This window comes from Nesoenas mayeri, assembly GCF_963082525.1.
Source record: "Nesoenas mayeri genome assembly, chromosome: 1".
In the NCBI taxonomy this organism is placed as follows: domain Eukaryota; kingdom Metazoa; phylum Chordata; class Aves; order Columbiformes; family Columbidae; genus Nesoenas; species Nesoenas mayeri.
This window is the reverse complement of record NC_137541.1, coordinates 105,378,724-105,522,902: the sequence shown is the minus strand read 5'-3', so window position 1 is coordinate 105,522,902 and position 144,179 is coordinate 105,378,724. Positions and strand designations below refer to the sequence as shown.

The following is a 144,179-nucleotide window of genomic DNA, read 5'->3' as shown; positions in this document are numbered from 1 at the left end:
AGGGAGGGAGGGAGGGAGGGAGGGAGGAAGGAAGGAAGGAAGGAAGGAAGGAAGGAAGGAAGGAAGGAAGGAAAGACAAAGGGGAAACTAGACAGTTTATTCTGAGTCCAGATCACCTTCTTCATGAGAGGATTTGTCTCAAAGAGCTTATGGGGCACATGGTGAGAAATGGACCAGGAGTCATCTATTTTCCCTGATCATTAGCTACTTTTTAGCCACAGATAATAAATGTCAGGTTAAGTTCAGCCTACTAAATAGCAGTTGTGGTCCATGTAAGAAGAAATTTTTTTGCAGAGAATATAACTGTCTTTGTGTACGTATTAGAGGAAGTACCGCATTTGCACATGTTTGTGTATGTAATTTGAAGGTAGCCTATAGAATATAAACTAACTCATTCTGCAGAAGTATTGTGTTTAGGCTATGTATGGTTTAACTGGTATGAGTGAAGAGACATAGGGACAACAAAAAACACAGGTGAGATGAAGTATACCCTTTCCTACAAAAGTTCCCTATACACATCTCTTGGCAAAATTGCAAATACTTAATTCTTTGTATTTTTTTAAATAAACATTAATCCTCAAATAAACTTTTATCTTTTTTTTTCCCAATATAACTTTGAATTTGCCATTATCATTGGTTATGATATAACCAATTAAATGAATAATCTTCCTTTATATGTCATTAAACAGCAAGCTATTCCAAACATTAAAAGTATAAGCTCATTCTCACACAGTGGTTTGTTAATCCCCTTCATTTGCATATTTTAAAGCATGCACTCCCCACACTTCTATTTGCACAAATGTAAGTGCTGCACAGATTTTTATTTTTTTTTTAACAAATCTGTCCGAGTTCCATAAGTAACCTGACAACTTGCTCTTTTTTTAACGCCCAAAGCACCTATCTTACTCCCTCTTCCTCAGTACCGTCTCAAAACCTTTAGCAAGGGTGACACCTTTTCTAGCCCTCCTTGGTGCACTCCAGGTTGCGGGTAAGTCACCTTTGCCAGCAGATGGCTGTGGGCTCTGCCAGGGACCCACATCCCTTGTCAAGGTGTGGGGAGTCAGAGAAGAAGCCAGCAAAGAATGAAGGTCTGCTGAGCAGTGAGGCGATGGAGCCCTGCCAAGGGGAAGGTGGTCTAGGTGCCCACTCCCCGCATTGCTTCTGTGTTTTACCAGAAGCCTTTTCATGTATAGATTTGTGCGGTGCCTGTGAAGAGGACACCTGAACATGGGACTTTTTCATCCATGTTGAACACCTTGACCACAAAGCCAGGCTCCCACACATTCATTCCCTACGAATTTTCTCTGCCCTCTCACTCATTCTTCTTCCACTGTGTCTCTCATCTAGAAAGTGTAAGCAATGTCTTCATTCCCTCTCTGCCCTGGATGCTTGTCTCCCATTTCCTACCCAATGCTTTGACCAAAGGGTATTATGCAAGCAATAGTTTCCTTTGCCAAGTTCTCCCTAAATTATTTGGCTCTTCAAAGGAACTGCTGGACAAAATGAACAATGAATTTAAATATGCTACCTTGAATCCAAGGAACATACACTATAGATATGTATAGGAATATATATGAGCACACATCTAACATACAACACAATGCAAGAATAACCCTCAACGTGGGCAAAACAAGAGTGGCAAGAGTACAGTAAAGATCAAGGTGATTTCAGCATCACAGGATTGTATAGTAGGACATATACAGAGCTGGGAAAGTTCATCACAACTGTTTTGATTTGTCCTAGTTCTTGCCTAGTGCTTGCTGCTCCCCCTTCTCCTTTACTACTCCTCTACTTCATGGCAAAAATGAGCTTCATTGGATAGGAAAAACACCCCAAACATTTAGAACTTTCATCTTACCTTGTACCAAGGTAACTATGGCTTAGCAACATTAACATATATCCAACACTACATGGCTTACTAAAGAGAAATTTCAATCTTTCCTGTGTCTGTGTAATCAGATACTAGATCATGAATAACTGAGTATACTCTAAATCACACTTTAGCTGTAACATGTCAACCAATTATCATTCACCTTACTTGATATATTGTCAAAAGTTAGGCCCTGTCTCTACTTCTTCTGCGTTATCTTCTTGTAGATTCCCAGCTATACTTTACCAAAATGCCCTGAAAATGTCCTTCTATAACCTCACAACTTAAAAAAAAAAAAAAGGCAAAAACCCACCATAATCATTGTGTCTATAATTTTAATATATTAATATATCTTAGGATGTTAGTATTTCACATTGGCATTTTAACAGAAACTGAAAGGAGTAAGGTGGTGAAATGTAAACCAGAAACACATCCTTTTTTTTTTGGCTCATAACAGCACAGCAGCCACACGTAAAACACATCTGTGTGGAGGAGAAATGGAGCACAAGGAAAAGCCAGTCATGCAGCATCCATGAGGCGAGATTCCCCAAGCTGTCAGTTCTGGACCACTCTGCCACTGCTTTGCTACACTGGGAGGTTGCTGTGGCTGGGGAGAGGAAGGGGCTGCAGGCAGGGAAGGGATGTGGTGATGTGTGGGTACCAGAAACTCGGCAGAACAAGCTGGAAGCTTGGAAGAGCTTGTGCCCAATGTGATGTGCCCACATTACTTATCCAGATGTGGAGTTTGCCTTGTCAGCCAGCTCCTGGCCAATAGGAAGGGCCTCGAAAGGGCCTCTGTGGGGGAGAGTAGAGAGCTCTGGCAAAGAGGAGCAGGGAGAAAAGCAAATGGGCAGCATGTCCCTGCAGCCCCCACATGGAAAAACCACTAATTACCTTGTAAGCAGGCAGGAGAGCAGCCTGTTTTATTGACAGTGAGGTATGTTTTCTCTTAAAATGCTTTTCTCCTAAATGATGTTTTGATCTAAGGAAGCTCTTCAGTCACCAATTACAACTTTTCTTGTAGCTGAAAAGAAAAAAATTACCAAATGGGGGTCTAAATCATATTCACCAAGATAAAGGCATTTTACCCCAGGGAATAGTAGCCTTAAGCCAACTCACAAGGCATCAGAATAAAGTAATGCTGTCCTCAGGAAAAATGTAGTAGCTGAGGGGCAAAGACCAGCAGGGTATGCCAGAGATGAGAAAGCATCGGAAGTGATCACCTGGTGATTATAACAATTATGTTTGGGGATATGAAGCAACTCTACATTTGGTTTGTTTCCTTTGTAATTGTGGTTGCATTCTGGTGACAGAAGATGGACAAACCACAGCATCCGGCATTATCCTACTGCATAGAGTCCCTGGGAGCCACGGCTGCGGCTGTCTGTCTGTGGATGAGATGCAAAGTGGGCAGAACTTCTGATTGCCCACAACTGCCCAAGCTGCTTCCTGAGGGGAAGTTGCACGCCAATTTTACTCCTCCTAGCTAAAGGACCATTGGTTAGAGGCTCAAGATGGAAACCTGGGCAGCTGTGACGGCAGCTCTGTCAAGGATTAGCCTGCCTGGGCTCAGCAGTCTTAAAGTATTGCCTAAGCCTTCAAGACCAACCAGCCAGAGTAATTGGGAGAAATGTGCAAAGGCTGTGTGGTATGTCGGTCATTGAAGGGCTTCTCTTCAGCACATTACACTCTGTTACTTCTCATTGGATCCTCCTATTTCTATCCCCAGCTTATATATGGAGCAATACATTAAAAATGGCCTTCCCCTTCCCTCTTCCTTTTTCAACGAGGCTGTGAAAGAGCCTGTAATGTCCAATTTCCAAGCCTCCAAAGGCTGCCAAATTCCTCAGAGGAAAGCTAGGACATGGCATGTGGTATTTGGAAAGATTAAGTTGCCTCTATGCACCACAAATGGCACAAGAGCCACTATGAACATAACTGATGTAATGTGTTTACGAATAATTTTTTGAAACAATATTCACAAACCAGAGTGCTAACAAAACTACTTCAAAATGTGTTAAAATGAGTCCAAGTGCAAGTGTTGTGAGCAGATACAGTCTATGACTTCACTTAGAACCTAAGCACCTCTTAGGTCTACCAACAGCAGACTAGTTTAAGCAAAACAGTAATTTATCTTGATTTTCACAGCCTTGGCACTCCATCTTAATTGCTGATGTCCAGTGTGTCTGCACTCCTTACTGGAAAAGATTAATAGGCCTCATCAGACACAAAGCATCATTTTTTTCTTTTGGGACTTGATTATTTTGTTTAATTGTAAATTATGTATAAAATTTACTCTTAAAATTAGAAAGAAATATCACACATAGTTCGGATCATAACAATTACAGTCAGGGAAAGGGAAGCACATAACAAGCATCCACAAGACTGTCATTCTGCAGGTATCAAGAACTCCCTCTCAGTGACATTAAACTGTAGGAAATAGATGTTTTTGAAGCTTTAAAGGTACAGAAGGCAGTCTGTGCTTCTAAACATCACTGCATTCAAGGGATGCAGGTTTGTTCTGGAGTGCACCAAAGGTGCTCACCAGCCTGCAGATGTGTTGATCTTGAGCATCCAGTTAATAAATCCCTCTGTGAATAAATTAAAGACAAGTATTCTCAAGCTAGCAGGAGAATAAGCAAACTGATCTAGCTCTTTCCAACCCCAAATTTATAGAAGACCAAAATGACGGATTCTTCCTACCTACTGATAATTAGCTTAAGTTTCTCTTGCAGCTTGTAGTTTTCTCCCTGAGATCGTGACATGCCATTTGTATGCAGGATAAGGGCTCCCACTAAAATGAATAAGGTTATTTTCAGAGTTTTTATTTTAAAATTTAAAAGCCCAAAACATTAAGATTTTGTTTAAAAACACCAGCCATTAAGAATTTGTTAAAAAATAATAGTCCGTAGTAATGTGACCATGTCCAGTGAGATTTTGATTAAGTGGTTTCTGCTCTATGTACTTCACTTACTGCAGTGAAAGTAGAGAGGATTAAAGCAATCTAGGAAGACAATCAATATTTCATTTCTTTGGAGCTAAGTAACAGTGAAGATAAACACTTCTGATGAAGATGTTTGTAGGACCGGCGCTCTTCAGTGTTACAAGCACATCCTGATGAATCCTTCCAAAATCTCATGGGAATGGTTAAATTTATTCTCACCATTTTATAGGTAACAGCATTGAAACACAAGCAGAAAGGCTGACATTTCAATTGTGGGTGTCTTAAATCCATCTTTTGACATCTAAACAAAGATCTGGACAGACGTTCACTGAAGCCGGCTAAGTTTTCACTGAGTATTTAACTGGGTCCACCATCATTTCACAGTAGTCATATAACAAATAACATATAACAAATGGGGCATGAAAAATTCATGAGGGTTTTAAGAAAATGGGCAGAGACCTTGTGGAAATGCCGGGGTTAGAATTCAGAGGTTTACAGCTTTTGTTTCCTATTTTACATCTCTGGCATTGTCAACACAATCAAATCACACAGAGCTTAGTCGCTTTTATTCTAAATAGCTATAGGAACACGCAACCAGCCCCAATCTGGTTTTAGAAGCGGATGATGTGCGTAATGTTAATTGTTAATTATATTTGGTCAGAAATAATTTTTTATTTCTTTATTATTCAACCAGTTCTAATTGATCTACATCAAGGGAAGGTCTACAGAGTACTAAAAACTAGCAAATTATTCTTCAGAAGACATCTGCAAAAGAGTGCTGTGTTATTTAAACCCTTGAATCCTGACTGCGAGGTTCTGCTGCATCATTTGGTAAATCTGACCCCATTTCTACCAAACAGTGGAATTTAATTACAAAAGCTTGTGAGTATATCATACGTAATGGTAGACTCACAGATGTTAAGTCTATCAGCAGCTTTCCCTGAAAATTAACAACACATAGCAATGTACCCAGGGGAAAACAGCAGGCTCACCAGTTTACTGATGTCTATATTTTTCCTAAGACAACAAAGGCTCTTCTAAGATGTTAAACAATAAAACAAATTTATTCAGGCCTGTGTAAATAATACTAGGTTACAGTCTCACATATTGCATATCTCAATAGTATTACCAAAGAGTTGTTGAGCACTTAACTGCATAAACTTCAGTAAAAATGCTGAAAAAAGTAATTAAAATGCACTCTAATAATGAATTTCATTGTTTGCTTTAATATTTAAATGCACATAAGCTGGTAATTAATCTAGAAAATCCTTTCTGAGATAGATAGATTCGAAAAACCACTGCTGGAGTATAAAGGCAAAAATGTTAAAAGAGCTGAAGTGCTCATTTTTATGCATTGTAATATGCCTACTGGAGCTCACTGAAAGACTCTTGCAATAGTTTAATTCTGATCTTAAAGGATACTTTAGAATCTGCATTTTAGAATAGTACCACCAGCTCATAGTAAAAGATCTTTTCTGCTATAAGCACAAGATTTAAACCAAGTCATTTTTTATCCGCTCTTCACTGCAATTTTAACATCTCAAGAAACCCTCATGAAGTGTGTTGCAAATAAAAATGTACCCTTCAAGCCTAGAAAAGAAACAGTTCAGCAATGATATTATGAACTCCATAAAGTCACAATAGCACAGAGGAGGAGAACAGAAAAATGACATAATTAAAGAACTAGCAAGAGTTCTATTATAAAACAATCAAACAAACAGAAGTGTTTTCCCCAAATCATGAATCATTAAACTGGAGAATTTAGTGTTAGAGGTAATTTTGAAGGCAAAAAAACTTGATTATGAACTGTTGTGAACTTGGAAGTTAAAATCTGAGAAATGTTGCCTCATTCTTAACATTTAGCTTTTTTTCTGTTGCAGATTATTAAACAAATGAGGCCAGAAGGACCATTGGTTTGACATAACAGGGTGGCACATTCTTACTGATCAGTAAAAGGTTCACCACTGTTCAGTGGAATAACTCCAGACCACAGGCTACCTATTTTGAGCAGTTCATTCCTGCTCTATTTTCTTGCTAAGAGTTTTGGAAAACTTCCCTGTTACAAATTGCATTTGCAGAGGTATTTTTTTCCAGACAATGGAGGTAAACAAATGCACAAATAACAAATCATTCCAAGTTAATCAGGGGTAGGAGGTCAAATTGTTACGTTGACATATCCAAGCTATCCAAACTGACCACAGAAAGAGAATCTGTGGTGCAGACATTTGGACATTTACTAGGGTTTTGGCGAGTTTCAAGGATACATAAGCTGAATGCTGAGGTGAATGACACCCTGCGGGAGCTGGATGGACAGGATATGAACTCACAGTCGGGTTTCCCATTTGAGATAATGGTTATGGCATTACTCGGTTGAGGTAGAAAGAGTTATGACTGTGGATGTCACCAGGAGCAGCAACTATGTATGCTATTACAGATGAAGCAACAGAAGTGGATGCTGTATAATAACAATAATCCAAACAGCAAGAGATTAAAGCATTGCTTGTGTTATGGTCCAGCTGTATGGCCCTCTCCCTGTTTGGGAGCTGTGGCATGATACCTCCCAAAGGTGCTGTGGTGGACCACAAACAGCTAGAGAGGGGAGTTTAGTTGCGTGTGACAGTGTAAAAACTTAATTCATACAGTTTGATGCCTAGAGCAATATAGCAGTGGCTATAACAGCTGAGATCTTTTTTTCATAAACATTTGCTTCTGTGTAATCTTCTCCACATTGGACTGGAGATACCAAGAGGGTGTGCGAAGGAAAGTTTCCAAAGTAACAAAGGGATGTTCCAGATAGCTATTGTGGGTATAAAATAGGCATTGTGCAGAAGGACAGTGAAAAAAGCATGGGATGCCCACCTCATTTATGAAATTATCTGAAGCCTGACTCAGTGTCTCAGTGCTCCAGAAGCTGGGAAGAAAATATTTCAAGCAGATTCACTGCTGGCCTACTGCCAGGAATGGCAATATTTTGGACAGAAAGAGATTATTGTGTATGTGTAAAGGGTACCTCAGAGACTGTTTTTTCCTGTCCCTGCAAATGTATCACAGTGCAAGGGGCAATGGGACCGGCTCTGGTGACTGACTGAAAAGACCTTGTGAAAATTTTAGGTCCAACAACAGTAATTTCCCTTAGAAGTATATGATGGTAATTATTTTCACACAGTGAAATGCATAACACAAAGAAGCACCTGACAAGGTAAATTACAGTACTTGAAGTATAAATTAGACACTAGACCAGTAGACATGTAATTAGACAATCAAAAAATATCACAAGTGGATTTTTATGCTTGTTGTTTCTGTCCACCCGCAGTGGCTTAAATATCTCCTGCATTTCAAAGGGTGGGGGGATGACACTTGTTAATCTATTTCTCCTATTAGAAATCTCCACGGGTACCTGTATTTGATGTTATGAAAAACTTTTCACCATGTTTTTAATAGGTCTATGGATATTTACAATCTAGTTTAAAGGTATCTTAATGTATTTTTCAGTTCCTTCTTGTAGAATTTTAATAAGAAACCACAGAACTACTCAATTTCCTGCAAGCGCATAAAAAACTATTTTAGACAACAAAATGCAGAAGGTAAGTTGCCAGTTCCCAAGCCTTTACCCAAAGCTAGTCCAAAACATTTTTTTTCCCTGAGGCCTAAACGTCTTGCTTATTCTTTTCTCATTCCTTTCCTGGGCAAATATCATGTTTCAGCCTCTCTTGGAAGGAGACATTCTAGGAACATGGGACAGTAGCTCCTCAAGCAGATCCGAGATTAACATCTGTTGGTAAATTTCTGCCACTACTGATCATACCATGGTCAGGCAACGACCATCCAGCCGCCTTCATATCAAGTATTAGTATCATAAGACACAACACATCTGTTTTTCACCCTTCTCTGTCCTTGCTATCCCTTATTTCTATGTAATTTTATCCTTATCTGATTCCAAATTATTATTGAATGTAACAGTCTTGTCATTCCTGCAGAAGTGCTATGTTGGCAGGGAACTCTAGGAGACACTTGGCAAATATAGTTAGTAATCTGACTGCTGTCCACAGAAATATAAGGTTGTAAGACTCATTTTGATTTATTGTTGACAATATTAAAATGTTTTATGCTTGTTATGCATTGCAGAAGAGTTTTTGTTACAAGTTGTTTTGACATGAACAGCAGAAATGCATCAATCTATACAGACTCATGGCAAAAATCCTTATCGTTCACTTTCATTTCTTGAGACAAATTAATAACAGGTACAGACCTCATCCATTAAGCTCTCAACCTGTAAACACTGATGTAACACATAAAAAAAATCAATGGAAGATTAGATGATGACTTCCATGTTCACAAGGATGGGGTGGCAAAGATGAAGAAAGGAAACCAAACGTGGTACTTCAACTCTTCTTGCTCACTAAAACTTCCCAAGGCCAGTTCTTCTTCCCTGGCTCACGCCAGACTCCATCTTTCTTCAAAACTAACAGGCTCAGTAACAGCAGATTTTCCCTTGCTGGTCGTACATTCAAATCATTTTAGAAAAATGCTGCAGTACTGACGCTGCACTGGATAGCACCATTTTACTGCCTTAACTTATCCTTCCCCACATACTATCACATAACCCACCTTTTGAACTCTTTTAGTTCAGAATACAAGCTAAACTACTTGCAACCCGTCTGTGGTTTCTCAGTTAAACCATATTGTTGAAAGCAGTGTCAAGAGCTATTTATGTTGTTGAAACCTGTAGAGGCATCAGACCCATATTTTTTCAGCATAAGTATAAGCACTAAAAAAAAAAAAAAAGGCCCTGTCCTAAAAGAGTTTATAGTCACTATAAGGTATTACGGGCAAAAATTGATTACACTGAACTCTGAGGGCAGTGCTGGGTAGTGGTGGTTCTACCATACAAACACCCTAATCCAGTGGTAGGCTTTAATTATATACATATCTTCTAACAGACACTTTATGAAAAATTTACACAGTTGTTTTGATGTAATTAAGGTACACAAAAAGTCCTGGTATATGCAATTTAATTTCTCAGAGCACCCTCATACTCAAATAAAACACACTGTTTGAAAGGAGACTTGCTTCATTGCTTTATAATTCTTCCAATTGATAATATTTTCCTTGACTTATATCATGGAAGAGTACAAACACTTCTGAGCCACACTTCCAACCCTACCACACTATGTTTCCCATTCTCAGTAATTATTACCTCTGAGATATCCTATCTTCATTTTTCAAGCTTAGTATTTTAGAGACTTAAATTTTCTTTTCAAAGTTGTAGTGCTTTTGTTCATCAGTAATGAATGATACACACAGAAGAGCAAGAAAGCATATGTAAAGCATTATGTATAAGACGGAGTCAAAACTTTTTGATGTTTACTTTTTTGAGATACTCTGAATTTTCTTCTTTATGTCATAGTGCTTTCATTTACTGCTAGTAAGTGACATACTGCAAATGCAGAGATGCTTTTAAAGGCATCAGGTATAAGACTGAGTCAAAACATAATGCTGAAGGTCAGTAAGCTCGTTCATGGAAATGGTACTCAAATTCAGGAGCAAAAATCTTGGATAGTGATTTTCATCATGGGTTTCTAGTCAGTCAAGAAAGAATTGGACATGCTGAGTGGATACTCAATAAATTGTTTCCAGTCAGTTCAATTTGTAGTAGATGTAAAACTTCTCTCACTTTGAATAAGGCTGGATACACCATTAAAAGTGGTGGCAATGGAAATGCACATTTAACACTGCTACTAGGCTGCTAGCAAAGCCGCTTTATTTTAAATTCCCTAAACCAGCAGAAAGGTGACTATAGCTTCAAAGACATTCATTAAGGAAGCACTGAGTCACAAGTTTGATAAGAACCACAAAAAAACATCAGAGAATTGGAAATAAAATAAATGGTAAACTTATGCATAAATACACTGAAGAACATGATTTTCCTCTGTGGATGTATCTAGTGAATATGATCTTAGTTCTTTATATTATTATTTTGAGATTTTTTTTTTTCAATGACTGCCTAAATTAATAGAAGCTTTCAGTCTCTGAACCTACAAAAAATATTAAGCTTCAGCTGTCAAGCATTAAAACTTAGTGCACTGAATGCAAATCATTCTCACTAAAGGAGTGAGGCAAAAAAACCCACCATAATTATTGATGGATTTAATATATTGAAATACCATTAACATTCAGGACTCCATCTTACAGTAATTAAAATGCAAGAAGACTTATAGTGGAAGTCATTTAGAAAAGCACCTATACAAGGGTGTGAAGAAGGAGGCTGGCTGGAGGAGAGAAGCAAACCTTTTAAGGGGGAAGACTATTGTTGACTTAGAGGTCCAAATATATCATCAAAGAGCCTTGATTAAGGAGACATAAGATATGGACACATTTTTACAAGGTGTATTTTATCTGAGTGCTTTGTACATAAGCTTTCTGACACAACACCAGCACTTTGAGGCTAGTTTTCAGTAGGGTGCTTTTTATACAAACCACTTCTGTTAAGCTCTTGGTGTTGTGTTTAACCTTGAACTGATGGTGAGGAAGCTGTATATCCAGCCTGGTGCCTCCAGCAGCTTGATCTCAAGGCCTTCTAAAGAAAGGGAAATCTGGTTGGAAGATCTGTCTGAAAACTGAGGTAAGCTTTGCTTCTGCAGCACGTAGCACATGTGCCTTCTCCTCGTTCCTTCCAAATACTGAGCATTTCTTTAAAACATTTTTTAAACCTGAATTTCAAATTCAATTTACTCAGAACTAAAAGTTTCATTTTATGGTCCTCTGACTCTCATCAGTTGAAATGAATACTTAGATAAATGAGAATTTTTTTTCCTGCAGGACTATTTTCCTGAGATTAGAGTGATTAAAATTTCTTCTGCTAAAAATATCCCATGAGCCAGCGACAGATTTAGTAGGCATATTTTCCCAAATGCTGTCTGACACAGTTGTGATATCTGAAAGAACAATGTTAAGCAAAATGGTTAGTATGCACAAAGTCCAGTGATGACAGTCCCACATATTCTGCCATAGCTTTTCTTGCTTGTTTTTCCAAGAAAGCATTTAAAAAGGTAAACCCCCAGTATGAAAAGAAAGGACAGCTTTGTGATCAAGACATTTGATTTCCATTTGAATTTCAGCCATATTCCTGTCTTTTTCTTGCATCCTACTGCCCTGTTTAACCTGCTTGTTCCTCATTTTTCTCTGGGGAGAGTAAAATCTTGGTTTTTCCCTGTTTGGACTGTGCCTTTCCAAAGCAGAATCTCAACTGCTGAAAAGTGAAGCTTTTCTCTTCAGTCATCCCCCAGCTTTTGGGGCTAGTGCTTTCTTCTTTTGTTAATCACGTTGTTAAATTTTGTTATTCAGGGAGTTAACTAGTAAACTATATATGGGCTTTAGGTTTAAGTGTTATGCTCTGTACCCATTGCACATAGTGAGGTTAGAAAACACTTGAAAAAAATCTCACCAGACTTACTTAGGTTCAGAAGAAGCGGCAGATTTGGGCAGCAGGCTGAACATAGACAGGTGAGATGAAGCGCAGCAACAGAAAATGCTTCGAGCTGCTGAAGGAAGTTTTTAAGATTAGTGCTGGAAAAGGCAGGATGCTAGTGACATTCCGAAGGACAACCCAGTAGAGGAATAACTTACTACTTCACAAATTAGCCCAAGGCATTCCTGAGAGGCAGGAATTTGCCTGTGAGACCACCATGGAGCTGCTAAGGGAGGACACTTCATCCACCCTCCCACAGGACAGCTGGATTCACAGATTCTTCAGAGCCCAGGCAGTTTATGAGTTATCATGTACCGGCTGAGCAGATCCAATCCACAACGCTGAAAAGGCCTCCTTTGTGCCAAAGATGGATGTCAGCTATTTGTAGCTTATGTTCATTTCTGTTGCAGGTAATGCTCACCTAAAACCAAGTAATGGCATATTTACACCAGTTGGAAGTGTGTGTGATCCCAAGGTGGATCTGGGGGCAATGGTCACTGAGCTTATCTCATCTGAGGATGATGGCCACTATGCTGGGGTCGCAGAGGAAGCATCACTGCACTGGTGCAAGGCTGTGCCCAGCCAGTTAAACCTGCCTTTCAGAAGGCTGACCGCATTCAAGCTCTTCCGGTCATTTCTGCAGCAATCAGCACTTCACACTAAAGTATTAACTACAGTCTGTTTTTCCTGGACAAAGTACCAAAAAAAAAGTTACATGGGAAAACTGGACCACCACCCCTAGTCTGCTTGTTCTCTTGGAGCATCACAAGGATGTATCAGCTTTTTACTCTTTTGTCAATATCTGGATCTAAACTGTAAGTTAAAATGGTCAGAAAACATTGACTCAAGTACTAGTCTAAGTGTGCAGTACAGATTTCATATCAGCACTGTCACACACACAGCACACATCTCTCCTTTTCCTTCCCCTACAGCAGCAGTGCCTCTGGAGTGATTGAGTTCACAGAAGATAAGCAGCTGGATTACACAAATTGGCAAAACTGAAGTGATGCTGCTCACTCAAAGGCTTATAGTCATCTGGGCATGAACCTTGCCTAGTTTAATAAATATCAATTAGTACCCCATGCAGCAACATGCCTTTGAAGGTCTGTGTCCAAATACAGTGTATATTTTGCTATCTATCTATGTGGCCTTCATGTACCACAAAAGTTCATTCCACCTGATGCTCACACCACATAACAAGTGCTATGCAGAGACCTCCGAGCTCACTGCAGCTGGGCGGTTCCCATGGTGTTGCATTGCTCTGTGCATGCGTATCAGCTTGGATATTGAGGCAACACAGTCAAAAATTGCCAGGCAGGTTTCTGTAGCTCAGCCCCGCAGTGCAACACAGCTGCGCTGCTGCTAATACCATCCGCCTCCATGCCTCCATGTCCAAGTGCCTCTGTGCTGTGTTTGCCAGTGCTGCACTTTTCAAGGTCACCTTATTTCATCTTTGAAGAAGTATTCACAGCTACTTTGTCTTCTGTTACTGTGATGTCAAATGTGGTAAAAAAACAACCAGCCAAACACCCCAAACATTCAGAAGAGAATCTGAAAACATTGCTTTTTGACCAAGAACAATTTTAAGTATGCAAGCCCTGTGAAATGTCTGCAGTGGTCATTTTAGTGTTATGTTCCTTTCTAAAGTCCTTTACATTTCTGTACAAACAAGCCTTTTTGCTAGCAACCTCCATTGCAAACTCCAGTGCAAGCAGGGACACGACCTTTACAAAAGATAAACACAAGTGGAGCAAGAACTGCCAAGTAATCTGACAGTGTTAATACCTTCCTATGAAAGAAAATACCAGTTATCCTAATTTACAGAGTTGAAGATCAAAAGATGTACCCACACTTAGACTATTCAAGTGTAGAAATTATGGAGCTTTCCCTTAAGCTGTGCTGCTACCTCCTTCCCCTTGCTGTAAGGAAGATTTGTTGGGGACAGCTAGGCTTCTCTTGCAGAAAATGAGTGCTTTTAGCAAGCGAAGGCTGAGTTTAAATCTCACATCCCTGCACACGGGAACTAATATTTCACTTCAGATGTGACCTCATGAGTGAGGGCACTAGAAGCATGCTAGCCATCCGTGTTAGAGCATTACTGTATTTGACGAGAGTCCAGTTTCTCCACACCTGAGTATGCTTTAAAGGCACACAAGGCAAAGGAAGATGTCTTTGTTGCAAACAGTAGGAAACATCATCACTATCACATCATCATCATCATCACCACATCAACATCACATCAGCTTTGGTATAAACAGTGTGGTTTCCCCTGGGTCCACAGCAGCTGAAGATCTACTCTCTAATATCAACTGCTTTAGAGTCTAATACTCTCCTTTCTAATATAGAAGTGGACAGTGATTTCAGTGGGGAGCATGATTAATTTCACTCTTTCTCTGGTTAAAGCATTTGTCTCACACTTTCAATGTTCACATCACAGGATAAACAGAGGCTTTAAATCAATTAGTGCATGTTTGTAAAGTTCCTTACAATTTAAAAAGCTAAGTGCAAGCTATTATTACCTTCTTGTTATAATTTTGCCATCATTAATCATTCTGCTTTTTAGGGGGAGGACAGCTGGCAACCTCCTTAAAATTTGATTCATTTGTATTAATCAGAATTATTACACAAACCTTTCATGGAGTGAATACATTAAATACTGCCAAAACCTAATAGTTACTTTATGCATATTATTACTTCATTTTGACCCAGTTGGTTAATGAAGCTATGGGGTCTTCTAGGTTATTTCTCTTGGGTAAAGACGTGGATGGTAGAGTCAAGTGCCCCAGAAGCAGTGTGTGCAACCCAGTATTTTCCTGCACACTAGGGCAGTCCAACAGAAGGTGTCAATTTCTTCACTCACAGCTACAAACTGCTTTTGGTCAAAGCTCAGCAGGGAAAACTCTTGGTGCGCTTTTCCTGTGCAGTGCTGCCCATGCTGTTTCACAGTGGGCTCGGTGCCTTCTTGATCTCTTTCGCCACTTCCCTGGTGTTCCTTTTCTCCTTACTGAGATGCCAGGCTATTACCATGCGCTGTCTTCTATCATATTATTTCCTACTGCACACTGTTCCTTTGTGTAATTTTGTTCAGGCTGCTTTTCATCTGCTGCCCATACTTAGGTTATATTACATCTAACATAAGTAGGGCAAGAGCAGAGACCAATTGCTGAGATGAATAGAAAGCAGACAGTCAGGTCTCGGATGGGACAGTAAAAAAGAATTTTCTTAAGAACCTAGATGGGACTGAATGACTTGTATTGCTCGAAAATTCTGGACTAATATTAAGAATGTAAGATTGGTCCCTCTCTTAATGAACAGAGTAGAAAGGCAAAGATTTGTTTATAAGCCATTTTGATTTCTGAATTCTGCATTTTTTTGGTTTAAGTGTTTTGTTTTCATAAATCTAGCTCTCACATTTGACTTTTTTACCCTGGAATTTCTTGCTTTAGGGAAAAGACTCAAGCAGATCCACATCAAGGCTCTGGGAAGCCTCACCACAGGTCAGTATTTATAGTGTGGTCTGGGGATGAATTTTGCAAGAATTTGTATTCAGAAAAATTGAGCAGGCATGGCACAAGACTTGGCCAGGATATAATAACTTCTCTCTGTAATTATCTTAATGCCTATGCTCAATTGTCTCAGATGACTGGTGCTGAAAGGACTTCATGAAAGAATGAAACTGCCTTTTCTGGCAAAGCAGGATCCAAGCAGGAGCTGAGGGAAAGGTAGGAGTGAGTATTTGCTGTGGGAGAAAAATGGATGTTCTTGTCCTCTTTGCAGAAATCATCTGAAAGCCTACTGTCACCCTGCCAGCTTGTCTGTCATCTGTCACACATCCAATTTGCCTGTCAGCAAGACAGGAGGAAATTGCTTTGGATGAAAGTTATTGACTGTGTCTTGAGAAATCTGAATTCAATCTGCAACTCTGTCCCAGGGTCTCAGGATGATACTGTGATAATCTTAAGGGCTAAGCATAGCTTCTGTAAAGGAATCCCAGGCTGTACTCTGCCTGCCCACTCACTGAAGGGAAAGAAAACTTCACCAACGCTTTTGCTGGTGCTTTTCTCCGCTGTCACTTCAGAGGACACTGGTACATGCTGTGCTTATGTCCTAACAAATCCAGCCAAGTCCAGTCTCCATAGGGGACTTCAGGTGTTTCTGTATCGCAAATAATTATTTTACTACACCTACGGAAATATATGTTTTCCCTCCATTTTACATGTGATGCAGAGAGGGTATCTGCAACCTGGCAGGCTTGGCAGCATTGTCTGACAGTGCCAAAGACTTCTGATATTTGTTGCCTGTGACCCAATATCCAGAGAAGCAGCATGTTCCATCTCTTGGCAGGGTATCTTTTGTCCTGGGGTGGTAGTTAGCCCAAAAGGGAAGATTTAAACCAAAAAGAATCCAAAACCTATGAAAGCATTAGCTGAGTCCTAAATAACTACAGTAGGGATCAGCAAACACTGACTACATTCACAGTCCTGAAGCTAAAGTCATGTGGGCCAATTATCCCGAAGCTCTGTGAGCCACGGTGTTTGTGCAGGGATGAGATAAAACAGTGGCAGGCTTGAATGTAAATCACAGCTTCAACCTTCACAGCACTCAGGACAAAAGCAGACACCAACACAAAGTTGATTGTGGCTGGAAAGAGGCAGATTTCTTTCTCTCCCCACTTTTTCAAACTTAGAAAAAAGTCCTGTTGTTCAACTAGTAGGACAGAGGTGTCCTAGCATCATTCTACTTTGCACTAGATTTAACTTGGTGTTATCAAATGGCATGCAGGATATACTTCTGGCAGTGCTTGTCACTCCTGAGCATCTTCCCTTCACATTTCCCACCTCCACTTCTTCATGTTCAAAATAATAACTTTCTGATCCACTGTTATTTTATTCCAATCTCCTAAAATCATATTGGCAGACTAGATTGATCTGTCTGTCTGTTTTTCTTAGTCTCAGAAAACTTTGTTTCTTAACACGTAACAGAAAAAAATTGAAGAGTTCTGAAAATACCTTCCATTGGCTTTTTTCTGGTTTCAGTTATGACATTCTCATTCCAGTAGCTTTCCTGGCTGTAGATGGTTCTTGCCGGATGTGCAGAAACATGCTATGTAATTTTAAAGATAAGTAGCACCTTTAGATCCCTACTTACTTTTGAATTAGCCAAAAGAGACATCTTTGAGATTTCTTAGCTGCTTTCTGGGAATTCTTGACCGCATCTGAGTGACAAGGTACTGCCATGTACAAAGCATGCAAATCCTGGATCCTAGGTCTGGTGAAAGCTGAGGCTATGGAGATGGAGAAGACTCTGTCAGGAGTGGAAAAGAGCATTTTAACATCTTCATCTTTCATTAACTGCCTGGGCTCTTCTTGGAGACAGCTGATGCAAACCTCCTTCGATATAAGCACTGATCATAGTGCCAGTCTAACTATTGTGTTGTATGTTGTGTCTATATGCTTGTATAGCACTTGCCACAATCGTATCAAAATACTTCATGGGTAAATTAGGTTTGTAATGCTTCCTGGTGGATATCAAGAACTTTTGATGCTTTGCCAGGGAAGTGGGCATTACTTGGCACAATCATTGTTCTCTCTTTTCCTTTCTGCTGTATTAACCTACAGCAATCTGTATATCTTCCTAAACAGAAGAGCTTTGTAAGATGCTCTGAAAAGAGACTAAGCCAAAGCCTGGTAATCTCCTCTGAAAGTTTAGCTTGTAGCTCAAGAGCAGTGTCTATAACTCAGACTCCTTGTGCTGGGCTCCAGGAACTGCCCTGGTAAAGTCATGAATGAGTCATGAATTATGATGAGACCAGCAATACAACTTTACCCAAAGTCTTGAAACTGGAATCGAGATTTTGAAATGACTGAGAAAATGGATGGGAAAAATTAAGCACAAGAGTAACGTAGGGGACTATGCCCCAGAGAAAGTGAACTGCATTCTCCATGTATTGCAACAGTCACCCATGGCTGAAGTTTCTGCCTGTGTATGCAGCAATCTTACTATGTAACACACCTTATCTTATTAGCATGAAATGAATTAAGGCATTGAAAAGCCTAATGAATTAAAACCTTGTTGGGTACACAGAGGAAAGAGAGATTTACACTTGATGCAGACAGTGTTGAGTTTTCTTCTGATTAGGAGATAGGGCAGTAAGTTTCACAACATGTTAATTTGTTACAGCTGGAATGTGTTTTGACTAAGTGGAAAGAAAAGTTGCTTTAATTCTTAAAATGGGTAAGGTATTTAATGAGACAAGCTGTTTTTGTTTTAAAATATTTGATATATGTGTAAGATATGCTATCATGAGGTAAATGCAAATGAAATTAAACCAAAACAACACAGGACACTAAGTTTATTGCTGGGTGATATATATCATCTCTAGCTAATTAATAAAAATGCAAATGAGGCAGGCTGAGGAAAAAGAATGTGTCAAAGAATGGCTTTCTGGAATGATTCCTCAAGATGATGTCATCATGGCTACCATTTATCTTGTTTCTACCACACTGAAGGTCTAAGTACGGAGAAGCTTGTTTGGTTTGGTATTTATCTTGGATTTTAGTAGTAAAGATGGTTATTCCAGACTTTGTTACTGTTTAGAGAAGCAAATCTCATAAAAGCTACAAAATTCATATATTAAAAACTTCACTAAACAACAGGATTAATACATGAGAACCTTGAAGAACATAAAGCAAATATGGGGAAAAAATGTTGGAAGGAAGTATAGTTTACATCTAACTCATAAGTTAAATGCAGAGTTCATAATCTAGGGAAGAGAGCAGCAAGTGGAGCTTTTTTTCTGTGGGAGAAAAAGACAGTCCCTCGAAGTATTTCTCCCTGCTTATCAGACTTATCCCAGTCCTGCTTGGACTGAGGGAGATGTCTACATCTCAGTGCAAGTTTTCCTTAGAACAACTTTGCATAATAACATACTAAAACAGAAACAATGGTATCTGATGGTACCAGCAACCTGTCACCAGCAGTAGCACTGACGATGTCTCCTCTGCCATTTGAGCAGTCTTATATGGACACTAAGGTTCAAAGGGTCAAGGTGTAGAGTTTGGGCCCTGGATAGGCAGGCTCCCCAGATAGCTTCTCTTGCACAAGTCCCCAGCCTGACATGCATCAGCACATAATGACTAACTAGATAATAACAGAGCCACATGCAAGGACTCAGCAGTGTTGAGTGTTTTTATATAGCAGGGATGTCTTCATGATGGGCTTGCCCAAGGAAAGTCCTGGTTGAGCCACTTGTTTACGGCCCCCCAATACTTCCATTCTGCTCTGCATCTTGCTCTGTCTCAGCACTGATCTGCCATTGGTGGTGTGGGAAATGGACTGTGCATGGAAACACCACAGCAGGGATGTTTCACTTGGGCTGCAGGAGCTCTAGACTCATCTGTCCCTGATCAACCCATGCTCAATAGCTGTAGCTGTAGCACAGCAGTGGGAGAATCTCATTATATGAGAAAATAGAGCAAATCACACATTTAACTGTCTCTCTTGGCTCTGAATACATCTTGCTTGACCCCTGTTTGATCTGACTGCACAGAGGAGATTCATAAAGCTGGAGTCTGTGCCTGCTGGACTTCCCTTTTCACTTTGATTCCTATGACCTGACAATTCTTGGTTCTGGTCCCATCTACTTTACACAGATGACAAATATGTTTATTAAGAATCGTAGAATCAGAGAATCATAGAATAGTTTGGGTTAGAAGGGACCTTCAAAGGTCATCTAGTCCAACCCCATGCAATGAGAAGGGACATCTTCAACTAGATCAGGTTGCTCAGAGCCCCGTCCAGCCTGGCCTGGAATGTCTCCAAGGATGGGGCATCTACCACCTCTCTGGGCAACCTGGGCCAGTGTGTCACCACCCTCATTGCAAAAAATGTCTTCCTCATGTCTGGCCTGAATCTTACCTTCTTTACTTTAAAACCATTACTCCTTGTCCTGTCGCAACAGCCCCTTCTAATATTTCTGTCCCCATCTTTCTTATAGGCCTCTTTTAAGTACTGAAAGGCCACAATGAGGTCTCCCCGGAGCCTTCTCTTCTCCAGGCTGAACAACCCCAACTCTCTCAGCCTGTTCTCACAGCAGAGCTGTTCCAGCCCTCTGACCATTTGACCATTTTTGTGGCCTTCTCTGGCCCCTCTCCAACAGGTCCATGTCTTTCCTATAGTGAGGGCTCCAGAGCTGGATGCAGGACTCCAGGTGGGGTCTCACCAGTGCAGAGTAGAGGGGCAGAATCACTGCCCTCGACCCACTGGCCACATTCCTTTTGTGACTGCTGGACAAAACCAGTAGCAACTTCCAAAGTCAGTAGTGTGAGAAGGAGCTGAGAGAGGACAATGCGTACCTGCGAGCATAAAGAGAAGCAAGAAAAGCCAAGATGCTCCCCTGATTAAAGTGCTGAAAACACGCTACCTTTCTTCGCAAACCCTACCAACCCCAGCCAGCTCAGAATGAATTACTAGATCCATACTCAACATGCAGGTGCTTGAAATGAGGTCTGAGGAGTATGTGTGCACGTGGGCTGCCTGTACTCTGTGCCAAGGGGCTGCAGTGTTGCATGCTGCCTGTGCTTGGCCCAGACAGAGGTAAGAACAGGGCACACCAGCCTTCTACCACATGTGCAAACCTCTTGGCAACACTTGCGCAAGGCATGTAGCTCCCCTAAGTGCCCCATATAATCTGCCTCTCAACACCTGGTGATTTAGTTCCTACTCAGCCATTTTAAGTGAATTTTCTCTCAGTTAAGGCATGTTCAGAGAGTCTGGGACAGGCTGGAACAGGTAACACCTTTGTTAACCTGTCTCAGTCCTAATACAGCAGGACAGGTTAGCAAAGGGTCTACCTATGGCAGGGCTTCCTGATCGTTATGCAGCAAGAAGCATGGAGTGATTCCACTTGATCTGTAGGATACACTCGTGCATTAATTAGCAACTTTGTAGACTGTTGGACACATCAGATGGAGGCTACTAGGATGAAAGACAAGGACTCTCTGCGCTTTTAATAGCACTTTTCATCCCCTTTTTTCTTTTTTTTTCTTTTAATGTCATTTCCTAAAATTAACGTTTGCAGGAATGTTTGAAGGAACATCTCTCTTCCATCCATCTGCTACAAGAAAGTGTGCAATTGTTTTCCTGGGATTAGACATCTGCAGAGTTCAACGACTTTGCAATTAAGCTTTTACAAAGCTTGTTTGTTTGGTGAAAGAGCACAGCACCGTGAAACTGCCAGGGCTTGGTGGCCCTCTCCTGGCCACACTTGTGCCATGCACTTGTCCTCAGAAAAACCCTGCTGCAGCGCACACTGCACACTGTGCCTTGCACCTTTCTTGCCAGCTTGCTGAGAGCAGGCAGCAGCTACGAGCGTATGTGCAAAATAAAGCAAGAAGTTTAATGTATTTATGTTGGATTAAACAGGATGCCTTCGTGGCTTATGTACTGGCATTTTGCCAAGTGGCACGTTAAGTCATAGAATCGTTTTGTTTGGAAAAGACGTTAAGATCATCGAGTCTAACTGTTAACCTGATACTGCCAAGTCCACCAATAAACCATGTTCCTAAGAACCTCTTTTATGCATCTTTTAAACACCTCCAGGGACGGGGACTCCACCACTTCTCTGGGCAGCCTCTTCCAGTGTTTCACAACCCTTTCTGTGAGGAAATTTTTCCTAATATCCAATCTGAACCTCCCCTCGTGCAACCTGAGGCCATTTCCTCTTGTCCTATCACTTGCTACTTGGGAGAAGAGACCAACCCCCTCCATGCTACAACCTCCTTTCAGGTAGTTGCAGAGAGTGATCAGGTCTCCCCTCAGCCTCCTTTTCTCCAGGCTGAACAGCCCCAGTTCCCTCAGCCGCTCCTCATCAGACTTGTGCTCCAGGCCCCTCATCAGCTTCATGGCATTTCTTTGGGCATCATCTGCAACATGAGGCACAATTCATCATAAATAAATGTTTAGAAGTATGTTGATCATACTCATGATCAACAGTATGTGGGATCCATCTCACCCAACTTTGGTCCCTCAGGTCTTCTGATATCTGCACCATGTTAGTATCTTTTATAATCATTGGCGCGGCCTCTTTCAGGTGGCAATGAAATGCTTTCTCAGGGTGCCTATTTCTCTCCACCTCAAAGGCAAGTGATCAGTGACATCCACCACCATACAGCAAGTTAGCTTTCCTTGTGAGAACCTGGTTGTCCCCTTATTTTCATTAGGGTAGAAAAGAGCTATTCCAGTGAAGTCCATCACATTGCCTTAGTGTGGAAAATGGTCTAGATAAAAGTAAACTGGCCTCCAAATCTCTTTAAGGATAAAAAGGATTTTTACTTCTATGGGAATCTTTTCTCTTCCTTCCTCTCTCCCCTTTCTTTTCCTCCCATCCTTCCCCCATCTTTCTGAGTAGGAAACTGTTGAAAGCTTGTGAGACTCCTCCTTTGTCTGGAAGCATGACAAATTCTTCCTGCCTTGATTTTAAATATTTAAGACTAAAATATTTGAAATACAGTACACTGACAACATGCCTTTCACAAAGACTGATGAGGCACATAACAGGAAAAAAAAATCAAAATACTCATTAATGCTACATTGTTGATGGAGTTTGCAGGTGACAGAAAAGACCGGGCAATGCTAAATAATGTAAAGTGTTAGGTCGCTATTGCAATACAGTCTGAACTGTTTGATGAAGTGGTGAAATTCGAAGATTTATGTTTTTATAACACCATCTGTCATATGTGTGTGGAAACACAGGAATTCCCACATCATCAGGGACTCTGTCCTGAGAAGCTGTGACTGTTTCTTGTATATCTTTTTTAACCATCTGAACTTAAGTACCCAGTGCAACCACAGGGTCAAAAGCACCAGTGTGGCCCCAGGAGAGACCAACCACCAGGTACAAGAAGAGACCATTGCCCCCTCCTCAGCCTGAGTAGGGGCATATATACAACTCCACACCCAGTCCTGCTGCCCCTGGCTCCACAGGGTGCTGGAAAAACAAAGCAGGTGTTGAAGAGGGACAAAGAGGAAAATCAGAGATGTGGAAAATGTGCTTTCCTTGTGAAAAACGGAGGTATCAGCTTATATTGCTAATACAACAGAGGGTTTGAAGGATTTGAAAAAAAATTTCTAAGAACTCCCATGAGAACAAAACTTAATTAAAGAGCTTTCAGACCTGTAGGATATAATGAGCTACCATGACTGGAAGCAGAAGTTAAAAACATTCATACTGAAATGAAAAGATAAATGACATGCCTGGAAAAAAGAGAAGAAGATACAAAGCCATAGAGTAACATCCTACAATGAGATTATTAAAGGCTTTTTGATACCTAAGATCAAGAAGCAGCCTTTTTTGAGCATGTCAGAAATATGTGTGATGCCAAGCTCTCATTAATTTGTCTCTGAACATATTACACTTGAAGATCACTATGAATACATAATATAAATTGATAGCTGATCTGCACCTTTGTTAGCATAGCAATTGCTTGGAAAGCCTAGCCCTGAAGGAGCTTTGTGACCATTAATAAGCTGAACGTATCACTCTCATTTGCAGCAAGGTGATTACTTCCTAAAGAGCAGGCTCACGGTCTGAAAAGACCGACAGTATAAGAAGACCAGACTTGTCCCTGATTGAGAGCCAGGCCTCTAATGCAGGTTTAAAACAAGATGTATGTGGTCCCTGTGAAAGGCAACTCCAGGCTGCCGTGGCAGCAGGCAGCGCTGCTAGGCCGCAGGGCTGCCCCAGCCTGAGCCATCGCTTCTCCTCAGCTTCATCCCCACCACAGCTCTCGACTGTAACAGGGCAGTGCTGCGAGGAGCCACATCAGCTAACAGCATGCTAAAATGACTCTGTAGCACTCCGCAGCCTTGGAAAAGCAGTATTAGGTTGGCTGATGGTGGCTAGAGCCTGGTGCAGGAAGGTGCTTGCATGTCCTGTGTAGAACAATATTCTGCTGCAAACATTTAATAGCGCTTAATCTTCCTAACAGCCACTGTTATAATGAGCAACACATTATAAAACATGGACATTTATTACAATGCTTTTCTGGAAAGATTTGTTATTATCTGTAGCATTCTTCTGAGATTCCTACTGTTATTGAAGGCTTCTTTGTATTTACCTATGAAGGCAGGAGAGGGTCATGTAACCTATGAGATGATGAGATCTTTGTAATATTGCCTTGTGCTCTTTATGTGTTGGCTTGCCCCAGACTGAATGTCTCACACAGGCAGAGCTAGCCAGCTGTTGACTTCTGTAACTTGTGCTGCTGGAGGCAAAGGCAATTCCTACACTTTCTGAATTTCTAAAGTCCTGAGCCCTGAATTCAAAGAGAGACCTGGAGTTGCTTCCTACACTCTTCTCCCATCAGCTGTTCAGTAAAACAAATCTCTGTTCCTCTCTGGGACAGAACACAAAGAGAGCGGTTAAATCCTCCAAAATTAGGTGGCTTTGCACTATGAGAACAAAGAAAGAAGTTTCCAAAATACGCAGTACCCTGTCTGTAGTCAGAGGACTTTTGATCTGAAGGTCCAAGAAAAAAAGAAAAAAAAACCCAAACATTTTAGCTGCCAGAGTGATTTAAGCATTTTAAAATTACATTTAGGTGTATTTGAAAACAAAACTTTACTTTGTAATGAAAAACAATATTTTGTTTAAATGTGCAAAAACGCTCTTAAAAAAATGCTCTTTTCATTTTTTCAATACTCTAAATGTTTCTATCAATTCAGCTAGAACTTGCAATAATTTCAGCCAATTCTCAAATGATGTGGCTTCTTCTTATCTTTAAAGTAGGAGGTGGAATGGTTCTTCCTGGTGAGATCGAGAGACAGAGGTTCTCCTACCCCTCTACTCTGCCCTGGTGAGACCACATCTGGAACACTGTGTCCAGTTCTGGGCCCCTCAGTTCCAGAAGGACAGGGAACTGCTGGAGAGGGTCCAGCGCAGAGCAACAAAGATGATTAAGGGAGTGGAGCATCCCCCTTATGAGGAAAGGCTGAGGGAGCTGGGTCTCTTTAGTTTGGAGAAGAGGAGACTGAGGGGTGACTTCATTAATGTTTACAGATATATAAAGGGTGAGTGTCATGAGGACGAAGTCGGGCTCTTCTTGGTGACAACCAATGATAGGACAAGAGGCAATGGATACAAACTGGAACACAGGAGGTTCCACTTAAATATGAGAAGAAACTTCTTCTCAGCGAGGGTGACAGAGCACTGGAACAGGCTGCCCAGGGAGGTTGTGGAGTCTCCTTCTCTGGAGACATTCGAAACCCACCTGGACACTTTCCTGTGTAACCTCATCTAGGTGTTCCTGCTCTGGCAGGGGGATTGGACTGGATGATCTTTCGAGGTCCCTTCCAATCCCAAACATTCTGTGATTCTGTGATCTCTTTCCCTCAATGTGTAGAGGCACACAGCACTGTGCATGATCCTTTGGAGAGGGAGACAGGACTAATAATTCCTTCAGCCTCAGAAAGAGAGAGCTGAATACTAATAAGCTGCTAGGACATTCTTTCCCTCTGTCTTTCACTTTTTGTAACCCATTGCGATGTACACAAACTTAGGTATCAGGGAGAAAATGTCTTTCCTTTTTCACCATAAGCAACTGCATTTTTAATGGGTAAATCTATCATACCCTGTGCCTATATTTTTAGAGCACAGGGAGACTTAGTTGGCTATTTCTAGCTCCAAAACACTGGATTAGACAGACTGAGGGTTCGACTGAATATAACCCCACTGCTACAGCCCTCAGCAATGACCTTGGCAAGTCATGCATGCCCCTGCTGTTGCTACAGAAAAGAACTACAGATCATTTTTTCTGAACTAATATGTATAAACCTTCAATTTTCCAAAGAGTCAGATTCCTGTATGGAATTATACATGACTGTTAAATCACCGCTGCCACGGGCCTCCATCTATCTGAGCCGTGGTGAGCAGAGCTGCTGATGGCCAGGGTCTGACAGCAAACCAGCCGGACCCCTGGGAGACCCTCTTTCCTCATGCAGAGCAGCAGATGTGAAGGTGAGAAGGCACCTCAGTCTGACAGTTCTAGACTTCATCTACCCACTTTGTCCTGTTTTGGGGGGCATTAGGGGAGTACATGAAGAAAATTTTATTTTTCTGGAACTGGAGATTTACTTTTTTCTCCTGCCTGAACCCTGGAGCACTGTTCCCAGTGGTTAACAGTCTGGTGCAAGCCATGTATCTTTCATCAGACTGCACGGCCTCTGGGGGCCGAGGGAGATGTTTTCTGGCTTACTCTGGCAAGATGTCTCTTCTCATCACTGGAGCCAGCCTGTAGGGCTGGGCAGGACGTATGTGTTATGTTAGGGAAGCTGGAGCAGAAGTGCCCTGACACATGTCTGTGACATGGGGTCGGGCCCATAGTATATTCCCCTTGACCTGTGTAGTTATCTGGACATCTTCGTTTTTCTTTGGACCTTGATGATAGGCTCCAAAATATAGCTATTTGCAAGGATTCCAGGAGAAAATAAGTGTTGAGGGAAACATACCTGTCTGGTGTGGTTGCAGAGGGGAGATGTGTATTCAGTACCAAAGGTAGCTGTTGCAGAGGAAGGATAAAGTGCTGTTTAGTTTCATGTGTATGTTTGTAATACAGTCATTAAATAAGAACATTGTAAGACAGGTTTTAGATTTTCATCTAACGGCTACAACTGCAACAATTAAAAGAAAAAAAAACATAGTGCCAATGAGCAATAGCAATGTTATGGGAGGCATAACAATTGCAAAGTTATTTAACTTGCATAATTCCCAAATGAAGACCCAATAAAGCTCTTCAGCCACAGCTGCCAGAACTATTGCTACTGTCAGAATACAGGTTATTGAAATAAAATGCACTGTTAAAATACTAGTTTTAGGATAACAATATTTTCACGGGATATGCTTAGAACAGATTTATTTTTCTAACATCCCACATCCTTGAATATCAGCCTTGGGGCTGATCTGCATTATGCCAGTTGGAATCAGCGACAGGGGTTGCACGGCCCAGAATGGAAAAAAGCTGTAAAATTTTTTTGTGTTTGGAAGTCTTCCTAGATTAATGAATCTGCCTTAAAATAGCCTTGAGACACACAAAACAGAGCATCCCCATTGATGGTGGGTGAAATTCTTGGTCTTAACTACTTGTAAATAATTAAATACTGAAAAGTTTGGTGATGCTGAGTAGGCTTTAGGCACTTAATTATCTAACAAGACTCTTAGGGAACTCCAATAGTGTTTTCTGCCTCATTAGGACAGAAATACAATTCTTCTCCTCTTTCAGTGAACACCTCCTCAAAAAACAATAAAATGTGCAAGCTGGAAGTTAAAGACTGGTTAATGGTCCCTTGACATGACCATACTGAAGTAAAAAAGAGTAAAACCAGCATATACTGTGTACACACAGAAAGAAAAAAAAAAAAAAGAAGACATTTCATCCTAGAAGTTAATATTTTAAAGAAAATGTGCTGAAGGCCACAAAGAGATCTTTATTTCCATGGATAAAAATTTACAAAGTTTTGTTCAGAATTCATTTCTGTTTGTTGTGTAGTTTCTAATTTCCTATTATTATAGGAAAAGGAGGTGCTGTAAATCAAGTTAATAAGTAGCTTTTCTCAAGCCGTAGATGGAGCACCTACTTTACTGCCTGTGCACATACTGTCTGTGTGAGTGTCTTCAAGCAGGCACACTATGCTTTATAACTTTCATTCCACTTATTATTAATTATTCTTCTTTATTATGGCTGGTTACGAGTACTTAGAAAGAGCTTTTCATCAAAGGACAGTGTGATGTCTAGACAGATTCTGTAAAGGAAAGCCAGTTTCGACTTCTCTTTTTCTAATTTATTGAAGGAATCCAAAACTCTTTTTCAAAAATGATGGGCAGCAGACCTTGAGTTTCCAGCCTCCAGGCTGCTGGAGAGCGGGCTGTCAAGGACGCTGTCTATTTATTGCCCTCTGCTGGTATCATCCCTAAATTTGATGTTTCAAACCTGACTTGTCTACCATTTGTCTCATCACTTATTTGCAATCTCCTGGCAGTGCAAACGATATTCTAGAGGAAAGACAGATTCGAAGATCGTTACTGGTAGGACAAAATGTCATGTGCTTAATTGTCAAGAAATTAGGATGTTCACAAATGAAGTGCTGAGAGGCTGAATCTCTTAGGCTATTTCTTTAAAAAGGTCTTCAAACATGTGAAAGAATATTAAAACATCTCCACAGAAATAGACCCTCAAGAAGGGGAATTACACTTCAAGGAAACTGAAGAAACTGCTGCTAATTTTCTTTTAATAGAAAGCTCAAGGCAGTAAAACCAGAGTCAAGATTCCCTATTGTTTAAGTATTCATTGCTTCACCACATCATAAAAAGAATTTGTTAGATCTGAAAATATAATAACAGCAAACAAATTGAAAATGTAACATTTCATTTATCATTTGTACAGATAATGTCTCTTGTTCACATCATATAACAAGTGATTAAGCCCTTTTGTTGAGAAACTATATCCTTTGCTTTTAGCAACAAATGTACTCAGCCATAGTAATATCTGACAACAGATGAGGTGCCACACAACTGCTGGCAATGCAAAGAAAATAAAAATAAAAACAATAATAATAATAATAATAATAAGAAGAAGAAGTAGAAGAAAAAGTTAATTTGTGGGCTGTTTCTGTCCCTAAAACAAGAAGCACAAGAAGTCTCAGGATGTGCAGTTTAGCTGGGTCATCTTTGGTTTATGATTTAATAATCCAACTGCACAGCTGAGCTCCTGGTCTCTTTCCCATATTGTCCCTTCATCATCCATCTTCTTCATCCATTCCTTTTCCTCTTGTTCCTTTCCTCTTGCTCAGCTCCTATCTTCATCCTTGCCCTGCCACTTCTCCACTTATTATGTTTGAAGAGCTCAGGACTAAAAGGCACCAATTCTTCACCTAATCTTATTTAATGTATAAAACTAGCTATAGACTGTCACCTGAAAAAAAAAAAATATAGTAAGCATGAAATGCTGTAGCAGTCAAAGGATGCTCTTTAGAGAAAGCAAGCCTGGATAAGATATCAAAAACAGTAAAATGATTGCTTCTTTTAGGAATTTGTTCCAGTATTTTCACTTCCTTTCTCAACATCTTTACCTAATTTTCTATTGGATTCCAGCTTCCTGAGATGTTGTTACAGTACACCATTGAATCTTCCTCTCAAGGATCAAAGACTGCTTTAGTATCTCTTGTGGAAATAACCACAGAAATCACATCACTCATGAAATTGCTTTTAAATAAGATAAATAGGCTGAAAAATTTAAGCCTCTCATTAAGCCACATTTTCTCCAGATTCAAAAAGCTTTTCTCTTTTCCCTTCTCTTCTGTCCTCCAGGTTCCCTTGCTACATGTTCTTGCTCCCAAAGTCTCTTTGCTGGAAAAAAAAGAAAAAAAAAAGAGGGAAATTCTGTTTCTGCTGCTGGATGAAGTGAGGGCAACAGCTCTTATGATTCCAGGCCCACTCCAGCTGGAACACACTTGGGCTAGACAGATTTCAGAGGATAGAGTTGGAAAGCCTTCAACATTTGCAAATTTATACTAGTTTAAATGTCGCAACTTGGTAAATGTGGGTGACTTTTCAAAGAGAAAGAAAAAGGTATCCCTCCAAACCCAGTGATAGCTCTCTGCTCTTGAAAAAGCCTGAGTTCCTGCTCCAAAGCAGGAAGATGCCTGCTTACACTGCTGAAAGAAAACGCTCATAAAATGGTTTGAACTTAGTAAAGCAATCTGTTCTCTTCCAATTTCAGTCCTGAAAATGGCCAGACCACTTCTACTGGAAACTCCTTTTCCCTGGGCTCTCCATTCCCCTCCCACACCCCCAAATACCAAGCCTAAACACCTAATCATCCTGAAAACATTCAGCAGGTACACTGAAACTGTATGTAAACAGCAGGACAACATAACATCCATGCCAGTTGTAAAGCTGCAATAGGCCCTGGGTTTTGTACTATCCATTATCCTTTTCCAAGAATTACTCTTTCCTTAGATTTCTATATGTCTCCTTTTATGTTGGAACTGAACATCTCAATATTAGTCAGTGGAGTTAAGATGGTTATGTTTGAAATTTAGTTAAGAAAACAGCTTGTATTGCTTTAAATACAAGCCCCACTTTACTTGATATATCCATGCACGTGTTCAATGTTCTAGTATACTGGCTTTGAAGTCCAATTTGAACTAATATTAAATTACATGACTGTGACTCATGATTACGCAGTTCCCTTGTCCCTTTATTTTTCACAAGAACCGTAGACAGGAAGCCCTCAAATACCTTTGCTGGTTTTCTGTACATTTCTAAAAAATCTCACAAAAGGAGTTATGAATATTTATTACAAACATATATTTAAATGTCTCTTATAATATCTTTATCCATAAATGAATATTGCACAGGACAAAATGAATAATTGCTGAGTATACTGGAAAATCTCTGTGATTTCCTTTGCTGTTCTACAACTCCCCTTTTGCTTTGCCATGGAAAAGAGTGATTGAGATCTGCAAGCAGCTGGTTCACTTCACAGAGGAATACATCACTCCTGACTAGCAAAGCAGAAGATGGACTGTACTGTAGAAGGAAGGCTGGAATTGAGCTAAGCCATGTTAAATTAATGGATAAAGCTTTCAGAAATACATTTTTATACATGAAGCTCTTCTACTTCCACAAGTTGCTCAAAACAAAACTCCTTAGTTGAATTATTCACTGAGGGCAGAGTGATTTCTTTTCTCCCTTGAGAACTGATTTTCTAACTCCTGTTGAGGATGTAAATTCTTCGGTCACAGCACTCTCTCCATGCGGGGTGAGGTTGGATTGATGCTCTGCAGCCACTGTGTTCCCTGGTAAGTCTTGCCAGGACAATCTTGACAGTGTGAAATGAACAGATTTTCCAGCTGCTATTCTCTTGTCTGATCTGCATTTGCTAGGAGACACCAGATTTGCACGATTTGTCATCAGCTTTTCCCAGACCGCTGCTAAATATAATATCCCCAAGCTCATTTATGTTTGTGAACCAAACAAATTCAAACAGGAGGCAGGGGCCAACCTCTTGCCAGAGCATCAGGTAGCACTGAAACCAAGTAACGTGTACACTCAGTGGCACAGGTTGAGAAAGAGTCAAGGCAGCTAGCACATGCTGGATGTAAGGTGTAACCTGAACAAACAATATCCACAGCCACACTTTTCCTTTTCAATGTTTATCATAATGACACCTCCAGTTTTCAGAAAGCCTCCAGGAACTCTGCTGTTGAACCTGACTTGCAAGTGTGATGGAGCAAAGCTGGCCAAAATGTCTCTGCTTCTTGCAGCATCAGGATATTACCAACTGGAGAGTCTCTTGGTACCTTTGCCCTGTTGGAGCTCAGTTCCTCAAGCACGCCTTGCCCGGAGTTCTGCAGGGCACAAAACCTCCTCTCATGTGGCCAAGACTGGTGCCAGGATTTGACAGGGGAAGTGTCACGGAACACTAATTAGCTGGGTAAAGTCAAGTTATGTCCTCAAGATTTACTTGTAAACCAAATTATAGTTCCTTTAACATTAACTAATTACAGATTTGGGATGTTGAATGGAATATGTTACTACATAACTGACTCAGAAATTCCTAAGATTTAGAGGGATAATATGCACAACCACTTCAGTTAACAAGATAAGGACACTCCAAGGTGATGTAGAACATATGATCACACAAATAAGAGGCGGGCTCTCAACCCTAACGAGTTTCCTTAGGCAGCATCTCGACTCAAAGTGAGACCCTCAACCCTCAACTGCAGATCTGCTACTCTGAGGAGAACTAATTCAAATGGGGTCTCCAGTGGGGCTCTATTTATACCTTACTTGAACCTGCTCTGTGGTCATACATGGTCAGTGGTCTAGAAATTTCTCTTGACCCAGGTATTTCATCAGCTAAGGGCCCAGTCTGTTGACCAAGGTGCATATGTGATGGTCAGCACCACGGTCAAGAGCCCACTGGTCAAGAAGTTTCTGGTGTTGTCAAAGAGGCAGGGGGCGGGGGGTGTACTTGCCACAGGAAGGTGCCTCCATCCTTCCCCCAGGAGCAGTAGGGTTTCTGAGTTGCAGGTTCTTCACCCAGAAGGTGGTGGAGTACTGAGACAGGCTCCCCAGGGAGGCAGTCACAGCACCGAGCCTGACAGTATTCAAGAAGCAATTGGACATCATCCTCAGACACATGGTGGACGTGAGTTGGACCTGATGATCCTTGTTGGTTCCTTCCAACCCAGGACATTCTAAGATTCTATGACATGGCACTCCTGACTCCCATGTCTTGCAGAGTCCCTGTTCGGGGTCACCAGAAACCCCTTTCTCATAACACAGGACTTTGCACCTCCAGGAAGCTTCTGCTCAGCAACAGTTTTGCCAGCAGGCAGTAGTTTCAGTGCTTAAACAGATCTCCAGTGCCCCAGAGCCCTAGTTCTACTCTGCTCAGCCACTGAAGCTGTACTTGCATTGTCCAATTAAAAAACGTAAGCAGAACCATTAAAACCAATAAAAGGTGAAGGGGAAAAAAGGATATGCTGGAAAAGCTGGATACTTCCAAGTCTGTCACCTCAGTCATTAATTTGTCACCTGCAGTCTTGGCAAAGCATTACCACTGAGAAAACCCAGAGATTGTGGATATAATCAGGTATCAGCACTGTGAATCTTTTCTCATAGCACACACTTTATAAAGCTCTGTAGCAATCCTGAAAATGATATGAAAAGCAAGAATGCTCTTTAAGCTAGAAAAGGTCTGCTTGGTAATGACTGCAACATCAGTGCATGCGCAGAGGAGCTGCCAGGACTGGGATGTGTCCCATTTAAAGCCTTTGTAGCTTGAATATCAGAACCCAGTTCCAGGGGAGTGCGGAGGAGGATGGGTCCATCCATAAATGATCACAGGCAGGTGGGATAGAAGAGCTCAATGACACTAAAACTGTGCTGAAGAATTGAAGAAAAGGTCTGAAGGGCATCCTGCAGACTGACAAAGACAGGTAGGGAGAAGGACAAAAAGAGAATATACAGCCAGAAAAGATACCCCTCTATGTGACGCGACAAGACTGTCAGGCCCTTATGTTATCTGAGATGTGGGAGCAGCTGCAATTGCTAAACATCATGGAGAACTGCACTTCATGGATCTATTTTCCTTGTATGTGTTTCTAATTCCAATATCTGTTATCAAATGACATAATTATTTTCCTTTCTAGAATAAACTTGCTGTTTTGTTCTTAAGTTCTTGTGTTTTGAAGACTCAGGCCCTCCTGACAGACATTAGGCAGTGACCAACCAGGAAGCCACAGTTTCAGGAACCCCAAATGCTACGAAGGGAGTTATAAGAACCAGAACAAACCTCCATTCTCTTTCTTAGGGGAAGAGGGAGACATAGAAAGATTGTACATGTATCTAGAAACAAGTGGAGCTCTTAGAAACCTTGGTGTCCTCTAATTATCATTGCTGCCATTTCCAATGGCATTTCTAATTTCTAGACAAACATGACTTGGTAAATAGCCCTTTATTTCTATGAAACCTTTCTAGAAAGACCTTTAGTTATGTAATTTTTCATATCCTCCCTATTTTGTCTCCATCTGTGCTGGCAAGATGCGATTTTTCCTGACTTACAGAAAATTGGTAGAGAAATATTTCAATCCTGATCTCTGCATCAAAAAATTTAATAATCAAACAATAATTTAAAAGCAAATAAGTAGCTTCAGTCAACTAGGCAAATTAATCACTGTAACAGACAGCTTTTTTTACCTCGGTTCATAATTATAGTGTGTAGAATCTACTATTAGTAGATAATTTAAAACAGTTGGACCTTATGCCTTCAATAGTTTCACCGAGTAACTCAGGAAGATGTCATGCAGAAGGTGCCCACTGAGGAATAATAATTATTTCCTGAGATTTCTCTGTTAACCTTGCAGGCTTCATCCAGGGGTTTGGAAGCATACGGAAAAGCCCTCAGCAAAAATTATTCAAACTTGGCAAGCTTTCCTCAACAGTAGCCTGTGAAAGAACCTATTAAGGAATTTAATAACAGGCTACAAGAGTGCATTGGCCACAAATTGTATCGGTCTAAAAGCTGGCAGAGGTTCCAGTTAATGTATTAAAATACTTTTGCCTTCATGAATGGATCATCGGGCCAGGGCATAGAATAATCATGAGCAATACAATGTCTACTTTTACTGAGCAACCTTTGCACAACTATTGAGTCTCAAGCGCCAGCTGTCAATGGTGTTTGTATTTTTCCTGAGTTGACTGACTTGACCTCAAAAACTCCTACTAATTGGCCTAAATAAGGGAACAGAGGTTGATGTAGGAAAAGTGTTCTGGAAGTAGGTTACAGTTTCTTGTCAGGGTGACAGGAACACGCTCAGTTCATTCACTTCCAAGACCGTCCCCTCCCCTCCCCTCCCCTCCCCTCCCCTCCCCTCTTCTCTCTTTTCTCCTTTTTTCCTTCCCTTTCCCTTTCCTTTTCCCTTTCTCTTCCTTTTTCCTTTTCCTTTTCCTTTTCCTTTTCCTTCTTTTCCATAGGACAAAGAATAATAGAAGAATCATAAATGACAAACAGATAAACTAAAGTGTCTTTTGTTTTTGTAAAAATGCATTGAAGAGCAGAGAGATTCTGCTTTCATTGTCACATTTTGGACACTGTGCAGTTCCTACACTACAGCTACATGGGAGCTTCTACAGAATTACCAAGTGAATTTACTGAGATTACCATTTTTACCATGGATGATGAGAATAAAGATGGTGCATTTATCTGCTTGACAGAAATACACTATTTAAGCATATTTAACATTAGAAAAGGAGCCTGAGACCTTCTTTACCTCAGTTTTAGTTCATGGCTTATTGTAAGAAATAAATTCTGCTGTTCAATTATTTACAATCCTAATGGTGTTGCTTTCCTTTAATTGCTGAATATAGATAATATTTTATTTATAGATAAATATATATTAAATTTATTCAGGATTTAGTGGAGAGCAATAATTAAATACACAGAAAATATCAGAATAACTGCAAATTAAATAAATTAATAATAACTGAAGAGATAAAATTATATTTACATTAGTAGAAAAATTATCTTCTATTTGTGACTAAATTCTGCCAATAATATATTACTGCTGTCTTCATATTTTGCACTATGAAATTAACTTGTCACTTCTGCAGTAATTCTTTATGAAAGATGTATTAAGATCATGTCAGAATTTCTAAGTAATCAAAAGTATTTCACAAAGGCAATGATTAAGTGTTAGAAATGGAAAAAGAATACAAATACAGGATTACTTTATAAGCGACGTTTCTGGCCATTGAATCTGAGCGTGTTGGAGCCTGTTAAATACTAACAGACAAGCGCTACAAAAGGATTAACTTGGACTGTGAGCAGGTACGTCGAGAGGCGATCCCTTCCTGCTGGCTCTGAGCAGATCTGACAGTGCTGTATTTTTCACTGCCTCTGAGGTGAGGGTAGGGAAGTGAGTGCCTATTTGGTATTCTAAATAGACAAATTTTCTTTTTGTCAGAACATAAAGGAAGTTGAAACAGGATTTTTTTGCATTCTTCTTAGCACTTTTCACCCATTTGTCAGTTATAAAACATTGTAGATAAACATTATTTAATACAATTTTTAAAAACATAAACTTGTTTCATTTTACTTGGCCAAAAAATCTGAAAATGACTTTGTGATGGTTGTTTACCCAGGAAATCTAACTAGTACAAACAAGAAGTAGGTTCTAGCATGTGGGAGGATGGTGATGGCCTTCTGAGTTTTCAATTAAGCTTTGTCTGCTGTTTTGATTTTCCCAGGAGTGTTATTTCAGGCAGAGTCTTGTTAGTATCATCCATGCTGTTAGAGATGCAAAATAATCCTGAGCAGCTTCTAAACTGTAACCAGGGCTAGATCCAGTAGAAGCTCAGTGACTATACTTGGGTTATTTTGCCACAGAAATCTCCCTTAGGAACTGTGATTGGTGCCCAAGTGCAAAAGGCTGATGGTTCTCTAGGCTGCTCTGTCCTGGTGGCACTCTGATTTAAATATTTTTCTCCATTTTCAGACTGCTAAAAGCTTTCTAGGTGACTAAATATGGGTCACGCCAATTTTCATAAATCATAGAATCACAGAAGGGGTTGGGTTGGAAGGGATATTTAAAGATCATCTAATCCAAACCTCTTGCCATGGGCAGGGACACCTTCCACTAGACCAAGTTACTCAAAGCTCATTTAGCCTACCTTTGTACACTTCTAATGATAGGGCACCCACAACTTCGCCGGGCAGTCTGTTGCAGTGTCTCATCACCCTCACCATAAAAACTTTCTTCCTGATGTCAATATTGAAGTTTGAACCTGTAGTCAGTGAAGGATTACAGCAATCCAGGGATAAGTAAAAACTTAAACTTCAGCAGTAACATGTGAGGAGCTTAACCTGTTAGACAGATCACCTGAAATCAAGACCTGTGCTGACTGTTCTGGGTGACCAGCCAAAGGAGGATTGAGGACTTTAGAGCAGGAGACAACCTCCAGGCCTGGCCTGGGGACAATCACCCTGCTGAAGGCGACTCTGTCTTTGGAGAGAATTTTCAGCCACCCTGTTGGAAGTACATCCATGTATCTGTGTCAGCTGAGGGAATGGGCTGTTTCTCACAGAGGGCAATGAGTCTGAAAAGGGCTTGGAGATTACTATTAACACAGAAAAATCGATACATAAAAACGAATATCAGGCTAGAGCTGGAAAGGGACTTGCCTTCACATGCATCATTTTTAAAACTGCTACTGGATTAGTGTGCTGCACGGGACGATGTTGGAGAGGGGGAATTCAAAGGACACAGAAAAGGATTGAGAAGGGGGAGGGGATTTTTAGAATGCTGTAGTATTGAGTTATTCACCTTGTTCAAGAGTGAGAGGTCTTACAATCATTTTAGATGGGTATTTACTTGTGAAAACACCGGCTTGGGGGTTACTTGGGGGTATGAACTCATGGGAAAGAGGGAGGAGGAGGACCTTAACAGGGTTGCAATTTACTGTCAGCACTGGCCAAGGCTGTGCATTTGCTTTGTTAGTGATACAGGAGCAACACCCACGCATCCCCCCTTCCTCCCCCCAAAAGCTGTACAGCTCCTCCAGCCCCAGCTCCTCCATCCTGCAGACAGCAGCTTACCGAGATTCAGTAGCTAGAAGCTGAACTCTGCCAGATAAACTCAGCCTTGAAATAGGACACAATTTCCTTGAAGTAAGGAAATTAACAGCTGGGCTGATTTACCAGGGGAATTGCACAGGCTCTTAAAATGCAATTAAGTGTCTTCCTAAACTGGCTGTCATCCAGTTACAGAGAACAGCTCTAGGTCCTGTTTATACAGAAGACCAGAGCACATGAACACAGGGGTTTCTTTCACCTCTACAATCAATGAAAGATACACCTGACATTTATAGACACTTTGGTTCCGGATCATGCTGACTTTGCAGCAGTGTGTGTTCTGACCTGACCCGAGGCAGATGTGGTGCTGCTCTATTTGCTGCTTGTCAAATTCGGCAGATACGGGGAGGAGGGATATGAATCACTTGCAAAAAAGGCAAAAATGTATTTTCCTCACTTTTTTTTTCCCTAACGTCAATCAGTGCAGCAAGTGATTAAAAAAAAAAAAAAACACCAACAAAAACAAAACCAACCAACCAACCAAAAAACCTCACAGAATTTAAAAAAACAACAAGAACAACAAACAAACAAGCAAAAAAGAAAAAAAAAAAATACAGGCAAGGAGAAAAGACCCAACATCCAGTACAAAATGTCACGCCTCTTTGGTCAAATTTTAAAAATAAATGTGTGGATGTAGAGAAATTCCACCTTTGTAGGCAGAAGTACCCGTGCAGAAACAGGTCACTCAGATCTCAATAACCAGCAGTTCGCACTTTCTTCCACTCTGTCCCTTTTGGTGTGGCATGTCTGAGTGAAGCCCACAGTGCTGATGGCTGTACTTTGGCTGTCATGGATGAGGATGCACCTGGGAGGAATGGGAACACCGTCATGCCCCCGGTTTTTTCTCTGATCCCGATGCCTGTGGGCTATGAAATGGTGGTGTCTCACTTCTGCTTTACACACGTACTGGCCAAGCTTTAATGTGCATTCAGAGCAAGCTGTCTTTCTTGGGCATGCCAGCTGCAATGCAGAGTAAAAGGAAAGGCAAACAGGCACTTTAATGGGTTTTGAAGCCCTCACTGTGATGCAGTGAGAATAAAAGCCTCTTTGCTGCCAAAAAAAAAAAAAATCAATTGGCAGTGGTACAGCCTCTCTTTTCACTGTATCCCCTGCTTGCACTCACACCTTTACTCCATTAGGCTGTTCCACAAACTGACACAAGATGCAGCAGCACAGATCGTCTGGAGCTATTACATGGCTGGCTGGGGGGAGATTCCTGCTCCTTTCTTCTCACAACTCCCCCTGATCACCTGTCTTCCAGCATGGAGGGGGATACAGCACAGGGATGGCAAGACCTCTCCACATCCCTCTGCTTGACCAGGGTCTGAGGCCATGTGCCAGCCAGGCCAGCGGCATGGCCTCGAGCAGGGGCAGAGCCCATAGCATCCACAGCACCGTGGGGACCTGGCTAAGGGTTCCCCCTTCCCTGGTTGGGTTTTGGTCACAGCATGGCCGCTAGCTGGCTTGGCAGCTTTGGCCAGGCATTTCCTATCATTGTGCCTTTGCTTTCCTCCTCTCCCTCCTCTTGTAAGCTTCGCAGGTCTGGGGCTCTTTTCTTTTGATGGGTAATATATAATATACAATCAAATAACAAATAAATAACCTGTAACAGTCTATGTTGCTTTGTTCCTCCTCCAGGGCCATATGTTTCACCTCTGTTACCCAATGCTCACCCATCCTAGTCAGTGCAAGCAGGTTCCTGAACACAAGTGTCTACCCTTAACTGCTCCCTGACCCTCATTTTGGCAGAACTGATGCTCCCCCAGAGCCGCTTCCAGGCAGAATCTGCAGCAAAGGCAGCAGGATGGCTATCGCTAGCAGGCAGTGTGCCTACAGCTGCCTCCATCTGCAAGCCAGATGGTGAACTGGCACAGATACGGGCTGTCCCACAGCACTCACTCTCGATGCCCAGAGAAGCTTCTGGACATGCTTCATTTATGAGTGTAGACACATCCAGCATTCCCGTGAGTCCACATGGCACCAACACAGCCAGTGTCTATATGCAGACAGGGCAGAGCTGTACCCAAAGATGCAAACGCTTTTTTAAAACAAAGCTGGACTGAACTCATAGCCCAAAAGGCGTGGGAGGTAAAGCAGCTTCATATTCATTTTATTGCTTTCAATCCTCAGCTGTTCCAGAGACCGGGGCTGTCTCTGACATAATTAGGACTCTACTGCTCTGCCTATAATGTGCCCTACAACAGAGCTTGTGGTAGGTACAGTCCTTGTGAAGAACCCTTGATGGCAGTTATCCTCTATTGCTAAAATATTTCTGCAATCATACCCTTGGCTTTTCCTTCATTTGATGAAGAGGCTGGAATAAGAAAGTGGATCTCCATGTTGCACAAAACGCAACACAGCATTGGGATCAGCATATCAAAAGCTGTATCTTAACTTCACAGGTAATTATTGAATAACCAACTGGACAAAAATCTACATTTAAGTGCTGCCAAAGTCTATAAGCTTTGTACTCCAGCCAGATTTTGCATTTTGGTATTCTTATTACTCAGCTTTGTACTTGAGGTTGAGAAGTAAGTAAATATGGAATATAGGAGGTAGTCCTCACAGCTATAATATCACCCTAAATTACAGAAAACATGAGCTTTCCCTTGAATAATGCTTGCACCACCTTTTTCCAAGCGGCTGCACAAAAACCTTACACTTCACAAAATGAATATGCTTGCTTGACTTTGGAAAAAATATATTGCACATCTATCAGCATTTTGTTTTTCTAACTTAAAAAAATTATTATATCCAAATGCCAATTTCTAGGTTATGATTAAAAGCAGACAATTTTACTTCGAAACTGTCCAGTTTTTATTTAAAAAGCTCGCAAGTCTTAGTGGAGGACTTGAGTTTATAATGAAATCTGAAAATGCTTGTTTAGTTATTTTGCAGCCCCAAGCTGGAGGGATAATTGAACTACTTTCTCAGAAAAGCAAGCTCAGGTTTGTGAGATAGAAAACCGACCACAAGATGGCATCTCGTTCTCACAGTAACATTCACTATTAGGCAGGAATATTTCTGAAAAGAAAATGAAGCAGCGATGGGCATTTCAGTAAACCAAAACCATTTTACACAGGGCACTCGCTCATAGTGCTGCCCAGTGTGCCACAGGACTGGAGCAGCAAAACACGGAGCAATGAGCATCTCCTCCTCTTATCCCACCCAAACTGCAGTTTCCTCCATTCAGAAGTCCTAATAGAAAATTTTCACTTAGTGTTTTTAATTGCTGTAATTAAAAAATAATAATAACCTGAATCCACTGTGAATATAATGCAGGCACTTGGAGGCCTTAAGGGAAGGCTGATCATTAAAACAGATTTTAGAACCTTTTGATAGTGATTTACTCCAAAAGACAATCTGTGACAATAAAATACTTTGTCATGCTCAAGGATGAGACAACTGTTTTCTGTAATTCTTCATTTGCAGTACATGCCTAGTATCTACGTTATGTTTCCAGTTATCAAAGAGTGATGAGACACAAAATAAGGCTATGGACTCAGCTGAGAATTACTTTAGTAACATTACCACAGGGAAAATGGGACTGTGGGATTGATGTAATATGAAAGCTAAATTTAAAAATACACACATTTTAGCTGACACTGCTGTTTAAAACAGAAGCCTTCAGAAATTAAATGTATTTTATTTCTTATGTGCCCTATTAAATAAAACCTTTCCAATCTCTAAGCACTGTGTTAATTAAGGAGCCTATACATGAGTGTGGGTCCCCTCCAACCTCAGGGATTTCATTTCCACCAGTGACACTATGTCCCTCTGCACCAGCAGCAGTGCCCCAGGGACCCCAGCGATGTGGGGGACGTGTCCCAGAATGGAAGGAGAGGAGTAGCAGCCAGGGCTCCAGGCTGCCCTCTGCTCCATGGCATCATCAGTGAATTCACCACTATCTGCTTTTGTCTAGAGTTTATATAGGAGCTGTGTGATGGCAATGTGACATGGCAGGGAAAAAATGGTTGCCTAAGAGCAAGAAGCTGCCTGAAATCCCCCTCTGGGTCTGAGTCATGGCTCTCAGGAGGCTGGGATTGCAGGCAGCCCTGAGAGCAGGGAAGTGGGGACAAGCAGGCAGAAAGCAGATGTGAAGCGAGGCAGGTAGAGTGGCCTAGGCAATCCCCCAAAACATCAGTCTATTTGGACAAGAGAGTGTCTTGTAAATCACAGTCCTACTGAAGGCTGTTCCTCTAAGGGCGTGTGTGTACATCAGTCCTTGCTCAGACACGCTGCCCTGCTCATTGCCCCTGTTCTGCTTGCTCTGAAGTGAAATATCTTGTAAATGTTCTGTAAATCACAACCTAAGACAGCAAAAATGCTGCATCTGGCTGAAACTGCAGTGAGAGTTTCAGGAGTTGGGCTGCTATCATCTATATTGGATTGACAGCATCTCTTCACAAAATTCAATGTGGGCTCCATAATGACCATGAGAGGTCATGAACCCACCACAATGGCTCATCAGGAAGACAGCACCACATTCTCCAGTAAAATACTGAGGCTTCAGCTCATCTGCTGAACCATGAATATTGACTGCTGCAGCACCTTTGTCTTATTGAAGGCTTTCACTAATGCATTGGACAAGTATCCTGCTGCAATTAGCATCTGAAATCTAAGAAACAAAAGCGCAGCTCTCTTCAGCTGTGGCTTGGAGAAATGCCATATCAAAGTTTTCCCAAGCTCTGCTCCTTTTGTAGCTGCATAAGAGCGTCCTTGTTCCAAAACATTAAGTGAATGATTGTGTGCTACTCCCACATTTATTAGTGGGAGGCGACATTTTTCAAAGTCTTGTCTGTTCTTGTACTTAAAGAACTGTGCAAAAAAGCCAGACCAAACCAAACCAAAAAACCCCAAACATTATGAGAAGTATTCAGATATTAAGGAAAATATAGTTGAAATTGTCCTTTTCTTTCACAAGTTGAATTTGGTGACATTTTTATCCAGTCTGTTTAAAAATGGCTTTGTTCTGTTTGCAGTGGGAAAACAATAGCGTAGACAATTTATTCAGAACAGTCACTTGTTTGAGATCTGTTATAGTCAGAGAGCTTCAACAAAAGCTGTGTCATCATGTAAGCTCATAATGTTACTACATATCCACACACACCTAATGTGGCATTCCTGACACTGCATCATCTGCTGAATAGCTGCAAAAAAACATATACTTTAGGACACACTTCAAAGCTGAGAACATCTTGCAAGAGCGTACACAATTTAAAACACAGAATCAGGGTTGTTTTTTGTTTGCTTGGGTGGGTTTTTTTGGTTTTTTTAGTTTTTTTTAAGTTTTTTGGATACAATTTATTGAGATATTTGCACTTATTAATATTTGGTTTTTACTACTGTGTCTTAATTTCAGCTTTTCTCCTCTGCATTGTTGTCATTCAGGAGACCTATTACTGCTGTGCCAAACTCCTGGCACTTGGAGAAAAGCCCACCTTGAATGCCACTGTGCCAGCAAGCTCCCTAGAACTGAATACAACTCGGGCAGACTTGACCGCTTTGCCTACATACCATGAGTCTGAGCATCCCAAGTCAGAGAGGGAACAAGACTGACACAGATTTCGGATCTTTCCACATAGTCTTGGGACCAGCTCCTTCATTTACCTGAGAGCGGGGGCTTCACAATGAAACTGTTCAGCCCTGAAGATTACCCCACTTACACCTCTGTGACAAAATCTGGGAGCACATTTGAGTTCTGGTACCTGAACTAGAGCAAGAATCAACTATGAATTGGTCTCTCTCCTCCACTCTGGTTCCCACAGGCAGGATGATCAGATGAGAGCTGCAATGTATCTGCAGGTAAGTACAGGTGCAGCTTCAGTTTAAATAGCTTAAACTGCAGATTTTCCCAGAGTTTCAGTAAAATGAGTCTATGTCCTAAATGACGTGGCGTACATAGCATATAATACATGTAGGCTTCTTGTTTCCAAAATGAGTGGATCTTCACTAAGGTTATGCAAATAGTACAAAGAGATCGATTAAATAATAAATACAATATGTACTTCCCTCACTTAGTATTCCTTTAAGTTGGAACTGGATCATTGAAGATATTTGCACAAGTCCCATAGTCCCTTTCTGACCATTATGTTTCTTTTGCCACTGAAGGTCAGCATACTTAACGTGGCAAGTCCTGTGGTTAAAAGATTTTCCCATCCATCATACCTCATACAAAAAGAGCCCTCCTGACTCTCTTCCCCCATTTACCCCCAAACTGCTCAGAGGGCTCCATATGGTAAAATCCACCAGCACAAAGTGAATACTCTATTCAGCAAGATCTCCCAGGGTCCAACACAGTCATGACATCCAAGCTTCACATTGAATCAGAGTTAATTCAGATTTGCCAGTCATGATAGGGAAAGGAAGAGAAAGGAAGCCATGAAAGACATAGTCTTTATGCCCTTGGTAGTGCTGCTTTTGTAGCTCCAGGTTTCATATTTGTGTCATACTAGTAGTCACAGATTATAGTGAAAATCTTGGAAGACATGTCAGAAGACCACCTTTCCTACCCATGGCTACATCCTCCACCAGACTGCCAACAATGTTTATTTAATGGTGCTTGTTTTTTACATCTAAAAAGCCATCCTCCAGACGCACTTCCCCTTGCATATGTTTTATCCAGACACTTATTTCTACAGAGAGCTTGTATTTTTCATTCCTGATGCATCTATTCATTTGTGGCATATGGCTTGCAAAGGTTTTAATATTTGTTCTGTTTTTACATGGTCCATAAGTGCATTATTGTGACACAAAATAAATGTTTCAGTTCAGAATGTATACAGCCTAGGGACAGATCACAGACACAGATGTGCCTCAGAAATACACAAGAGACTGGTAACATTCACTGTTCAGTTAGCAAGAAAATTTTCTTCTAACAGTAGATCTTTTCAACCATGGCTGCAAAATTTATTTGAAGAATGGGGTTTAGGAGAGGGTACAGATGCTATGGTTCAGGAACAAAATCCAAATTTAAGCCTTGAACATTCCTCTGGTTCCATGGTCTAATCAATTAGCAAAATCAGTAACATCTCTTCAAAACAATGTTAAGGAATCCTTATCAAATGAGTATTGGTGACATCATGGTACGCAGAATACACGTGGTACATGTGCAAGATCGATTGGCCTATAATCTTGTCTTCTCCCTATGAAACAGGGAAAGGTAGCATCACAGTGCCAATAAAAAAAATAATACTTTGATATTGCCATTTCTATGTCATGTCTATCACATACTATTAAAGAGATATGATGATGTCAAAAGACCACTTTAGATGGAAATTAAGAGAACTTCTCTGTTTCACTTCCAGCTGCCCCTGCTACGATGTGATTTCTGTGTTCAGACTGCAGTTTTCAACCCAAGGTGAAGGTGCTGCTCCAAAGTGGTGGTGATGATGTCCTGTACAATGCTCAAGAGATGGGAGTGGTGACAGCAAATTGTGTGCAGACTTCTGCACTCACCATGCAAAACCAACCTGGGTCCATTGGACACCACTGGATGCAGATGGAGGGATTGGAGCACAAAGCTCAGTGCTTTCATATCTGAAAGAGTGGTATGAAGACATTTAAATGAAACCCTGATTGAGCTTGTAAGCATCTTGACTGTATTTGCATGGTGCACAGCACACTGGGCTCTGCAGGCTCTAGGGATCAGAAAATAATAATATTTGTTTTCTAGACAGAATTTAAATAAGGACTATAGAACTATTTTAGCAAATAAATAAATAAGCATTAACGTGCAGGTTAGCTTCCTCAACTCTAAATTAAAATGACCTAATAAAAATATCCAAATGTTTGAGTCAACTCACATTTTTTATCTATGTGACTTAAGAGAGGATTATCATGTGGCCATATTATTTATGTATTTTTCAGACATGATTAAGAAAACAGTGATTGGAAAAGTATCCCGATTGGGACAGATAACATTTATGTGATACGTGGGCTGACTGAAGATTTAGAAGTGCTGTTTGTTATGCTACAGCCAGTTATGAAACAAATGATCTGGCTCCAACATAAACTGTTAAACTGAAAACATGCCAGAGGGAGACAGCTGTCAGTACATTAAAAAGTCATTTTCTCAGACAACAAAGACTTAAACCAATCATTTTATAAACATATTTCTTTGCCCAACCAGATTTCTGTAACTCTAATGGTTCATCTGCTGCATAGAGAAATGAAGTAAGTTTTTGCTCATATGATTTGTCAGGAATTTCTACTTGGGAAGAACAGATGGTGCTAAAAAATTGAACAAGGATAACAGCATTATCAGGCTTTCGATTACAAAATCCATTCTTTCTACACACATTTGAAATGGAAGCAATGCACTCCACAAACCTTTGACTGTGGCCAAATCATAGTTTGTATTTAAATGACACTGTTCCCAGTGTCAAGGATCACATTTTGGAGTAATTTGCTCCAGATTCGCAACAAAGGCTTTGGGTTATAAATTAAAGACATGGCCAAACTTGTCAATGGTGTAAACTCCTATATGTCTACCAAATCAGTGGATGTAGGGATTTATACAGCACAAGGATCCAAAGTCAAACTTTCCAAACAATCTGTATCATATTTCTTGCTGACCCAGGTGGCTGCCTTAGACAGGTCTTAGGGAGGTTGGCACTCCAGACAGAGCTGAGAGTGCTGTTTTCCTCAAAATCATTTTGCACTTTCGTAGCATCATCCAAGCAATTATGCATGGATCCCCCACTATCTTAATTCCTGTTCTGAAATATCACCTCTGTGACCCTCAGCCAGCTAGAGAAACCAGAGATCCTGAATTACTCTGTCCTTCTGCATCTACATACTCAATAGCCCAGAAAGTAAAGGTAGCATTAATGTGTAAAAGCTTGAAATTCCAGCCCTCTCACTTCAGAAAATAAAATAAAGCACCAAGATAATCCATTACCTGGACTGCTGTGGGTTAGAGTCCCAAGATTCACAAGTAATGAGGGTACAAGAAATATCAAGTTCACTAATTCAAGCTGGGGAATTTATGAGAAGGGAATGGGGTGTCTTTACAATCCTGTTAATGTCTGTGCTGGCATGAATAATTTTGATCTGACAAGCTATTGCTGGATAAAATATATACATTTACTTTGCCTTTCACTCTTGTTCAGCAAGCCAAGTCTTGACAGAGCTATTGTCTGTTTTTATGTGAAACTTATTTTACCTGTTACTTTTCTTAAAGGCACAGTTCCTGTTGCTGTTTTGTAGAAATTATTTTTTATTTTTCTTCTTGCTTGCTATTCTGCCCTTTCCTCTTCCCTTCTCTCCCTTTTTTTTCCCCCTCCTTTCTTTCCTTTCTTCTGTCCTTGGCCCCCTCTTCCCCACTTTCTTCCCTCACCTAAAATCTTAGCCTGCTGTAGAGAGAAAAATGAAAAATTACCTGTATGGATGTTAAAGATGCAGAAGCCAAGCAGCAAGGAAAAGGGACCCCCCAATGTATTTATTTCTAAGCTGTATAATTTGGGGGCAGGCTTCCATGGGCTTTGAAAACATGGAACTGATAATAAGGTCACCCACTAGGATTTAAAAGCAGGGCTGTCTCTACAGTGCAGTACTGATAGTGGCAGGTGGCAGCCATGCACATACAATCTGTTGAAGCAATAATAATGATTACTCCTTGATGCCACCCCCCAGAAGCAGCACCACTAACAAAAATGTGATCTGCTGTAACCTAAATATGTCATTACCAGCAACTTCTAAGACAAGTCCAATAGCACTGGCCGCACACACTGCTGGCATGACCCACAGCTGCTGCTTCCTGAGAGATGGAGAGGCACTGGCTCCACTCTGCAGCAGAGAGGGAAAGACCAACTACATAAATCTGCCTGCCTGGTGTCTGGTGAATCTGCCTTTTTCTCAGAGATGGACCCTGCACATCTGGCTCTGTCTGGCCTCGGAGGCATCCACCCTGTGTGGGAGCATAGCTGTGCCTGCACCGAGGAACCAGGAGCACTCCAAGCCCCAAAGCTCATCCTGAGCCCCAAAGCTCGCCCCAAGCCCCAGCCAGGCATGGCCCTGTGACATGGCAGCATCCTTCCCTGGCATCTGTTTCCTGGCCAGGTGCTGCTCACCCCAGCTGAGAGGATGATTCAGCGCTTGGAGTAAGGTAAGTGTAGATGCTGCCAAAGTCTCCTCCAGTGTGGCGATGTCTAAACTAAAGAGTTATTCAGGGCTCTCAGCCAGTTTTTAGCCTGCACCCATCCATCTTCTGCTCCTCAGTCTGGTGATTTCAGTCTGGTGCTGCTTTAAGGCCCCAAACCAACAGTGCCTGTCTGTTCCTAGGACTCGGCAGATCTGCATCCAGGCTGCAGGCAAGCCGGAGCACTGGCGGCCCTGCATCCCTGTCCCCCAGCCCTGCCACCCCTGGACATGCCAGGGCTCCTACAGGTGGCACAAGGACAAGTTCCTGTGCACAGAGTACCACCTAATTCATGCTCTGCTACACATGAGTGGGTACAGAGACAATGAGAAAATGGGAGTGGCATGGAAATGGTCGCACATCGGGCTGATGTATAAGCTCAGAGCTGCTCACCTCTGAGAGAGGCCCTCAGCAAAATGTATTGTGGGCATATACCCTGCAAGCATTAGATCTCAACATGCACATCCTGGTCTTAAATGAAACTTGGTGTTGAACATGTCAAGTTACACAGAAATAATCTTTTAAAAGCACATTACTCCTAATTAAGGAAATACTCTCCTAATACTTTACTATACATAAATGAAAGACAGGAAAGGAAAAACTTTTTTTTTCCTCAGCTTCTTAATATTCTTAATGTAATCAATTAAATCAGGTTTATGCTACACCCATATCCAGTTCAGACTCCACCTGTTTTTTACGTTGTTGTATTGCCACTGTATACAGAATTTTCCCAGCAAGGAGCACACAGGCATAGTCAGTACCTCTTTCAATTTGCCAGTGTACAATCAGTAATTCTTTTGCAGACACACACACGCACGCACACATGGAAACACACACTTTGGGCTCTTGCTGAATGGAGGTTTCTGATGCCAGGCAGGCTGTAGGGCCAAGTCAGACAGTGGAATGACAGTGGTGGTACCCTCTCCTCTGGGCCATCTACAGCAGCATTCTCCTTAACAAGTCATGACCCTGTTCCTTGGCACTTGCTCTAACAGGAGCAGGAAAGTCAGCTTCACTTAAAATATTTACAAAGCAAGCGTTCATGTTTCCATTTTTAAATCACTGTTTGATCACTATATTGCCCATCCCTTTTATGGTGACACCATAGATGTTTTCTGCTATCTCTGCCTTGGTATCACAAGTAGTTCCATCCAGCTGCCTGTGAAGACATAATCTTCTTGAATTTGTCAGTGAATAAGGTATCTAAAAGAGAGGAGCCCAACTGAATGAAACTGTTTCAGTGGGAGGTATACAAAAACTCTGTATCTATATGACAACTCTAGATTCAATATGCTTAGGTGTGAAGTCTTCTTTTTGGGAAATTTAGCTGAGATCCCCATTTGTATTTATTTTCTTTAGAAACTATTTAACCAATATGTATAATAGCCATTCATCTGACTAGCTACCTTCATGTGTTGGTCATCACCTCATCTTAGCCAGATGGTATATTGCATGAAAAGGGTAATATGGGAAAGAAAGCAGACTAGCTCAGTTTGTCTGCTAAATATGCTCACTTAAAAAGAGTGCAGCAAGATAAATTATGCCTATCTAGTAGCTAAGGCAGCATCTGCATTTGTAGCCTCTATAAGCTTTAATAACCAAGGCACACTCTGTACTTGAGAGAGGAAGAAACCTTCAGAACATGATATTTTGTGGACAGAACTATCACTCAAAGCAGACGTCCATGATGGAGAAAAACACTGATTTCTAGTTATGGACAACCATGCCATTTCCCTGGTTGTGCACTTGCATCTAATTCTTTTTTAGCTACTTAGCTTTGTGATGAATTGTGATAGGAGTTGTTATGGGTAACACAAGTAAGAGTGGGCTAAAGAAGGCAAGCTGCTACATAAATTGTGCTGTTTGTTACAGCTTTTAAGTTGCTTAAACAGCCATACTGCTGAAATGTTGGTAACCATCTGCTACCAACATTTGTAAATAAATATAAACCAATCTAAATATTCCCTGGCTTGTTGCTCTATTTCAGGCATGGGTTTTTGTTTTTGGTTTTTTTTTTTAAGTGTATATGTACTTTATGCATAGACTTAATTTCTTCAGACTGTTTAGCTGCCTAGGGGTGATTTTACTATGCTGTTCTTTGGTACCCATCAATGCAAATTACTCATGACTGAACAAAGAGGAAGAATGCTCAGTTCTGATTATTCAGTGGCAAAGCAAACTATAAAACTGTAATTTCTTCATGGCAGACTGGGAAGAGAGATTAATTATAAGCTTTCTTTACATGAGTTCCTTTTGCAAATCTGAGCAAGTGGGACAAACCTGTTCTACTTACAGAAGGAAGATATTTCATAGCATTTAGGAGCCCTAACCAAAACTCAGCTGTGTTTGGCTCTATAGAAATAGGAGTCAGAATTTTGAAAGTTTGATTCTTTAGCTTTGGCCTTACATCAGGGTCGGCTGCATTATACACAGCAGCTCTGTAATACTATTTATTTCAGTGCATATTCTCCCATGCATGCTTCCTCTCTGACTTGTAATCATACAATGTCTTTTGTTTCCACAACAGCTGCTTACTGGGAAAAACGATACTAAGAAAATTGTATTAGAAATCAGTCATTGGGTCCTTCTTTAAGCAGCTACCACAATAAATGTTACTTGTTGACTGTTGCTATCATTCTGTACCATAGTGCCCCAGGGAAATAAAAGCTGCTCACTCTAAGATATTATTTCCTTTCTGACAGCTTTGTCTCTGCAATCAGTGCCTTTAAGTTAAGAGTGCTCAGAGGGAAACTCACATTTTGGAAAAAGCATTTAAAAAAATTATGATGAAGTGACTTCTTGATAGCCAGATCTTCCTAATAGAGTGTACTTTCTGACAACTGGTAGTTAAGTTTTACAACATGATTTTACAACTCCTCCAACACATCAAGAACTGTGCACATTTTAGAAGTTTTTTCTTTTGTTTATGTTCTGCATTGAGTTATTATCTCTTATTGAACATGACCTCTAAATAGTTTGGTGAGATGTAATACATTAGAAACGTCTCTTGATTATTTTTTTTTTAGTTTAAGTATTCCTTTCCCACTAGAGAGGTAGATCAAATATGAGCATAGCTGTATTATTTTGTGCAAACCAATGATCTCTTTTGCTTCCAGATGACTGCAATGCTTATGCAAGCTGCCAGGATAGATTAAAATCATTCATGAATTTGTAATAAGGGTCTTGGGTTCCACACAGCAAGTATTTTGCAGTAGAAAGGATACATTGCCAAAGGATTCATCCTTGTTAACAGCATACTCTGCAGTTTTTGAAACAGTGGCCTTTCAGACTTGAGCAAATAATTGAATGTCCTTTTGGCTTTGTTCCACTAATGACCCATTGGAATAGGGCAGAATCCTAAACCAAGAGAGTAAATGGGGTCTTCTTACTGGGACAGGCTTCCAACTGTATTTGATACGTTACTGTACAGACAGAAATAAAAAGTGAGGCTTGCACCTGAGGAACAAAAAGGAGAAGCTACTTGGTTCTCTTGCAGTGATTTGTAACAAATATTAAGATTGGTATTGATGGAGTGTGAGTAGAAGAGTGTGTGTGTGCCTGTGCTAGTACACAGATTACAGATACATGAATGAAGAGAAGGAACAAACTGATCTATAGATAAGGTGACAAACATGATGAAGAACAAGTCCAGAGCATTAAAATATCCCAAGACAGCAAGGCATTAATGACATTCATGAATTTGTGAAGGGTGAAACAAAATAGCAAGGCAAAGTATTTTAAACACCATTCCCTCGTAGAGAGCATCAAAAGCCCCTAATCAGTTAATTTGCCAATCAAGAAACAAAGATGCACAATGAAGACTTGACAGCATCCTGTGTGTGATCACATACGTGATCTTGGCCAGATCATTTGAACAGATTCTGGCACTTCTGAGTATGTGGATATGAAAGCATAAAGGGAGACAGTCAATTGTTTCCACAGATTTTGTTTATAGAATCACATTCCCCTTCTGTAAGATCTCATGGTGAGCTTTATCACACTCGTTTCTTTAGTTCTTCAAAATCCTTCAAAACCTAGAGATCCCAGGTACATATTCTTTCAAAGGTTGCATGTCTCCTTGGCAAAGATGTTTGCTGTAATTGTTGTTTAGCAGCTTTAAGGTAGGATGAGCGTGGCCCTGCAAGGTAGAGCTTTACACAGTAATGGTAACAGAGGCGGTCTAGACAGCTTGAATGAGAATCCATATGGATAAAATGTTCTCATATGTGGACACAGTCAGTACAAAATCTACACATAATTTAAATTCTTCTTAAGCATTTAAAATTAGGGAGTAAATGATTTATAGGCCTTTGGCTGTCCCAGTTTCATTCTCTTAAAACACTTTGCCCGAAAAGAAAATGGCAATAAATGAAGGTCTTACAGACTGTGTTGTCCCTTTACAGTAATGGCAAGAACTAGACAGATCACGTAATATATTTTCTTTACAACGACAGAGGAAGTTGTACTGAGTTTTCCAGAAGGATTTTAAATGAAAGCTTAGTATAATACTGTAGGATCAGTGTGGAAGCTTGGAAGATTTAGGAGTCTGATTATAACATGGAACATTTTAGTTTTGGGTTACCATTTCATATTCAGATCCGTTTCCAAGTTTCCATGAAAAGTTTCTACCTGCTGAAAATTAGGACATGTGCTATGCAAGTCTGTATCTTGTGTTCTGGTTACACAAAGCAACATAACAATCTGGGAAAGTTGGGAGCTGGAAGCTGGATTAACTCCTTGGTGCAAAAGGCAGTACCTTCTAAGCTATGGCCTTACAGGATCATCAGTTGAGCATGTCTCACAGTAAGGACAGAAGCGGACACATAAACCTAAATGAGGATTTCGGCAGATTTACGGTGATCAAACTGTGTTTCAGAAAACATACACACTGCCTTACTCTGTATATGTCTGACTTCGCAGCTGTCCTATCCAGAATTGTGCTCTGGTATACTGTAAAAAATTCCTCATCCTAGGCAAAACCGAGCAGCTCTGCATAAGCCTGTCCAAGTACTTCTTCATCTCAGGGGATAGATCCAGTAAGTACAAACTGCTTAACCTGCAGCATCAGCCACTTCAGAAACTGCAGTGGCAGCTACTACTTTCTTAGGAGTGCCAAAGAATGAGCAAGATATATGTGAGATGCTTTATCCAACTACTTCTTAAAGTACTGATGCAGTCTCAGAAATCCCAGACTCCTCTATTGCCCTTCCTCTCTCCGGCTCTCTCCCTTCCTCCCAGCAACTACCTTGTGAGGCTCAAAAGCCGGGTCTCCTCACACACTTGCTTCAAAAAACATTCAATTCTTTGCTGCACTCTGGCACAGTTTATAGCACTGGAGCAGGAAGGAGCATTAGGAGTTGTGACAACTTCTTTGTAAACATCTGCAGAGCAGTTCCTTTCTTCAATTCTAGGGTCTTTGAGCTCTACTCCAACATAAACACTGAAAAATGGAAGAATATCACTTAAGTAAAAAAGAGAGAAGCCTGCTGCTTACTAGCCCAACATACACAAGGCTACAAGCTGGCCTGTGCCTGTCATTGAAATGGCTGCTGTGTCTTGCACAGGCTCAGGCTAACAAACATAGTAAATAAGAGGAAGCCCTTCCTGACTGGCAACTACCACATTCCCTTACCTCATTTTTGCATATGCATATACTTTCAAAAGCAGGTTTTTCTTTTCCAAAGCAAATGACATGTCTAAGCCATGGTTTAGGTTATGTAATTCTCATAACTGGGCTGGAAGACCACACTTCAAACTATTCCTTCAGCTGAAAACCCAACTTCAAGGACAAACATCTGCAATGTTCATTTTGTAGCTGTGCCTACCACACTTGTGGCCTGACATCCAGGATCCTGAGGGAGAGCCATACATGACTGTTAGAAACCAATCATACTTCAAAGAATTTCAATGTCAAGCAGTCTCTCAAAAGCAAGCCTGTAACAGCCACACAGAAAAGACAGGCATGTAAGGATTCCAGGCATCATCTGATGATTTACTAGCATCTAGCAATTAGGCTACTAGATTGCAGTAAACAGTATTTTATCAAGAGGGAGAGCTCCATGTAAAAAAGAAGGAGCACAGAAATGAAAACTGTCATTTACAGTCTCATGTATACTTACTTTGGCTCCACTGAGATTAAGTGTTCTGGCATGAATCATAGTGGTAAACTGATCGTTTGGCCAACGCTCAGCCACTACATCAGGGAAGAGCATTGCATGTAATAACGCAACATCCTGTTTGGAGGCTTAAGAGGCAAAAATCTAGCAGTAATCACTTCCAAGGCTAGTAACTCAGTACTTACTGCCTTCATAATGACCTCACAGTTATTCAGTCAATGAAAATGCAGTCTGATATTGAGCATGAAGAAGACAAATTAACAATAAGTCTCACTCATACATCCACTGCTTACTTTAGTGGAGACCTGCACAGATACAGTATGCACTTTTAAAGTATCTTGCCCTCCTCTTTAAGGTGCTGAGATGGTTGAAAGGGAGGCAAGAGCAAACACCTTTTTTTACTAAATACTGGTTTCTTTTCCTGAAGAAAAAAAAAAAAAGCTGTTAAAATTTAATAAAGAAATTTTCCATTGGAATTAATAAATGGTTCGTGCTATAAAGGCCTTTTAGTTTACCTGTCATTTTGGACAACAGTGAAAACACAACAAAACTCTTTCACGGGCTTCAGATTTGACACTAACACCATGCATGAAGTGCCAAATGCCAGGATGTTTGCCTTATGAATTTTGGTATGAGACCAAATACTCCAGACAAACCTACTATATTCTAATTAATTAATAAACCAAACAAAGAAAAAACCACAACAAAAAAAACAAACAAAAAACCACAATAAAACAAACCCCAAGCAAACAATCAAACAAAAAACCTCAAGAATTGACATAAACTATACCAGGCAAACCCAAGCAAATTTAATCTCATTGATGTAAGCTTCCTTCCTCCTACCCTGCCTCTCTCCCCAGATTCAGGCAGTTCTCGCCCGTGCCTGAAGTCATGCTGGAAATAACCTAGAACACAAACTCTTGGCTGGAGACCCCAAATATGTTATGGTCAACGGATATATCCCCTGAAGACTTGTCTCACATCTAAAACGGAATACCAAGGATTTTACAACTATACCAGTTGAAAAATTCATCCACAATAAACCATGATGTTATAATTCACGGCTTAGAAACCAAAATACTGAGCTCATTCTTTAAAATCCATCTTGTTAAAGCTGGTCATAGGACAACAAACAAAGCCCAACAAATAGAAGACTCACTGTGTTGTCTAAAATTAGACTGCATGACATTTGCACTGTCATGGGTTTGTGGAATACTCAAAGGCTATTGTATTATCTTTATCAATTTAAAAATTACAGCTAGTTCAGTATATTGCTAGTGACAGGACAACTTCTTACAGGAATAAACTATGAAGTTGGTATAAAGAGGTGTAATTAGTACAAATTGCAACACTGTAAAAAAATGCAAACAGCAAGCCTTCTTAAGTTTCAGAAAGAAACAGCAAAAAAAAAAAATACATTACCTCTCTCACTGCCCTCTCGACAAAGGTACTTAATCCTGAAACAGACTCACTCAGTTACTGTACCCTCACCTGTACAACCAAAAGCAGCCTTGATGGCAAAGCTCTGTGTGAGACACAGCAAAGTGTCAGCACAGTAAAAAAGATGGGAACACAGAGCTGGGAATGGGAGGAGGGAGTGGAAGAAGTGGGGATTGAGATCATCTGAAACTGCCACAGAATCACACCATAAGCTGCTTAAAATATGCTGGGTCATTTTGAGAGAAATGAGTTAAAGCATGATCATATGAGTGGCAATCCAGGCAGGCTTGAAAAAACTGCATCCACCAGCTAGAACAGTGATGAGGAGGCAGGACAGGCTAAGGAAGACATAAAGCTAAGCTAGACCTGGCTAGACACAGTTCCCACCATGCCTGACATACCACTGGTCTCGCATGCCTTATCATATCACCCAAAACTGCATATAGCAGAGTGATTCTGACCAGGAGATTTAATTAAGAAACTCCAGCTTAAAGTCTGAAGAAATACAGCCACGTAACAGAAAGGAGGGAGAAAAACAGTGGAACAACGCCCTTTTATCACTGGATGAAACCATAAACTGAAACTGAGTAGGAAGTCTGACAAAATATTAAAACAAAGATACAGCACAAAGAAAAAAAGAAAAAAAGAACCAGTGGAGCTTTGAGACTTTGTCTTTGCTCCACCAAAATACATTGCTTGAGGCATCTGAGTAGTTCATCTGATTTCAATCAACTAAGCATTTGTAGAATGTGTGGTTAGATCCATATGCAGAAATATTTCACTGAGCTGGGAAGTGACAAATCATAATACAGGTCTGGTGTGACTTCTTCAGAAATTCATTTCTGAGCTCCCATTACCATAATGCTGCTAATATACTGGAAGTAAATCCAATGAAGAGAAACTAAAATTGGTTGCTAGCTTAAAAAATGCTTTAGCAGATCTAGAAGCACCAGAAGCGTGCCTGCACTCATAATGAAGAATTTCTGGGATTTGGGAAGCTAAATTCAAGACCAGTGAAGTGCAGATTAGGAAAGAGATCATATGTAAAAGCTTTCTGAACAAGGTATTTTAGACAACGGAATAACCTCACCAGAAACAAGTGAACTGCAATGTGTGGCAACTACTGAGGACAAAATAATACAATGGCATAGAGGAAGACTATGAGATAACAGACCCACATACATTTGTTCCTGTGCTTGATAAAAGGCAAGTTCAAACGAGAATGAGATTTCTGCTAAACAAACACGAAATGTGATGGGAACATACCCTTGTAACAGTAGTTCTTACTTTCTACCTGACCTGTAACATTGTAATTGCCTTATCCATCCAGTTTGGTTTCCTGCACATCTCCTTGTCCCCACGTGACTTTTCTCTTACAATTAGAGCCTGTACTATAAAATGGAAAATATGTTTGCAGTTTTCCTTAAGTACAATTGATTATAGCATTCCTGAAATACCAGAAAATTGGCTTTCTTTTCAGACCATCCACATTTTTACACAAAAGCATTACCAGCACTGGTATTCTGCTGCCAGAGCTGTTTTGTAGCCAGAAGAATAGGCTTTTTTAAAGTGTCAATAATAAGAGTAATAAAAGTGTGACACATTCCAAAGCACTTGGAGCTACTTTTAACAGAGAAGTACAGAGAGAAGCAGAATCTTTTGACCTAGTCCTGTCAGTCACTGTGTTAAGCCATTAAGAGATCACCTGGTTAAATTCGTTTTTTTCTGATTATTGCCACCTTTAATGCTGGTGGGGGGAAGAGTAGCAAAGAGTACCAATGATAACGAGAGCCTAAGGTCCTTAGAAGATTTTACTTTTCTTTTTTTCTTTTTTTTTTTTTTAATAATCCAACTTTGGCTTGAAGATACAATTCTCTATATTCCTTTCAGCTAAAACTGTACCAAGTGTTTTCAGCCTACCTCCATTAGAAATCAGAAAAACAAACAAACAAAAAAACCCCACCTCAAACCGAAAAAAAAAGACAAAACAAGAAAACCCACAAGAAAACCTAACCAAAAGAAATGAAAAAAATCAAAACCACAAGAAACCCTGTAAAAAAAAAAAAAAAAATCCCCAAACACCAATCAACCTGTTTTGGCACAGAAAACCTCTTCAGCTGCACACGAATTAAAAATTTAAAAAAAAAAAAAAAAGCACGAAACATGACACTACCAAATGCACGACCCCTGTTAATCCTGCGAATCTAATTACCGCTCGCAATCAAGGTGACTTTGGGGGAAAACTTTCCGGGCAAGCGCGGTGCCAGCCCGCCCCTGTCCGGCTCCCCACATACCGCGGCCAACACAGAGCTCACCCCAACCCCGGCCGCGTCTCCTCACAGGGAGAGGCTACTCACGGGGAACCCCCCTCCCCCAGCCCCGGAACGGCTCCCGCCGCCCAACGGCTCCTCCCGCCCAACGGCGCCGCGCGGGACCCGCCCCGCGCGCACCTCCGCCTCCACGTCCCCACGCGGGGCGCGCACGTGCTAGAGGGAAACACCGCGCCGCGCAGACGCCATCCTGCGGCCCCGCCCTTCTTCTCCCCGCCCTGCGCCTCGGGGGGGGGAGGTTGAAGGAGGAGTCTCAGTCTCCGGGCGCCTGATTGACTGATGTCATTTCCCCAACTCCGTGCCTCGCCAGCCCATTGGCTACTTGAGTACCGCTATCTGCTTTACGCTTTCTGGTTGGCTGTTGCCGGGCCGGCTGTTGTCCTATCCTAATCCAGGCCACAAGGATTAGGTTCTCTAACCCCGCTTCCCCGCCCAGCCCCTCCCACCGCCGCCGCCAGCTCCTCCTTCGCCGTCTTTTCCTCCCTCTTATTGGTCAATATCGTGCTTAGCTCCTCCCGCCCGCCGCAGCTCTGAGTTCCCCGATTGGGTGTCGGCGAGCTCCCTCAGGTCTCCCACTCCTTTCCAAACTGCGCATGCGCTCGCCTAGAGCCCGGCCGGCAACCCCCGCCCCTCCGTCAGCCAGCGAGCTAATAAAGTTTTGTTGGGAGAAGAAGGGGGGGGGAACAGCGGTGCCTTCGAGCCCCGCCCCCTTCCTTCCCCGCCCCCCGCCCGGGAGCGGTGTCCGCGAGCCCGGCTCCGCCCCGACCTGCCCGCCCGGGCGGGCGGGGAAGGGGGAGGGTGGTGGCTGTTGAGGCGCGCGCGCGCTCGCGCCGGGCTCGAGCCGGCGGCATCTCTCCTCCCCTCAGACCCGCTCGGCGGCGGCAGCAGCAGCAGGAGCAGCCCGGGTAGTGGTGCCGCGTCCTCCCTCTCGTTCTCTTCCCCGGGGGCACGGTGAGCACAGCCGCGTGGAGACGGGCTCTCCTCCCTCACCGCGCCGGGACGCGGAGCCCGCCGTGGGGTGCGACGGGACGGGGATGTTCTCCCTGACCCGGGTTACGGGACTCCTCCTCTCGAGCCCGCTCTGGGAGGCGGCTGTTTGCGGCCGAAGGAGGGGGCAGCCGGCTGACGGGTTTCCCTCTTGCCCTCCCCCCCGCCTGACATACACGTTGTGGCGAGCGGGGCGCACCCCCGGCGGCAGCGCTTCCCCGCAGCCCGGGCTGGGACGGGCGGCGGCTGCGTCTGGCCCGGCGGAGCGGGCGGCCGCAGCTCTTCACGGGTCGGGGCGGGCCCACACCTCTGCGGTCGCCCCTTGTCCGCGCCGGCTGACGGCGCGTCTCGGGTCGCCCGCGACCGCTCCCGCGTTGGGGGGAGCCGCGGCGGCCGCTTGGGGACGGTGGGGAGCCAGGAGGCTCGCCTGGAAGCAGGGGACAGCAAGGGGATGTCGTGGCGGTGGTCCTGGCCGGAGGGCTGGCCCCACGGAGGGAGCGCCCCGCCACCGCCGGGCTTCGGAGCCGCGGCTGCTGCCGCTTCTTGTCTGTGCTGGTGCGACTTGTCACCCGGGACTAGGCTGGGCTTTCTCGTCGTATTTCACGTCTGATATATTACCTGGGAAACTTCCTCAGCCCAATACAACTTTGAGCAAAAATTGGCGGGGGGGGGAAGCAAAGGAAAAAAAAGAGAAAAGCAAGCTATTTCCTTTAATGTTACAGCTGCTGGAAAATACAGCCGACAAGTTCTTAAAATATAATTGCAACATCAGTTCTTTAGGGGAAGCGAGACCTGGAACATAGGACCGCAGGGAAAGCACTTAATCTCAACTCCTTTTGTGTAATGTGAAAAAAAGACCAGGCTTTTCTGTTCCGTAGGACTCTCCATTGGGAGATTTAATGCCTTTTAAAGTATTCTGAGCTTTTCAGAAAGATCTTAAGTGCAAATTGCTCCTGTTGTAAGGCTCTAATCTGGTGAATTGAAAACGAGTTTGAGTATTTGGGGAGACTGCTGTGCTGTGTTTTTCTCATTTTCTGTAGTAAACACAAATACAACCATACTAGTGCTGAGCATAGTTTGCCTGAAATTTGCGTGTATTTACTTGATACCGTATAGTTCTGTTATCCGTTTCTGAAACCTGTGTATGCTTTCTACTATCTTTGCTTTGACTGACCTTGTTCCGTGGAATCCTTTGTATTATTGGTACTTCCAAATCTTGTGTAACATCTGCCACTGCTAAAGAAATACATAATGTAGTTGGGGTGTTGGATGGCTGTCTTGCTTCCTGTTTGGTTTTCATCATAGATATCTAGGTATCTTTTTAGAACTAAGAAACTGAGATTAATATATTTTTTTTTTCCCTCCTTCTAATTCAACAGATGCAGTTTATGTTACTTTTTAGTCGCCAGGGAAAACTGAGACTCCAGAAGTGGTATGTCCCATTATCAGACAAAGAAAAGAAGAAAATCACAAGGGAACTTGTTCAAACAGTTTTAGCCCGCAAGCCGAAAATGTGCAGCTTCCTGGAATGGAGAGACCTGAAAATTGTCTACAAAAGGTTGTTCTGTCTCACTAACCTCATAATTGCCATATATCATTAATAGGGTAATAAATAGCAAGAAAATAATGAAGGTTGATTTTGTTGTTGTTGTTGCTGTTTTTTTTCCTTCCCTCTGCTGGTTATGGAGAAGACTGACTTTTCCTTTGTATCTAATTCGATAACCAAGTAGGAATCATTCATGTGTGGAAAATCACTCATGCGTTTAGAAATGTACTGAAGAAAAGAAATGAGGTTTCCCTCTACTTTCATAAGGAGTGGTGGTTCTTAATAGATTCACACATAAATGCATACAAATATGAAGCATGTAAGATTTAATAGGCGATAAAGAAAAACTTAATTTTATAAACATTTACCTCAGGCAGCGACTTCTTAAATCACTTGAAAATGTAACTTGCTTTTCAGGGCTCGTAAGGAAATCATTCTTTCAGACCACCTAATTTGGTTTTCATGGAGTTTTTTTGTTTTGTTTTGTTTTGGGTTTTTTTTGGTTTTTTTTTTTTTTTTTGTGTGTGTGTGTTTTTTTTTTTTTTAAATTATTATCACCACTATTTTTTTTGCTATGAATACAAAAAAGCATTTCTCCTAAGCAAAGAAATCATGGCTAGCTTTTTTTGGTGGAAGTACTGTATAACTTTCTTTGCAATAGTTCCGTTTCTTAGTTGTACTTTTCTAGGAATATTTGACAAGTATTTTTTAGCTTTGTGCTGATCTTTAGAATGCATTACAACAGAGAGGTGTGAAAATAATTTTCTCCATGAATAACAGTAATCCTTATCCTGATTTGGTAGGCTGCATCTTTTCCAGCTAAATCTGGTGATACAAAACTTTGAGTTATCTCCTTTCCGTAGTGAGTTATCTGTTTTCCCTAGTTACTTATAAACTTCAGAAGATTTATGCATTTTTATTTTCTCTTTGAGAAGGTAAATAATTTATGCCCTACAATAAATATTGTTGCATTCTCTCTGTAGGAAGGGCAGAGAGAACTGGAGCTGAAATTAAGAGTGTTTAACTCTTTTCCAGTGTACCAAATGGGTAGAAATCAAGAAGGTTTAGATGTTTTAAGTCCTAGTTCTATATATACATTGGTGCATGTAACATCATGCGTGTGAATGCTACCAGTTTATCCAATGCATGTAGCTCTTTAACACAAGTAGGAGGAACAATGCATAAGGCTGTGCTTAAAGAAAGGATACACATTTTTTTCTTCTGCCTCTTGATTTCCTCACAAAACTATGTTATCTGTAGACAAGCTTGGTCAAATGCTTTCTGTGCTGATTTAAGCAATAATGCCTGCAAGTGCTCTTTCAGCTGGGCATTTATGGGACTAGAACAGAAAAATTAGACAGGAGTAGGCCAGTCTGTTCCATTCCTTGCCCAGTCTTGAACAGCAATAGATATTCTGGGGGTGAGTTGGTTCCACACAGCTGCTTTCCCTCCCTGTCTGTTCATTGCCCTTAACAACTACTTGCCATGTACTTTGGTGTCTGGGGGACTGGTGGAAATTTGGATATGACTGAGTTGCTGAATGTTGTTGTGCTCGTGCATGTCAATAGTGTGCTGTGGGTCCTGTGGTCAAGGAGAATGAAGAAATCTGCTTGGAGATGTATCTAGACGGTTTGGGGCTGCGTGTAGACTGCAGTCCATCTGCTAGACTGCTAGTGTGTACATCTGACTGTGGTAGCTTATTTCACTATCTGCAAACCAATCTGGCACAGTTAGCCTATGAAATCTTGCTTAAGATTAGCTTGTATCAAGCTAATGATCATCTTGGATATTGTTTTACTTTTCCTTTTTTTGGCAAGTCTCATTAGGCTAAAAACATCACCAGAAGGACTGGGCATGGGAGGTGATTAAGTTCCTTTTAGGTTTGTGGAACAGACTTTTTCCAATGATCAGGTTGTAATTAAAGTTGATGAGTACCAACTGGTATATTTTTTTTGAAAAGGGAAATCTGTTGTAACTCAAAAGTAAATAATCCCAAGAAGAGAGCCATAGTAGTTAAAGTATAATACTTTCTGAAAGGTGGGTGACTAAAAGAGCAAAACAACTGCAGGAACTTTGTGTGGTTTGTGCAATTGCAAAAGGTGATTCCAGTTGCTTGCAGACAAAAGGCTTTTGAGCATCTCTCCTAAGATCTGTTCTTGTCTGATGTATTATTGGTAAGGTTCTGAACCTCCTGGCACAAATGCTTTTCAATGTAAGCTATAAAAGTGTGTACATAGTGCATGTGCATATTGCTATTTATGAATATTAAATTGCTGAAATTGATGTGCTATTCTTGTTTTTAGAGTGTATTTACTGTCAACATTTCAGCTGTAAGAGAGAATTGACCTAGATAGCGACTCAAAGAATGGTTGGCATTATTAGAAGTATTCTCAAGGATCTCATTGATATACCTTTTTGTGAGAACAAAATGAACTCAAATGCAAGATTGGCAAGCCAGTAGCTTTTGCTGCCTTCTGCCTTCTGAACATTTATCAAGAAAGTGGAACTATTTTGATTAAACTCTGTAGCTCTGTAGTATTTCATCCTTATATGATGCTTTCTGAATGAAACTTGAAGAAAATAGAACCCAGTGTCTTTAAAATTCATCTGAATGTGTGTGAATAACTCTTACTTTCCTTGGTTTCATACATGTGGCATTGGTATTTGTTGCAAAATAGGGTCACTCATGGTTGCTGCCTTAATTTTTTCTTTAGAGCTACAAAACAGATGAAAATGTGCCCTGCTTTTGACATAGTTCATGAATTGGGATGTATGACTTCTGTAATTGTTTTGGAAGAGAGTTTTTCAGGCTGGTAGACACTAGAAAATTGAAAAAGCATGTGAGCTTCTAACTTCAAGAGACAAACAGAGATTTGAAGTGACTTGCTGGAGGGAAAATAAGAAATTCAAATATGGGAAGTCAACAACAATTGCACTTTATTAAAATAGAGAGGGAGTCATCTGCAGACAGTTGATTAGAAACTTAGCAAACAAAATTAATGATCGCTCTTCATATTTTGTCATTTTAAAAATTAACTGTAGTAGTATTGGAGCATATAGGATAGAAGTTCATGCAGCTTTCCACTTGTGACAGAGAAATGTGTTAAATGTTAACATTTCTAATGTTACTAAAAAATTGAACTTTACATAGGATGTGATTTTTTTTGTTGTTGTTGTTTTGTTTTTTAAGATCTCAGCTCTTCACTATTTTAGTTCCTGGCAGTTATAGTTATTTTCCTTGTGTAGCGTATTGCAGTCAAAATCAGAAATTCCAGAATCACTTATTTTTATGTAAATTTTACTTTGTTAGCATTTGGTTAACTGAGATTGTGGGACTTTGTTATTTTGATTGGTAATTCAATTAAGGATTGTAGCTTTGCTTTTATGTGTCAGTTTGGAACTGTATTTGCAGTATGAAGTTATGAAACTTGTGCTGCCCTGAATGTTGTGGCAATCATCTTTTACTTTAACATAAAATTAGGTTAAGTTAAAAGACTTATGAAAAAATAATTTTTTTAAACTTCATTTTTGCCCTTCCCCCACTGAAAGAAACAATGAAAGAGCTCATTCTGCAAGTTCTATGTCTTTTAGCTCAAAGTATTTTGAATCTAAGGTGCAGTCATGTGGCTAGTGGTATGTGGCCAGCAGTTGACATGATCCCTGTCTTCATGTTCATCTTAACTGCCAGTTTTGTCTATTGAAAATGTTACTGTCATGTTGACTAGGTGATTCTGTAAAACTGACTTAATGCAATGATTATAATGAATTAAGTACTTGGGTTTGGTTATTTTAATTCAATCACTAAGCTAAGGCAGTCTATTCCCTAACCAAGGTCCTCTTTGTATAGGATTCTAGTTCATGTGGCACTAAGAGGACCTTGGCATCAAGAAGCAGCAGCTTTTCCTTAGATGATTACCACTACCAAGCTTTTGTTCGTTTCTAAAACTACAGGGGGATATAACTGTGCTGAAATTAGAAGCTGAAAAAGAAATACTTATCTTGGGTACTGTTATTATTGTTGATTTCTGTATCTTTGACTGAATAGTGACTGATCTGCCTGTCCTAGATTCTCAGAACTTATTTTATTAAAGAAGTGTAGAAGTTTTTTGTAGGAGGAAACTACATTTTGCCAAGCACAACTTCAGTGGTCTCAGATTTCACTCATCAACTGAGGCGAACTATCATCAAACCCCAGATTCTTGGGGTCCCTTAGGCACCTGCCTGCCTCTTAAAGGTGGCTTGGTTGTCATTTACAGTTCAGCTCTGCTCTTGCCACACTCTGTAGGCTTTACATTTCTGCAGTTAGAATTTACAGGCAATGTGACTTAGATGATGACAGTCTTATGGCTTGCAGCTTTATCTCATGACAGACTTCCAGGGATGACTTCAAACAGGTGTTCTCTCACCTAGTAGGAGAACACCACAGAACTGGTAGAATTTGCAGGTTATGCTCTGCCCACAGTGACCTGATCCCCCTACAGAATTACTGAACCTGGCTGTGAGCAGAGTAGTGGAGAGCTCTGCTGAAGGATTGCCTGCTGATTGTGAGGCTTCCCACTACTGAACTGGTGCAACTGTTGGGAGGGGGTGGAGGTGCATGAGTTCTGTTTCCTTCCACAAAAAATGCCAACGTCATCTACCTGAATGCTGGATTTTGTGTGAGTATTTATACCTTCTGTATTTCCTTTTTGTTCTTATGTTCCCTATTGTGTTCTTAGGTGATTTTTCCCAACTGTTTTGGTGCCTCTTTTTTTGGTCCCCCTTCTGACAGGTGGAGGATGTTTATTGTAAAGTGTTTCCCTAAATGAGTGTAAGCAGTGGATTTGGGGCTGAAGATTCTGCTACCAATACTTACTGGGGGGGGGGGCAGGGAATGCCCACAAAAACAAACAAAACACCACAAAAAAACCCAAACAAAACCCAAACAAAAAACCACACCAAAACAAAAAACCCGTCAACACCAAACAAACAAAAATACCCCATAAACAAACAAAACCCAACCAATGCGTAGTTGTAATATGTATCAAAATAGCAGAATGTTTCTTCTAAACTGTACTACGTGTGCTTTTGTGTGAGGTGGCATACTTCACTATCAAGATTTATCTTTTCATTGGATGCATACAAAAGCCAGGTTTCTGTCAGGCTCATTAGGAAGAAATGATGCTTCTGCAGAACAGAAATATTTTTCAGCCTGAGTACAGTAATCTGCTCATCTTTGTTCTGTAAGCTTAGCAAAACCTCTAGTTTATCTGTTGTAGACTGTATTTGGACACTCTTCTGAAGTCCTGGTCTGCAGAGAAAAAAATTACAATAAATTATTGCCTTTGAGAATTTGAGTCTGAAGAAAGGTGTGCCTTTGTAATACATTTATGCTTATTGCAATGATGTTGAACTTGTTTATACTTTTCCACTATTTGCCATGTAGGCTTATTGAATCTGCATTTGTTTTCTTTTATTGAGTAGTGATTTGTCATGATTGCAACTTGAAAAATACTTCAAAAAATATTCTCTGCATGTAATGATAGATACCCAGACCTCTATTTTGTGTTAAGATGTCCACTGAGTAGTTTTTGTTTCTTGGTATTTTTTCTCCAGAGGTGCAGTTGGCAGAACTTGATTGTATAGTCTACTCACTAGCTGCCAAATCAAGTCTTTCCAAAGTATGTTGTATTTTCTTTTAAATGAGGATCCTGAAAGCAAACCAAGTTTTTGGGGAAAGTATTTTCTGTTATTTAGTGTCCCTCTCTCCCTCCCCACCCTCCTCTTTTTTTGAGGTATTTGTATAAAATAGTTGTGTGTATCAAAAGAGACTCTTAATTAGTAGGGAAGCACAAAAGGACTGTCCCATGTGGATAAACTTCAAATATTTGAGTCAAATTTGACTTGATAAAGTCTGCTAGTATGTAATTCAACTTGTGTTTTAAGCACTGTAAGGGAACAGTTTAACTATTAATACACTATCATATCAGTGCTGCTCATCTGAATATGAAGAAAGCTTTACTTAGATGGATTTGGCCTGAGTGCTCATAATTAGCGTAAATGTCAACTAATGTGCATGGCTCTTTTTTACTACGATGAACTATAACAGAATTTTACTCAAATTCCTCAATAGCGTTGAAAACATGTCTTTTTCTTTGTAGTATCACTTTCCAATAGTTTTAAAATACCTTTGTCTAAAAGTTGCCTTACACAGATTGAATCTTGCAAGCTACTACGTTGACTGCAAATATCCTTTAAGAATTAGTGAGGCACAAACAGTTCAAAAGAGCTCTGCTCGGATAGAACTTCTGATGAGATGACAAGTCACCATGGTGAAGAGATGAAAGAGCAAGGGAATTGAAGTCTTAGCTGCTTCAATGGAGATGTCTTCCTGTCTTCCCCCCATCATGTTTTGTGGTAGGATGCAAAGAAGTTGTAGGCAGTAATTTTTTTATAATAGTTTAAAACATTTGAACAAAAGCTACTCTGATAAGTTGTTCATGATGAAGCCATAGCAATTTGACTCAGCTAGAGCAGAGTGCAGGGGGGCTTCCAGGTCATAAATGACACTAGCTAAGTGACTGAGAGACAAATTTGAACATAACTACAAAATACAACTTTTCTTTTTGCAGGACTTGTAGCCAAAACCCCTTACTGTTTCTTTGAGAGCTTACAAAGTCCCAGATGATAAAATATGATTACCATTTACAAGGTGTATGTGTTACTGTGTACAGGGAAACAAAAATGCATCTTAAACTTGGCATTCACATCTGAATGACTTCTTTTTCAGTAGGGCTGGCTACTCAAAGAGTGCTTAATGTGGCGAGTTGTCCTCCCTGAACGGGTGAACAACAGCTGTTTCTGGTTCATGTAAATTATCAGTTACAACAGGTGTTATTTGAAATCTCATTTGTGCCATGTGTGTCTGTATGGCATATGGTGTTGGCACTTCAGAAAAGACTTAACGGGTTTTTCAGCTTTTGTTCCTGTTTCGGTTTTGCATCATCTTTTTTAAATGTGAGTTGAACAAGTATATGGTAGTGCACAGTAGAATTGGATGACCTTTTTTAAAGTGGAACTCAAGCTCAGCTCATATATGAAGAATTCCCTGTCTTCCAGGGTGGAAGTGGGTTGCTAGAAACTGGCCTCTTGCTAGTCTGATACCAGAAGAGTTAGTAGTGATTGAGTTGTTGACTTAATAGCAATTGGGGTATATGACATCAGTGTTAGTTTTGGTGGTTTTTGGACATTTGTTAAATTCTCTATAAGACCAAATCCTAATTGCTAAGTCAATTTATCTTTCCCAATGAATTTTCTACAGTTTTTAATATCTCTGTGTGTAGCTTATGTGACTTAGGACTGAATCTGTTGATTAGTATGCCAGTATTTGGATGTTACAGAGAGTAGAGAAAATATCTTGCCTCAGAACTCTCCCAGGAGGCCAAAAAATCAAACACATTTCCTTTTCTAGCTGCTGCTTAGGCTAATTGAATTCCATCAGCTAAAGGATGGTAAAGACTGAAGTCTTGCTTGACTCAAGGAGGCAGATCCCTTTTGTACATGCATATGTCTGCTGGTCTGTCAGCCTTTCTTTGGTAGAACTTGTGTGGTTGTTCATTTAGAGCAACAGTATGGTAAACTTAAGTATGAAGGACTACTGAGAACATAATACATCTGAAGTACATTCATTTCCCTCATGTTAACATCATGATTACTTTGTTATTACAGATATGCAAGTCTCTATTTCTGCTGTGCTATTGAAGATCAGGACAATGAACTAATAACACTGGAAATAATTCATCGCTATGTAGAACTTCTTGACAAGTATTTTGGCAGTGTGAGTTAGTAATTTCTTTTTAATTTTTATAGATTCACAGTCTCTTTACATTATGTCATTTTGTTTTATGTCCACAGCACTTTTAAGAAGGATGATCAACTAGTTGTTGCAAAACTGTGTCTAACATTTTATATTGCTTACTCAGCCTAACTAAACTGATAGTTGCCTGTATAACTGTTAAAATACAAAATTAAATTATTAATTTTGGAGAACTGTTGCTAATCTGATGGTAATTTCCTGTTTTGTAGTAGTGTCACTTGAGGTCAGATGAAATCTTGTCCTTAGCTTTCTGCTTAGGCACCCACCTTTCTTCTCCCTGGTGCTGCTCTAGGGTGTGAGCACCTCTTATATCTGCTTCTGAAGAAGGCAGCTGGTCATGAACTAGCGGGAGGAGGAAGGAAAGAAAAGACAAACATCTGCTTCCTCAAATAGCAAACACAAACAACTATAGTAATGTATGTTAGCACTCTTCTAAAAAAACTGCTGCTTATCCTTCTGCCTTCATAGTCCTGACTAGGAAATGAACAGGATGAATAAGAAATTAAAGATTATTGTATTTTTAAATTTTTTCTGTGAGACTGTGATCTGCTTTTGAATAGTACAGGCAAGAAGAGAACTTTTATTAGGCATACTCCTTTGCCTCATGAAGAACCATGTCAAACTGGTAGTTGTGAAATGAACCCTATTTAACAATGAAAATGCTTTTCAGGAGGGTTGCTATAACTGTTTTTAACTCAAGCAATAAAAAAGTTTTTATTTTTTTTTTTCTCAAAGGACTGTTGTGGTGGTGATGTTGTGTTTGGGTATTTTGTTTAGTTTTTTTGTTTTTGTGATGTTGTTTTGGTGTTTTGTGTGGTGGTGGGTTTTTTTGGTTGCCCCACTGCTTAAAATGTTAGAGCCTCAGTCTAATATCTAGAAGTTGGGTGTAGCTGTGAATGAGTTAAGTTTTGTGAGAGGATGTATCTCAATAGATAGTATCCTCTCATTTTGCAGTAACACTTGATGTTCTTTTTAGGTATGTGAACTTGATATCATCTTCAATTTTGAAAAAGCCTATTTCATTCTGGATGAGTTCCTTTTAGGAGGGGAAGTTCAGGAGACTTCCAAGAAAAATGTTCTCAAAGCCATTGAACAGGCAGATCTCTTACAGGAGGTAAGCAAATTAAACTTTCTGGCCAAAGAACCAGCATGGTAGATTGTGACTAGAAAAAGCTTCTGTTTCTCTAAGCTTGGAGAAGATGCTTTTTAGCATGTTTAGCATGTAGTTTCTAGTTAGTTGTCCTAGTTGTGTAATATGACGTTATCTGCTCTTTTAATTAGTTTGGCATGTGTATATTGTAATGTACTGTAACTTTTCATTTTGCTAGAAATGCAAGTGGCTGTTTTATGTGTAAACCTAGATAACTATAGTTCATGCTGCTTTAACTTAGTTTTGTTCTTGTATCTTTCATCTTTATATTAATCAGCCATTAGTTTTTTGTCATACCTGATGCATGTTCACTTCTTTACTGTTTCATTGCTGAAATCCAGAAGCTAGACTCTCTTCTTTGAGACTCATTCAGGTATAGTTCTAATTCTAAAGACCTGCCTTTATGCTATAGGTTGCTTACTCTGGCACATTTGTCTTTTAAGTTGACAAAGCACTAATAGAAGTGCCACAAAAACATACAAAATGAAATATAAAAATGTTTGATTTTTACTTTGCATGCTTTTGTTGTTCATTGCTAACTTTGAAGACAGATTGCACCTCTACCATTCTTCTTGGAAAAATGTTTTGTGAGAAGGGGTTCAATGGTATAGAAAAACATGTCATTTCCCCATGTTTCTCCATCCTGTGCTGGTTGTTTGGTGTTGTTTGTGTGGGGGTTTTTTTTGTTTGTTTTGTTTTTTTACTTAATTGCAGTAGTCTTGAGGTCATTGTTAAGGTCCTTGAATGTCTAAATGGTAGTCACAAAATTCTGTTATGCTGAGGGAATCAGTCTTGTTTGCTAGTCAGTGCAACAAATGATTTAACAGGGATGAACCACCTTAATTTTTTTTAAATATACTGAGGTTCACTGGTAAGACTCTTAGCCACAAGTCCTGTTGCAATTTACGAAGAGGGAGGAAAAAGATTTTTTTTCTTAATATTTTGCTTTTCTTAATACAAAAACAGAAGTAACAGATTAGTTATCCATTCTAGTCTGACTCCTGCAAATGCGTGTTTAATTCTACATAAAATAAAATTACTGTGTTTGTTCTCATTCCTAGTTTTCAATTTTATTTTCACCATTTTCTTCTGGCTCTTCTAAAGCAAAAATGTATTCTACCTCTAGGAATTAGTTACTGATTTTTCTATCCAAACAAGTAGCGTTCTCTTTTTACACTTAGTATAATTTCAAGTTAAAAATTTTACTCAAAAGGAAGTATTGCTTTTTCAATGTGTGACTTTTCCCTTGCCCTGATAGCTTTACTCTGACTACCCTTCCTTTCCTCATCTCTGAGATTTTCTGTTGTGTCAAAGTTTATTAAATCTTTTCTGATTAAACTGGAGTGTAACTGTTTATCACAGCACCACTGTAGTCTGTTTGATTTTTGTTTTCTCTTCTTAGTTATATTGGTTGTTGATCAAGTATAAAACTACTTCATATCTGCTTTTTAGTTTATAAAACCCATAGGAGTCTGAGTTCATACTTAAATTTAGCTTCCAAAAAAGTTGGGCTCTTTCTGCATAAGTTTGGTTTTGTATGAACTGCTACTATGTGCATGCTGAATTTGATAAAGAGGGTTGTTAAAATAAGTTGGTCACAACTGGGGACTTTTTGCTACTTTTAGTTGATTTCTGCTTCCCAGAATACTTCATACTTCATTCCAGTAACTTTGGTTTGATTCCAAATGCAAACCATTTGTAGCAGGATTGTTGTGTGTTTGTATTTGACCATGTCAGATTCTAATTATGTGTAACAAAAGGACTTTTATTTGACCCTGAATAGTCATATGGCCTAATTTAAAAATTATTAATCAGTGTTGAATATGCAACATTATTAAATAGTAATGCTACATTAATGTATGAAGCACCTTAAACATTAAAAGCTGTACAGAATACAAAGGAAAATCATTACAAATACATTAAGTGGCTATTTGTGTGATGTTAAAAGAAAATATGTAGAGACATAAATTGCTGAATAGTGAATTAGTTCTTGATAGCCTTGCCTACTTGTATTTTCTGTGGCAGTTTTCCAGGACATACTTCTGTTTCTGAGCACCTACTTCAGTTGTCATTAAGTTCTTGGTGCTGTGCAGCCGAGTTACTAACTACTACAGTTCGTGTGCCTGAAACATACTAACTTTTAAAGCCTTTTTCACCTTCACTTTCTTGTTAGCTCTTCAGTGATGTGCTCAGTTCCAATATTCATTCCCTACCCACCCCCATTTATTACCATCTGATAATTTATCAATGGTCAGTTATTAAGACGGGCTGTGTTATCCATATGAATGGTGATAAAAACTAATTATTCCATATTTCCATTCTTTGTTGTAAACCTATTGCTAGACTCTTGCAGTCTAGTCTTGGGTAGTATCTAGTAGTCCTTCCTCATGAAAAATAATAGACATGTTATCAATTAACCTTATTTTCTTCACTGTTTCAAGCCCTCACCTCATCCTATATCCAGAAGGGTGCTTAAGTTGTTAACGTCAGCTGACTTGTGCTAGATGCTTAGCGTTTTTATGTAGATGAAAGCTTTTCATTTTAGAATGAACATCTTTGGAAAGGAATTTGGTGAATTTCCTACATGTGCCATGAGAGTTTTCTTCTTGGAGATGAAATGTGCTAATTGGGAATTGCAGGTTTGAAGGTGTGCCTAATAGTGGAGAGAAGGTATTAGGTTGTCCTTGAGATATGACAAAATAAAGGAATGTTAGCATTTGCGATGAGAAAAGAAAATCCCTGGTGCTTAAGCCTGGAGTGGGTAGGAGTATAAGATTTTTGTCTGGTTTAGGAAGAAGCCTTTGTAAGCACTTGTTTCTTACAAGTCTGCTGAGAAACTTACCATAATTACTGCAATTAATTCAGTCTTCACTTAATGTTAGCTCTTAAATATAGAGTACTGAAATAGACTGGCTTCCTAAGCCAGCGGTGACATTATTTGCCTCAACTATACTTGTATTCCTCTCAATGTGAAATAAGAATGAATAATGAAATCTTTATTATGATGGACATCTGACTGCCTTGATTGCAGTCTGTTCTTCATCCGTAACTTTTGGCTCAGTTTCAGATAGTCAGCTTGCTTGGCCAGTGTAAGACTGCAGTTCTTAAGATGCATAGGTGCTTGATTTTAGACACAGATAATGATCCGTAATTACATTTTTAGAAAATATGTATGGGGAGCTATGAGAACTACCATGAATGAGAAAAGGATATGTTATTTCATTGTTGAAGATTAGGAAATAGTTACAAATCCCTCTACCTCATAGAAGAAACAGTAAGTTGTGGTACTGTTTTGGTACATGACACTTTTGTAAAATAAAACGTTGAATTGCTTGTTCTTAAAGACTGACATAATTTATTATGAAACCTATTACTCAAAAACAAGATAAAAGTATATTGGGCCTAAGTGAAGAGATCAGTTGCTCTTGTGTGTGTTTTCCCACATCAGTTGAATAGAAGGTTATTATTTTTGAATGAAGTAGGCTGTGTGTAAGTGCTTGACTACAGTGGTGCTCTGTAGCATTGTGTATATAATATGTTTCACTTTGGAAGAATTCATTTGCACCTGTCTTAGGAAAGTTTACTTATTTGTTGTTCAGTTATGATATGGGTTATAAAAACTACATTGAATCTTAAATTCAGAGTTCACAGGATGGAGACCAAGGCGATACTGAAGTTATGAAGTGTTTGATTATGTGGAAATGTGCAAGCATCTATTTCCAAACATGTCAGTTAAACTTCTGAGCCTTGTCATGCTAGCATCTGTTCTTTGTGTATGCTTTGTGTTCTTGTTTAGAAAAAATGCAGTTCAGTGTCTTATGTTCTTTGTGAAGTTTCTTGCTTTTCTGGATGTGTCATGATGTTTAGGATTTATCGTAGTTTTGCAGGCTGTGATTTCTAAATGCTTTAGAGACCCAATTGTCTTTCCAGAAGCATGTTGTCAGATCTCAATCTATCTTCATCTTTATGAACTGAAAATGATAAAAAGCAGTCTACTTTCCACCTGAACAGCTTTTGTGCAGACCTTTAAAATACCATTTTAGTAAATCTGTCACCATAATATTCTCCTTTTTTCCCCTGAATGTTTTATCTAGTGTGTATGCATGTAAGATGCGAGTAATCTTACTCTGTTGGAGAAATCAAAATACTTATTAGAAGTTCTTAAGAACAGACAAGTTGTGAGGAAGGAGTATTTCATGTAAGTATTAAGTATGCATTCAGTCAGTTTTGGAAATTGAAACATTAGGAAGTTTCAATTATGAGTAAGAAAAGTTAGTGTAAGTGAAGTCCTTGCTGTCAGTACCTTCTCTGATGTGACTTCCAGTAGTAATCAACAACAGCCACCTTGCAAAACTGCCTGTGAAGTTGATCATTCATTGCTATAAGCAATCCTTGTAGAACTGTTGAGGGTATATTAACAGTACACTGAACTCCTCATAGACCATAATTCTATTAAGAGTATATTTATCTGTACACTGAACTGATTTTTTTCTCCAGAGATACTCGTCTGTTGCCATCTGTAGAAGTACTGCATCAGGGCAATACTGTGAAAACTTTAGCACTGCTGCACTTGCCATAGCTGTTGTCAGGCACTTAGTTTCATGACTTAGTTTCATGCTTCGGTCAATAAACACAGTAAATTCAGTGAACAACTGCAGAGGACTGCTTGACAGTAAGGAGTATCTTATCTTCAGAATTAGATGCTCTTCCTGAATGAGCACATTAATCTGCATTTTAATGGAACATATTCCATGAATCTGGCAGAATGCTGAAAAGAGCAATGTTGACGTCTGAACCTTGAGATAGTGTGGAGAAAATTCCATTTTTACTGTGATGCCTGAGAATTGTCTGAGATGTGTCATGTTGCAGTGCTACTACCTTTTCCTAAAATCCTCACTACCTGTGAAGATCAGAGCAGTAGATGTAAAAAATATGAATGCCTCCAGGAGGCATCCCATTGTATTTGGTTTTTAGATTCTCATTTCTTTGTCGTCTTATCTGTGTGTTGTACAGATGTCAGGTCCATTGCTGTTATGGGTTTTGGGGCTTTTATTTATTATTTTTTAGGGAGAAACTATGTTTTTTGTTGCCAAGCTGTCTAGCAACAGTAGATGTAGTAGTTGATGGATATCAAGATGCATGAAAAGTGTGTATATATATTTTAAATCTTCATCTAAAAACTTGATTTTAAAAAGGCAAAAAGTCTGAGAAGATGTAATCGTCACAGTTTTGTGAGAAATCTAAGTATGTTTGATTAACAGATGGATTAAAGCATTACTACCTAAAAATGACTGGCTTATCACATACAGCTCAGCAAGTAACAATGACTTAATAGTAAATATTATTACATAGCTCTTGAGTTAATGTCTAAAATACTCCAGGGATGGTAGGTAGATAAGTGGAATGAAACAATTATTTTCCTTTGTGAGACAAATCATGCTTTAATATCAGTGTTAGTAATAAGACTGTGTAATAAGTAATAAGACTGTCACCAAATTTTATATATATATATATATATATGTAAATTGGATAGCATCCTATTCTATTACACTTTCAATCTATTATAATAATGAATAAATGATCTTAAGTTCTCTTAAAAAAAAAACGCCCTTTGAATTAATATTTGTTCAAGCACAGGTTAAGCTTTCTGAACAATTCTCTAGCACTTATTCTTTTAAGGTACTAATATCCTTTATCTTGTTAAGACATGAAAAATAAGCTTACAAGGTTCTTTTAATCCATCTGCTTGGAGTTTTTGAATGGAGTTTTTTTTACTCATGCATTTCTGTTGTTTGCTTTTTTAACACTGGACTTTTGGTAGGACCTAATAAAATTGTGTTAACCTAAATAATAATAGCTGAAACACATTACTTTTGTATATGGTTTTGAATATTTTGTAACTTTGGTTTTAAATGTAAATAAGGTGTAAATAATGGGCTGAGTGTTGGGCGTGTTTTGTTTTGTTTTTTATTCAATTAAGTAGTTGGTATTACATTTTCACTGCTGCTTGATTTTGTATTTGTAGAGCCAGAACGAAGACTGGGGAGGTTTGTCTGAGGATATCTTATGATTAAGAGCAATCTAAGGCATTAGCCCTTTTGACCCCCATCTAAATGATTGGTAAATACCAAGTTAACCGTTTTGGTGGCATGGATTAAATGGGTGCTATGGAAAGACTGCTGCACGTCTAATTAAGTCGTTGCAAGGGTAAACAGAAAATGGGTGATGGGCTTAACTTTCTGCAACACTTGCATGATGGTCTTTGAAGAGTGCTTTGAGTGATCCCTGTTATTTTCCTTTTTTTGTACTAACTGCATCAACTTGAAGTGTCTGACTTCTACTGGCTTTCTTTGGTGCTGATAATTAAGTGGGATAATGCAAGTTAGAGAAATTGATACCAAAACTAATAACTAAACAGATGTTTGGCTTTGTTTACTTACAATCAACCTCTGTAATTGTGTATTTACTGGAAAATGAGCTGTTTACATCTGCTGTGCAAAGAAAATGGGCCCTAAAAAGACTGGGTGCTGCTGCAATTGACTGTATATCAAGTGCCGGATGCTGCATGACAGAACAAAGCTTATTTGCATATATAGTGCATTGCAACATATTTTTATCCAAAGCCTAAGTGGAATACGTTGTGGCAGTCCTACTAATAAAGGTAAGATTTTATTTTACATAAGGCAAGTTTAAAACACACATCAAAATGATTTGCTGGAGAAAACTTAATTAGTTTGCTGCTTATTTGATATCTTTATAAACAAATAATTCAGTAAACAAATTGGCTTTTGTAATGTGGAACTGTAGTAGTACAGCTAACTTCATATGTAGTTTTGTAAGTATCAAGATTCAGTCTCCAGACAAAAGAAAATTATTATAATAGGCAAAAATATTTTTAACTTGTTCAAAAGTCAAGGTCACTGTTGGTGTGTGGGTAGTTTTACGGTTTAGAAGTTACCTAGCATACGATACAGGTGTTGATCTTTGGGGAGTGGGGACTAGCTAATAACCTGCTTATGCATTAGACCTGTAGAGTTAGGTCAACCAAGGAGTCTTTTGTTCAAAACAGAATATGCCCAAACTCAAAGAAGAAATTCTAAAACTGTAAGAAAATCTGAACGCTCAAGCTAGATTTTTTTTTTCCATTTTTTTTCCCCAATGTTTATTGCTTTTTCTCTCCATGATAACAAGTTCATGTACGAAGGAGTGTGATTCTCATGCAGTTAGTATTAATACTGTGACTGTAAAAGTTTCCTTGTGATTAAAGCTTTAAAAAGTATTTATATTGTATGGGGACCTATGGTAAGCATAGAGCTCTTACTTAGGGAGTCTTAATCTTTTTTTATTATCTTAGATGGCTACAAAGGCCAGTTCTGGAATATGCAATCTCAGGCTTAGAGAATTCTGTGTGACTCCAGTTTACTTGTCTACAGTATGTCCCTGATTAATTTTATGTATGAGCACAGTTTTAGTTAAGAAATGCGCTTTGTCCGCATTAATTTAAACAGTGGGATTATCAGATTCGCTGAGATGCTTCTTCCTGCCTGGTACTGTTCCCTGGAAGGAGTGAAGGAATTGTTGCTGTGTATAAAGCTTAATTTACGTAGTTGTCATGACTCCACAGAATATGGAGAAATGGGGATGGCATCTGCTAGAGAGAGTGGAGAGGGACAGACAGATGGCTGCACCTGATAGGAGATAGGGATAGTTTGCCTGCCAGAAAGAACTGCAGCTTGTATATGGGAATGAAGATCATCTGAGGTTAAGAAGGTTGTCTTTAGGCAAGGGGAGGAGTTTGACTCATATAGGTTTTGTGCTTGGATTAGCCCAATATTTAGTTAATAGGTTGAACAGCTTCAAATTACTTAATCTGTGTTACTCTGTCAAGCATAAACAAGCAGTAAATGAGTAGAATCTGGTTTTTTTTGAGGGCTGTTTCAGAGAGATTTGCTTGTAAATTAGGGTGTTGAGTTCTACGTGTGCTGTATGGCAAGTGTAATAAGCCACATATTTAGAAGTAGTCCATTTCTGTTGCCACCTTTGTGGTGGCACTTCTCTTGATCCACTTGCCCTGTAATTGTGGGTCCTAGCTTGTTAGCTGAAACCTAAGAATGTGTAGGGAAGCATGAGGGAAGGGCCAGGAGGAGGAAAGCAGTGGCATTGAAAAGGAAAGTAAAAGGCAGTTGCTTTTGATGGCAGCCAGGACTTTTGCTAAAACTAATAGTGAAACTTAAATTACCTTTTTTTTTTTTTAAACAATTCTCAGTGTATCTAAGTGTTCTAATAAGCCAGTGTTTCCCATGTCTCTTGTTTGAACTCATGCCTGCTGTGAGCCCCCAAATCAGCTAGCACAGTTAGGTAAGTTATAATTTACCTGTCTTTATGCTTCACTCCTGCTGTTGTCTGGAGTCAAAGTGTGGCAAAGAGCTTCAGCAGCGCTATTGACTTATGCAGTTTTCAGTTGTCCTTTCCCTCACTGGCAGTTCTATGATGATTTCAGATCCATTTAAGCTAATCCCATTTAAATTGCTCATTTATAAAAACATATAGTCAGCATCTTTTCTGTGTTTACAACTTGGCCCTGCAAGCATTTGTCCAAACAACTTATAAGGTGGCAAAGTGCTGCAGGAACAGGAAGGAAGGGGAATGTTTAAATGCCATTGCCATGGAAGCTAAATGATATTGGACGTGACATGGCTTGTTACATTAGTATATTCTGGTCATCCCTTCAAAGATACAGCCCTGCAGTTTAAAAATAAAGTTGCCTTAAGCAAAGGGAAATAAGTAGTGCAAACCTGTAGCTGCAGTGCAGTGCTGGAAGAAAATGGAAGAAAACATTAATGAATCCTTATGTTCATAGTTTGACAAACTGCCAAATGTACAGAGACTGAGGGATTATCTGGTAGAGAGCTTAGTGATTTTTGTAGTAATTTTGGCTCTAGCTTCTCAATACAAAGTATTCAGCAGCAATATTTGCTTAAAGCATTTGTGTTTCTGTGGTGGGGAAGTGGACCCTACAGTGGATGCTTAAAAACATCCTTACCCTTAAAGATTAGCCTGTTGATTCTTCATAGCTTACTGTGTAGCAAATGATTGGCAGGTATAAAGCATTGCCTCCAAGAGGGATTATCACCTCTGATCCAGCAGATCAGAATAGCAACTAAGAAGCAGGAAGCACCCACTGTTATCCAGTTACAGTACATGAAGTTTCCACTGATGTTTTTTACTTCTGCTTTTGAGATGGTGGCAGGCAGGCTGCTGCTGATCTTATGTCATACTCTTCTGCTCTGGTCTGTTGAGGCAATGTTTTAGAACTGAAGTGTGTGCATATACTAGGATGTATTGCTGAGTGATGAGTACTGATGCTTTTTTCAGACTCTAGTTGAGTATTGTGTTGACTAATTTGCACTAATCCTGAAGATTGTTTTTTTGTCCTGTCAGTATAGGAAGTTGCAGACAAGATCTTGACTTGAACTCGGCATTGATATAGGATCATTTTGTTTTTGAACAACATCATAGTTAATATTTGTCTTTGAATATATTCAAGACTTCATGGATGTTTCTAGGTTCTCTGAGAAAACACTTTGCTCTCCTTTGAAAGTAGAATTTTCCCAATAACCATGTAGTGTGAGTTTCCAAATACTAGCTAACTGAAGATTGGGAAACAGATGTTCTACTGTTTTGAAATCCCTGAAAATGCAAGTGAACAGCAGCAATTACCTAAAGTAGCCTTTCATTGAAAATATTTCCTAATAAAGATTCAGAAGTAGAGTGTAAAAGTAATTGCTTCTGAAGCATTGCTTAAAGAAGTGCTTGTTTAATATTAATCTTTTACTACTGTAAAAACATCATGTTTCTAAACAGAAACCCTCATCCTTCCTATCTCTTTTTCCCATAGTGTGTTTCTGTAGAATTGTTCCCAAACTGCTGTGCACTCCATGGTCCTGCATCTTGTCAGTTGTTCTAGCTTGGGGGTTTAGATGCTGAAGGGAAAAAAAAAAAGCCACACCTTTATCAAAAGGTAGTAGTTGTAATTTTTGCCTGTAGTATAACATGGCTTACCTCTGCAGGCTTTGTGCTGGTTTTGATTGGAAAGCAGTTAAAAGCCTAAGCAAACTTTGCCTGGAAAAGAACATGTGCCAAGTATTCATGAAGTCTGTGTCGCTGTGTGATGTTGTCAGTAAAACGGCAGAACTGCGAAACACTGAACTTGAGTCAGTTTGGTATAGGCGTAAATAATTTATTGTTTCTCTCTTGCCTGAGGAAAATGTTTTTTTTCTTGTCCACTGCAGACATAAAATATCTTGAATTGCAGCAAGAAAATAATTTCAAAGTAGGTGTTAGGCAGATTTTCCAATAGTGATGATAATGAAGCATTTAAGTAGATTGCCTGGGGGGCATTAAAAACTTTCCGTCACTGAATGCCTCTACCAGATTAAGTATCCCTCAGGAGTATTACAGGTTTGCTGATTGGGGGACTGGATTAGATGAAGTCCTTTCTAATTTTAGTTTGTTTATGATTTTTAATTAGTTTGGGTCATGAAAAAGTTGGCTGAGAAAAATGTCAGTTGGGTTGGGCTAGCTAAATGGTTCTCTAGCTAAATAGTTCTGACTCAAATCAACTCTACAATTTTTCTAATTTTAAAATCTCTAATGACTGAGGCTGAAAATTTCAGAGAGTATTATTAGCTTTTTAAAATGAGTTGTAAACACAGATGTCAGTTTGAAGAAGATGGATTCTAGTAACTTTAAAACATTATGGAATCCCAATGTGCAGCTTCTGTTGTAGAGCTATCACTGCTTTGGCAAAACTAGGATCTAAGATGTGTTAAAGTCAGATAAACAATTTACATCCGAATTTATTAAATAAGTGGGGTTTTTTCAGATTTCATTTCATTTTTAGCTTGCCTTTATGTTGTGTTGCAAGGATACCATTGCTTCTTCCTTAGCTGCTAGATCAACTCATTTATAAACTCATTAGATCCAGATAGCTGGCTATTTAAGGATATGCTTCACAGGCTCAGCTATTGTTGTCTGCTATCTGCTGAGTCCCACAAAAGGAAGGCAAGGGAGTTTAGATCCTGATTGTAGAAGTTGTCATCTATCCTTTACCCCAAATTATCTTTTCTGGTATTCAGACTGGCAGCCTAACTGCTCTGGAGACAACGTGGCAGGGAACACAGAGAAAAAAAAATCATAGCTGCAGCTTGTGAGACACTGTAGTTCTGTGATGGCAAATAATTAGTCAAAACTTTTTCTTTTCTGTTGTTTGTCAGACTGCCCACAATGCCAGATTCTCAGTGTGTGGTGCTCTTGGACATCTTCAGTGGGGTACAGAGATCTCACTGAAACTGCAGTGTTTTCCATCTTTACAGTATTGCTGTGCTAAGACATCATATCTTGGTTTCTGTTGTCTTCCATTTAATCTTTAAATTGGCCTCTACAATGCCAGTTTATGGCTAGTCTAGTTGCAGGTGGTGTTTACATGTCTGTAAGCTAAAAAACTGCCAGGAGCAAAATAACCACTTTGTTTCTATTGTTATCTGACAATACTTCTTGCTTTATCAGTAGATAATAAGTTTAAGTCAAGTTGAGACATGAAGCCCATAACAGTAATTTGAGTCAGTCACCTAATTTTGTGTACCAGGATTTTCACAAAGACAAGTAATTCCTCAAGTTGTAAATCATTGCAAATATTAACAGGATGTGGAATACCTGGGAGTACAGAGGAGAGTAGAGGTTTGGAAAGTATGGAAAGGTAACAAGTGGATAAATATGAAATGAATGTTCCATGTTCTTATTAGTTTGTACCAGTTGTGTAAAAGGGACCATGGTCATCACTTCCAGGTCAAAAAAATGTGTGCAGCCTGGGATAATCTTTGAACACAGCAACAGTGAATGGTAATCAGTTTCATAAGAGTGCTAGAAAATGAGCTGTTCTCATCCTAATTTCTGCCCAGAGAGCTATTGTAAAATTAAGGAGAAATCTGTTAGATCTGACAAGCATTTTGATGAAGACATCAACTTTGGCTCCAGGTTTCCAATGGGGAAATGCTGAGGATGCGAGGTTTTTTTTTTTCCCCGAGGAGGAGGAGAATCACAGTCACATGTGTGCATGTATGTTCCAGGTGAAAACTGAAAACATTACATGTAAAAATTAGGTATTTGAGACTTACAATATGCCTTTCAGTTGTCTTCATGAATCTGTATCATGCCAGCAGAGTAAGTAAAGCACAAGTTTTCCACAAGTACCTCTCTGGGAATTTTTTGTCTGTGGAGGTTCCAGCAGTTCCAGAGTTAATATTTTCTTTTGTCAAAGCTCCTACTTATTTGGGCTAGTGCTGTATCCTGACATCACGCAATTACTTTTCCAGTTAGGAATATGCCTCAGCATTTTCTTTTCATGTAGGCTGACACTTGACCTAAGCAATAGAGGTTTTAAGAGTTAAAATTCATGTTTGTAATTATGCGTTATATACCAGATTCTTTTGAGTTCTACCAAACATCACAGCGGACCTCACACAACTTATTTGCAACTATCACTGAGCTATATGTGCTGTTATTTTGAGAACTACTGGATTGTAGTTTGCTTATTCAGAATAATTTTAAATACCATAGAATAATGTTCAGATTACTGACACTGAAAAGCAGTATAAATCCCGTAAAGCTTCTAGGATATTTTTGTTGTGCTTTTTTGTAATTGGAGATTGGAATTTTAAATATATGAACTTGAACATGTGAATAAACTGAGATAGCACAGAAGAAATTTTTAGGTTTAGAAGTCATGAGAACTTTCTCAGTTATCTTCTGTGATTCTTGTAAGACTACTGTAATTTTGGGGCATGGGATACTTAAATAGATTGAAGATTTTAATTGATACATCGTGAAAGATTGTAACTGATACAGAGTTGTGTTTTGTGTGCTTTTTTTTTTTGTTGGTGTGGTGTTTTGTGTGGTTTCGTTTTGTGGTGGTGTGGGGTTTTTTTTCTCCCTCTTTTTCCCTCACAGAAGATGTGTAGTGGACATATGTGTGGCTGATGCTCCTAAATTGCTATTACTCCATTAAGAATGTCCTCATCTGTCTTCAGGGAACTGAATTAAAAAAAACAGTATTTCTTGCTTTCTAACTCGTCTTTCAACAAATTGTATGCCAACAGTCATGCTAATAATAATATAAGAGTATTAAGTTGAGTGGCATAATTGAAAAGCAAAGAAAACTTGGCCTGCTGTGAGAGGTGTCTTGGATACCTACCATTTTTTTTAGACAGGCACCCTTTGATAGAAAGATAATTTTTGTCTCAACGCCAGGGCTGTGCTACCCTGGCCTGGTGCTGCTCACAACAATGTTCTAGAGGCCTGTTACCGATGTGTGTTTATCAGAGCAGATGTGGTTGGTGGTGTCCCAAGTTCACTTAGCCCAGTGCCCTGTTTGACAGCAGCCAATAGTAGCTGAAGAGGCTAGAATGGAACAAATGGATAGGGTGGTCCATCTCTCAAACAACATCTCTCTTTGGCTGAGAGGAAACTGAGCTTACATAATACAGTTATAGGCATGTGAAGTTGTCCTGTATATTGTTGGACCCAATGTGCAAGTATGGGGGGGGTAAAACAAAACAATGGTTCTCCCTCCCCCCAAAGTCTAGAGTAGTCAAAAATACAAAGTCATATTTCTGTATCAATATCCTTTTTATGTCAGAGATACAATAGTTAATCGTTTTGTTTTCTTGCATATATGTCCACCTTTCTGTTACGTATAAGAATATGTACATTTCTTTTGTAGCCACGTCATGAATACTTTAATGTCCCTGTGTACTAAATGGCTTCATTCATCATGCATGCAGAATTTCAGAGGAGATAGACCTGTGACTTACTCATGACAGAACATTATCATCAGCTTGGTGAATCCAGTCATCTTGAATCTAATAGAATACCACAGCCATTCTCTGCTGTTGTACTTTCCTCTTACCCCTCTGTTTTACGGTGTTGTCTCTTCACATGTCTCATTTCAGCAAAACTTGCGCTTGTTGGCATATGGTATAACTTTTTGATTGTGTGTAAGCTTAAGTCTTATGCTTAAGTTCTGTAGAAATTTCTGAGCTAAACATCTATATACTGCAAAACCTGTACTGTAACGCTACTTGACCTGTGTTTATCTTTCAAATAATTTATAGTGGTATTTAAACATACACTTAAAACCTGTAGATGAAGTTATTTACAGAAAAAATAAGGAAGGAGCAGTAGTATGTGAAATGTGTATACACACAAGTATTAAATGATGTTACACACAATTCTACAGAGACCTTGCATCTTAATTAGAGATGTGCATACCAGTATCCTTTTCTGAGACTGGCACCACAATGTCACTTTCTTTATAAAGAGGAGGAGTGCAGAATTGATTAAGGCAAAGAGAATGACTTATGTGAATCTGAAGTTACAGCATTTGTATTTAAATGTTCAAAACGCTCTTGTGAGTAGTTGAACAATTGCTGCTACTGAAGGAGAGAGCAAGTTCATTGCTTTACAAATTATTAGGGGTGGAAAGATTTTTTTTTTAAGTCCATTAACATCATACTTGAAATATGTCTCCTTCAATTGGCATTTTCAGTTTTAAGTGCAGACTACTTTGTATATCAGAGAACTGCCATGAGGATGAATATGATGAGTGCCATTCATTTAAAAGGTGTGGGCAGAGTGAGAGGGCATGTATTACATTATCTGTTTGCCTAGTAGAATAATTTGTAACCTAAAATCAATGCTATTTTTGAAAATTATTTAAATGTAATTAGAAAGGATGTGGTTACTGAGATTAACCACAAACAGCTAGTTCCGTGTACACTATATGTGGTAATGCACTACCTTTCAAATGTTAAACTGACATAAAATGGGAGATTTAGGGGATTAGAGAAAAGATTTGGATTGGATTTGCAGCATTCTGAAATCTTAGAAAACAAGATCATAGGAGTGGTTTTCTATTTCCAAGTTTGCCTTTTTTTCTGTAAGACATTAACAATGTGTTCAAATGTCTGGTTAACGCTGCTTTAGCCTGCATTATTTCATGCCTGTTGGCTTAAAATGCTGTGCATTGAGCTGTAATGAGATGCTGTTTTTCTTGTTATCTGTATACAGCTGCTTGCTTCTAAATGACTAGGTAATGAATTAGCTTTCCTGGCATGTTTGAAATAAAGTATTGCATGCACTTTTGTCTCATGTGAATGACTTTTTTTCCTCATCTGTGTTCTGATATATTTCAAATTTGCATATTTGCCTTGGGTGATTCTGAGCTGCAGGTAGTGTATAATACTGCAGAATGTTTTCCATAACAATTGGATAAAGTGTTTGACACTTCCTGAAACAAATAATGTGAACAAAACATGATATCATTCATTCTATTTGTTTCTTAAAAATCAGAGTTGATGAAATTATTCCTTTAGCAAAACACATTAGCCTTTAGGTGCTCTGTTTTGAGTTTGTATTTTTGATGTACACATTAGAGGGCATGTCTACCTCAAGGTTACTGCTGTACTATTAAAAAATTTAAATCTTACGGAGTTTTACTGGGGAGGTATCTGTGGAGAAGTAGCCAATGTCCTTGAGATACATTGCTTTAAATCATATTTAACCAATGACCTTGATTTACTAGAATAAATCTAATCTTATTTAAGTATATGCCTGCTGAAAATTACCTATGACTTTGAATTGGCAGTGGAGACGGTAATGCTAAACTGCTCTAAAGATAGTAGCAGCAGTCCACCGTGTTTCTTCATAGCTATTGAGCAACTTTTTTTCAGGTAATTTAGTAAACATCCTGTTTCACCACTGAGTAACTGTAAGTGTCCGCTGCTGTCTTATCAGTTTAAAACTGAGAAGTTGTTTTATGACAAATAATTTTGAGATCCTAAAATGCTTGAAGTTATATTCAGTTAGTATACTCTGAATTCTGTTGGTGTAATTAAGAATGTAGGATCTTCTTGAGTGAAATGCTTTAAGTTAGTGGACACATGTCCTCTAGTATGAATTCAACAAAATAATCTCGGAATATAATGCGGCAGATTGTATTAAAAAGGCTATGTAGCCTTTTCTTCAATCAGTGTCTCTTTTGCGGGGGGGATTTAGTGTTAAAACACACTTAAATCTTTCATTCTGCCATCCTGTCAGTTTTATCAAGGTCACTGCAGTTCAAAGAATATTAAATATTGCACCAGTGGGGGGAAAAAAAAAACCCCACTGTGTCTTTAATACACAGAGTATCTTGTTTGTTTTTAACTTGCCTTTTTTTTCCTAATTTGTTGTTTGCTGCTGTATTTTGGAAGCCATCTCCAAGTGCTCTGAGGTGGCCTCTTCTAAGCACTGACATACTTCCAAATGAAGTTGCCTTTAAAATACCAGTTTATTTCTTCAATACTAAATCACCTTGTAAACTTGATCATTCTGTGTTACATAGTCAGTGTTGATAGAGACAATATTCTGCTGATATTTGCAGTATTTCTTAAATACTTAAATTCTTAAAAATTTCTTAAATACTGGCATTTATGTATTTTACTGACAGATTTTTTTAAAATAAATATTTAGCAACCAGTCGAAAAAGTTTGCTTGCTGCCTTAACTATTATCTGCTTTTTTTCCTGCTTCATGACATGTCTTGTTTTAGGATGCTAAAGTAAGTTTATTCTTATGGTGTGTACTAAAAGTTTGTTTGCTTAAGGACACAGTATCCCTTTTTGTTTACAATGGTATTGTTAATAATTATGGAAAAGGACAGGCTAGGGTTTCTAATTAAATTACTGTTTATTTTCAGATGCTATAAGAATAATGAATATAAAACTGGTGATAACTCTTTGGAATTTTGTATTAAAGGGCTTGCTCTGAATATAAACAAAGCTTTTTAAGATTAGAATCAACCTAAAACTTCATCTGGTGTGGAATAATGTAATTCCTATCCTGGCAACTTCTTCACTTCTGTAGGGGTCAATTTATTGACACCAGATGTACCAAGGTACTTCAAGCTGGTTTTATGAACTAAGCATGGGACTGGTGTTCAAAAAAAGATATCTAGCGTCTTTATAAGAAGAGCTTAAGGGATACTGTATCTTAGATGCATCAGTCACTCCATCCATTTATCCATTCTTCCCTAACAGATTGAGACCCATGAAACAATTTACCACAAAAATCACTGACTCCATTGCAAGATGCTTCCCCATCCCTCCCCAATTCATATCTCTATTACTGGGTTGTGATTTGTTCCCTGCTGATACATCTGAATTGCTTTATTTTTATTGCGCTTAAGGGCAATAAAATCTACCAGCTATTCCTGTGAACCATGACAATCTAATTAACAGCTCTTTGAGAAGGATGGCTAGTACCATGTTTGCAAACTGCAGTACTCTTGTATGTTCCTGTCTTTCAGCTTTTCTTTTTTAATTAAGCATCTTTCATACTAACTCATGTGTGATACTGTTCAATAGAAGCACAGGGTCTATTTACAACTGTCTCACATTTTCCCTCCATAGGAAGCAGAGACCCCTCGTAGTGTACTTGAAGAAATTGGATTGACATAAATCTTCACTTCAGCTGATGACATCTCAGTGCTTCATACTGTAAATGTTCACTGCCTTCATTGTAATGTTTAGCTAATGATGTAAGATGCTGTTTGTCAGTATTACTGTTTTGCTAAGCTGCTTCATTCAGGCCTACAAGAAAAATACTCCTTTGAAAAGGGAACAAGAAACTAAAGTTAAAAAATCATAAATAAAAGGGAATTAGATTTCAATTGACTCAGTGTCTCCCTTCCCTGCATTTATAGGAAGATTGCATTTGCCTTCAATAAGTGTACTGTTTTTTATAAGCAGACTTGACTTCAGGAAATAAGTGTATCATCATGACATAGCATATCTAAGTGAAGAGAAACTCCATGGACAACTCCAGATGTGAAATGTTATGGTGTAGAAATTGTGTTCATGCAACCAAAGACTTTTGTTCATCTACATTTTAGTCACCACTTGTGATAATTCTGCTTGTTTCAGTTGATGCATCAAAATTGGAAGTACCTGTTTACTACTGAATTTGTCATGATACCAAAGAATCCTGTTAGGATCTGCATATCAAACTGGTAAAAACTGTTAAGGTGATATTGCTTTTTGCAAGAAATTTGCAAACTGACCAACTCACTAGAAATGAAGGTGTATTTAAGTGTAGCTACCTTGAGCAAAACTGTGCAAGTTACTATACTACAAAGGGAATGCATGTAGTAAAAAATAAAATATTAAAAAATAAAAATCCAAATAAGGAAACTATTTTTTGGTCTGATGTTAGCTTTCTGTGAACATAAACACAAAAAGGAGGTAGGCTTTCTGACTGTATAGAGAGGTGCATAATGAAAATTGGATACTTTTGAAGAGGGGAAAGGAGGAGCTTTAAAAGAAGGGACTTTTTATTATTTTCTGACTCTACAGATTAATTTGTATTTATTGGTGTTTTATAGTTATGCTTTAATGGGTGTGTAGGTACCTTTAAAAAAACCCCCACACATAGTAACTGTCAGTGTCATTTTAACTGCTTTTCTTGACTTACACCTTGAACATGTGGCACATCCCTTATGAAACTTCTGCGTGGTGTACAGTCAAACCAACTAGTTTGCAGTGAGAGCTTTTAAATATTAGATTTGTATGCTAGATTCACTGCAAATCCTGTAAAGTGGTATCAAGTAATATTTTGACACATGTAGCAGACCTTTGGTAATTATAAACTAAACCTGTTTCACTTGAGGAAAACTGATTGGTGTGTGCTTTTGAGTGATGAGATAAGTAGAGCCCCGCTTTGGAGTAGCTGAGTTCTGGGTGTCTGCATAGTCCCAGAGAAGGTGGGGATGTTCTCCTCTCCTTCCCCAGTGACTTTGCTCTAGGAGTCAGCATTTTGGCTTGTTCACTTGAGTAAGCAGTGCCACGTTTTTCAGAACTGGGCTTTGGTGTTGCTGTTGACCTATGCATTTAGGTAGCCAGCTGGGGAGCCGGCTTGGGCCTTGGTGTGGTGTTGCTCAAACTGAACCCACCAGGACAGGGTTGCCCCTTGCCAGCCCCCCAATCCAGATCCCTGGTATAAATGCAGCAGAAGGTCCAGCTGGGGCACACAGGTGAGTCTACAGGCTTTTGGGGCAGTGTCAGTGTGAAACCCCTGAACTCTCACAGTGTTAAAATTCAGTTCCTTAGGCCCTTTCTGGGGTTTAAATGTATCAGGTTGCTAGAGACTGTTCTTAACCCAGGGCACTCAAAGGATCGATGAGGTTAAAGTGGTAGCAGAATAGCCCTGTGTGTGAGATTGAAGTAGTAAAATGACCTTAATTTAAGAAAACCTGAAGAAATTTTATATGTATTAAACATGTTTTTAAAAGTTTACACTGTCACTTGTATGTGCTTGGCTGGATTAAGCTTTGTTGTGATTGTGATGAATAAACTGTTTGACCTCTGTCTGTCACGTTGGTTTAGTTGTAATAAATGTTCATTTTTACACCACTGCTGTGTGTTTATATGTAATTAGTTGTATTTTTGCAGAGGAAAGAAGAGGCTACTCAGTGCTAGCTTAAAAAAGGGAAATTTTATTACAGTGCTTAACCTGTTCTTGAGCACTTTATTAAAAAATGTGCGAGTATACTGTGTCCAAGATTAGTTATTTACATCCATTTAAATTGTACAGAAAGCGATAAATTAGCAAGTTTTTGGAAGGCTTACCACATTAAATGTGAAATTTATTGAAGTGGATGTTAAATTGATGTGGTAGTGCCACTTGATTTGAAAATGAAAACAAACCAGATGTTGATTGAGAGAGGGTTCTGGATCATACAGACTCAGTGTTCAGTTCCTTACATGGAATTATAAGCAAGTCAATGCAACATTCACAATGCTAGCTGCAACCAAGAATTTCTCAGATTAATCTGTTCTCCACCCTTCTAAAAGAACTGAACTGGTTGATGTTCTCAGCAAAACCATGGTGAAAACTTACCATGTTGGGGCATTTCTTAAATCTAATGTGAAATTAAAATTTTGTTTCTTAAATTTCCTATCTCATGGAGAGGGAGTGGAAGGAAGCTAAAGAATCAGAATTTTTTGATTGCTTAGGCAAGTAATTGGCTTGAGTGTCGTAATCACTGAACCCATCTTAAATTTGAAGAGGCCTTCCTAAACATCTGCTGTGGCTGCCTTTGTTAAGTTAGCATGTGCCATGGGCTATGCCTGTACAGCTTCCTTGGTGATCAGCCTTGTAGGTTACCAAAGTGGAACTTATCAATGTTCTCTCTCTTTTATTAGAGACAGTGAATTCAGCTGATACATCAGTTCTGAATAGAAGGATATGTGGAATAGTAGGGGTTTATTTTAATTGCAACAAACTTTCAGTGAAAGCAAAATGAGCTGTGCTGTTTAGATGATACAAGAAAGTAAATTAAGCTTTAAAGGTATTAACTAGCATAAACTTTCATGTTTTCTAAGAAGCACTGATCCAGGACAGGAAGCAATAGCATATCTTAAGCAGGCTCTTGCATTTCTTCTGAAAAAAGTTACTTAGCACACAGGAATGTCACTGCAGCAATGCAACACTGAATCTGAGAAAGACATGCTATCATCAAAGGATGCAGAGCTGCGAAGTTATGTAGGATGCATTTCAGTCCACCTGCCCTATAAGCAAGGGAAGGGCTGAAGAGGGAAGGCCTTTTCAGGTGTGCTTGATCCCCCTGTTTAAAAAGCAAGCCTGGCATTCAGCATGTGAAGGTCTGCTGCCCTTCCCACCCTGCGGTGGCAGTGGGCGGCTGCTGTGGCCAGGTAGGAAGGGAAGTCACGTAGGAGGAGCTGCCAGCCAGAAGGTGGAGTAGGCTGCTGGGAGCGGGGAGCCCAGTTCCCTGGTGCTGAGATGCTGCTGGGCAGTAGCACCTACTGCCTGTGCCTGCTGGGACTCTCTGCTACTGGATCCACTGGCTGCCCAACTTGGGCTTGTTCCTGCTGCCAAGGGAGAAGGGCAGGAGTGGTGCCCGTTCCCCAGCCCAGCTGCCCTGTGAGCTGCCTGGTAGGCCCTGTCAGAAAGGGCCCTTGCAGCTCTGTGTGAACCCCGCTTTTATCACTGCTCTAGAGCACCTCAGTGATCTTCACAGAATTCATAATTGAAAATAAAAAAAATAGAATTCTGAAAGCTACTGCTTCTAAGCAGTCATTCAAAACAAAACCTGGCCAATATTAGTTCACTTCATAAGGTCCTTGTATGTGGAATACACAGAATAACACACAGTGCGAACAAGCTGTGCTTTGCAAATGTAAATCCTTTCTATGTTCTTCCGGGGCTTCTCCCCTTCAGAAAAACAATTAAGCTTAACATTTAAAAATTTCTACTCTGTTTCTTCAGAATAAATAGCTCACTTGGCTAATAAAGAAACACAAAACCATGCATATAACACTACTTAAGATTATGAAGTAGGGAAATAACACTGAAATACATGAACTCTGAAGTTGAAGTCCAGGTTTCATGCTAACAAATGCAAACTAAATGTCAGATCTACAGCACTCCATTTCTGTGTAGCAGACAGGGTGCATGTGAAAGTGAATGATAATTATATCTACCAGTCCTACAATGCACAGGTACAGCCAGTAAGTTTGGGTCCAGACCTCAAGAAAAACAGCTGAAGCTTCAGCCATTATAGTAGCAGAAATAGGTGTATTTAAACTTTTACATGCATTTCTTAGTCAGTCTTTAAGAACCTTTTTTAAAAAAATACAGCAGCTCAGCTTCCCAAATCCCATTACAAAACCATGGGGACATGGAGCCTAATTACCTGTGGAATTCTCACATGGGTCTTAGTTGGCACTTGTTTTCTAATCCTACAGAGGCCGGCTTTGCTTGCTTCACCTGACTGGTCACAGGTTCCCACCATGCATTCCACTAAGCTCAGGGATGGATTTTGCCCAGATAATGATCAGCATCAGCCTGCTGCACAACACCGGATGTACAATGTGCTACATACAGATGGCATAAGTCAACTCTTCCACCCGAGGGCTGTAAACGGTAGGCTTGGCTGACCAGCACGAGTCACTGGAGGCAAGTCAGCACCAGTGATAGGAAGATGTCATTGCCCTGTTGGTGCATCTCAGCAAGTAGGAAATGCCAGTTTGATTCTGCTCCATGGAACTGAACAAGAGTTTGCCATATTCTGCACAAGTGACCCAACTAGACAAGTGAGCATCTATGAAAAACAGAAACCTCGGGGAAAATCTGTCTGTAAGGTCTAATCAGAAGAAGATACACTATGAGCAACTGATGGTCACAAATTCCTCAAACGTAACTTAAAACATAGTGCTGTCTATCCTTTGAAATATGCCTTTCAAACAAAGTTGTTATTATTTCAAAAGTTATGCTATTAAATTACAACTCCTACATCTGTTAATAACTAAAACATTTAATCAAATCAACTAAGCTACAATTCTGCCTACAGTTATGACAATATATAGTGAAAGTCGGGTTTGAACTGAACATCAATATATAGCACTTTTGCTGTATTACTCCATATTGGACAACAGTTACACATGAAAGAAGGAAAATGTATAATCAGCATGCTAGGTGTAGTATGCATTTAGAAAAACAAAAATATATATATTATATCCAGAAGCAATGTTCATTCACTCTTAACTATCCTGGAGGAAAACTCTTCTTGCTGTGAGGAATGCTATCACAAAGTTTGGATATCCAGATCTTCTACAGGACTTCGTTGTATTGTTGAGGTCATAACAAGTATCTATTTGGGAGCATTTCATGTCTACTTTAGGCTTCTAACTTAGGTGGTGTGAACTGTACTGCACAGGCAGGAGCCCAAGTTCTTTGGAGAGGCTAAAGAGAGGGAAGTGTCTCTGCAGACCATTCAGGCCACCTGCACCTTCAGTGCCACAAACTGCTCTCTCCAAGTGCCAAAGGACACCTGGGTGCCTAAGGTAAATACCTTAAGTTAAGCAGTGTGAAGTACAGTCCATCTAACAGCACAAGTCTTTCATTTAAAACTGAAGCAATATTTGTAAGGATTTCTCTAATTACAGGTACTTTGCAAACGTAGCTGTCATTTAAAAAATGTTTTGTCCTGATATAACTTCATTTTTATGTATCCTACTTTCCACCTTAACCATAGGGAAGCCAGGCAGTAGGATGCCTTAAACTGTACAATAAGCCTAAAAAGACTTTACATCACGTTCTCCTCTCCAAAACAACTTAAAGTATTGCTTCAGGAATAAAACCCTTCAATTTCTTTAGCCACTCTGCAACCATCGTGGGGCTTCACAACAACATGTGTGTTTGGTTACCAGATGTACACTTTTCCACCACTCCATCGCAGGCTAGGCAGGTTGTTTTCAACTACAAATGGTATGCAACCAAGAGGTATGCAAAGTATTTCCTATCCTCACTTAAGGATTACAAGTGCATGGTCTCCACTCTTACATAGGGATTAAGGTACTGAATAAATTGATTGTTTTTCGGTGTACTTCCTACTTGGTTTTAGCCTACTGCAATCCCTGCAGGCAATTAGCTCAGCAGCTCAGTCAGGGGAGAGAGAAAAATCTGACACTTATGACCACAAAGCTCCTACTGGGCAAGTATTGTACAACCAAACAGTGATATCTTTTAGATCCCTTTTCTCCAACTCATAACATGATTATATTTACTTTGTCTAGAAAAGAGATTTCCCATAAACAGACGGAAAATATAAATGGCAGTCTTCTACACAGACTTCAATTTGCAGTATGCTGTGGTGTGAATTTACAGCACACTGGCTGTTCTGTACTAACTCCTTACAGGGACAGTAAACACTTAACACACACGTAACACAGAAATAAGCATATACCAAATAAGCTTTACTTCTCTTTCTATTTGTACTCAGTATGCATCCAGATGTTAAAGCAGTTCAGAGGGACAGAGTAGCTAGAGTACTTGACATTCACACCTTATATAGGACTTATACTTTTCTGAAGCTTAGCACACAATGAACTAAGTTCCTTTATTAGGAAGAAACATTTTAATGTGCAAGAACACTTTTATTTGAAACTCAAATATATCTGGTGCCCTACTGGAAAGATTTGTCAGCTCTATGTTTGATCAATTAGCAAATTCTAAAAGTAATTCTCTCTTTGTTTTGGGAGTTTAACTATTCTTTCCTCTGCTGCTCGATCTCTTTTTACCCCTGCTCCTCGATCGAGACGAACTCCGACTTCTGCTCCTGCTGCGTGTTCGACTATGACTTCTGCTGCGACTGCGGCCCCTCCTCTTTCTCCCCCTGCTGCGAGACCTCCTCCTTTCTCGACTTCTTGACCTGCCAGACCGGCGCCTTCTCTTGTTTTTGCGGCGATTCTTTTTTCTCTCAGATTCTCCATTTCTTCGATAGGAGTGATCAGGGCTTGGGCTGCCCCTTCTCCTTGACCGGCTGTAATAGTCATCACGATGGCTCGATCTGTTTCTCCTTTCAGAGTTTTTAGACAACTGATTAGTCCGTTCAGGAGAAATACGTATGTCTCTACTGGCATCCCAAAGATCATTGTTTGGATTTTTGAATACATGCAGAAAGTTGCAGTGCTTCCCTCTTGGACACTTCTGCCTTTCAAATAAGCCTGCAACAGATTAGGGTTTGCTTTTTTATGAACGAGACCTGTTAAATCTCTTTCTTCATTATGTACCTACTGGAAAGAAACTTTATTAAACTCAATTTTGCTTCTTCAAACAGAAAAACATGCATCTGACCACCTATCAATTCATACAAGGTTATTTTTCAATGTGTACTTTTCTTGGAATTAACTTATTAACAGCTATGAAAGTTTTAGCTTAAAATGATTTTCATAAATAATTTTACTACCTCAATCTAAGAATGTAATTATAGATAAGTCAAATGTGATAGTTACTGCTAAAAACTGTTGATGGTTCAAAAACCGCTGCTGCTTTTTAAAGAGATAAATTAGTACTTCCTGTAGTTCCACCTTAAGATTATTATTTCCAAAGCTAGGATCCAAACTGTCTTTTCCAGTTCAAGGTAAATCCCATAGAGTGATTCAGACACTTGCATGACATAGTATGAATATTCCCTTTCTTTCCTAGATCTACCCAAGCAAGTTATCATGTTTTTCTTCCAAACAGAAATGAAATGCAACATTAGGCCGATCTGAAAGCTAAAGGCTAATTCCCTCATTATCACTTCCATAAGTACTCTTTCAATAAAAGACATTCTCTTTTCCCACTGTTCATGTGACTCACCACATATAGCAGTCTTCCACCTTGTCACAGGACAAAATTCACAATGAAGCTGTCGGCCTGCATACCATCGTCCACTGAATAGAGCAAGAGCTGCCTGACAGTCCTTCTCCCTTTACAAAGCAAAAATCACACATAGCATTATCACCATGCAATAATTTAAGATGTTACTTACCAATTTTAGGCTCCCATTACAGTATGAGAATGAATCACTTGGATTATACAGTGTTCATAAATGGAGCTTAGTTCTAAAACTTACTAAGATTTCGAGTACTTACGACTGATACTGGACATACACATTTCCTCGCAGGTGAGGCTCATAGTTGCAACTGACCTAAGGGGATGGAAACATTAAGTTAGGGCAGCAGAAGGTTTATGCTATACAGTGGCTCACGCATGTTGAGATGGCAGCCATTCTGATTTGTGACAGCTCATCAATATGAACTTAAATGTGATTTTCTTGTGAACACTTAGTTTTAGTCAAATAAGAGGTCTTGAAGGAAAAAAAAAAAGTCCTTCTGGCTTATTTTTGACTCTTTCCAGCATTATGCTTTTATTAACACTGGGACCTCTGCTTCACTTAGCCCACAGAACAGCTTGTACTCAACTGTCTCACAACTGTCTGGGCCAGCCCTACTGTGTAACAGCCAAATCCTGCTCTGAAAACAATTAGTAGTATCCTCATGTGGAAATGTGGGCTTCATCATGGTAACAGAATGTTTAGAGCAATTTTGCTTCATGGCATCCCTGTAAGATGAGTTAGAAAAGCTGATGTCACTCACTTTCACCGAACAGTTCTGAAACACCTTTTTTTTTTCATAATAATTTAGCATTCAAAGTATACCTCAAGCTCTCAAAATTACGCAATTTAACTTCCAAAAAGCTTGCTGCAAGCAAGCTTGCTGTTACAAAGGATTCTGAGACAGACAGGCCCAAGCATGCTAGAATCCCTTTCTTCAGGTCAGAAGTGTGAGCCCAGCCTCTTTTGCGCCCAGGCCTCTTCCGATATCCCGGAACGGAGCACGTGGCTCCATTCGAGGCACATGGCTCCATTTGTCATTGAAGCCTGACTGACCCTCAGAGAAAACCTCAGGAGCACTGCGTTAGGTAGGGACTTCAGATACAACAACAAACAGTTGTATAATTATTACAGAATAAACAGTCAAACTATTTGAGATTAACACCACCAACACAAGAACAAGCAGGAATGATTTCACCACAGACACTTTTGGGTGGGAAATGTGTTTTGTAAGGATCTGCCAGATTCTGGAGTAGCTTCCAAGAGCAAAGAGCAAGAACAAAACCTTAGGTTACGCTGGAAAGGGAAGCCACCTGGAAGAGGGGCATGTATAATCTGATTCTAAATGGTAGTAGAGACTCAATTCAATCACAGCTAAGATCCCTGCAGCAAACACAAAATATCTAAGCATCTCTAGTATAATCAAAATGCATGTAAGAATTATATTACGATTGCATAATTACTTCAGAAGCTCAGAAATGCCACACTAAAAGCTCTTACCCCGTTATTAGTCATAGGGACCCTAGTATATGCAACTTAACACAGTTGCATATAACAACATTACAAATTTGAGAATCCGAGTTTGATAGTAAGGCAGCATTTCAACCCACACCCCACTGGGAATCTATATCCCATCTTCAGGAATGGAGCACAACCTCCTAATATCCCATGAGTCAAAATATGGAGGGGATACTTCTCCAAAGAAGTTAAGGTTTCTGACCTATAAAGCTCATTACAGAGCTATGGAAAATTCACTTTTTCTACTTTCCTCTTGCTTGAAATGTTAATGCAATCTCAGATCTGAGGCAGCTGTCAGTAGATGGAAACAAAAGGAGAAAAGGCACTGCGTGCCTCCTGGTGACTGCAGGAAATGGCAGGCAGAAAGGGATGCTGCAGTGGCTTTTGCTACAAGGAGATTTCACCATCCAAACTGCATATTTTGGGGCAATATGAGACTGTTACATCATTCATCCCTGAGGTCTCCATTTACAGATCTCTCTTTTGCCCCCATAAGAAATAATAATATAATGGGAAAAATTCAGGAAAGAACATTCAGCATACCAAATGCAGAAACTAGGATGGATGACAAATCTCAACACCATTTATGTAATTTACCTTTTTATAATTCCTCCTACTGAAATACCTACTCTACTATTTAGTTCACTGTCATTTAATTTTATCCAACCAGTCCTAAAATGACATTGGGTGTATACTCCAAATACATTTTATACCCCCACTGTGTCCTTAGGCACAAATAAAACAGCCCAGATATATTTATATTGTCTAACAGTCTTGGTGGAGCCTCTGGGACTTATCACGGGCTAAGAAGAGAAGGGACTGTTGAGCAGTATGAATAACTTGCAGTACAAAAGCACAAGCTTTTATAACAGCTCAGGGGAATGGTAGAGAAGATTGACCCAGGCTAAAGCAATGCTCTGTACCTGCAGTGACAAATTTACAAGTGACATGAGAGATGCATGATTTGGTGTAAGGACACCGTATAGTTCTCTAATGTACATGTGATTAAGCTGGGGCATGCTGGAGAGAATTCCTGTTAAGGCCAGTAAAACACAACTTATGTCGTATATGTTACATATTTAACAAGCTGTTACACTCAGATGCATACCTTGAATTGAACAACCTTCCCCACGTTCTGAAACTCAGGGAGCACGTCCTCGTAGAACTCCAGGAACTGCTGGTAGGTCTCTTCGTCACTGTACTCAAGACTTGCGTCTGTGTCATAGTCATCCCTCCGGCACTGCTCCATGCCAAAAGTAATGAACATCCCTCGAACAAGTAGTGTCTTACTAGATGTTGGATAGTTATGCTTTCGAGAACACCTGGACATTTGTAGCAATGAAACAAAAGAGAAAAGATCAGCACTTTCAGCAGAAGACGCACTTGCCGAAACTTCAAACACTTGCCATTTGGGGTAACAGTTATTACAAAATAAAATCCTTTAGATCAACATATTTCAATTATTAAATCTTTCAGAAGTGAGTTTGAGTATGATCTTAATGCTTTCTGCCATGTATAAACACATTATTGCTTAAAAAAGTATGTCTGCAAAATCTATAGATACCACTAACATAAGAAGAGTTAAAGTATTTTCCTCTAGACTACTAGGGTTACATTTGTTCCCCATTTCTGAAGGACTTTCTAGAAAGATAATGGACAATCTTTTAAGACATTTTGAAGCAAGTCCCTGCCACTCTTTTTGCAAACTGAACAACTTTTACTGAGGTTGTTCTCATCATATGGGGGGCAGGGAGAGGAGTGAGGGAAGAAAAACATGTTTAGACCTGAAATGCGAGGAATACAAGACTGGTGTTTTTCCACTTGTAAAAAAATGATTCTTCCAAGTAAGTTTTATCTTAATCTGCATCTTCTTGGCAGCCATAAAATTATTAGATTCTCCCTCACCATCCATCACATTCAGGCTACCTCCTTCAAATGCAGAAATACAGTTCTCCCCTACAAACCTTTACAATCTTCCCCACAAACCTTTAGATGGATGCTAGATGTTAGCTTCCATGTTTATTTCATTGTGCTTTATGATCTCCATTTCAAATGTTTCCCCAAGCAACTGGGTCATGCACTCTGCAACACATTTCTCCTTTTCATGGCATCATCAAAAAAATAATCAGACTAGTCTACTGGCTTCATCTAGCACTGGCAAAGCCCAGACAAATTGGAGGGAGGTCAGGTCTCAAAATGGGCAATTACCGCCTAGACTTCAGATACGAAGTTTCTTTCCACATCCAGTCAGCCAGAAATTGACTCTCACTTTCTGGTTGACACCTCAGACTTCAAAAACCAAAGAATAACAAACAAAAACAAAAACAAAAAACACACTCAACAAAAAACAGCCTCCAAAACCAAAATTAAAACTGGAGACAATTAATTGGATTCTTTTAACAGTTGAGAAGCTGTCTCCCTTTGCTGTTCTGTTTGAATGATAGAACTCATAATATTATACCAAACCAATATTTTCTGTACATAAAATGAATATAGCACATGACAGAACAAAAGGAATCCCAAGGAAAATTAATGACCCAAAATCCAGGATTATTACAAAATACTAGGGTTTGAATTACTGGGGAAATTAATAACACTGAACTCGGCCAGTTTTAGTTTATTCAAGACAGAGTGAGCTTTGCCAATTTTCAAAAACAGCTCCCAACCCATTCTCCCAGTCCTTATCCTAGCTGGATCTCAGTCCTTCAACTTATGGTTAACACCAGAAGTTAAAAAAGACCAGCATATGAAGGAAGCAGGTATGTGAGGAGGAGGAAGGGAAATGAAGGAGAGGTAGCCAAGATCAACAACTACATGCGAGAGAAAGGCAGAATATGATACTTCTCAGTATTTATTTACCAAGCCTACTCATAGTTCAAAGCAAACCTGATTTTTATCCAATCTATAATTAATCCAAGGAGGTCACCCTCCATTAAATACCACTGAAACAAAAATACAGCAAAGATTGCAAAGAACTAAATGTTTGAAAAGCAAAAATGCTGTCTGCAGTGAAATAGCTGGCCAAAGTTTTATTTAGGAATTCAACATATTTCAGAATAGAAAAAAAGATGTGGACTTTAAGATTCCACAGAGTTGAATTATCACATAATTATCCACAAGACACACCAGAGTGAAGGAAATTACTTCTAGGATAAAGAAAACTCCAATAGATGGTGCACACATATTTTGGTGATACAAGTTAGTAAAATGGCCTTACTAGTTTATGCTGAAGATTCACATAATATGTTTCAGAGTCCTTCCCTGCTGAGCTGTTTTTCCTCCTTAACACACACAAAAATTCAGGGATTTTCTAGCCAGATGCTGCATGTGGGTCATCATCTTTAATCATCGTCAATGAACCTGTACTCTATGAACCCATTTATACTTCTGGCTTCCTCTGTGCCCTCTGGGAATAAGTTTTGCCTTTTGTTTCATATGAGAAAGTGCTTTTTTTTTTTTTTTTTGAAAGCTGGTAAACACTCAGGGACACCTAATTAAACTATTTCACAATAAAAGCAAATAATCCTTCCCATCCTACTCTATAGTTCAATGTTAGCCACTGTTCCTACGGAAGCTGTTCATCACCTCTGACCTTCTTGTTGCCCTTCTCTCTTCTTGCCTTTTACTTCACTTCTTTTTGAAATAGGGTACCCATGACAGTATATTAAAAAAAATAATCAAGAATAAATGTATCATGTAATTAAACAGTATACAAACAGGAAGCTTCTGGAAGCTACACAGCAGCTTTCTCAACTGTGCAGGTGAACCTTAACTTGCTTTAGTCCATTTGAGATTTTATTTTAATTTTTTAAAACATGCAGCATATGCAAATTTACAAGACAAAAGACAATCTCTGACATATCACGCCTTTACTAATAGCAGAAATCAAATATATTCTGTCTGAATGTATCTGTGCATCTGTCAGAGCTAAGGAAAAGTCAGTCTGACCAATATAACCAGAATGCACCATCAGTAATATGCCATAACAATAAATAGTTCAGCTCCAGCCAGGCAATACTTTTGCTCTCAATGTCTAGTTCCCTCATGAATAACAGAACCAGATCTGAATAAATGAAAGTAATTTATATAGCAATTTTTCTTCTGTTTGCATATGACCTATGCTTCCCTTTCATCTCTCCAAAACACTTCTATGCTGGTAAATATTCAATTGATTACCTGTCTCCGAATCGGCAGGAACCAGTTTTAATATAGAATGGGCAATTCGCTCTGTCCTTCTCTGTTCCTATATTCTCTGGGGGCTCTGGGTTATGCCAGGTCACACCATTCTCCAGCTGTGGAAAAAAAAAATCCATTAAAATACACAGAAGTCAGAAAAGAATAAAGAGATGTAATATCAAAATAAAACTACCAATTAAATCCATGTGCAGTTATGAGCACTGCATTACTACAAGGCAAGCTGAACCTATTTTAGGCATTGTTTTATAAAGCTGCCAAGTGCCTTAGGTCTCTGATGACACAAACCTCTTTTTGTGATAACTGTTCAGTTTTAACTCTATATTCATGTGTTGTGCTTTTTAGGTGTGTGTGGTTCTGTTGTTTTTAAAATCACTAAACCAGATGTTTTCTTTTACTAAAGGAAAAGCTTCTTAAGATTTTATAACCAAAAGGTACAATAATATTTGCTTCTCAAACAATAATTTCATTTGTCATCTATGAGAATTCCAAATATTGAGATAGATTCTTTCCATTCAGGTAAGCACGTTACCTACATCATTCCAGGACCCAGTGAACAGTACTTTATACACCTAGGAGTTAGAAAGGCAGGACTATTCACTTATTTATCTTTGCAACAGCTCAAAGCTTAGTAAGGTTATCACTGTGACTTTTTATGCAGCTAGAAAAGTCTGAAACAAAAGAAACATCCCAAAAGACAGAATTAAAGCAAATTAAATTCATAGTTATCAAATTAAAAGCCTCCATACTGCTCATCTCAGGCCATTAAGATTTCTTTAATTCAAAATCAAATTATCAAGTTGCAAGTGTTGACTGACTAAAAACAAAACGCACATTTTAAAAAGGGAATTTTCATTTTGTTAGCCAAAAGATCTGTAAAGCAGACTAGCATAAGTTCTTGCTTTAAATCAACTGAAAACTCTATTTACAAGCATCATTTGACCCTGCTACCGGTTCTGTTCATGACTCTCAGCCGTAATTTTCTTTCAACAAAACAGCACTGTCACTTCAACAGTGTTAACAGCAAGTAACTAAATCCTGAACTGATACTATAATGGAGTCTATAACATACCACATTTCTGCCTATTCCTTTGCAGAAAGGGCTGCTAATACTTCTTCAGCTCCGGGCAGGTAGTAGTTCAGAGCATTTTTCTACCCATATTAAGAAATAAAAGATTCCCTACCTAAAAAACTGTTTATACATCACTCGGAACTGAATATAATTCCAATGTAGCTATGGCAATCAACGTACAATGGGTTAATTAGGTTAAAACTTATTTTTCAGATTCAGGCAGTGATTTAAGCAAAGCAAGAATCTTCACAAATTTAACTGTATGACAGGGACAAAAAGCCAAATTATTATTTAAGGTAACAGGAAAGACTGAATTAATCCTAAGATTCAAATGAAGACTGCAGTCTTCTTTACTACACACTTTCAGCTTGAGATGTGTGCGCTTCCAGGAACACAAGCAGTCAGCTTCTCCCTCCCTCCCCCACCTTTTCTTTTTTTTCTTAAGGATCTGTTCCCTCCTCAACTGCTGAATCCTTTTATCTAGAGCCTGCCATCTTCTTAAAAAGACAGGTTTGTCCTGCCACCCAGAAAGACTGACAGATTTATTTAGAATTCTAATTCACAAATAAACCATTATGGACAGTGGCTTTTAACAGCACACAGCAGTATTTCCAGCTTCATTTTGACTCAGATCTCCTGAACAGGAATAAGCATGCACAACTGCACTGCCACCAACCAGCCAGAAATATACTTAATTATGTTCCACACAGTAAATAATTGTTTACAGCTCATGCAAGCCACTAACTATTACATTTATTCAGGACATCAGGTTCTTGAAACAGATGGACAACATGCTAGAAGGTAAACACCGGATGGCAATTAAATTACTTCTCAGTTCTTTTTCAAAACGTCTCTTGAGCATACCTGGCTCTCAGCTTGATCCAGCATCCTCTGCACAGCTGCCTATAAATGGTGCAAACACAGGACTAGTGAAAACCCTGAAGACATGCAAAACATCTGATTTCTTCAGTTAAGAACCTAATTTACAATACTCAATGATTATGCATAATAAAAGTTTGATTGGGGGTGGCTTTAAAAAACAAAGTTTTACTTTTCCTCTGTAGCAATACCTGTACTACAAAGCCATTAAAGGATACATCAGACAAGACTCTCAGGCAGATGATATTCTAATCTTAATGCTGGAAAACCTGAAAAGTTTAATCTTCTTATTTTTTAAAACTATCACTGAACTACTGAGCACTTAAACAATCTCCTGCTCTAATACTCAATCTGATTACAGTTAAATTAATAATCATTTAGTTGCACTAAACTTTTAAACTTAGAACTTTTTACATAACACACAGAAAAACCCATTTCTTAGTGAGCCTCTGTTATAGCAAAACATGTAACTGTTAAGAAACTTTAATATCATAAATTCATTGTATCTAGCCTTCCAATAACAGGAAATCAATAGGGATATTCCTTCCCTTCCTTCTTCTAAGTGGGCTGAGAAAAACGAAAAAGTCGTTCTCCAAAACTGGCTGAAAAATCCGTTCTAACACATTATTCTAGAATAAAGTTCCAAGAAAAAAAAGACATTTAAACATGACCAATACAAGAAAATATGCCAGCATTGTTCTAGTTTGGAAGAGAATTAATTAAATTTAAAAAGAGGAAGAGCAAATAACAAAATTTAAAAATGCAATCCAAGTGAGAACCCAGACAGCATCTGGTACTAGCCAAGTATGTCAGTTATTATCCACCCAATTAAATAAATAAATATTAAAAATTAAAACAAAAATGGCCAATCAAAACCAGAAAAATCTATTTTCTCATCTGAGGGAGGAAAAAGATAATTTTAATCAGTAAGTCAGAATTTGAATAAACTGCTGTTTCAAGAGACAGGCCAAATCAAGTGAACAACTTTCCTCTGCAGAAAAGAGTGGCTCCACACCCAGATGTGTACTCAAGTTTCCCTCTGGGTGCTTATCAGTGCCCTGTATGAGCCAATTTAACTCACTAAACCAGTAAAATAGTAACCCAGAAAAAAATAATTAAACAAACCAATAGCCCACAAAAAAAGTTCCACCTACTACAGGGAACCAAATCAGCCCACTGAGGGCTTGGACTAACCTAGACACAAAGAGAGGGAAGGAACAAAATCCCACTGTTATCATGGTTCAGCTCTCTTAGAACAATATCTCAACCTTAAATGAAGGACATGACTATCATTTTCTCTCCCTATTTTGCAAAGAGAGAAATGGACACTTAACACAAGAGGAAATAAGACAGGAAATACAACAACTGCTGTTATTTTTAATTCCTCATGCAAGTGTTATGCAATCAGAGACACAAACAACTATTAAATGCAGGAGACAATACTACTTGTTCCTGTTGCTACCAGACACAGTAGCAAGACATCTCCCGGTAAAATGACTGGAATTTTCTACTATTGTGGAACAGCTAAAAAGACCAGATCCTAGAAAGCTGCAATCACCCTTCACTGGTGACATGCTAGTCCTCACATTGGATTTCTGTACAGGACAGCTTACATGTAGGTCATTCAACTTCTAAAACTTAAGAAGAATGTATCATTAACAGAAATGTTATCATGACTAGAATCTTCAGCATCACTTTTTTCTCCACTCAAGGAGCTCTAAAAAATAAAAAAAAGATACATCCTGTTGGATCAGTCAGGTAAAGAAGAGCTGTAATATATCTTTTGATTAAGAACTGTGTTAAGGAACAGCAGCAATGTAATTCCATATTCTCATTGGGCATTTTCTTCAACACTGGCTGTGTTCAACTGGGTCATAAGTAAGGATTATCTTTGCACAATGCAAAAGGTGCACATATCAGAACATACATTCACAGCGTGGCTTTGTATTTAACTGATGCAAAAAATTACATACCATGAACAGCCAGATGCGTTAAAAGTAGCTAACCTTCTAGGTATATGGATTCACTAGATCTTCTTTGACATCGATTAATAGTTTCAGGAATTTAGACAGAATGTAAAGAAGAAGTAACTAACATATTTGTATGTTTGCTAGTTGTAATAAAATCACTCCTCAACATGCAAAGATTGTTGCATCTGATAATGTAAGAGGATATGTAACATGTTTATCCTCCCACTGCCAGGAATCACCTCTCTCTCTCTCTTCTCCTGTTGCTTCTGCTGTGCCACTTCTCTCTCTTTTCTTTGCTGCTCTTCCCATTCTTCTTTGATCTTCCTCTTTATGATTAAAAACAAACAAACAAACAAAACAAAATAAAAACAACAAAAAAAGGAAACAAATGCTTTATAATCATTCAAATTCAAAACTATCATGTTGGACTACAACTCCTTGACCACTAAGCTTTCATCCAGCCATAAGCAACTAAACTTCTGGACAAAAACCCTTTTAAAAGATTCTTTCATTTTTTTAAATTTACTCTTTTAGAATGGAAGAAAGAAGAGCTTATGCTTTCAAACATACCAACATCAGGAAAACTGGGTCCACTATGAAACAGTAAAAGGTGTTACACCAAGTCTACCTTACTGCCAGACACAACTGTAACACTCAGTTTATACGTCACCTCTTCTTCTTCTTGACGTTTTCTTGCAGCCTCTTCTTTTTCTTTCTTAAGCTTGAACTCTTCTTGGGCCTTTTCTTCTCTCAGCAACCACTGCTCATGTAGTTGTTGTCTATCAAGGGAACGAGATAGCACTTAGACAAAATTTAATGACTATCCACAACCGATGCATTTGTCATACAGATAATTCAAAGTTATTAGTTCAGCAATAATTACAGCTTATCAAATCTTCTTTAAATGAGAAAATTCCATGGGAATCATTCAGGCTTTATAGAAAAACTGTGTTGCCTGAAATATACAAAAATTATTCACTTTCACAAGTTATATGAAATCAACTACAAATGTATCTATAACTGCATAAATGCCACTTTCTAAATTTTTCACCTTTCTGCCTCAAGTTTCTTTTCTTCCTCTTCTTCTTCCTCTTCTTCCAGTTCCTCCTCTTCCTCCTCAGACACAGATTCATCTTTTTCTGTAGCTTCTGAGAAAAACACAGAAGAATGCATCTAAATACTACATGTTACAGTCAGCAAAGAAACATAAAATTATATCCTTTTAAAAATTGAAAAGAACAAAACAAAACAAAACAAAACAAAACAAAACAAAATCAGTACTAGTTCCATTGACAATAAAAACCACTTCATGGTTACCTGAGTCTCTTAGTTTTGCAAGAGCCTGCCGCTTTTTTTTTCGCTTTTCTTTCTTCAGAATAGCTCTGTATTTTTGATGGCTGGAGATAAGAGAATATTATTTACATTAAAATAGTCCAACAAAGGATTTTTACTGTCATACATCAACATGATTTACATCAGTAGTACAAGACCCCACAAACTGCAAATTTAACAGCTATTAATACGAAACAGTAACTCTACAGGGACACCTGACATGACAATGAAATCTGTAGCTATGTTGTTAAAGGTGCATGTAGACAGCAGCAGCGATCACATTCAGACACAACACAGATGGTCTCATCCTTTTTGAGCTCTGTAGTATTTGACATTATCACCAACTCCATGAAATCTCCTTTAGTTCCTGAATCTTGGTCACTAGATAAGATTAAGGAAGAAAAATTTGGAGATCTCCTATCCCATAATTCTGACATGCCTTTCAAGACATTCTAGTCTTCCTCTATTTTACAGGGTATGAAATTTTAAGTCACTTCCCTTCTCCCTTGATATTCTTCATAGGCAGCAGTCTTAGTGTATTGATAACAAAAGCACACTTAGCAACCACCACAGATAATGCTCAGGTCTACTCTTCTGCGACTGAAGCTTGGCCAGACTCATCCTTGTTTGTCTGACAGCTCTGCAAGGCTGCCTACAAACAGCACCATTATTCCATTATGGTTAAAAAGCCTGTAAATATCTAAGAGTCTTTTTGCATCAAGCCCTTTTTCTGTCATTTTTCATTCTAGCTCTCTTCTTTCTAGCCAGCATGTAATGGAAAAATAGGAGGGAGGGATGCCCTTCAAGTCTTGTCATTCTGCCAAGCCAAATATTGACAGATCAAATCTTCCATTTTCAGAATAGGTAATTATAAAAAATTCCACAGGTCTAACTCAGACAGCCAAAACCTCACCCACATCTCTAACCCTTCTGTTCAGGGTTACTCATAAGCTCACCATCTGCACACCTGTGCATGCTATCAGTAACACCATGGTGGTTGTTGCCCTGGCAGCAGAGTGCTTTCCCTCGAAGACCAAACCCTGACTGCATGCTCTGAGCCTTCCACCTTTGACTGAGCCTGGCAATGCCTCCTGTAATATCACCTGCCTGAAACCAACCTCATCTGCTCAGCAGGTGCCTAGGGCTGGCAAGCGAGGTCACCACCTTCCCACTTTCCAGGCTTTCTTAGATGTTCTTTAAGCCCAAGAATGGAACAGAGAGAGAGGAACTCTCCTCACTCCCAGGCCACAGCAGCACACATGGAGGTGGGCAAAGTGCTGATGTGCAAGGAACCGCTGCTGGGCTGGGGCTCGCCTCCCTTTCCAGCCACACAACACTGGAGAACGTGGCCACTCCAGCAACAGGGAAGCGTAGGTGCTTGCGAGAACTATGAGGCCTGGCCAGGGGATCCGCCACCTGAAGAGGGAACGGGACAAGGCCCAGCGCGGGCACGCACACGACGGCCGCCTCGCCGCGCCCCGGCCGCCGCCCAGCCTCGCGCCGCCCCACGGCCGCCGCTTCTCTCGGAGCGCGGGAGGCTGACCCCCGCCCCGCTGGGCAGCAGCAGAGGCCCGGCGGCGGCCGCCCGAACGCGCTCGGCCGGGGCGCAGCATCGCCGGTTCCCCCCGCCGCCGGGCAGCGCCGAGCGCCCCGCGCCGCTGCGCCCCACCAGCGCCGCCCCGCCCCTCGCGGCCCCGTCCGCCGCTCCCCCGTGCCAGGCCGCGCTCCCAACCGCCGCCCCCGACGGGCGCCAGTTACCGCCCGCCCCCCCGCGCGCGGCGGCGGCCGGCCGGCCATGGCCGCTGCTGCACGTAGCTGCGCCACTCCCAGGCCCGGCCGCGAGGCGGCCTCCATCTCGGCTGTCATGCGGCCGGGCGGTCGCAGGCGGGGCTGGGCCGCGACCCTCCTTATGGATCCCCGGTGTCTTCCCCTTCCCTCCGGAGGCGGCAGGGAGGACCCAGCGCCAGCACCGGCTTCAGTCTCACCTCAACTTCCCCAGAGGGGACTCGGGCAGCAACATGGGCGCCGCCATCTTGCGTTACCAAGGGGATGTCACGTGACCTTGCGGCGGAAGGGCGCAAAATCCCTTCCGGCAGCCGCGCGGGGAACGGCTGGGGCGGTGACAGTGGTGGGGGGGCGGTGCGCGGTGGGAGCGTGTGCACGCACGCGCCCTGGGCGACCGTTAGGGAGCCGTTGTGGTGCGCGGGTTCCAGTGCTCGCGAGCACGCCTTGCAAAGGGCGCTTGTGTCCCGGGGCTGGGCAGCGCAGCGGCTGATAGGGGAGCGTTCCGGGGCTTGGTCGTTGTGCCGGGCGGGCAGGAGCACCTTAACGGCGAAACGGGCCGCTAAGGACAGAACCGGGAGGCGCCGGGGCTGATGGGCTGGGGTTACGGTTTTCTAGCCGGTTGTGTTAACAGTAACCACCCGAAGTTACAGTAGGCCGAACCGGCTGGGTAGTGAGTGCGGGGGGAAGGAGGAGCAGCTTTGGGTGGTTTACATGTCACTGACTGGCACAGATGCTTTTGGTGTTTTCACACATTTTTAGAGCTGCCTTTGCAAAATTTGGAAAACAAGACCAGAGCAATTCACACCTCATCTTTTAAAGATGAGGTGGAGTTTGTTTTATTCTTCCTGTCAAGAGCTTTTAGAATTTAGCGAGTGCACTGAGAAGTAGCATTTTAAATTTCAGTTTACTAAACTCTCTTGAAAAAAAGAAAATCATCCCAATAAATCTTCTGTTATGGTATCTATAATTTTCCCAGCCCTGCTGTGTAGAGCAGTGCATATGGTGTGCGGTGTCACAGTCTGGCATTTTTTGCCCATGGCAGCATCTATGCTGTGTGGATGCTCCCCAGCTGTAGTAAGTAGCTGTTGACAACTTGTGCTCTTTTGTGAAATATGTGTGGAAACGTGAGATGTGTGATGTCTGCCATGGGGCGAGCTCCTTGTGTGTCTCTTGGCTGCTGTGAACATGAGTGATAAACGGCTGCCCTCGCCTAAGGCTCTCAAAGAGCTGAGGGAAGTCAGAGCGACAGTATAGCTGGGGCATACCAGACAGGTATATTGGTGAATTTAGGTGACACTGCTGATATATTATCATTGTAATCACTGAGGCATGCTACCTGTCTTGATTATGAGCATATTTTGTGGCAGGAAGTGAGTTACAACACACAGACCATCAGGGATATGATGGGTTGAAATACGCAATTTGTCAGTAATTAGTTCCTCGGCAACGTGTTATAGATTGCAGCTTTCAGAGGCAATGAGTTTGTAGGTTTTATTTGAGTATGTTTTGCATAGCTGTTGATAATATACATTGTTGATTAAGATCTAGATTATTGTCAAAAGCCACAATGTGGGAGCTTGGTTTGTAAATCCTAGGGGTAGTGTATTGCATAAATAGCCTGAACTGCTGGCAGTGAAGTATACCAGGGCAAGCTTTGTCAAAATCAGGCTAATTGACTGTTCTGTTCATGAACAGCATAATGAGTCTCCTCTTATTTATTCTAACACTCAGTGAACTTATTCAAAGCAAGCAGGTGACTGCTGTAGTCAGCAGTTACATTTGCAGTTTGACCAATTAACATTCAGACCATGACCTCTGTGCTATTACTTAGCTACATTTCAGATTCTAAATTGTCTTTTAAAATGAAGGCATTGACATCACTGTTACTTTTACTGTTCACTTGTGCAGAACATACATGTAAAATAACACATAATGTGCTGCATACAGAAGATGGCAGTATTGTGCGTTTTACAGCTGATGGACTGATGGACCGGTGATAGTTTTATGAAACACATTTGGTTGTGTTTTTTCAAATCTTATTTCATTAAAGAATTATTCCAACTGTAATTTTTGTCCTCCTTTTAACAGAGCAATTGTCATAACAACAACCTTCCTTTAAAGTATTTATAAGTAACAATTGAGAAATTCAATAATTTCTTTCATTAGTATGGTACATGTCATTTTGGTACTTTGCCAGTGTACTTGGGGAAAGAACCATCTTAAGCTTATATGTTTGAGTAGCAAAAAGGAAGGTCTCTTTATAAGAAAACACAAAATACATCAGTTGTTACAGATGCTCATAATAATTCTAGAAAAAGCTATCATACTTCTTTGAAAGAGGAATACAATAATTGTGTTTTTCTCCATTTTGTGTATTGTCATTAATTTATACATGTAGCAGCAGCTTGATATTCAAGTACAGGTGCAGAATTCCTTACAATTTAATTGATATATTGTCAGAAAGAAACAAATACAGCCATCCCAGGCAAAATTTGTCCTCATAATAATTTTGCCATATGTTCTGGTAGAAGAGTGGTACCATTCCTCAACGAATCATACGGCTTTTGTTTTCCAGGCCGAAGAAAATGAATGTAAGAGCTCGCATGGGAAATGACAGCAAATCAGTAGTGTAGATTTGGTTGACTCCGAAAATATATGTTTATGAGGAGACATTCAGGAAGTGTGGGTTTGAGATGGGATGTGCTCAGTTTTCCTTGGCACTTCAGGGCTTAGGCTGTGCCATGAACTCATTAGTGAAGTTGCAGCAGTGCTGTCCCTCCCCTCTGTGCTGGATGTTGCTGTTTGTTTGTTCTCTGTGCCAGCCCCATTGTGAGTGATCCTTGGTGCTTTCCACTGCAAAGTGCGTGTTTCAAGTCAATATATGTGAACTCCAGAGAGTACATCCTTCCCCCACCTGCTGCCTAATGGCTGCACTGCTGTCTCAGAGGGTAAACAGTTTCTCACATACTGTCTCCTTCTGTGAGCATGGATCAAAACTTTGTGACAATGTAAGTCACATTTGCATTATTACAATGATGATGGTGGTGGCAGGCCTTATTCAACACCCTATTTGCCTAGAAGTTACTAAAAAACCTCCCATTTAACGAGACTAATGCTGCATTTGATCAGCCAGCACAGGTCTGTTTGATGGTACTGGTATCCCTTGAGCCTAATCTCACAGACTTCTGATGCCTGCAAAAGTTGTGCAGTGTTTATTGTTTCTGTTGCACCTGGGGAGCTGCAAAGCACCACGTACAATTAGACCTGCAGTTCTCCAGGTACGTTTCCATGAGTGACTAATGCTGACAGTAACACATTGACTTTTTCCTTGTAAGAGCTGAGCACCACTATTTAAGACTAAAGATTAACTTTCTCAGAGTTTAAAACTGTTAATTTGTCAAATTTGAAAACTGAGGTTAAGTTTGGCCATAGCTGTTAATTAACTTATATGATAGCTATCAATATTTTACTTTTCTGGGATTTTTCCATTTCAAAGACATTGGAAGAAGTGGAAAAGTACGCTGCTAATCACATTGAGAAGATGGAAGGGTTATGTTTGTTTTACTAAGTCATGTGCTTTCTTGAAATTTCAGTCCTCTTGATTTGTTTGGAAGTCCAAGTTATGGTATACTATTAATTATATACATACAGATAATACATGAACTCCTGGAGGCCACAAGCACTGAAAAAATGAGAGATACTGTTCTTTTCAACCAGAGAGACAAATTCATTTAGTACAAGAAGAGAAATAGTTCTTTGCACTAGTTCAGTGATATTTCTAGGATGCAGATCGTCTGTGAGATTCTGCATGGCCTTGACTTGTAGCTCAACAGTAGTTAGGAAAAAACAAAGGTACTATAAAAGAGGAACTATTTAAAAATCCAGTACCTCACAAAGTACTGAATTAAAGGTATACCTTGCATCTATGCATGTCAATTGTTATTTGTTCAGGCAAACTGATGCCTGAGTGATTAATCAGTGGCAAAATGCAGGCGTGCTTAAATAGTGCTACATATCTGGCCAAAATGGGAGAAAAGAGGCTGGGCAGAAAGTCATCCATGCATGTAGATTTATTACAGAGATAATGGAGTGACAGAATGTTACGGTGTGTTTTAAGACAGTATTAAAAAATGTCATTGATTTGAAGAAACATTAGCTTTCTACTAGTACCTGATCTAGGCTTGCTTGTCCACCTGGCTTGTTTAAAAAACATGTTGGCTTTGGAAAAAGATTTATAGGTGTGCAGCAATTGGTTGCTTATGTGCATTGCTTTGTGTGCATACAACTGGATAAACACACGGGCAGTCAGCTGGGTGTCTGTGGCACACATCCAAGTTGCTGTGCACATATATATCAACTGCATGGTGCTCTTCCTGTGAGCTCTGGGTTGGGGTGTTCATCACAGTACTTCTCCTGGCCTCCTCTCCCCTCCATCAGAAAAATCATTTGTCTTGCTGCTTGCCAGCAAGATAAACTGGGGAAAATCAGCCGTTCTGGCTGGAAGTCAGCAGCCCTGATTAGGGAATCCAGTCATGTCTAAGGTTGTTCCTGCTGGGTGTCAATGTACTTTGACACCGGTTATGTGTGATTCTGAGGGAAAGAACGGATTTACAGTGATTTACAGCGGGGAGAAGTGATGCTGCATGTTGATGTTCAGTTCTATTTGCCTTCTGGCAGCAGGGAAAACACTTAGCTTTCTCATTCTCTTCCTAAGTTTCCGAATATTTTCCCCAAAGGTACAACAAAATTCAAATATTCATTATTGAAGCAACACACAGAAGTTTAGCATGAAACTGATTACATTTGTGTTCTTTTGAGATATTTTTTTATATTACAAACATCACAGAAAACTGATAGTCTTCCATACATCTGGACATATTTTAGTGCACTCCTTTTGATGTGTGTACATACAGTGTGTTAATTTACCAATGATCAGAAATGAACTCATCGCTTTTTGTTTTCATAGGCATAGATTGAATGTCAAATCAAATAACGTGTCCAATAGTTTTGTACTCAGGACTGGTTGCCTAGTGAGAGTAAACAGACACCTGGGAATCAGCTTGATTTAATGATTTTTAAAGATGGGATATCAAGTCCTTTAACAGTGGCCTCTAAAAATAAGATTAAATTAGTGAAACAATAAGTTCTCCATTACCTGAAAGTCCAAGTATTCTTGCACAGTAAATACTGGTTATTGTTTTCCATAAATTCAGTCCCCTAGTTAAGTAAAACTTTCTCACTGGTAGTCATTCTTGTGAAGGTCTTTGGGTTTGCAGTCTCAAGACACACTTATCATTGCTAGAGGACCAATGGAAAAGTAATTTCAAAGTGATCTTCAATTTAGGAACTAACCATTAATCAGAGTGACCACAGGGGGAGAACAGCAGCCGAGTGGAAAAAAATAAACCTGTCTTGCTGCCCAGATTGCAGAGAATGTTCAAGTACTTGGGATACATTTCTGTTTCTCAGTTCTTTCTCCTCTGTATTTATTTATTTGTCTTGGTCAACATTTGACTAATAGTGTAGAGTGCATCGTTAAAATATTTGCATGCATGTGTGCCTGTATGTACACACGGTGTATCAAGTCTAGAAAACTAGTATGTCCTTATTCAACATACTTATAAGATACCCTTTTATTGCACCTCTTCTTAGTCCAGTTGCTATTTTATTGATCCTCCAACAGCAATGAAGTGTTCTCCACCTTTATATCTGCTCTTCTTGTGCAAAGCAATGCCTCATGTGGAGGTTTTTGTGTAGGACGAGGTGTTTGCTCTGCTGGGGTTAGGCAAGCTCCTGAGCCAGGATGTGAGAATGATGGGACTGGGGTGGGCATGGGGGGACACGGCACTGAGGCCATGAGGCTGGAACCTTCAGAAGTTCTGTGAGTTCAAAGGCAAATGAAGGGATCAAATCGGGAGCCCTGGTTTGTGGGTCCAGGGCTTCTGTGTTCGCCACTCTCTCTTGCAGGGATGACAAGCATGCCCAGTGCTCTCTGATCCTCAAGGGCCCTCTGCAGGACCAGCCAGTTTCCCAAGGAACCTGGGTGGAAGTGTCCTGTGGGATCTGGTGGCAGCTGAGCTTCAAGTTCACCTGTGGTGGGTAACAGCACAGCGTTCCACCACCGCTCTGCTGCAACATCCCTCAGCCATCTTGTGTTCCTGTCTGACACTGCATTTTTTAGGGGGGAAAAATGGCTGGTCTGGAGCACCGTTTGAAGTTTTGTATTGTTCTAAAAAGAGGAAGAAGGAAAATTAAAAACTTGTTACAGCTTCTATTTTTTTTTTCTTCTTACTTACAGAGAAAGATAGTAAATAACAGAAGACAGTTGTTTCTAGTGCCTGTTTTAGCTATAATAACGGGGGTTAATTATTAAACCTTTTACTTGGTTGCTCACTTGTGCTGCTGATGCTTTAATCCTGGGTCACAGAAAGTTTAAGAGTGCTTTACAGGGTAGACTCACTTCTTTTGCCTCAACCTTTCCACACTGACAGGATGTTACGGGTTTTGCTGCTTACCCTCGCTGTAGTTGCCATTGTTCATGCTGAGCTCTGCAAGCCAGGTAAGTTTTAGAGATGATTCCCATCCTTCCCCAGGTAAATGTAGCTATGAGGTTATGCCTACAAAGCCACCAAGTTCCCAGAGTTATATTTTAACTGGTTGTCTCTAGTTTGAAGATTGAAATGCTGAGCGTTCACTTCTTTATGACTTTGCAAATTAAGTACAGGAGTTGATCTCACTTAAAGAGATCATGGCAAACCTCACTGAGACTCTGTAGGACTGTGGCATTTTTCATGCTAGTAACTGCAATTCTTCTAACAAGTTGTGTTAAGACACAATTAGAAGCTGCTGTTTGTGACTAATTAGAAAAGTAAATTATTTAAAGTCCTATTTTGGCTGAGTATCAATATATGTTTGCTTTTTTCTCTTTGTGTCAGATGCACAGAATGCTTTCAAAGTACGGCTTAGTATCAAAACAGCTTTGGGAGACAATGCAGTAAGTAAAGCATCTTCACATATTCTTCCTAACTGAATTGCCAAAATAGAAGTAATACATACTGGAAAATTTCTGAAGGCAGCAAAAGCAATTTCTTCTGAAGTGTTAGTTGTAATAACTTACTTGAGTCATGATCCGGGCATCCATTTCTTGACCTTTGACTAGTCCACTTCTTAAAATGGCATCCTTTAAGAGAAGTATAAAGCTTATCTTTTCATAAATATGATTTTCTGTCAAAGATTTTTTTTTTTCCTGGAAAAATAGTAGAGATGTTACACTTGATGCATGAGAGGTGCTGCATAAATCTAACCGTATTTGGGGAAGAGCATTTCTGCTTGAGAGTGAAATGCTTTGGCTTAATTCAAGTCTTTGGGCTTCATGTAGAAGTACTGGTGTAAGCAATAAAGGTCTGTGATAAATCAGAGATTGGGATGTTAGATGACCAAATAGTCCTTCCTGATCTAATGCACTATGAAAAATGGCAGAGCTCAGTACTTTGTTTGCAGTTTTGAATGCTTAGAGCAAATCTGCAATGTGTTACAGGGCTCAGCATAAAATTAGATATGAAATGTCTTGGACAGTCATCTCTGCTGGAAGTCTGGTGTCTGATTTTGCTCAGAGTCCTGGGAAACAACAATCAGTAGGTTAAATGTTATAAGAGACTGGAGATATGAGAATCTCCCCATGCCCATAGGAGTCATATTGAAATTACCCTGAAATATCAGGTAATTTAAACTAATATTAGGAGGGACCTAATTCTGCTGGTAACTCCATAAACCAGACAAACTGGGAAGAGATATTCAAAATACATGCTAAACTATTTGTCTGTGGAAATTTGTATTTAAGTCAATCCTCTTGGGTGAGAGACTTTAATTAAACAGTAGTGTGAGCCTGGTTTGTTTAAAAATGGATCAAAATACTGTATTCCTATGGCTGAAAATATGTCAAAATCATTATTGAAGCTTGTCTTGGAGATAACTGCTAATATTTTGATTTTATCTTTGTTCAAAATAGCAAACAATGAAAATTGCACTTCCCAGTAATGCTCTTTGTTAGGGCTTTTTACTTCTCCAACTATAGTTTACTATTTTTTGCTTATTAAAATAAGGAGGTTTTATTTGATCATTTTTTGATCATATTTTTCATCCAAATACGGTATGATACAGATCATTAATCTTAAATACACTTTATATTACAAGAAAGAAACAATAACTGAGGAGTCTGTTGATTTTTTTTGTAGATAGGTAGTACTTCATTTCATGTTGCAAACTATGCAAAAGCCCTAAGAATGGGGCAATCTAGAACATCATTTAGAACAACATACTCAAAGTGGTATGATGCCATACAAGTTACCCACAAATAATGAACAATTTATTAAGTGCCCAGGTAGTAGTTTCTTTTCACAGCCATTGCAATCTTCTCTGTGAATGACCAAAACTTCACTTTTTAATTAATTTATTTATTTTAGCAAAGAAAAGCATATTATGGTCATTGTAACGTGGTAGGACCCAGCCAGCTTAGAATATCTTGGTATGATGCTCTGCTGTAGAATTCTGTTTCATTCATTTCTGAGACACTTCAAGCTAGATGATAACAGAAAACCCCGATATTGTCGGCATTTTGCTCTAGGACTGGCAGGGTAACTCCAGTATACGTTTAAGGGCATAGGAAATAGGTTAGTGTAGTTTTCCACATGGCTTAGTGCATGCCGTCCACTTTGTGTGAGGCTGATAAAGACAGGACACCATTTTTTAATTTGTTCGCAAGGTAGGCTGTACTTTGAGGCAGGGAGTGCCATTTAGTTTGTTGATACAGTTCTTATCACAGTGGAGCTGGAAAGAGCAGCTAAGATACAACAGGTATTTAGCTGTTATCATTTTATTTGCAAATAATAGGTGTTCTTGACAGAGATATTGTTTGCCAAGTGGTGGGATGAAGCATGGTGTCTGTAAGCCTAAATGGAGGGAAAGTGATTTATGAGTCTCTCTGAGGATGATGCTAGCATTAGAAGTGGCTTCTGGAATAGCTGCTAGTCACTAGTTGCTTTCTGCTCATGGACATAGCAGAGTGGTAGAGAGTTAATTCAAAATGGCCAAAGACAGCTAGGGAGTGAGCAGAAGTGATATGCACTGAGACTCTGTGTCGCCACTCAAAGAGCTGTGACATTAAGGGCTTCAGCCAGGTGAAGCAGAAGATGCGCTTCTCTCTGGCTCAGGTATTCAGACTGTTTCCAGGGTAGAGGATGAACAGGAGCAAAACTGGTGTGCATGTTGTGTCTTGCCACCAAATGGGGCCCAGAAGTGTGTGTGTCTATAGCCACACTGCAGTCTGAATGGCTGTCTAGTTAATACAGAGAACCATGCAGGAGGGAAGGGACCTTAGATGGTCCCTAGTGCCCTGCTGCTCAAAACCATGACAATGCTGAAATCAGATCAGGTTGCTCAGGGCAATCTTGTAACATTATAATCTTGTTCTGTAAGCTTAAATTTTGTCTTCCTTAGAGTACTACTATAGCATTTTGTCCCACTAACAATCTACTCTTGTCATCTTTTACCCATTATCTCATAAACCTCCTCTTTTCAGTAACAGACACTTAATACTGGCTTCCACAGCCAGCTGTGTCTAATTCTGCTCCTCCTTAACATGTAAAGGATGGCAAGTACAACTTAGCCAAGCTCTTTTTGTTTATTCCTTTCTAGAGCAAAGATGGTAAACATTAATAGTTCTGGTACCATTATGTAAAGTTTCATTGATAACAGAGCTATCTTATGTTTATAATGTGTGGTTGCAAATGATATTTAATACATGTCCTCTATAGCACCACAAAATGTGCATCAATAGCTGCACTTCATAGGAACATAAGAACAGAAGCAGCATCCTCAGTCACCAGCTGCAGTCCAGGCCTTTGCAATTGGAGGGTAAAGATGAAACTGATAAAGCCCCATAGTAGAATGATTCAGGTTTCCTTGCACCTCTGTGTCTAACTGGAGAAAGCTGATGATTAGAAATTGGCTTCTGGTAGTTCGACACAAACAACTTGTCCTGAGTTGATACAGTTCATCAGCTTAAAGGTATTCTTGCCATACTTTTCTTCCGCATTGTGTTGCCTCCCTCCTGCATATTCCTGCATGCAGTTATGTACAGAGCTTCTTGTTCATATGGAGCCCACAGCCATCTCTATCTCCTCTGTCTCATCACTATTTTCTTGCGGCTTCATGTCCTTCTGCCCAGAAGGTTGTCTGTAGCATCTTCTCACTGTAGCAACCTCCTCATTTCTGCTGAGCTTTCTCTGCTAGTCTCCTCTTCCATTTCTTGAGGCTTTCTGTTTATTCTGTCTTTTTTTTTAAAGTGCTCACTCTTTCAGCAGCTAGAGTTCCTCAGTACAAATTGTTTTCTCTGTTTTGAGATATTCTTTTTGTTACTCTGGCTTAAAGAAGCTCTAGGTTACTGCATTATTTATGAAAACTGAATACTAGATATGACAAAATGTGCATGTGTACTGCACTAAACAGAAATGTATCAAGTGCATAGACTTGGTAGTGCTGCATTGCATTTGTGTCCATGTAAGCATGAAATGGAGTGTACTTCATCATTATTCATTTTGAAGACAACTGATTAAGTTATCTCTATAGCAGGTTTAATCCACTGGATAACAAATTATTTTTTTCTGTACTTTTGGACCTGTTCTCAAAGACTGCAGATGGTATGTAAGGATTCAGTCAATAGTACTGCGCATAGAAAATGGAAGATCTTTCCCTATAGTGCTGGACAGTGTGCTCCATGATATCTTTAAAATTATGATAAGTAGTTTTATGGCTCTCATCTGTATTAATTCCTCTGTTACATCATCTTTTTATTTTTGTACTTGTTGCTGTCATTACTGTCATGTTTTCATCAGTGCAGTGGGATCAAAATATAGGCTTTTATTATTTCTTTTCAAAGAGTCAGTCTTCTTTTTTTTTTTTTTCAGTTTAAGTTCCCAGCCTGTCATGTATTATCACAGTATGCTTACACCTCCCTTCATTCACAAGGCAGGAGTGGTGAGTCAGAACCTGGGTTCTCAGCACTGCATCTGGATTTTAATGCTACTCAAGTTGTCTGTTGCTCAGCTTTGTCTTCCCTGTCCTGCTGCATCTCAGAGAGGCTGTTTCACAGCTCATCATTTGTTTAGGGATGATAAATATGATCAGTATGACTTTCTGCCCTCTAAATGACTGCCTTCTTCCTTGGTTGCATTCCCAGTCCACAGGATGTCAGAGCAAAATGAGGACCGATGCCTGGAAGTTGGATTCCTTCTTTCTGTGGAGAGGATGCAGCACCATGCATCTAAAATCAAGACTTTTAAAAAGCAGAATTAAGATTTGGCATTTTCAGTGTTCTTTACTGCTTTTGATGTACATCGTTGGTATTTGAATGTGTTATAAAGGCCCATGAAAAAGTAGATCCAGTTATCAAGAGGATTAAGTATCCACACTACTGGGTTTCTGATTTGGATGATTACAGTGCAGATTTTTTTAATGCTGAAAGTTAAAATTTAGATTTGTGTTCTGACTGACTGACTGAAGAAAGCTGCCTCTAACCTCCATTAATATAATTCCAAGAAGCTATTAATCTTTGTAATCTGCTGAAAGGAGAAATTCAATCAGTGTGCTTCAGTCAAGGCTCTCATTATAAAACGTAATAGGTGCAGTTCTTACAGGTCATTAGAATTGCGTATGTGAATGAAAGCCCAGGGGAATCTAGTGAAGCTATCTCAGAAAACTGAGTTTGTGGAAGCACAATTTTTCTTCAAGACAACAGAGAACAGTTTTTGGAGCCTGTATTTTACTTATTACTGAAGTAGTAAGCATGCTATTTTCTTTCTTTTGTCTCATATGTGATGCAGTAATTTGTACTATAGTTAAATCTGTCTTCTTGTTGCGAGAATGGTGTGCCGCAATAAGGGCAAAATCTCATTTTGTTTCCTGGTGTCATGACATCCATCTTCCAGAGACTACTTTCAACGGAGATCCAAATGGTCTTTGTGAGTGGATATAAACTTTGTACTCTAACAGGGTTTATCCAGCGAACGAGGCAAGGCTGTGTGTGCAGCTGTGTGGGAAGAATTCTAGCAATATGCCTATTCTTTATTACAAGAAACTTTACATCTCCAGTTTTGTCAGCACTCTGAAACATTCAATTAATTCAGTTTTTGGAAATATTCTTTGCACTTTATATTGTGCTTTATAACAGCTGTTAGAAAAAGTCCTTTGTGCATACTAAGTAATGGGCAGCAATTTATTTTCTCAGGACAACCAGAGAATTTATTTTCTTGATTAGTATGGCATTTCAAATTCAGTGATTCTTTTCCCTCTTTGTACTGCCAGCAGTGGTGTTGAAACTGATCATTTTCCATCTCTCTTTACAGTATGCCTGGGATGCTAATGAAGAATACCTCTTCAAAGCAATGGTGGCTTTTGCAATGAGAAGGTATTCTAGCAAGAGCACAACTCGGTAAGCATCTGCTCTGATTTGCCTCATACATATTAACAAAGCTGCATGTATTGGCCCATTCTCTGCTGTACTGAAATGTTGAAATCATTATACACATCTCTGAAAAAAAGACCCTTTGAAAAAAAGTTCCAGTGTATTTCTTTGACACCTAGATATATGTTAAACATCACTGTCTTAAGCAATGTTCAATCTTTGGACCAGTGTCCCTGTTGATGTGAAGTGACACAGCTGTGAATCTCAGTGGGATTGTGCTAATTCACTCTAGCAGAATCTGGCAGTAAGACACGATACCTTCTGGAGACCATACTGTGAGGAGGCGAAGGGACACATTGGCAAGGTCAGGAAACAGTACAGACCCTGGAATAAACAGCTCTGTTGAGCATTTTCTCAGAGCACAGCTGCAGCAGTATGTTGAGGATGAGCTGACTCAGAGAACTGGAAGGTGGATAACTGTGCTAGTGCTGTGTTCTCTTGGTGGTATCTGTCCCTAAGGTTGTAGCGGTTGAGTTACCTAACATCAAGAAGTTTCAGATGTTGCAGTTCAGACATAAATCAGCCTTTAATTGGTTTTGGGATTAAATCTGCCCTGAGGTACTGAATATTTGCAGGCTTCTCTGATCCTTGCTACTTATGAAATCAGATACCAGATTAGACTGACTATTTAGCAAGCTGTATTTTCAATGTGTTCTTATCTTTCTTAAACAAGAAAACTTGTATTTCTGGAGGCCTATTATTTTTTCATTGTTTTTCAGTCTTAAAGATTTATGGTGGGCCAATGAGGAGAAAGTTCTTAATTTACTTAACAAAAAAAACCTGCCTCAAACTGTCATAGTATCATATGAAGCATATTCCACATTTGAAATAATATTAGTTAACTTTAGTCACATGAGAGTTACTGTGGCTGCCACACTTTGTCTTAAATAGAAGGGGCTTTCCCCTTCCATGTAGCAGGAGTGTTTTGTTCCTTGTTGATTTATTTTTATTCCTCAGAAGTTGTCTCCTTTGAGCAAGACAGCCATTACACCAAGCTTAACAAAAACAGCCAAGTATGCTACTGCACACAATTATAACTACACTAAAAATGAGTTCAAGATACAAGCTAATTAAAGGTGATTATGCAGGGTTTTTTCTCAGATTTGTGAATTAGCCAAGTTTTCATCCACTATATGACCCATGAAGATTTGCTTATGTATTCTTATTTTAGTCCCACGTCATTTGTTAAAATTATTTGCTTCCCTCAAAGTCATGGTGGTTTCACACGGCAAAAACCCTGTGTCAGAAGCCAGTGATCTTTTTCCTCTTCAACCACCGTGGCTCTCTGCAGACTCAACTAATACTAGAAAACTTGTTGCAGGAACGGGAAAAAAATTAAACCAGTACGAAAGGAGTTAAAATTTTGATGGAAGTTATCTCTGTTCACTCGGGGAAATCACAGAATTTATGCTCAATTAATTCATTTCCCTACCAAGACAACTTTTCCTATGGACAAAAACAATAATGTCATTGTTCCGGCTTGGAGGTGGGATTGCACATATCAATAATTTCCTGCTGCTAAGTTTGTCAAAGGAGAAATCAGTATAATATTTGGAAACAGCTGGGTGTGCGCATCTTTTTCTCTTTTTAAGATGATGTAGGACTTCCTCATGGGGTATAATTTGTTGGAGTTTACCTTGTAGGTATAACTGATAACTTTTTGAGGATTTCTAGACACCTTTGGGTTGATTTGTAGACAGAATGTCAGCCAAAGTGCAGCTCTACAGCTCTGAGATCTGGTACGGCTTACTAGGCAACAGGCTGAGGAGTTCCGTATCTGTAGATCTCTGCCAAATCTCAGGGGACCTCAGGGTCCCCCTTCTGTGGTGGAGAGCTAGATGAACCTCCCAATATACCCCAAATAACCTGCCTGTGATGTTAGAGCAGGAAAGCTATGAAAGCATCCATCTTATTAGAAGTCCTGGAAATAATTCACTCCTCTCTCCACCCTTGGGGCAGGCAAGGAACTGAGAACAGAGGAAGGAGGGCGGGCCATCTCCATCCCTTCTGCAGTGGGTAAGGAGGTGTGGGAGAACTCACCATCCTGGAGGGCAGCGCCACATGCCATGCACGCAGGAGTGGCACTCTCACATAGCTGGTAGGGATAGTAGCAGGGGCTTGCAGTGTGGTGAAGAAGGAGGCAGAAGCAGGAGCTTGTGGCAAATACATTACATTACTCTGCAGGAGGTTTTACAGTTAAATGCCAACACATTTTCTTTGGGAGCTGTGAAAGATCAATGATCAATTACTCTGTCGTAAAAGAAAAACCAAAATGCATTGTGGTAGCATCTAAATTTACCCAAATTGTGCATCTGGTTAATTAAAGATTTTTGTCAAAATAAAGACTTATGAAAAATTCACCAGTATTTTACATAACCAAATACTGGTTCTGCCATGGTATATATTTTGTACAAGGCCATAACCAGGATGTGACAAACCTCTCCTTTAACATCCCATTAATTTCTAACACACCCAGAGCTCTGCAGTAACTCACAGCCACAACTAACTCGCACATGACACCACATGCCTTTAACTTCAGCAAGCTGGATTGGGCCCCAGGTAATTTGTCTGGTGGATAAGCATAACCATTGTTTCAGCCTGTCCCATCATTTTTGACATTCAAAGTCACCTTTTATTAGGCTTCTGAAACTGCATAAAAGCCAGTCTGTAATCACAACCAATTGAATGTGCTGCTGGAAACAGCAGTTGATGCTCGTTTTGCTCTTGTGTAACTGGGAGATCCAATGCAGAATGGACAGGATTGCACCTTATATCTCAAATTCTCTAATGTTGGTTGCTAAACTCAAATTTAATAAATCATGGAGCTGTGTTCAGTGTTTGAAAGGCTTAGTGAATTTTCAGGTTTGTGTGAAATGGAATATAGACACAATCCATCAAATGACTCAGTAATTATTCATACAGATAAATAACTTATTTTTCAGCGGAGAAATAAAAATCTTTTATTTCCTTCTCTATCCATCACCTTTTGATTGATTTTTCAGTAAATACATTCGTGAATTACATAAGCCAACCTTTGGTCTTTCAGTGTTAAAAAATTGTCTGTAGTCTGTGTTAGTAACCCTGGTTTCTCTAATCTGTGACCCATTTGAAATAATATAAATCTCTTTTGTGCCTGAGACTAGTTGATCTGTAGAGCAGAAAGAATGTAATCACATTTATTTTCAGTCAAGTAACAATCTGTTTTTAGTACATTTTACCCCCCTTTGTAGATAAACAAGCTGCAGTTTTCCTCATGGATTGACAAGAGAAAGAATTCATCAACATTGTCCATCTTCCAAAGACAGGCTATTTTGATACTAAAAATATTGTGACCGTTTAGAATAACAAAATAAGCTTCTAGAGTTAAAGCTGTTAAGTCAAGGTGATCCCATGACTTCTGTTCTCAAAAGGAAGAAAATAATGTTCCTTTGCAGGAGCAGCTCTACATGCTGGCTTGGAAGAGGCCTGAAGCCTTCAGGAGAGCTGGAGACGAGCACTTGGACCTTGGGGCTGTGGTTTTCCCACAAGCTAATGACCACTGTAGGCACCCAGCTCCCTTTGGGTCTCTGGCAGCTCTTTCTTACCCCTAAACAATCCTTTAAATCTCCACAGGGAACAATGATGGTGTTTCAGGCCAAGGAGCCATCAGGGTTTCCTTTACTTACTGGTGTTCACTTGAATATATTGAAAGAAATGCAATTTTGGACTTTTGCCATAGTGCTCTAAGGCAGAACCAGGATCTTGTAGTTTTGATGATAGCAGTCTCCTATAATTGCCATGACAAAAGTCTGTCACCTGCTAAGGAAATAAAAATATGTCTACATATTTATTTATGAATACACTTAATTAGCACAGTGCATGGAGAAGTCACATTTCTCAAATCTGTACCATGTAAGGGCATAGTTTTATAATGCTTCTGCATGCTGTGAATCCAATCTGTGTGCAAATAACACAGGGGGGAAAAAAAAAAAGTGTACCTGCTGTAAAGAAATTGCCACATTGGTGCTTGCTGATCCAATCTGTTTTGGTGTTTACTCGGTCCCCTTTGAACTTCTCATGAGTAGTAGTATGCTCTTTGGAGCCTGGAAGGATTTACAGCATTCAGATTCCACTGGTGCAAAAGTGGTGGCAGTGAAGCCAGATTTTGGAGGTGTATAATTGGGCAAGGATTTTAGACACAACAGGGAGCAGAAAGGAGGCAAAATTTACATATCCTAGTGTGAGCCTTGCTGCCTGTTCGATTCAGTGCTGTTTGTTCTAGGGAGAGAGAGAGAGATACTGCCCCTAATGAAGACCAGCTGCCCTTTCTCATGCTGAAAATCTTGGCACTGTAGGGAAGAGCCCAGGTTTAGGAGCTTCTCTGATTCTCTGAACAAGAATGAGGAAGTCAGGATGTTCAGCCAGTCTTTTTCTACCAAATTTATTTTTCTCTTTGGGGATCAAGCTTTCCTCACTCATTCCATTTAATGAGCACCTGTAGGGCAAAATGAACCCAGGTTTTCTACCTCGACCAGTTTTTGATTGTGCTACAGAAATTCCAGCTTTAAGAACTGCAGTGACATGAAGCTTTTGGTCCTACTGTTATAAATTCTCGTGATGGAAAACTTCCTCTGCAGGTGCAGTTTTAGATGTTCTGTGAAGTCAGCAAGAGTTTGTCAGCCACCAGCGAAAAGTAGACTCTTTCCCCACCTCCTGTAAATTTCGTGCTTTGCTTTTGTTTTGGGAGGAGTAAATCTGCTTTGATCTTCTCACTTTTGCTAGCAAACTGACGTGAATATCTCTTCAAATTCCAGAGGATGGCTTCCCTCTTTTATCCATAAAAATTCTGTTTATTTACAAAATTAATGTTGTTCAGAGAGGTAAAAGTGAGTATTTCAGCTCTGCAAAGTCATTGCTTTCCATTTTATTGCATATCTCTATGGAATATGTACCTTTTCTGTTAAATAAAAGGTTGCCCTACCCAAGCCACCCAAAACACCACCCAATAAAGCTTTCAGCAATAAGTACAATATTTCTGCAAAATATCCAGAATGAACTACCGTGATCGTTCTGCCTTAAAAGTGAACTTTGTCTTTTCTGTATGAAGACTATGCATTCATCGCCAATGTTGGCTCCTTTACATTCCTTTCTACCTCCTTCCTGCTCTTCAGGCCAATGCAGAGCTCATTTAATTATCTTTGTAATTAGCCAGCAGATGGCACTGCAAAACAGAGCGCTGCGGCAGGAGGGATTGCTTCCAGCCGGCGATTTGTCCCGAGAAACAGCAGAGGCTGGAAAGGAAATGGTAAAACTTGCATTTTGATGATGGGCAGGCCAAACTTGAAAACCAATTATGCTAGTTAGTAATGAGCATTACAAACATCACTGTAGCTAATTAAAAGAGGAGCTGCATTCTTCTTCATAGTCTCACTGCAGGGTTTCCTCCTCCAGAACAGCAGGTTGTATCTGAAAACTGATCATTCCAAGCAGGGCCTGTCAGGACAGGGAAGCTATGTTGTGCCTATGGCCAAGTGAACCTTGTGCAAAGGTGAACCAAGTCCAAGCTGCTCTCTAGAAATAAAAATGATCCTAACCCTTGGTCCTGGACTTTCAGAATATCTGCTCACTGCTTGGACATGGGGAGTAAATCTAAATACTGAGCCAAATTATTTGGGTTATTTATTAATGATACAGATTCTTTTCCCCCATTTTTATCTCTCTGTCTGTCATTGAATTCATGAAGGCTTTGGTTGTCCTTTTATGGTACATGCTATGTTAGTTGCCATGCTGTAATAAATGCCACCTTATACAATTCCTGTGTATTACATGAGTTTGCCAAGTTTGTTTCTTAGTTGTGTGAATAAACTAGGAACAGACAGAAGAACATGGGGTCACCATCTATCCTCAGGTACTGTTATGATACTAATATATTAGCCTTTACTTCTTTAGTTTAAATACTCCATTCCATGAGATTTTTCTAATGATGGTGCCACCATTTATTAGTATTAGTAAGAACTGTAAGAATCGGGGAAAAAAAAGCTTTTAAAATACATTTTGCTCACTTTTTACATGGTGCCATGGAAAGCTGCCTACCTGTGCTCTTCCACTATTAACTTCACATAAAGCTGAGCAATCTTCTTTTAAAACAGTTAAGTGTTTGTCATAGCATAAGCTAAAGAGCATAGGCCAGTGCCAGTATAACATCTACATTTAGCCTGTTGCCTCCACTCAGTGCCTAACTCTGTGCAGAAAGATGTCAAAAAGAATAACATCAATTTCATTGCTCTTCCCTCCAACAAAGGCATCTTGCAGAAGGGCTGCTGCACTCACTCGAAAATCATGTGGGGAATGCTCGATGCCTGGCTCCTGTAGTATTAGCTGTCAAACCCAAAATTCTAAGTTCATCAATGCATTTGCCCCATTATATGGCCTTTGACACAGCCCCGATGATTAAGATGCAAATATGTATTTTTCCATTTGCTTACACTAAATGTATGTGTCAGACCGTGCACATTTGTAAGAGATTCAGAAATTCATTGAAAACTCAAGTTTGGTCTCATTAAGCTTAATTTTTAAAAATTATTATATTGAGAAGTGGGTAATACTGTTTCTTCCCCAAGCATTAACTGTTCACTTTTTTAAAAGTAAGAATTTTCCCCCCTTTGGGTGAAAGCTTTTAAGAAAATCTAAAATATTTTTAATGCTTCCTTCCATGCTTCTTTAATTATGATTTTTATTTTAACTTTCCACAGAATTTCCAATGTGCTGGTCTGCAATGTGACAGATCGGGTGTCATTTTGGTTTGTGGTCACAGATTCTTCCAAAAACTTGACAACTGTTCCTGAAAGTGAGGTAGAGGCAGCCATCAGGTACAGTCGCTGCTTCTGCAGCCTTTTCTTCCTTGCTGACTGGGGATGCTTTATATCTCTGGGCCTTGCATGAATTAGCACTCTGCCTGTTTAAGGATAAACTAATCCAAGTAGTTAAAACACCAAGGGGTCAGTACTCTTTAATGCATGTGAGGTTAGAAGGATTTTTAACAATTTCAAAGGAATGCAAAGCATGTGAGCCTTGGGATGATAACTTTGAAAGGAGTCTCTCTTAGTGCTGGAGCCTGAGGTGAAATCTAGTCCTTTACCAGAACCCTGCCTGTAATTTGCTGTCCAGTGCATGGCACATACACTGCTCTCACCCAGCTGCTGCATTTCCCAGAGCCTTCTTCCTCAGATGACAGAATTTCACTCTTTCTGGGTGGGATTTACATCATTTAACTTTTCCTTGTGTGCCACTTGCCTGTCTACATCTGGACTAATGACCATAGGCTCCCTTTCGGTGCTGCTCAAGTACAGTTTTCAAATGAGAAAAACTAATGTGAAGGCTTCATGGGCAGAGCTGGCTATGTCCCAGCTTGGCTTAAACAATCTTATACTCACATTCTTTTCATACCAGCTCTTTCTAGAATGCCAGCTGATAGTGTATCTGAGCATGGCTGGTACAAAGTACCAGGTGGTATAAATCAGTTTGCTCTCTACTAAATATCGCATTCTGTAGCCAATAAAAGCAAGATCGTGGAGTTGAAGAGGGAAAAAGAAAAGAATAGGTAATCTGACTTCAGTGGTCCACCAAACCTGCATAAAGGGTCTATAGGAATGACTCCCACAAGCAGCATAACTCATGTACATTTCTCAAGCGTGGAGTGGAAAACAGACCTCTTTGTTTTCAGACTTTCTGAACTTTGTTTGGAAAATTCGTGTTATCTCTATGGAGGTGTAATGCCTAATTCCCAATGAATGAGTATGCGTTCTTTTGGAAAGATTAACTTCTAAGCTTATGAGCAGATTAAACTGTTTCCTACAGAGACACTAATCAATAGCTTCATAGCATTAGTGGACAAAGCAGATTATTTATTCATCGAAGCTTTCTGTAAGAGTGCTGGAATGCAGGGTTTTTGCATTTCTGTTATTCTTTGATATGTTCAATAGCATAAGCTGATTTATTTGAGTATTTTGTGTGCCCTGTTTGCCACAGAAATTGGATGCTGTTGTAGTATGTTTGGTTTTTAACTGCTGTCTGTCAACCAATAAAGAATAATATGCTATTTATGAAAAGTTTTAATTCCTTCCTAACTTATAAACAAGAAATAAAATGATCTATAAGACTACAATACTTTGTTCAATTGCTTCTGATTGTAGGTTTCCATACTAAATCATTATTCTAATTCTTCATACTATAGTAGCACATAAGAATGTTATGCATGGACCAGGATTTTATTGTAAGAGGGTCTCTACAAACTAGAGTAAAGAGGAAGGCAAACCTCCTCAGAGATCTGTATTCGTTCCAAGATCTTGCATAAATATACACAAGATGTATTTATGCATATACAAATACAAAATACACCTGCATGTGTTTCAGCACATAATTCTGTAACTCCAGCCATTAGATGAGGGTGAACAATGCTTCTTTCAGCTGTTCACAATGATCCTTTCACATCAATAAGGATGAAAATCTTTTCTAAATCAAAGACGGCTTACCATATAATGAGTCTCATAATATGTCATGGCTTTCTGTCCTTTCCAGGAATGCCAGCTTTCCATTAAGGCTAAGAACTTCCTGATTAAGGGACAGTCAAACATTATAATTTCCAAGAAAAGAAATTTGCAAAATCTTAGCTGTATTTCCCTTGTATCTGTTCTTAGGAAATACTTGCGGTATGGCAAATAAATTGAATTGTATACTCAGAAAAGCTGCTGTAAATCATACAACTGCAATCAAAAAGAATCTCTCAAGACCAATATGTGTAAAGTATTTTCTCAAAAATTCTGACATTTTGAAAAAGCTAATGAAAGATACTACTAAAACCTCTAAAGGCTGCTTAAATTCAGATCCAGAAATACCTGCAAATGCTCAGAAGTGGTGACTGTGGGTGAAGAGGTGAAGATAGCCATTAAAGGGCAGCTGTTTTATTACTCATATGAAAAAGTATACTCATATGAAATAGTGTATTTCTCAGACTTACAGATTCACATAATAGACAAAAATGTGCTAAGTACAATTCCCTTTAGCTACGTCCTGCAGGGAAGAAGGGCATGTTGGCAATAGACGTGGCTTTATCTGAACCACATAGTATCCTGTGCCTCATGGGCCTTAGAAAATCTACAGCAGCAAGAGCAGATGTTTCTGCTCATCACGTGTGGGACAGTTCAGTTTGGGGAATCAAAGGGCACTGATAAGTAAATTTGAGCATTGCAGGGCATATCTGCCACTACTCTTGAATGCTGCATGAGTAGTACAACAGAGCCACCCTTTCAGATTACAACCTGCTATGTATTCAGCACACGGTCCGAACCAGAGACAAATAATAATAATAATAATAATGTACTTAAAGTCTCATCTGTATTTCCCAGTTTTTTAGATAAATGTGTACAAAAGTCTGGTGTCCAAAACCCTGTAAGCATGTCGGTGTTTATGAATTACTGACAGGATCTGTGTAATCCTACCAACATCATGTTGGATCAAATTGAGCCCTGCCTGACTTGCAGCACATACCTTACAATTATTTTTTTTCTTCTTTTTACTTATAAAATATCTATCTATAGAGAGCTGTAATGTTCTTTGTATTTTTATGAAGGATGAACCGGAACAGAATCAACAACGCCTTCCTACTGAGTGACCAAACGCTGCAGTTCCTGAAGATAACCTCAACCTTATCACCTCCTGTTGAGCCCTCCACGCCTATCTGGCTTATCGTATTTGGTGTTGTTGTTTGTCTCATTGTGGCTGGAATTCTTTTCCTCGTTGTTGCAAGGATTCAGCAACGCAAGAAGTAAGCGGCTTAGCTTTTCTTCTATTTTAACTGAATACTGGCAAGTTAACTCAGCTGGGCTGGTTTTGCTTTCCAGATCAGCCTCAGAGAAATTATAGCTCTTCCCCTCCTCCCTCCATAGGTAAAGATAACCCATGTGTCCTTTTCTGAGAAAAGGGGTTACATTTTTTAGCTGTGAAGTATAGATGCTATAAGAATGCTGGACTGTACTGAGGAAATAGGAATTATAAGAATACAATCCTGAAGGCCACCTAGTTAGAGGTGATAGCTTTACAAAGACATTTGCTGTCATTCTTCTCAAGGTTTCATGTGCCATAGGTGAGCCTCCTCTCACAGACTACCCAAATAGCTACCAAGATGGAGGAGGCTGGCAGTGACTGTGCCCCTTCCAGGGCAGTAGTGTCAAAGGCTGGCAGGGCTAAAAACAAAAATTCTGCGGCAGTTTGAGAAGCCTCAGTAGAGGACACAATAATGATTAATGCATGTCTGAAGAGGGCCTTCTCAATGGAACAGTGCATGGTCTCACCTACCATTCATGACCTGATGAGTCCAAAGTACCCAGCCCTTCACAGAATCATGACCAGATCTCACCACAAATCCAGGTATTTGCTGTTTGGCAGTAGGGTTGGAGAGAGATACCCTCTTTTCCTCTCAGTTTTTGCCCTGTGGAGACAGTGGTGCAAAAGAGAAAGCTATTCATGCTTCTCTAGTGTGAGCATATTGGAGCAGGCCAGAAAGTAGGTGAGGTTTTGGTCCTGCCATCTCTGTTGGCTCAGAGTTCAGCATAAGTAGTGGAAATTGCTCAGCTAAGCTGAGATTCTGCCATAGAAGTTCAGCTTCTGCCGTGATTTAGGCTGCCACAGAGGTTAACACAAAATTATGACTTCAGTGTAGGTGATGTTAAAAATATTGAACATATGGTGGACTTCATCCCCAAATACATCAACAATGGATTCATATATGAAAACATGTTGTGTTGCAGAGATTTTTCCTTTCTACCTCTTTATCACCTTGAAGAACAGCGTTAAAAGACTTCAGAAAAACAACACATTGTGAAGGATAAGTGGTACTCATAGAGACCTCTTAGTAGTCTAGCCAGGATCCTTTCAGTTATATTTTGCATTCAGAAGAGTGCCATGAATTTGTAAAACTCCTTTATATTTTCAAAAAACAAAATTCAACAAACAATAGATGAGAGATGTCGTTGGGGAAAATCTGGGCAGGTACTTGAGATCTGTGGATAGTTTAAGCCCTGTCACAAGCTTCCATGTGGTATGGGCTGAGTTTTTTCATCCGCTGAACCTAAGCAACCTCTTCTGTAAAACTGGAGAGTAACGTTGCTACCTGAAGCCTGTACCTGCCCTCTGTGCAGCATCTTGTCTCCGTGTGTCTATGTAGTGCCTAACTCAAAAGGGTCTTCGAACATTTCAAATAAATGCAATACAAATATGTTGTGCTTAATAGCTATGAGTTTTCTAGCTAAAATAATAATTTGTTTTTTATATTGGGCTACAAGACAGCATTTATCCCCCTCCATTTTCAAATAACTCAGTTGAGCTTGAGCAGTTGCCCTCAATATGGTATAAACTACATGTTCTTACTGTCCTACCACCAGTAATGTGGCTTGTTACTGCTTGCCTATAGTCACTTGGCATCCTCTCTCTCTCATGCTCTTGTTGTCCTTTTATTTCACTTCTCCCTCAGTTTCTAACCTTTCCTGAGAGCAGATTCGTCATTGTACTCTAACCATCTTTTCTTCTCAATGGCATCTGCAGGCAGGGGTGAAGGAGTGAGAGAGTAAACCGAGCATGTATTTCTGCCATCTACTGTTGCAAAAACTGGACAGGTAACACGGATGGTCTGATCTATTTGACTCCTCAGAAGTGCCAGACATCAGAGAAAAGTGTTTCAAAAGTGCTTATCTCATTTTTAGGCACCAAAGTATGTGACAAGGTTGTCAAAGACTTCAGCATGTCCTGTAATGATTTTTCTTGGAAACGTGTCCAGAGCTGACATAACAGCAGCTCTGTTGCCTAGTAAGCTGTGTTGGAAATCTGGCCTCAAGAATGGTGTTGACTTCTCATAAATCTGGCATTTTGTCTTTATTGGCCTTTAAAGTACCAGTTAAATACCTGAGTTCAGATAAGGCCAAAAGCATGTACTTCAGGCCTTTTGTATTCAGGGTGGTAGAGAAGCACATGATTGGCCTATAATGGAGTTTCAGTAATGAGTTAGACTCATGTGTCATTTCGTGAACTGAAAAAAATTCTTAATGAGGTCTTCACTGTGCATCTCTGCCAACATATAAAATTCTGAGCCGCAGCTGCCTGCAGCTTAAAGAGCTCCATATAATCATAGCCCTAGACTCTAGGGTGAGCTGGATCAGACACATCTTCCAGCCTTATGTTTGTTCTCCTGTCATCGCAGCAGTATGACACCTCCCCCTCTGATAACAGATTGGGCACATACCCAGGGCAGGACCATCCTCTGCTGTCTCTGCTGGGCTAGACTGAAGTCCACTCCACCCAAAATCCCATCTGCAGCAGAGGCCATAAACATTTGCTCTGGAAGGAGTGGAAACAGAGTAAGCACACACATTGCTTCCCCCTATTACTCTACCAGCACCTAATTTGCAGCTGAGGGCCTTTCTGAGCTGGATTTGATCTTCGTATATTGGGTAACCCACAGTAGTTTCTCTCCCCTTAACTTGTTGAGTCTCCCCTTGGACTCAGAAATTTTTAGTGTCTCTGAATTTCCATGGCAATGAGTTCCACACATCTCCTACTCCTCTCATTTCTTTTGAGTCTGCTTCTTAGTATATTTTTTAATGTTCTGCCTCCACAGTTTTTGTATTAAAGAACATTCTTTTTATACTGTAAGAGCAGATACAGCAACTAGGGGTCAGAGGTTTCCACTACTACCTCCCATGTTTATTTTCAGCAAGTCTGTAATGCCAAGAATCTCTGAAAGGCCAATAAAATTTTATTATTGTTAATATCGCTGTCATTAGCAGTTACACTGAGCCAGGTTGTTATGATTGTCCTGAGTCAGATTGTTACAATACATGTTGCGGGATAGGAGGAAGCAGTGGGTCTGACCTTTGAGTTTTTTATCCTCTGAAACTGCTGATGCTGCTGGCTATAGAGTACAGTAGGTTTTTCAACTATGAACTAGTAGATCTCAAGGCCAGAATAAATCTGGGATTAAAGGGACATCGTGACATCTTGACTGATATTTCTGTATTACATCTTCCTGTGGTTGTATTTTCAGATAATTTTATTCAGCAACTGTTTTAACATGCTTTTGATGAGAACTGGAGCCTGGAAAAGTGCAGCTGTTTGATCTAGAAAACAAAAGTATAAAATACTGGGTAGGAAGGTGGCCGTTAATGAAGCTTGAAATAAAAATGCAGATTTGCAGCATTAAGAGTACTGAACTTCTGGAGAAGATCGAGGAGAGTGAGGACACTCAAGTCTCTACGTTTGGAGGCTGTAGTCTAAAGCTGATCTGTTTCTAAAAAAAGTATGTTTTAATTTGTCCACATCATAGGGTGAAATCTCTGACATACACAACAGGGTCAGACTAGGTGTTTAGTGCAGTCCTTTCTGATGTAAAGCAAAAACAGATTTAGAGATTTTTTCCATTTTTCCTTTGCACTGACTTTTCTCTCTGCACCCTCTAGTCATTTTGCAGAATAAGGAGATGAAGTAATATTTATAACATACAACATGTTTACTCTAGGTTTTCTGATTCCCAATCCTGAACTCAAACCAAGCCATCCAACCTGTGGGTCTCCCACCTTCTGTGGGATATTTACAACAGCAAAGAGGTGCACCAGGTGATGCCTTTCAGTACATAACCTGTGGTAAACTTCTGACTAAATGTGCAATTTTCTATCTGGAATCCTGGTGGAGTGCTGCAGGTCAACAGAATAAAATGATGTTCTCTTCCTTGTTTTTAGAAAGAATAAAGACTCAACAGAGAGAGAAAATTTAGAAGAAAAAAGTGAAGGGACAGTAACAGTAGAAAATGGGATTCCTTGTGAAACGCTGGATTTAAAAGCAGGCCACATTAATGGAGTGTTTGCAGCAGATGATGAGCGGTTCACGTCCTTATGAAATGCTGCCATTGCTATCTGGTAGTTTTTTGGAAGACTCCTGTGCCTACCTTATCTCGTCACTACTCCTGAATGTCAAACATGAAGACAAGAAAAATGTTCTTTCACTTAATTTCCCTCGAGAGAACCTTTTGCTGATAACACATACACTCAAACCTCCATTACAAAACTTTTGTTCATGAGCAAAGCAAATGAGAAGATGTCAAATGATATCCATTAAAGATTTCCAGAAGATGTGTGGCAGAACAAGGCTGAAACCTGCGTTGTGTCAGGTGTTTCATTTTTAATGATTATTTATATATGCCTATTGCTTGTTTTTCCCTGATATAAATGTGAAATTTCATTATTCCTGAATGCCACTGGAGAGATCATCTATCATTGTCAATTCTTGCTAGGCTTTATTTCAAGCCATATGCAAAAGTGTCTCTGTAAAATTACTTCTGTTTGCTGATACGCAGTATGCCTTTGCATGGAATAGTGATTAGTGCATGAAAGTTTCAATTTATTAAGGGAAAAAAAGCAAGCTTTCACAGTCTCTGTAAGAGCAGGTTAAAAAGTGGCTGGTCATCTGTAGCTTTAGGACTAGCAAGGATCTGGTACTAAAAATGTTTTTCACTTAACAGTAAAAGTCACAGATTACATGACCTGGAAATTAAAAGTGGCAAAAGTTTGAAATATGTTGAAATTAATAGTTGCAACAAAGGGCAGATTTTCCAAAGGTGCAGTTTGTGATTAGTGGCCCAGCTCTCATTAAACCTAGGAGGGAATTTCACAGCTCTTTGAAAAAATCTTCCTGACATTTTAAAATAATAAAACTAGAGCAGATTTCCAAGACATAGTGAACCCAGGGTCAGCTGAACTCTTCATGTGGCAGCTGGATAGCTTTTGAAAAGATTGTGTTTCAAACACCAGCTGCTGGGCTTGATGGACCTGACCCAGATAAGAATGTGCAGACAGTGGTAAGTCAGCAGAGACCATTCAGACCTGTGTGTGTTTCCTGTTTGTGTGGCTGGAAGTTATGGGTACCAAATGGTGCCAAACCCCAAACTGCATTGTTAAATTACTTTGAAATCAGCGGTACATGCACACTGTGCTATCGGTACCCTAATCCTGTTCCCATTTAAATCAGTGATACAATTCATACTGATTTCAGAAGAACTGGGCCCCATTAAAGGGGCACTGTATGTGTGAGTATCTGAACACAGAGAATGGAAGCGTGTTGAAGGCAACTATGATATTGGCAGTCACCAAACAGCCGCCCATGTCACTGGAGGCAGGATTTGACCATTAGCCGTCTTTTTTTCCAGACTCATGTTTGGAGGCAATATCAGAAAACCCATTTACTTATTGGGGTTATTTCATCAGACTCCTCACCAACAGGAACAGGGTCAAACAGGGTAAAAGCTGCTTGTAAAGGACCATCCAGTGTACTGAAGTGTTTCTTGTCTCCAAGGGTACAAATCCTTCAGGATTTTGGCTGTATTGAGCACTGTTGACTGTCCATTTGACTCAGCACTGCCTCTTGGGTGTGGAAGGGGAGGAATGAGGAGGAGATGATGGGGAAGCAGTGGGGTGAAGGGAGGAAGCTGAGTGGGGGAAGCCTAAGGCCTGGGGAGATGGGGGGAGAGGAGGGCTAAATGCAAAATAAAACTTTTGAACCCACTGATCATTTGCCTCAGTTGGTCTCATCTGTCATGGTTGTCTTTCATGTCCTGATGGTGAGTCAGTCTGGACAAGGACTGTGTCTTCTTTGTATCCCAGAAGGTATGCTGCTCCATTCTGGGAAAGGATAAGTAAAGTCAGTTATTAATGACAATATCTCAGTGCTTCAAAAGTACCATCCACAACATGGAGATGTATTTCTCACCAGAATGTCAAAGATTAAGCTTACCAGTGCTTAAGATCTTTTGGAGGGAAGATTAGAGTTCAGTGTTATTATTGCTTTCTCAGTCATTGCTCCAAGGTCTTTCACTCAGGCACAGTTTTACTGAGGTAATTCACATCCCATCATTTCTAAATCTTCACACTTTTCACATTCTGTGTATGACAGATAGCTACCCCGCAGTATGACCATGAATTGCTGTAACTGCAGCACCTCGGCATTAACCGGTGAAAGATTTCAGTGAGAATAGCTTGACAGTGCAAGAGCAACCTTGAGCCACCGATCAAAAATTTCTGTTATCCTGTATTGTACTGTATGATACCAACATAAAATTAATGTGATATGAAAAAGGGCCAAGCATACTTCTCAAGGCCTGAGTGGAGGTTCAGTTCAGCCCATAGCACCGGCCAGCAATTTGAAAATTGATTGAAAGACATTGAACAAATCATTATGTGATGTGAGCTAACTCTGGTGGTAAGTATTTAATCACTGACTTCCTCCCAGCTCACCTTTTAGCAGCGTAATTAGTTTACAGCAGTTTGGTGTACTTTTCTGCTAATAATGATGTGGGATTCACCCATAGCATACATCTTACTTGCCTCTGCAGTGACAGAAAATGGCTTGAGAGAAGCAAATGATACATGAGCAGGCAGGTATCACATTAACAATGCTTTGAAGTCAGTGTTGGTATTAGGTCTTTCACTGAAACAGGTGCAAGAAACTAGGTTAATCAAGGGCACCATGCTACGGGAGAAATTAATCTCTTTTCTAGTCTCTTTGTGCAGCAGGATCTTATTAGAAAACAAAGAGCACTTTGATTTGGTAAAGCCTGTCCTCCAGAGCCCGCAAAAGGTACAACGACAGTTTATAGCCCTTGAGGATCTGGCCCAGATGTTTTATGTAACTTTCACGGCTTGTAATTTTTACTTTTTTTTTTTTTTTCTAAGCCACCTGCCATCGAATGACCTGATAATAAACAGGAAAGTGAGTAGCAAGCAGTATAGACTATACTGTAAACTACTTCTTAAAACAATTAGTTGTTTCTGCTTTCAGTGTTGTGTCAATGAATTTTGACAAAGGAACGTGATGTGCTCGAGACTGAACTGTTACATCTTCAACACCTGTATTTGAGAAAAGAGAGGAGAAAAGGAAATCCAATTAAATGAAGCAATAAAGCCAAGGAAGTTCTGTTTGAAGAAAATCCGCAACTTTTATTGGTAGCTCCACATCCGCAGCGAGTAGACATTTCAGGAAGGACGTTACAGTTCTGTTCAGCTTACCTGAGAGAAATTATTGATGTCTAGGCTAGAATGAGCACAAATCATGCATGAGTAGGTTCTTACACTGCCAGTCATGAGCTACACGTTTGGGGTGCTGGAGAATGTCGGGAGCTCTGCAATGCCATCCTTAAATTAGGGACCGCATTGGCCATGACACAACCATTTGCTGTGCACAACCTCCAGCATTGTAGACTGGTTTTGTAAATGAAATTAGTAGTCATTGTTTATCAACATTTACTTGGGGAAGAATGCAAACTATGGTCAGATGCTGAAGTCCTTACTTGAGCCATTCTGCCACTTGCTTTAAGGAAAGCTTACGACTCTGTGTTGCAGGCTGTTGTTTAGTCTGTGTTGGAGAAAACTGGAGGGAAACTTGTTCTTCCACTTCAACATTTGCCTCTTCTCTTCCAGGACAGTTTACAAAGTCTCAAAATGGTCTGTCTGTGGTACTCTCCTCCAAACATCTCCCGATTAGCCCACCTTAAAGTCTGGTACTCGCAGCTGGCCCCAGTATTTCGCCCAAAGCTCTGCCGGTGCTGAAGAACCTGGAGAGATGACCTCATGGTCCTCTTGCAGACTATATGCTCCTTTTTGTTTGTCCAGGTATGACATTTGCTACTGTCATGCTGACCTTCATGGAGAACACTTTCCTGGCTATGCCTTCCTGAGGGGCTGCCTTTCATTTGCATTTTGAAGGAAGACTTGGCTGAAGCCACTTCACTGTTTCTGCAATTGTTCACAAGAAGAGAGGGGTGAAATGGGCACAGGGAGCCTCAAGGCAATATTCAGGTCTTGTTCCTTCATCACTGTTAGAATGAAATAATTCCTAAATTAATACAAATCACAGCATTAGCACAAGAGCTTCTGGTTTGATAATTTGGTTCCGAGAACTGGGTGTCAGTTTTTGACGAAGCAAGGAACATTATCACATCTTGACAGAAAGAGTTTGTCATGTTTAACCTCCCACATGTGGGAAAACAAAAGAAATTATTTTAATGCTTAGGGCAGAAGTGCAAAAAAGACTTAAAATAACTCCCAGTGAAAAGTGAGAGTCTATGTTTCTAGATACTCTTAAAAATATGGCTCAAATGCCCTCAGAAATTTGGTCAGTTCATCAGTGTGGTAACCTGTGACTCATGCAATGAGCTGTTTTAAATGTGCCAAGTTTTTATAGAAAATGCATTGACCAACTGTCCACAATTCATTACCGATGAGCAATCTGTGCTTGATTGTCTATGAGCAGTTCCTTTTGGACTCACACAGTTTTTGTTTCCTTTTAATGTGGCGTGCAAGAAGGGATGTGTGCAACCGAGTGACACCGCAGCTTCCTACGCTACTGGACAGTTGCTAATGAAAAATTTGCACTGTTAGATATGCCTAATTTGATGGACTGAACTTGCTCTTTTTCAAATCACATAAAACTAAAGTACATTGACAGTGATAAGTGATACACTCTTGCCAGCACAAACGTGTCAGTATATTCAGTTTTTTGAATATATTAAGTATTGTGGATGCACTAACCATAATGCATTTGCATTTTAACTGGATATTCTGTGGCTGGATTGATATTTGCATTTCACTCCAATGTAAAATGGTGCAGGAGAACTCCACCTATATGGCACAGGTTTGACTTTGTTCTCAGTAAAGTCAGCAGCTTCAGTAGGAAATGAATTTGACTTAAGATCAAAAAGGAAAGTTTTATTTTGCTAGCCTGTCCTCTTCCTTCTTACTGTGTTAGAGGTGGCAATCTGAAGCTGTCAGAGCATCTTATTAGCTAAAGAGAAAACATTTAACTTGAGAGAAATGGCGAGAGTGTTCTGGCAGTATCTCTCTATCAGCTTCTGCTGCTCTCCTATAATTTAGATTCTAATTGTTACAAATTACAGTGTGTGGCTTTTATCAGTTGTGGACCAACAGGAATTTTAAACTTTGGACTAATGTTCTCTATGATGTTGTATCTAAACAACATTGTAGATGCTGATGCGTAGACACATGGTTGCTGTAAAATGAACTGGGACAACCCACTCCTGCCTTAGTAAAAACAAAATGAGAAACACATTGCTTAGATGAAAAGCTGCATTTCACAGGATCAATACTGTTCCCTTCATTGGTTGGACAAGGTGACTTCTGGTAATGAACAAGGTGCAAGGAATGCAGAATATTGTGCCCCTGAATGGTTCCCTCTCCTCTATCTCCATAACATATGGTCTTGAGTTTGACTGTGGCCTTCAGCAATGCAAGCTATGACACTTCATGGTATGCTAATTTAACCTGCTGATTGGTATACTACTCTGCCTTCCTGAAAATCATTCTGCTTCAAAGCTTTCTCCTAAACCTTGCAAAACCACTTTGGTTTCCTGATGCTTCAGGCAACTGTCAACATCTTTTCACAGCTCCTGATGTGGTCTTCAGATCTGGGGCTTGCCCCTACCTACAGGATACTTGCCTCCCTGGTGATGCTGAACACAATTTGACCTGGGGAAAAGCCATCAGCCTGCACCTCCCTTGGAGCATGAAGGAGCAGTGCAGACCTGACAGCTTCTCTTTAGTCTGAAATCCAGGGAGTGAAGCAACCTGTCTTGGGACAGGAGGTTGTGGGGGGATGTGGATTAGTCGTCCAAGACACTGGCCCGGACTTGGGCCAGCGGGGTGCAAACCTCTCTGGGAAGCTCACTGGGAGGCGGCTGCATGGCCGAGCCAGCTGCAGAAGCTGGGCGCAAGCCAGGTAGCAACCCCCTCACTTCTAACCCACTGAGATGGACGTCCTGAGTGTGGAGCACTGAGTGGGGAGTCTCTGTGCTCTGGACTTGCCGCCTTGACCTCTGTTCCCACCGGGCAGCAGGGAATTAATCCGACCAGCTGCTGCTCTGCCCTGTCTCATTGCTGTGGAGAAAGAGCCAGTTAAGCCCAAACTGCTGATTCTTGAGCCGAGGCTGGCTGCTGGTGCGTGCCTTTTGCACAGAAGCTGCTCCTGGGTGGCTCAGAAGATGAGCAGAATGGGCTGAGCCTGCCTGCAGAGGAGCAGAGATGTCTGTCCTTGTCACTGCCACACAGCTCTGCTCCACACCTGGAGAGGAGACACAGGGATCTCGTGAAATGCCCCTGTTATGAGAGGGATCTCAGTGCAGGCTGAGAGCAGCTGGTGAGCCGGAGAGGGCTTTTGTCTGAGAAGAGGCCGCTGTCACGCATGCAGAAGAGTTAGTCATGTGGGAAAAAAGGCAGCTCTGGGGATTAAAAGGACTATTTGCCCAGCCCACAGTTCAAAGCACGAGGAAGAGGGAGAGGATCTGGGATTGCCTCCCCCAGCCATGCCCAGGTGCAGCTGTGGCAGGGCAGCCCTTCTCCAAATGCTACTGCTGTGTCAGGGTGAAGCACAGAGGGGCTGAAGCCACCCCCAAGCCATCCACTGCCTCCACAAAGCCACTTTGGAGTGGGGACTCCTCAGAACAAGGATTTGCCAGGTATTTAACTGATGTGAGCTGCTCTTTGGTAAACAGCGGAGGAGCTGTGGCTGCAGCCCTGTGCAGGTAGTGGGGTGGCTGTCCTGGGGCAGCTCATCCTTCCTGGAGATGCTCCAGGCCAGGCAGCCACACTGCTGTGCAGCCACAGCCCTTCATATCCCCCCTCTGCAAATCGGTCGCCGAATAATACTTCTGTCCGTCTTCTGTGTGCTGGGCAGTATGACAAAGTATAGCAGAGAGCTTAAGCGGTGCTCCTGCCTGGAAAAAATAGCCTGATAATGATATTTTAAGCAATTTTAAGGATGTGTGGTGCCCAATGTGCAACACGGTGGTTTCTTATTGAGGCATTCCCTAAATGCAATTCTCTGTTATTACAGTTGTAGTTTCATAGCGCAGCTCAGCCAACAACATGAGTGATGAGGCAGAAAAATGCTTTTACAAAGCCAGGGTACAGCTGAACGTTTGTGGGCAGCTGTTTAAGCAGATGTCAGACAACTCAGACCCTGGGGACTACTGGACTGGGAGTATCAGGTAGGAGCGGGGAACCACAGCTCAGGCTGCAGACCCACAGGGTGGAGGGGAGGACAGGCACACTGGAGGAGAATGAGCCTGTGCTATCATGTCCAGCATGGTCAGCATGGCCACTGTGTTGATGGAGGTGATTCTGCCCTTCTACTCCGCACTGGTGAGACCCAATCTTGAGTCCCGTGTCCAGCTCTGGAGTCCTCAGCACAGGAAAGACACAGACCTGTTGGAGAGGGGCCAGAGGAGGCCACAAAAATGATCAGAGAGCTGGAACAGCTCTGCTGTGAGGACAGGCTGAGAGAGTTGGGATTGTTCATCCTGGAGAAGAGAAGGCTCTGGGGAGACCTTATTGTGGCCTTTCAGTACTTAAAAGTGGCCTATAAGAAAGACAGGGACAGACTTTTTAGCAGGGCCTGTTGCGACAGGACAAGGGGTAATGGTTTTAAACTAAAGGAGGGGAGATTCAGGCCAGACATGGGGAAGAAATTTTTTGCAATGAGGTTGGTGAAACACTGGCCCAGGTTGCCCAGAGAGATGGTCAATGCCCCATCCCTGGAGACATTCCAGGCCAGGCTGGACGGGGCTCTGAGCAACCTGATCTAGTTGAAGATGTCCCTGCTCATTGCAGGAGGTTGGACTGGATGACCTTTGAGGGTCCCTTCCAAGCCAAATTATTCTATGAGTCTATGATTTTATGTCAGGTTACCCACACCCTTTGCACTGTAATGGTGGCAAACTGACATCATTGTCTTTGCTCTGAGCCAAGCAGGCTGGCTGCCATTGCGTACAACAACCTATTTGATCCAGACCAGATTTTAACTCCTGGTTGCTCCTCTCCTGTCACCCATGCCCAGTGGCTGCCTCCTACCTGCCCTTGCTGGAGGTTTGTATTTCTTGAAAAGGCTCAAGGTTCTTCCTTTTCTCAGTTGTTTGCTGTTTTCTTTTTGCTGTGACACAAACTGTCTCCATGTTCCTGCCAGCTTTCCAGACCAGCCTGAAGGTCCACCGCCATAAATGCTTCCAGCTCATCCATGTATCTTCTCCTCACTGACCTGCTGTCACTGTCTCACACTACACAAATCACTCCCAGCTCAGAGCCCGGACATCCTGCAGAAAGCCTGCCATGTAGTAAGACTGACACAAACAAGACTGTATCCAGTGGTTTTCCATGTGTCTGCTCCATGGGAGCAAATCCATCCCTTAAAGTATGAAGTATGTGGAGTCTGGTAGCTCCCCACTGTTGTAACATGGGTTTTCAAAACAGAAGTTTGTGCTAATTCACCTCAGAGCTTAAAGGTTTTTCTCTTTTGTTAAGGCAATGGCAAGAAAAGTGCAGTGTAACTCTTACATTATTCCTCAGATATGATATCAAGTATTGCATTTAGGTATGCAAAAGAAAAAAACCTAGAAATAAGGCAAAAAACTTGCAGTGTAGTTCTCCGTGCTACATTTTCAGCTGACAATGCTTGCATACACACTTAAACGCAGATGCAGAAGCACTCTGCTGTATGAAATGAAGTGACACCGTTCTCTCTCCTCCAGGTATCCCTCAAGTATCCCAGAGCTTGGAGGCCCCTGGGTGTCACAGGCACCCCTCGGGGCTTCAGGGCTGTATGTGGGCAGGAGTAGGGGAGCACAGGTGACTCCTGCACCAAGGCAGGGAGACACCAGCTGTCAGGGCTGCCCCCAGGGAAATGAAAATAAGAGTTAAAGCAAATTGTCTCTGTTCTCTACCGGAGGAAGAAGGAATCATATCACGGTAATAAGAGACATCGTTCTCTGCTCTGACAGACAACAGATGAAACAATGACACAAAAACCTTACAACATTTCACTACATGACAGTCTCACTGGCAAATTAAGGTTAGATGAGCTAGACAAGAATTACAAAAGGCACATAATTACTTAAAAAACATGCTGCATGGTTCTCAGTCAAGGAGAGGGGCCATTTTAAGTGATAGCTCTCCTGGGCCTTGCTGTAGCCCATATGATCTGGATGTTGGAAGAGAAAGCCTTTTAATAGATTTGTGGGTATTGCCAAGCTGGGAGTCCTTTGAAGGATTACAATTCCAAATGAGCATATAAAATTGGAAAAGTGGTCTGAAATCAGTGTGATGATGGACTTCAGGCCAGGCAAATTAAAAATGCTTTAATGAGTGCCACTCTAGAACCAGATGTACAGAGACAAAAAGGGGAATGGCAGAGCCAGTAGTAGTGCTACTGGGAAAGGACCAGAGTGGGTCACAACCTGAATATGAGTCAATGTTGTCTAATTTTGCCAGAAAGAAGGTGTGTTTCAACAAGGTACAGCACATATGATACAGACAGTGACTGCAGTACTTACTGATCATTGATAAGTTTTTTGTTATGATCAGATTTCAACACCATTGCTGAAGAAGCACAAATTGTGGTGAGTCTGGATGACACCAAGAAAAGTAACATGGAGCTTAGGGAACGTGACTTCTGGGGAAGGGTTAAGTGAAGGTTGTTGACCTTCTTTTGGAAAAAAAAAAGATTGTTAGAGGATTGCACAAGCATGACAGAGATCTCCTGTCCCTGGTTCACAGAACATGGCTATTAGAAGATATTGAAACAAGGTGCTTCCTCAAGGTCCCTGGTTTCTGTCTCTGCTTGCTGAGAACGCCTGCTGCTGATGGCCCTGCTGAGACTGTGCCATGCTCAGCCTGTCACAGATGGGAGGGCTGGAGTTCTTTTCTTGGGGTTTGACAGTGAAGGGCCTGATTGCTGCTGCTTCCATGTAGACTCATAGTGGTTTTGGCGAAGCTCTGCTGGGAACTGGAAACCAGCTGCGTGGATGTGGCTGCAGAGTTGCATCTCAAAAAGCTCCCTCTCCTCAAAAAACCAAACAATCAAACCCCCCAAAAACCCAACCAAGTGATCCTGAGCAAAAATAGACTAATTTAAAATGTTCTAAGGTATTGTCACGTCAATAACACTCAACCCAAGCTACATTTCCAGAACAAATTCAGATATTGATTTTCCCATTGATTTGCAGTAAATGCTAGGTTCCTAGCTAGATTAGTAAAGGTATTTAGATATTAAACTGGATTCATCTTAGTAGTCTTAGTCATCTTAGTACTTAGATCCAGTTGATTTATAGTTAAGATTAGGTCTCTACTCAAGATGCTGTGATCTCATAAACTGTCTTGCTATGTTTTGATAGTTCAGTAAATACCCTTAGAAATCTGACCTTAAATGCCCTCAGTCACTTTGAAAATGAGGTAGATTCTGCAAATCACTTGGGCTTTGCAAAGCCTTCTAAAACTTGGGCCTAAATACCCAACCAGATAGCCTATATCAGGCTAAGCAGGGTTTCTTCTTGCCTGGAAGATAAGATTCATGGCTTTGTGTTTCAGTGAAGTTTCTAAATATTTTTACAGCTTATCACTAACCTGTTAAAGGATTCACAGATTCTGAGCTACCAAAGACACAGGCAGGCTACAGATAAAGTGACCAGCTGTATCATTGACAGCACATTTGGGAAACATTAACTAAAAGTAAAAGCCCTTC

The 144,179-nt window shown here is 40.1% G+C and overlaps 3 protein-coding genes across 7 annotated transcripts; 2 read left to right on the top strand and 1 right to left on the bottom strand.

Annotated features, from left to right (window-relative positions):
• The first annotated feature begins 58,124 nt into the window (after positions 1-58,124).
• On the top strand, positions 58,125-88,544 carry AP1S2 (adaptor related protein complex 1 subunit sigma 2). Of its 4 annotated transcripts, none has more exons than XM_080357217.1 (5): positions 58,125-58,407; positions 59,869-60,047; positions 67,743-67,851; positions 68,867-69,004; positions 86,547-88,544. In XM_080357217.1, the coding sequence occupies exons 2-5, from the start codon at positions 59,869-59,871 to the stop codon at positions 86,592-86,594; spliced, it is 474 nt and encodes a 157-aa protein (XP_080213343.1). In that variant the 5' UTR covers positions 58,125-58,407; the 3' UTR covers positions 86,595-88,544. The 4 variants fall into 4 exon arrangements, with proteins under 4 accessions (XP_080213343.1, XP_080213342.1, XP_080213345.1 ...); XM_080357216.1 differs by having other exon boundaries at positions 58,125-58,453; XM_080357219.1 differs by lacking the exon at positions 86,547-88,544 and adding an exon at positions 82,821-84,080 and having other exon boundaries at positions 58,125-58,453.
• A 63-nt stretch (positions 88,545-88,607) lies between these two features.
• ZRSR2 (zinc finger CCCH-type, RNA binding motif and serine/arginine rich 2) lies at positions 88,608-107,326 on the bottom strand. 2 transcript variants are annotated; one of them, XM_080345829.1, is made up of 11 exons: positions 107,263-107,326; positions 105,263-105,342; positions 104,997-105,093; positions 104,616-104,724; positions 104,185-104,271; positions 101,961-101,999; positions 100,007-100,122; positions 96,939-97,152; positions 94,572-94,627; positions 94,297-94,406; positions 88,608-93,659 (listed from the first exon to the last, which is right to left on the bottom strand). In XM_080345829.1, exons 1-11 carry the CDS (start codon positions 107,307-107,309, stop codon positions 93,196-93,198), a joined length of 1,419 nt encoding a protein of 472 aa, XP_080201955.1. In that variant the 5' UTR covers positions 107,310-107,326; the 3' UTR covers positions 88,608-93,195. The 2 variants fall into 2 exon arrangements, with proteins under 2 accessions (XP_080201955.1, XP_080201956.1); XM_080345830.1 differs by lacking the exon at positions 101,961-101,999.
• A 6,228-nt stretch (positions 107,327-113,554) lies between these two features.
• Positions 113,555-133,725, top strand: CLTRN (collectrin, amino acid transport regulator; the record flags this gene model as incomplete). Its single annotated transcript, XM_080350939.1, has 6 exons — positions 113,555-113,621; positions 113,998-114,056; positions 119,464-119,549; positions 126,314-126,430; positions 129,190-129,384; positions 133,346-133,725. The coding sequence occupies 6 exons, from the start codon at positions 113,555-113,557 to the stop codon at positions 133,500-133,502; spliced, it is 681 nt and encodes a 226-aa protein (XP_080207065.1). The 3' UTR covers positions 133,503-133,725.
• Positions 133,726-144,179: the final 10,454 nt, after the last annotated feature.

Excerpts from the sequence above, each read along its gene's own strand:
- ZRSR2 (XM_080345829.1), bottom strand. The coding sequence starts at position 107,309 with ATGGCGGCGCCCATGTTGCTGCCCGAGTCCCCTCTGGGGAAGTTGAG. Across the intron at positions 105,343-107,262 it reads TCCCCTCTGGGGAAGTTGAG|CCATCAAAAATACAGAGCTA; the intron begins GTGAGACTGAAG and ends TCTTATCTCCAG. Across the intron at positions 94,628-96,938 it reads GGAAGGTTGTTCAATTCAAG|GTCAGTTGCAACTATGAGCC; the intron begins GTATGCATCTGA and ends CCATCCCCTTAG.
- AP1S2 (XM_080357217.1), top strand. The coding sequence starts at position 59,869 with ATGCAGTTTATGTTACTTTTTAGTCGCCAGGGAAAACTGAGACTCCAG. Across the intron at positions 60,048-67,742 it reads CTGAAAATTGTCTACAAAAG|ATATGCAAGTCTCTATTTCT; the intron begins GTTGTTCTGTCT and ends TTGTTATTACAG. Across the intron at positions 67,852-68,866 it reads TTGACAAGTATTTTGGCAGT|GTATGTGAACTTGATATCAT; the intron begins GTGAGTTAGTAA and ends TGTTCTTTTTAG.